Below are 132,854 nucleotides of genomic sequence, written 5' to 3'. Positions count from 1 at the left end.
TTCTCTAAATGCCAGAAAACGATTTTAGTTTTTGTCCTTTTCCAAACAAAACCCGCAACCAAAATCTGTAAAATATACAAACCCTGAAGCAAACAAAGCGGCTTGAGAACCTTGAACCATCGCCACACGCACTATATAATCAAATAATATAATCAAAAACTATTCAGAGTAACTAGGAGAGTGACAAAACCATCACACTTAGAAAATCCAAGGAGGAGGCTGAAAAGCTGAAAAGCCATAAAGATGTGTTACATATGTTGATACAATGCCTCATGTTCTGACATGATGTAATTTCTCATGTCCCCTCTTTTACTATGCAACATCCCTGGTGGGCTTTGTGTAGCGCTTGTTTGTATAATGCATCTTTCAGCTTGTTATTCATTCAGCTTATTATTCTGGCAAAATAACAAAAAGAAAAATCTTTAAACTATTGAATTAATTGGCCGAAAAACAATTACCCAGGTGTGCTGCACATGAATTATTCCAAAAGCGGCCAATTTAACGCGCACCGTGATTGAAAGCAGTAATTACGGGCAGATTATGAGACAACGGGCACAGACATGAAGCCTGCCCACATTCAGCATCTCTCACAGGAGAGAGAGGCAGTAAAAATGAGTTTGGAGCTGTGTTATAATCAGAGGAAGTGATGAAGAGCCCAAGAGCCTGTTTACAGTCTGCTGGGATGAAAACACACTGGACTGTCTTTAAATTGAAGGTGGCAGTTACAGCCAATCCCCATCTGTTCTGACAAAAACACTGACAAACTCATCTGCAGTAGTTGCTGCTAAATTGGTTGATGAACCAGATTTTTCGAATTCCCTTAGTGATACGAGTCATTTCGCTTGCATTTTATTGCAGATCACGTCGGTCGCCAGTGGATCTACCAGGGGGTCCTTGGGAGCCTTCGGCACAAACAACCTCAATTCATTGAGGTTCGGCGCTTAGACCAGAGAAGACCGAGCAACAACAACTAGCTGAAGCACAAATATCATGTTCTCAGCATCAGCGGTTCTATTCCCAAGGCTCTGTTGTCTTAATCACTGTGGGAGCTCGGAGCTCCTGCTGAGCAGGTAATGTGGGTGCTTGACAGCCTCGCCCACTCTGCCTGTGACTCAAGTGTCAAAGCCAGCCACTAATATTGTCCTTTGAGGGAGGACCGGTGGTGGCGGTGGGGAAACGTGGGCTTGAGGTTTCTCCAGGAAGACACCGAGGGGAGGCGTGATTCCTGTTCATGTTGTCACTCATCTGAAGTTACCTGAATGACACATGAGGCAATAATACTAAAACAAATGAGCATTTAAAAGAGTTTGAGTCCAGTTCTAAGCATTTTTCAACTGAATATCAGACGGTTTAACGCTCCTGCTGGTCCCCAGAGCATCCACTTATCCATGACGTTCCGCTGAGCAGCTCAGCCCTCCACTTTGCTTCCTTTCCCCTCTTTCTCTCTCTGGACCGTCGAACCGAAGCCCCTCGCGGGTCCGTGAGGTCAGCATGACTGTGTGACAGCTACAGTACACGACCCAGCTTTGACCCCCGCGGCTGACACAGGCCTCGCTAAAATCACACGCACGCGTCACCCAAGTGCCAACCGCTGTCCCCGGTCCAGCAATAGCAGATTCTTGCTTCTATTCATTCTTTTCTGAATTAAAAAAAACAGCAAGCTTTAAACTAATATGCATAAAACACGTGTGCGTTTTATTTCAGACCCCTCCCTTTTGCCGACAGCTTCGACCGGCCTTCGTCATCCTGAGAGACTTTTCTCGACAGCACTTAACGTAGAGTCGCCTCTCCTGCACTCGTTGGCTGCTTTTTCCTCGCTCCGCGGTCCGGTCCGCCTCAGAGCCTCTTAGCCGGGCTTAGATCGTGGGTGTTTGTTAAGGTCGGGTCATTTGATGATGCACTCCATCATTTTACTTCTCAGTCAAAAAGCTCTTATGGACCCTTGACGCGTGCTCTGAGTCAAAGGTCTTAAGGAGATTTTGTAACGTCTCTACATTGGCATTCATTCATATTATTATTATATTATTACATTTATTTATCAAGTTTCAATATTTATTAGGCTATAAATGCTCAAAGGTCAAAAATAAACATTTTCCCCGCTATTTGTTTTTTTATTACTATTCACCTCATGACTCCAAATCTATAAAAATTCTACTTTGTCCAAAGATAAGATTCCTCCCCACAGACTTGTTTTGTGCTGTATTTTATCCTTTAACTGGTTTTGTCTTACATTGTTGCCCACATGAAAACTATTGCTCTGACACTAATTGCCACACTACACTCCTGCTCCATCACAGCAGCAGCATCGATCCGCGAGCTTTAAAGTGCAACAGTCCATTGAATGTAACTTACTCAATATATGGGACAAAACAAAATCAATTCCAAACAATACTTAAAGATCCCAGGTTAATTCAGTTGTAAACTACTGTAGCTACTGTAGCTGTAGACGTTTTGACAACTTACTTTCTGAGACTCGCTTCATTGTTTGAGTTGCTCTGCATCACAGGCTTACTTCATTCGTCCACTCACCTCTGTCCATACAACTTACAATTATGAAATTATAATTGTTTTTTATTTATTCAGGATCTATTTGATGCATATTTTTCCAGAGGCGATTCATAATTTTGGTGTCTGGCATAATGCAAGCATGAATTCAGAAAAATATGTATGTTCAAATTCAAGTTAAAACGAGTGGATTACTAACGAGGTCCCTGCAGCTGCAGATGAACACAGTTAATTAAGGTTCCTGCTATCTCAGCTATGCAGACGCATCATTACAGCGGACGATTATTGAACCGGTCACCACAAATGAGAAACGTCCACCACGTAATTTAGTCCCTATTTTTCCTTAAGAATTCTGGCCTAAAGAAAATGACCAACAGCTTCACTGAGAAATACTGATTTTTTTTTTTTTATCCTAGTCACCAATATTATGTTTAACACTCACGTTGGCTGTTGGTTATTACTGTAGCTCCGTGTTTGTAGCAGCAGCACCAGTTCCAGTGCTGGTTTCAAGGTTTGGTCCCAGTCACGATCGATCAGCAGGTCCTCTGTGTTCTGCCACATCTTTACCTCACAGGTGGATTATTTTTAACCAGTCGGCTCAAAATCTGTCACGGATGCTGAAGCCCTCGGGGACCTGGAAGATGTCTCTCCATGCAATATTTATGAGAATCACTATTATTACTCCAAAGGGCTGAACTTGTAGGGGCTTGTGGGAGTTGGTGTCGTTGTAAACACGAGGTACTGCATTTACAGTATACAGTATTACAGGCTTTAGTTAAAGATGTGTATACAGCTCATTTCTAGTTTCTAGTTATTGTCCTGAACTTGAGAAAAATTCTCATTTATTGGGAATTAATTAACTGGTTGGAGTTGATTTGCAGGCTGCACATCTTGTAATTAAAATAAATCCCAGCCTTTTAATTTGTGTGCTGTTCTTTACATCAACAACCTTTTTTCTTTTGTTGTTCACGTTTTCCATTACAAAATGCTCACATCACACGCATCTCTTGCATGTTGCCACGCTTCCAGGCCTCTAAGAGTAGCAGAAGAGCAGGGCTATATCATTTTGTGTTTGTTGCTGAGATTTGCTTTTGAAATCCATCAGGGGGATTGCATGAAAAAGAGAAATTCATGAACACAGGGGTAAAAACAACAAGATGCAGTCAGCAGAAAGACAGGACGGAGCGGTTCAGAGGTGAACTATAAAACGTCTAGCGTAATGGTTTTTAAACGCGATGATGCCCAAATTACCCAAAAGTGATGTAGAACGAAGGAAAATATGTCATCAGCACATAGGAAATGAAATCAAGTGGTGTTATTTCAATAGTTTTAAAGGAAACAGAATGATTCGTGTTTCATTACTTATTAGACCAAAAAGCACAGACTGTATAAAATACAATCACACATTATGGATGAAGGGAATATATATACATATATATACTTATGGATATCTATATACTGTATAGATATATACAGTAGATATACTGTAGATATATAAATATAGATATACAGTATATACATAGATACAGTATATATACATAGATATCAATATCTCTCTATATATAGATATATAGATATTGGCCCCTCTCTGCTGAAACCTTAGGTATTCTTCCTGCGGTTTCTCTGTGGGATTCAGCCTGGACATATATAGGCTCAGCTTTGTTACATTATAAAAAAAAATCTTTAATGTCTTTTTGACAGACTGTCCTGTATAAAGCATAGTGTTTGTAAACAGCTGTGCTGGATGCAAATAAGTACTATATTCTTTCTGCTGCCTGGATGATGATGAGAACCACAAGTAAAATGTCATTAGGTCACATCACAATACAAGAGAATAGTAGTAGCTGTTGTTATACAGTTTCCTAACTTAAACAAATAGAACATTGTAAGATTGTGAGAAAGCTAGGATGGGTCAAATGACAACAACTTCAAAGTAAGTTTTCCTGAGCAAGAAGAGGAGACATTTCTCAAGACAGAAGAAAATTCACCACGGCACAGGAAAAATAGATGAACGCCGTTCTCCAGGGTCCGGCTGGCTCAGAGTGTGTCTATCTGCAGTACATAGCAATGAGATGCCGACACACAACGCTGGACAAGATGTTCTCTCTCTGATAAACCTCAATTTTCCTTTACTGATTTTTAATGCCAAACTTTAAAAAAAAAACGGGTCATTTGGGAACCAACTGAATCATAATTGGACACAACACGAATCAGAGGCATGCAGCACCAAATTCATTCTGAGAGTGAAAACCATGTCCACAGTCAAACGGACTGAAACATGAAGAAAGCTCAGACGTGTTCTCCAAACAATTTTGTGAGGATTGTGAATGCGTTACAGTATTTAAGAGATGCTTACTGTGGGGACCCCCTCATTCGATGCATGAAATATTCCGTTTGGTAAAAGTTTTGTTTTTTCTTTCACTGAGAGAATCGCATACATGTCTGTGAGACAAACTTTCCAAAGAAAGTTTGGCTTCGAAAACCAGCAGAGTTAATATGAAGCTACAGCCGGCAGCCATCTTGGACTTTTTATCATCTCCTCAGACAGGAGTGTAAATTTAAGCATTATGCATGAAGGAACATGAAGCTCTGTCAAAAGCGAAAAACAAAAAAAAAAAGGAATAGAACCAACGTGACAGTCGATGACATCACGGCCTCGTCTGTCGCACTGTTCCCTCAGGAAAATATATTCAAATGAATTTGCTAATCATTGTAATAGAAGCGTCTCATCCTCCCACTTGGTTAACATGCCCACTTAATCAGCGAGCGATAATATATGCGCCACTGCTTGAACTCACAATAAACGGAATGACTGGAACACTTCAACACCTCCAGACTGAGTGTGCAGCGAACGCACCGCTCGCTTCTGCATTTATTCCCTCACGTGTTGTTTGTGTACTATCGATGTGACGCCATCCTAATAAATTACATTTTATTGTGAAATGGAGCCAAACGGGCTCCTGGTACAGTTCTTTTATTTATTAGGGACACAATTAGCTTCCACAGCAGCAGTTGCTAATCATGCGGTCCCACATGGTGTAATTGCATTCATTCATACAAATATGATGTTTTATGATGGAGTTAGTTTTTGTTAGTTTCCTAAAAAAGAATTGTACAAATGACTTGTCCTGTAGGAAAGCGCTGGTGAAAGTCAAACTTGCACTGAAGTCACTGGGAGCAAAGGTCAAGCTGGAAGGTGTGTTTAGCTGCCTGCGGCTAAGACAATGGCTAACGGTTCCCCCCCGGCGGTGCAGAGCTTCACGCCTGAAGGATTCCATCAGATTCATAATTCCTCAGCCGCGTGAGCCGGGTTTGACAATACGCTTCACTGTCCTACTGTAAGTCTGCTAGCGGCAACGCTCAGACCTGCAACTGAGGTGAAGGTAGACATAAAAAAATGATCTGTCCTCCATTACGAGCCCAGTGGGGATTTTACATGCAAGGACGTTGACAGTCTCTGACTCTGCACGCTCACATTTGCCTTGATTCCCCCAGTACTGTACAAGAAGGCCAAGTACTTAACTCATGTTACGGAGCTTACGCTCCAAAGTGTGGTGGTGCTCGTCCCTTTCAGACCACCTGCTGTGACAATGACAAGCTTTAAGCCCTTATCTCTTGACTTCTGGCTGCTGTACAAGGCCCGATGGATTCCTGTGAGCGCTCCCGCTCGCTCTGTTTACTCCCCCTCTGCACACACTGTGCTGCTGGAGGAGTCCAGGACGTGTTCCTGTGTGTTCCTGAGTGTCAGGCTCGCTGGCTGTTAAGTCGCGGGTGCTATTTCTGTGTTTATTTGGAGACAAAGTCGGCAAACGCCGAACGTTCAGGGCGCGTACAGTGCGCAAACGTCACAGCGGATCGTTCTTCATAGCGGCTCAGAGCGCTGACGAACAGCCGCTGCTCCTCGTGCATGTGGAATAGTTAAATGTGACACACGCCTCCGTCCAAAACCTAAAATTTAAACCCCAATTGTGTGATTGACATTTTGTACATTTCACCTTGTCAGAATTAAATGTCTGACAGCTTTGTAGAGATGAAATTTCCATTTTCACAGCGGAGCCTATGTTCCTGTGATGATCCGGGGCTCAGCTCATCTTCGTCTCCCTGCTTGCAGCTTCGCGGGCCGATCCGGGCAGCGATACACGGCCAACCCTCCACGTGTGTGACAGCCCTCAGCGTCTGAACGCGCTCACGCTGGTTGTCTGGAGCCTGACAGGCGCGGGTCAGCGCCGGACCCGCTCCTCCCGGCGCCTGTCAGGTGATGAACGCGTTCCGGAGGATTTCTGGGCCCTTCGCAGCGTGTGCACGAATAATAAATAAAGTCTCGTATGTGTGTTTCAGAGTTAGTGTTTTTACAAATTACACAAATTCATTCAATTAAATCATTAGTGATGAAGAACAGCTGTGACTGAGTATGTAGTTTTTTAGTTAAGTACATGTATAACTACAGTATTTCTCTTGCTTAAAACCATTTCCCATATTTTTTAACCTTGGACAGAGACAACAACAAAGGAACCGATTTATTGATTATGGAGGCTAAGAGCAAACCTGTGATGTTCCTACTGCACATCCCAGGTTTGCTGTGATTGACAGGACGTCCTACGGCTCTTGTTGTGGTTGATTTATTGATCTAGTTTACATACATACACTGAGCAATAACAAAAAGACGGCATTAATAACAGTATTTCCAGTCTCTCTTTCAGTCAGCCTTGATGCTGTGTCTGTGATCACAGCGTGTAAATCACTAGTAGCAGATGTTGTGTTATGTTAGCCATTCATCAGTCCCAGCAGATGGCCAGGTTTGCGCCGCACGTCTCCTCGTCAGCGTTTCAGAATCCGCCGAAGCCGTTCGCAGAAATGTTCCGCAGCTGGCGCGCTCATTTGAGCGGAGGACAACAATAGAGCGGCGGGACATAAGTGGCTGAGAGCTGGCGGCGAGGAGCCGCGGGTCCCGCGCCAGCCATCGATTCCCTCGGAGCAGCCGCGCCGGAGGCCTCCGGTGTTGATTGGCTCATCATCGGCGAATGGTCGGGAACAGACGTCAACGGGCTCCATGTGAGCGTCCATCATGTGGAGGAGGCGGTTTAAACACCCTCAGACTGGAGGAGAGGTGGAAAACGGGACTTCCAATAACAAACCCCTTAATGTATTCTGGCTTCCCCACAGGACGGCCTAAATGTCAGACGTGTGATTCGGAGCGCGTGTGTGGCAACTATCTAACTCCCTAACAAGGATGACATTATAAATGTGGACGTTTTAATTGTCCCCTCAGCAAAAAAAAGCGGGTTTGTGAGATCGCGGCGAGCGGCTCTTCGGGCGTCCTCGCTCCTCCACGCGCCTTCATTTGGTAAATGTCAGCTACAATCAAGCGTCCTCGCGCCTCCGTGAATCGCCCCGGAATGCTCCCGTTGTTTTACGTGCTTTTGTTTTCCCACGTCAGCGTCTCTGATCAGCATCAGGTGCTCCACAGAACCAGAGATCCTTCCTACTGGTGAACAACTCCTCCTCTGCCTATGCAATAACATGTGTAATAAAACTTTAGCCAGTAATTACATGTGAGTGTGTGTAGATGTGTTAGCATTCTTATAACAGCGATCAGTGGGCAAAATAATAATAAGTTTTTTGAATCCTGAGCCTTTTCCAGACATTTAACACGCTGCTGGAACACCGGTGGCATTCCTCATGCAGACAGCACCTGGACGTTCTGTTTGCAAATCCTGATCTGATCGCGGCGAGGCGGTGCTTTATAGTAGGTGCCAACTCTCCTTGAGGAATGCAAGTAAATATCTTTTTATGGGCTCTAATGAAACTGCTGGGGCTGAGAGTGACGACTCGTCTTTATCTCAAAGACGTCTGCGTTATCGCAGCAGAGACTCGCGTAGCTTTTAGTGGGGACATAGTTCTTCGTCGAGGAGGACATTTAGAGCTTTCGATTACTTTTCTTGCAGTAGATAACAAGTGTACTGTAGCACATCTGCAGTTGATTAATAGGACAACTGGCTGAAATATTTTACATCTGTACAGAGTTTTGACTTGAATAACGTCATAAATATTTGTTTGAGGTTGTTAAATAATAAAATAAATTTATACATCTGCTGATGACCAAAGGCCAGAAAAGAATGAAAATATCACAAATATAGTTTTGTGGAATAAGATACTTTCCGTTTGTTGTGTCTCCTCTTGAAGGATGCTGCTTATCCTCTTTTCTGTATTTGATGGATTTTACTTTGAAGTTGTGTTTACCGTGTTTGCTCTGAGGTGTGACTCTCACAAAGTTCAAACGCTTACGGGCATAAAAGCGTTTACCGAGTAGCAGCAAACCTGTCAGAGACAATAACCCGAAAGCAAACCTTCCACCTTCTGTGTGGAAATAACTGGAAGGAACATTCAGGGTCGGGCCCTCGCATGCAGCTCAACTTAATGGATGCTAATTTAGTTAAAAAAAGGACATGGCCTTTTTGTGTCTGACGTTTTAGGTTGTAACGGGGCTTTTCTTTTCATCTCAAGGCTTAAAAACGTGTCCTGAAGATCGTCTCAAATCAAAAACGAAGCTGAAAAGAAACTAGTCCTGAAATAATGAAACAAATGTAAGGACCATTAGCACACAATGTAATATGAAAGCCTCAATCAGTTATAGTTCTAAAGAATTCTTTAAGCCAATACAATTATTGAAAGCTTGAAGTAAGTGTTGAAATGAGCAGAAACCAAACCACTGGAGATGAAGACAGACGGAGCGAGATCAAAGCATGGGTGATGAATTCAACTTCAAGTTCCAATAGTGACAAACCCTCCGCTCGGTAACCATAGCAACGCCTCCAGGAGGTGTGGGGCCCTTTTCTCCGGAGTTCAAAATCACCAATGATGGCGAACAAGCATTCATTAGCAAGTTTCTCAAAAAATCTCAAATCTCAAGAAACTTAAAACACTAATAAGTTCACCTTTGCACCACTTTCTTTAGCGTCCTTGACTCTTTCAACGCTAGCGTTTCATGCAATATGTCCTTTAAGTGGGAGACTGAACATCCATCATCTTGCAACAGAATAAGAATAACCGCTAATTTTCCCATCAATCAACCCAAAACCCATCCTCTCATCTGCCACAGAACCAGTTCTAACCACGAGTGAGGCCGATATGAAATAACAAGCCACATGCAATATCATAAAATATTAATACCTCAATTAATGTAAATAGGGAGAAACATTCTTTCAGGCTAATTATGTCGCACTGTAACGATAAAATTGTCATTCAAGACGAGGGACAACTGAGACCCCGCATTTCCATTGCACTCGTGTCTCCCCCTTTTTACCTCCTCCTGTGACTCTATTGATTAAATGATAAACACGAGGGCCAACGCGGGAAAATTAGGTTGATGAGAACATGGCCCTGTAGTGTTTCACTCAGCGACGTGATGATGCCCGAGTGCGGCACGATGTTCCTCTCCGGCCAAACGACGGCGAGGACGGTTTTAATTTGCAGCGTGACCTGCTTAACACACCGTCCCGCGCCGTGTTTGTGAAAGGCTCCCGCCACCACTGTCAACGTATGAGGACCTCATTTTGGATTAATGAGGACAGATTGTGCCGCTGCATCAAAGCCCGGACGCTCGGACCACCACAACTCATTTACCCTCCGCTTTTGATCAGTGGGACCCGGGGGAGGCAACACTTAGTCCTTGTTAAGTCCACAAAGCCAATACATTGTTAACACCGAGCCACTGACGTATAGATTCCTGTCTACATCTACTAATGCGCTCTCCAGGAACTCACAGCAGCTTGAAGTGATTGCAGAGGAGAGGAGGAATCAACAGAGAAGGCTTTAGATGTAATGAGTGTTTTCTGCCGACGGACTTGTGACATTTCAGAGGTTTGATCTTTATTCAGTAGTTCAGTTCATTCGCTGGAATGTATTGGCCTTAAGGTGTGACTGGAACCAGATAAGAGGAAAAGAAAAGCAGCATTTTGCTTCTGCTTTATGTCAAATTGATAATAAAGATAAAGTAATTGTGCGCTCTATGATGAATTATCTGTTTGCACATGCTCACAACTAACCAAACATCACAGTATCATTAGACAGGTGTTCAACCGGTCGCCCGATGACACACATATCCATTAGTCAGGGATCAAAAGTGCAGAAAACACAGAATTATACAGTCATATGCAGCTGCTCACACTATATTTTATAGCAGTAAAGTACAATTGGCTTCCATCACTCAGCTTTGTAATGACTGACAGCGGCTCGGCTCTGTGGGCTCTGAGTATCAGCTCCCAACGTCATGCCCTCCACCTCCTCCACGTCTCCAGCAGTGCGCGTCACGGAGAAGCCTGAGCAGCCGGCACCCTGCTGTGCGGGTCAGCGGAGGCAGCGCCGGCGCCGCCGCATTAACCGCGTCGGCGGCTGGAGCCACTCGGCGGAGCTGCAGAGGCGTGATGTCACCAGCTCTCAGCCCGGCACGTGTCGAAGTGGAAGTGAATCACCCGGAACCTGCCGGCTTTGACATCAACAGAAGGAAGTGTCTTAAAAAGAACAGCTGAGGAAATGAGAGAAGTGTGAATACAAAGGAGTTCATCTAAGAAACAAAAGAGGGTAATAAGAAGCTAAACTACACTGAAAAGGAAACAATGGGTGGTTGTTAACCTGAACCACGCAAACAGAGCATCACAATTGACTGACGCGGGACATTTTCATTATTTAAGCCGCTCGCTGTTAAGTGGCCTGAATGAACGAAGGCACACGCATCCTCCACACCGAAACAGGAACAGAGGCAATAATTGGATTTCTCCGGCAGATAATAAAGAAATTGGCTCCACCGCAAACGGCTGTTTATGCGGCCGTCAGCTCCAATATGATTGTCTTTCTCATACTTTCGGAGCACAGCAGACAAATCACATTGGTCGTGCCCGCGGCGCCATATGAAGTCGGCAGCACCTCTAGTTCTCTTGGCAGAGTTCTCGCATAAGGATGTGAAGCGAGAACCCCCCCCCCCCCCCCCCAACTGTTTACAGACTCCTTCTTACTTGTCACAGCTCTCTGTTCTTTCCCTTCATAGTCAGATGGCGCCGTGTCGTACGGAGTGCTGCCAGAACGAGCGCACGCACACACACGCGCACACACACACACGCACACACACACACACACACACGCACACACACACGCACGCGCGCACACTTCAGATCAGCGAGTGCACCGAGTTGTTTGCTTGCTTTTTCTCCAGGAGGACGGCGATGGCCTCCTGCCTCCACGTTAAATGAGTCCTGAGCAATTACATGACAGGACTGGGATGAACACACAAGCTCCTGGTCCACAGCTCTCTGTGCAGTAAAAGGTAGCTGTTAGCTGGTCTTTGTCCGGGTTCAAATCTACAATAAATGCCAAAATGAGCTGAATAGCGAATCTGCTCCATGAGGGTGAGAACCCCCATTTGACTGCTTTCAGAGCAGACAATTAGACAGGCGTGATTTTAAACGGGCATGATAAGATTAAATGCTCGCGGTAATTGTTGGAACGGAGCCACCGGTACCGCCAGCGCTCCGTCTCCTGCCGCTGAGCCGGGTCAGAATCTCAGAAACGTTGGGATCATTCAGGCAGAAAAAGCACCGCTTTCAAAACAGGCGACTCCGTTATGTCAGACATCTTCGATGCAGGATGCATTTCCTATCAACACTTTTGAAAATGATTCCAAGACCCTGGACACAGTGAAACTAATTGACCGATGTTTCTTACTAAACTTTAAAATATATCTGGAAAGAACTGAGCAGTGGAATTAAGCCAAGCAAAATGCTGCAAAGGGGCCGTGGATACAGGATAATAAATCCGCTTTATTTGAAGCCTGGCTGCACTGGCTACAAACAACTTAACCTTTAGCACTCGCGTCGCAAGAATAAAATGCTCTTTCATTTTTCTGCCCCTCTGTGCGCAGCTCCCACCGCGTCTCGAGGGAAACCCGTCGCTAAATAAAACTGAAAAACCGTTGACTTTGAAAGTCCTCCCTTTGCCTTTCATACCTGCATTTTGCATGGTGTCGACGCCACGCTTCCTTTTTCCAGGTGCTCTGATCTACGCTTGATTGTTGGAGGCTGAGTGCACCTGAACTGATGGGTGGGTCAGTGCCACAAGCTGTTCTCTGCTATTAATCTGCTCCCAGGCTTTAAACGGGCTAAAATGCATTAAGATATGAACCCTTGGTTACTGTGGGCCTGAAGATGGGGAAATTATTGAGGCTTTTCCTTTAAACGCTGCAGAAAACCATTAAATTCAGCTGTTTACAGTGTGTAGTCCAGTGGAATTGCCAACCTAGGACATTCTGCAAATTTTTGGTATTTTAATTTGAAATTCAGAAGCGTGTTTCCCTTAGTTAACCTCCACAATGAGCTTCTGGTTAGTTGTTTGCACAATATGATCCTGCTAAAATGCGACGCCCACGCCTGAGAGCGGTCAGCGGAGAGAAAGAGAATAATGGCAAGACGATGATTTATGTAGAAGGACAAATGAATGGCAACAGTTATGAACAGTCTCCCATTTCCTACAGGTCAATGACTCCTCACCAAAACACGTGAAACAAACAGTGAAATGTGTCAAATGGGATGAGGACAAAAGTGAGCCTCTGGAAAGAGCACGTCAAACTGTGAGATTTCAGTGAAAGCGGAGCCCATTAACTATTAATGATTGAAGTGAGGGAAGGGGACAGTTGACACGAGGTGAATGATAGTAATGTGATTTTAAGTTATTTCGAATGCAGGCCACCGCTACTGGCCGTGCGCAATCATAGATACTTACTGAGCTCTTTGCTCCTGCTCGATAATTAGAATTCCACGTCTGGCTGGGATTAGGGAGCATTATGTCTTAAAGCGCCAGAGAAGCCGTAACAACGTGAGCCGGTCCTCTCGGTGCGTTCTGGAGGTCAGAGGGGAAAAAATAGTGAAGCGGTGACGGGAAGAACTTCAGTTCAAGACCCCAATTTCCAGTGTGAAGAGGCCACGCTGCAGAGCCGGCGATTCCTGGCGAGGCCTCAGGCTACGCCTCAGGCCAGCAATATCTGGCCCGAAATCATTTTAATGCTCCTCAATAATTTAAAAATCCAACATTTTGGACTATTGTCCAACTGAGAGTTGGAGCGGAATATAAAATGTGTGCTTTTCTTTGCAGCCCATCCATTATTATAACCTTTCCTGTTAAGGCTTGTGGCCTTGGAGATAATCGCAGCTCTCAGGGAGTGAGTGGAAGGTATTGACTCCTGTCATTTGCTGGTCCGGACAGAACCTGTGCACCCGCTGCTCATCGCTCATGATCACTTCCCTGGATCCTTTCATCCTACAGTAAGTGGTCTAATTTAAGAGCTGACAGAGAATATTGAGAATGATGACTATAGAACCCGGGTTCAGCCTTCGCAGATGCATCGGGTTGGATTCCATGGACCACGGCCCGTCAGCTTTGGCCCGGGTTGCCGTCAATGCATCATGTCCTCACCAGGCAACGATGAACACGGGAGTGAAGCTTCATGGAGATGGAGGAGATACCAAGTCTTAACAGCGAGGCGGTTTCAGGAGAAGGAGCCGTCGCGGCGGAACAGCCTTTGACCGACAATTACCTGCTTCGTTACCCGCTCCGCAGATGCACTCTGGAACCGGAAACTGGCAGACTGAAGACAAATGGCTTTGTTATTTTCAGTCACAGTCACACACACACACACACATACACACAAATACACACAAAATATTTGTTTCCTGTTGCTAATGCCTGAACACAGTGTCCATCAGCCCCGAGAGGAGCAGGGGGACTATTTGTACAGCTCATGTCCACGCTTAAATGTGACGTTGCACCACAGCAGAATTTATTATTTTTTATTTTTTGTAGTTCAACCCAACAGTTCATCTAGAGTTTAAAAAGAGCTGGAGAACACAGTTTTATCTGTTGAAGCCAAAAACAGATAGCATAATTCAGGAGCTAATTGTTATTTAGCCACTCGCTAACAAGCATCTTTTAAAAGCTGAAGACACTATGAATGTGGAGTTCGTTTCTACATGTACAGTATTCATTACTCAGTGGTACCTTATATTAGAATTACCGTATATGAATAATTAATTGAGGAACTGCAGGATAATTGACTGTGTGTAATGATGTCAATCGCGTTTCCGTCATGTGCATTAGCATCAGCTGCTAACCTGGGCGGAAAAACAACGCCCACTCATCTTGTGGCTTCCAGGCAAAACCTGCAGCGCAGACACAGCGTTCCATCCTGTTACTGCACAATGACTGGTTGGATAATTGGTGCCCCATCAGCCAGACGGGCCTCACCTGCTGCGAGTCAGGCCCCGGGTGCCACCTTGATGCCGAAAACGAACGCACACACACGCACACGCACGCACACGTACACATACACACACACACAGTTGTTCTTATTCATAGACCAGGTTTAATGTCAGTTGTATCACCTTTTATTAATTGCAGCCTCTTCAGCATTAATCAACAATTATGTGTTACCTTGAAGTCAAAAGCTGAATTGATAAAGGCTTTTTAAAATATAAAACTCCTTTTTATTTCTTCTGTTAGGGATGCAGATTTATTCCAGCATCGAATGACGTCACAGCAGCGTAAAAACCTTCACCTGTACCATTTCTCGTTAGCAGTCAATTTACTCAGCTCCACTTACGCTTGGGTCTAATCTGCCCAGTGAAGGAATCATGAGAAGACCTCCGCTAGATTCTCTAACGTTGTGTCACATCAGCCTGTAGTTCTGACGTGTTCTGGTATAAAAGTAAGGCTAAAGGTGAGCATTGAAACAACGCAATTACGTGATGTGTGCCAGTCTTGCTTGAAAAACTAATTACAGCTAATTATAGCTCAGTTGGAGGCAGGTTCCATCCACACCATGAACAGTGTTTAATTCTGGTCATGAGCCTAATACTGATTAGACGAGTGGCCGTGGCTTTAATAATAAACACCATTTACTGTGTGGATCATTTATTTATTCATTAACTAATGCAAAGTAACAGCGATGATGTTCCCTCAGGGAGACAATTATAATTTTGCAGACTCATGTCACAGGAACCGACGTGCTGATTCACGGGTCCCGCAGGAAGTCGCGAGTGCGGTGAACTCTGTGACATGTCGACTTCACGGCAAAGGGCTGAGATGAGGCGCTGCCTCCGTACAGTCAGTACTGTGTTGACATTCCGCTCACGTTCCCGTTTAATCATCCTTTCATACTTTAGAGGCGTCCCATACGTTTGATTCTTTCAATGCGTCTGGCACCCAAAGATACAGGACTCATTTCACCCCGTTCTCCTATAATCTTCAAAGTCCTGGCTACAAAAAAATGTATCAAATATTAAATGAAAGAAAAATCAAACCACCCCAATATTAATAAAGTCATATTAGTCCACAGTGGACTTTCTGGATAATAACTTTGCCCCCAATGAGAAAAGTTGTTAGAAAGGTTGGTTCTCTTTTCTTCTGCATGACTTAAGCTTTTGGGTCCAGCAGATGATGGATGAAGAAATTCCACTATCACTTCACATCAAACTGCAACTCTCCAGTCCGATAGCACCGGGAGCCGTGATTTGTGTCCCACTAACGCCGAGCATCTGTCTTCCTAATATATGGACCGCCGTTACTCATGGTCCCAGATCCGGGTAATGCTCCGCTCTTTGCCTCTCTTATTGACTCTGCGCTCCAGCAGTGGGCTGAACCTGGCACCAGGATGGACCCTCGAAGTCAAAGGCAGCGCAGGAGGACGATTGATGGCTGTTTGAGCGTTCATAGGGAGGTGAAATGTACAGACTGAGAAACATCATCTTCGGAGTGAGTAGTGGAACACACACACACACACACACACACACATCCAGCTGCAGGCTGTTTTCTCCCGGTTCCTGTCACCAGCTGCAGCTTCCGTTTTAATTAATACAAGCAGTGAGAGTTTTCCACTTGGTTTCCTGGTACAGTTGCCGTTTTCTCCGCATTTGCCCTGATCACCTGGTGCCATCGCCAGCCCACTACCAGCCTCCACCCTCTCAGCCGCCGGCTAGTGCACGTCCCCAGATGACGACAATCAGGGCTTTTGCGCTATTCCATGAGTGACTGTGATGCATGTGAGAGAAGTACTGTAAAAACATCTCTTTTACTGTGTCTTCGCTTCTGCTGATATTCCAGCTAGCATTGCAGGGAAGAGACAGTTTGATTAACAGATGTTGTATCGAGCAGAGTGTATTATTGCGGTTTCTGGCCAACTGTAAAAATGTCTTTCGTTTCGATTTCCAGGGAGGAAATCTGAGCAGATCCAGACGTCAGACTCTGTCCTGTTTAGTGTATATTGCAGGTAGTTAGTAAATCTGCAAAAAATGGAAAATGGAATGATATCGTCTACACTCTCTCTTCTATTGTACAGCTACTGTTCACAAAGCCTCAACAACCTCCCCTTTCTTTTCTTAAGCCACCATCACTCCAACAGGCTCGAGACCGTTACGTTCTTGTAGAAACCACCTGACTCCCTCCTTCGTTTATTCATCTGTTCCACGAGCTGGAGACCCGTTTGACTGCGAGGTCGGCCAGAGTCAGGATTTAAATCAATGAAGATGCCCTTGAACAGGTCCCATTTAAATCTGAGCCCTCTCCCAAGGATATAACTCAAAAATAGAAATAGAGAAGACGTGTGGTAAAATGATGCTAAATACAGCAATGACTAGAGCTTGAACATACACAGACATGGATCACGAGGAGCAGTGGTGGGTTGATTGGGGGGTTATGGGTGTAAAATGACCCCCTGACCCCCCCTCACTGAAGCATGGAATATTACTGTAAATCATGGCATACAATAACTGGTCCTAAATTCTGGATTGACATGGCATAAGGCATAAAGCAGAACTGACTTGTGTCTACAGTGTAATGAGTTGCATCCATTCATCTTCTTTTGGGACCATTTTTAAAATTCATGAGCCATGGAATTCAATCTATGGTTGGAGGCTGAGAGATATGCAACTATGATTCAACATTTAAAAGAAAAATTGTATGGAAAATACAGGTTTCTTTCAAAACACATGGTTAGTTATTAGATTGAAATCACTGACAATATCCAGCCACACTCCAGATTCTACTCCTGTAATTGCTCAGCTCAGTCACAGTGTTTGTAATTTGCCACACTAATTGCTGCTTTCCCTACAGGTTAGAACTGATAATGAATATTTATCGAGTCCTGGTGGCAGTAAATTGATGGGCGAAAGAAACAGCCTAAGTTGTTCAGATACAGGCTTTTGTCAGTCATCTGTAACGAGATGCAAAACGGAGCCTAAACGGAGATCGGGTTATAAAATACTTCATGAACAGACAGTCATGAATATATATGAGGAACATTTTGACATTATAGTTATTATTAAACTCATTGGGTGCAATTAATAAGCAGTTTTGTTTCCTTTTATTCACACAGCCACAAACTTATGAGAATGTGACTGTTTCATGTTGTGTTTGAAATCTGAGCACACAATGGGAGAGTTTAAGCACAGTCAGAGATTTTGCAAGCTCACACATTACAGGTTGTAGAGAGAATGACTTCTTTTTCATTTAGAAGTTAACACCATCAAATACAGGACATCACACATTACATCATTGGGCGATTTCTGCTCGTTTCTCTCACTTTGACCTGGCTGAGAAAGAGGAGAGACAAGTCAGTACTGGGCACAACACAAGGTGAGGAACTGGCCATTCCTGGTGTTTCTTCCCCATCAGAGAGGTGATGTTGTCCTTACTACAGGTCTACAATGAGAACAACGCCGCCTTTTCCCGCTTACATTGCCCCCAACTGCGATTCCCATTTCGGCAGATGGGGAGCCCACAGAGCAGCGGCTGTAATTGTGTAATTCATCAGCCTGCACCCCACCGGGCCCCGTGAGTTGAGCTCCGTCCACCAGTCACTCAGCAGATCGCCTGCTCTCCAGGTCTGGCTCTGGGAATCAATCAGAATCAATCCCACAATCAAGAGATGATGCTCCTTTAAAATTTATTTAATCAGAGCGCTGTGCCGAGAGCCATGGGACAAACAAACCTCTCTACATGTTTTCTATTTCTCCACAATGAGTCATGTGGAAATGGAGCTAAATGGATCGAATGTATTTTAAGTGAGGCAAAGTTTGTTACTTCTGTAAATCTCTCATTTCTGATGATAATGCATCGAATAGGAGTCAGTATGGTTACATGAAAAAAATAGGACAACAGAGGGAAACATCCACATTCAGGAAGTGTTAGGCAGCACTAGCTCACTGTGATGTGGTAATTATAGTAATAATCAGAGCTGACAGTGCAGCTGACATTTGAAGAACGATATGTACAAAACAAAGTCCTCCACTCCCCTCATACGACTTTATAATGAAAAGTACTTGACTGAAACAGAACTGAAGCTATAGTATAAACATCTCCTATCTCAGGATACAGCATAGCAACGATATAAGATCCAGTCTATTTTAGTTTCGCAGCCTTAAAAGATGCAGAAATCTTGAACGGATTAATTTAGAGATCCAACACCTGATGCAAATGTGATCACTGGTGGCCAAGTGCTCAACCACCATGTGCAGTAGCTCAGCAGCGCTACGTCACTCAGCCTCACCACCACCATGAGCGCGTCTCTCTCATGGCTAATCTAATCTCAAATGAATATTCATGGCCTGAAGCATCAAAATCGAAGAGCCCCCCTGCTGTTACAGTACGTGATGATAAATAATGTATAGAACAGCGTCCAAGGCCAAACATGGACCGACTGATAGGACTCCTACTGTATTTTGACTGGACTCCATTTTGAACCATAACACGTTTGTGACAGCATCGTGGGACACACCTTCACGGTCAGTGTCTTACTTCTGATTCATCTCTAATATTCTCTGTCGCACACAGAAAGTCAGACAATCTCGAGGCACTTCCAGCGATAATAAGGTAACGACTGTCCGAACGGAGTGGAACGTGTGGGCGGCGTGTTGCAAGAGAAAAAAGAATCAAAATATAAGTGGCACAAATGAGCAAAGTGCTCGCAAAGTAGCGCTGTGATTAAATAACTATGCAATGTTAAAATAAAATATGAGGTGCCAGTCACAATACAGATGACATTTAGGATTTAAATCCACATCATCTTCAGTAGATGACGTGTCCTTTTTTTCCTGGTTTGACAAGACGTCAGATGCACTGAATGCTGCATAAATGAAAGGTCACAGGCAAGGACACTTATTACACTACATTACCTCACCTACACGGAATGATACAGTACCTGCAGTATATGTGCAGTCATACGGTGTCATTGAATCTAACACCATGCATCTTCCAACTTCCAGCAGCGTCGGCTGCCTGTGTTTTTTCCCCCAGATTCCTATTATAGGACATACTGTATCAAGAGCCTGTCAAGTTTGTGACAAGTCTCTGGTTCACTTTAAGAGGGAAGAGACTGACAGACACTGCAGCACCTCTAAGTATTCCGCGCGCTGCCGTGTCACCTTTATGATGGATGACAGAGCCTCCGGAGGACGGTGCGTGGACGCTCACCGTGTCTAAACTGGCGCCTCGAGTTGCAGAGAGGCCGCTGGAGACGCTCGGATGCAAATGCCGAGCGGCCGACCCACAGCCCGTGTCCTTCAAATGTGTGGCTGGAGCACAAGGAAGCGCGGTGAGGTAGAGGAGCCAGTGTATTTATAGGCTGTAGATGTGTGCAACGCTTCTATTCTTGTATGTAGGGATATCTGGCTTTGAACACGCAGTAATAGCCGGAAGCCCTTTTTACACATTTGCATATAAAATGTCGCCATTTCTCCCTCTAGCCTCTAATTAGAATGTTATTAAATGCAAACCGAGTTCCTCATACAGAGATCGATATTAGACACAGTTACAGTACAAACTGCTCCAGCTCTGCGGTTCTCAAGTAAATAAAAACAAAACTGCCAACTGTCTCTTGAAATCTGTTTTTTTTTTTTCACAACTACAGTACTTTAAAATGTTATATTCTATTTTAACTCAAGATGTTGACCATTCATGCAAATGACAAGCTGCAAATACACCATAAATAATAATGAAGTAAATATACTGTAAATGCGTGTATAAGACGTGTTTGTCTGCTACATTTGCCTCCAGGGGAGACACACGTGAATATGCTTGAAGAGCACTTCTTCCATTTACCCACGTCCTTTCCCGGAAATAATTGACAAGTGCAGCACATGACAACTGCGTATCGAGATGAAATTAAACCCGCAGACGAACCATTTGCCAGAGAATCAAAAGCTTAATTGCAAATGAGCCTAGTTGCTGTATTCTTGCAATCATGATGAAACCGCTGTTTGAAATGTAGAAGGGCTCATTAAGGCAGCGAGCTGACATCATAATGTGATAGCTGGTAGTCGCACTGAATGGAAACGACGGGGACAAACACATGGCTGGGAAATGATGCGTTCGCTGATCAAACAGGCAAAAGTGAAACTGCTGAGCAGGTCTGAGCTGCACGTTGGAGCTACAGTCCAGTCATACAGAACCACAGTGATGAGTTATAACTATGAGTAAGTTATAGTGCTTATTACGCTTATACTGCCGTCTCCATAGCAACCTGAAACCATGGACCTTATGAGTGTTGTCAAAACTGGAGGATAATGTTACAGGAAGTGGAATGGACGGAAACTGTCATTTTTTTTAATTAAGAGGGATGAAATTGATGCAGTGTTAAGTTGGAACCTAGAAGGTTTCCAGACGTTCGACATTCAGCCTTTTGCTCTCGCCTCAATACCTGAGCGGAAACACTATTAGTCGGAGTTGCTCAGAGTTGACTGACTGCAGTTGACTGACTCGCCGTCGATTTCACGGCCAGACGGACGTGTTTATTAAGCTGGGGCTGCAACAAAAGCCTCACTTCTCCTGAGTGGCACCAAATTAGGAGCGCGCAGAGTTCGGAAAAAGCGGGAGCGACTCAAGTCGCTCCACTAAACACGCAGAATAGATAAAAAAAGGCAAGAGCGGAAGAAAGGGGCAGCTTTTTATTCGATTCTAAAGATTTTCATTTAAACATTTTTTTCTCGTGTGTCTATTTCTTTAATTCCAGTCACAATTCTCACCATTGTCCAGTCGTGGTCCGGCCCTGTCATTTGCAGCTCTCCCCTGACCCTCGCGGCCACTCTGCAGTCCGTCCAGGTTCCCACTCTGTGAGTCCGCATCCATCCCACAGCTCCCGCCTGAAAAAATCACTCCGCGGTGCCGTGCGGCCTCATAACGAGGCCTTCTGTGCTCTCACCCAACCTGCCGGCAGCCCGGCCTCCGCAGCACGTGGGCCCATGTGTTTTATTGTCCTCGCGGCGCTGTCAGCAAACAGGGAAAAAGCTCCCTTGGAGTAAATGATTACAAAGATGAGGCCGTGATGGGCAGCAGAGCACAAATGTCCCCGCGGCTTGTCCATATGGACTGGACGTGACCGGGACACAGAAATGGAAGCCCGAGGACACGCTGTACCTGTCACTCTGAACTCCACTGCGTAGTCAATGTTCTCATGGTAGACAGTGTCACGATGCCAGACACCATCTGGTAAACTGTGTTCTCACTGCGAGATGGAAGTCCAGGCCATCAGATGTGAAACATACAGGCCGGAGGGGTTTGGGCCGTGGAGGATGGCCTTCAAGCCAAACCAATCAGTTTATCCATCGAGCTTTTGCAGATTGTATTTAATGAGATATTTTATATTTTGAGTTTGAAATAAATACAAAAGCCAAATACTTTTTACTGTTTATTTAAAAAACTCAGACCTTCAGAACAGCTCACAATCCTCACACTCCCTGAAGCTTCGAGTGTTGATTTTGGTGCGCTGATGATCCATAACCATAATCTTAGACAAAATGTCTAAGATTAGAAAGGTAAACGACAGCAGGAGCAGCATTTAGAGACTACAGCATTTGTGATTAAATCCCTGAGAACACAGTGTGATTCTTAAATTGATCGTGTGATTGATTGACTTTTTACTTCTTGCTGACTGTATAGGTTAATGACTATAGAGCCCGTTCTCACACATACTAGTACCTTCAAACTGTATTTGCAAACCTTCAAAGCTCCCCTCCACTTCAGCAAACCTTGCAGGGCGTTCTGCAGACACGCTCATAGACCCACAGCCTAATCCGGCCGCCATGAGACGTCACGCCGAGCGCGGGGACATGCGGTAGGAGGCCTTTGTTGCAGGATTAAAGACGTGTCACACATCCATGGGGAGAGTCCAGCCTGTACATCCTGTGCTGCTTTTGTGACTGTACTTGTCCCTGTGGCTGAACTAAAGGTTCCTCGTAGCTCTGGTGACCCTTCATAAGGGAACCTTGGCAAGATCATTTACTGTCCTCAGCATTTTAAAATGTCCTTTTTCTTGAGCGGAGACCGTCTGTCACAACACTGACATATAAAAGCCACGCGTTTACATTTTAAAGCGTGGTCCCACAGAGAGAATGTCTGTAAATTTGTGCACTGAGGAGCCTGAGATCTGTCATATGACACACAAAAATCTGAATGTAGTAGAAGTCAAACATAGATGAGTAACTTTTGACTTCAGAGCTTTTTGCAGCGCAACGCCGTCACCGTCGCCATGGTGACACGAACTTGTGCCACATTGGGGAAACTATTATCGTCTATTTTCTCACAAGGACAATCGCGAGTTGTTTAAAACAACAGCAACTGTTGCTGCAGTTGAATGTATTGCTGGAGAGTCGCTAACAAATCCAATTAAAACAGATGTGGTGATTATTCCACATGTTCTGCTTCTCCCTCGATAGCGTCGGGATTGAGCAGGTTTTAACCTCGCTTCTCTTACATTTTCCCCTCCAGCTGAAGGAACAGTCGGACTCTTCCTGCAGAGCGAAATGAGTGAAGTCATTTCCGGATGCTCCCGATTCATCTCAGCGGGCGACTGATTGATCGACTGTTCGCTTTGTTGTAAATAATCAGAGAAACGCTGATGGACTCCAGTGTCTCCTTCCAGCTGTAACAGCGGACACCTTCCTGTTGGCTGTCGGCTGATTTTAAGATTATCTGAACCAGTGGCTCGAGCGTTAACTCACATTTTGTGGGACTTCCATAGACTTTTCACTTTGCCTCTTTAACTGGCGGTGAGTTGCAGTGGAGGCAGGCAGGAGAGGTGGTGCTCGGAAAATCACAAAAGGGCCGAGAAATGCTGAGTCAGCAGTTACGTCGGCGATGCATTTATCCTGATCTGCGCCTCTGATTCTGGGTAAGCGCTGAAAATTAGCCCCATTAGGTCCAACGGCAGGAACCAGAGCGGCAGTTAAACGTCTGAATGACATATGAAAGAGGGCAGACAAACCTCCAGCATGAGCAAGTAGTGGAAAAAGCACACGACGGCTGAGCAGGTGAGAGGAGCTGGGGTTTAGGATGTAGAGGAGCACACCTTCACTGTGAAGCCAGCTACGCACAGGGAAAGAAAAGGACTTTATTGTCATTATTATTATCAACCTCATTCAAATCTCGGGTTCCGCAGCTCCAGAATCCCATGATCCCAGAAAACGTGCACGCTCGCATCCTTCGGTGTTCGTTTCTGCTCCGGGTCCAGGCTGCAGGTTCCGTTGCTATAGCGATGGGATGTACACTTCTGTTGCATCCGCGGAGGCAGCAGACAGACCTTAAACTGAACCTGATCCACAGGTATTTTGTCCCATTGCATCCAGATGTTGCTTCAGCACTTCCCATACAGTAGATGTTTTGGGTTTAGGTGGAGGCTCATTAAAGTCACATTCTTCATTCACGTGCGCCTCCAAAAGCTCATGGCAGCATGGGATTCCATTGAACCATGCAGAAATAGACCGTCGTGCACCACACCGACACTACTCGACGTCCTAATGCCGATGCTGGCGTCACTACGTGTGAGGTGAGAACAGGTTTGAATAAGATCACAGCTCTGCTTTGTTTGTTCCACAGTCTGGAAATAAATACCTTCTAAATAAAGGATCAAACATCTCGCCTCGCATCCATCTGTTGCTGCTCGACGCGGGGCGCGCTGCGGCCGATCAAACGGCAGATGTGTCGCCGGCTGAGACGGAGCAGCAAGTGCAAGGGGAGGGTTTTTATTACTATATTATTGCACGGTGAAAACTGCTCAAAGCGGCGGATTTAGTGAATGAAGGAGCACGTTTCATCTCCTCCCTTTTCTGTGACGTTTAGCAGTAAGGAGCAGAGCTGACATAAGAGGGTTTAACATCACACGGGTCCGATTTGAGACGCATTGGTGAGGACGCAGATCTGGAATATTTGACAGTTCCACTGTCTTTTATTCTAATTGTTCACACGCTACTGTAGCCACTAATGTTCCCTGTGAATCACAGCCATTCACTGATTCACTGGATGCTAAAGCGGCCTTTGTTAAGATGACTATTGCCCTCTATAGGTTACTGTTTTGAAATATGGATCGTATAATGTTTTAAATGATATCCACGCATGTGCAGAAAATCGAGCAAAGGTGTTTTTTTTATAAAACTTAAAAAACAGATGATTAGTAAATGCAACACTTCACATCTCTGCAGATTTCATATTTGTGGAATAGCTTCCGGAATGAATAAATAAATAATTACAGTGACAAGACGCACACCTGCGTCTCCAGCGTGTTCATCATCACGCTGCTGTAACCCGTGGCGCCGTCATTAGCATCAGGCAGGTCCAAGCTGACTTTTTTTTAGTTATTTGAATGCACCCAACGCTTAATCTCGAAATCTGTAACTCTCAGACGTGTAATGATCTGTCGGAGGGGGCGCGGAGCCGCACGAGATCAAAGCGGGCGCACGTGTCCACGTGACCGCTCTGCCGCATCTGCACAGGCGGGGGGTTAAATCTTATAGCGGCGTGTCGTGGCAAAAGGAACTGTGAATGAGTGACAAACAACAGAGAGCGGACATTAACCCACCAACACCGCCTCTCACCTCCTCGCTTTGCACTTCTCAGTTCCAATAACCCAGGTAATGACTGCAGGGGTGTCGCCTCCGCCCGTGAGCTCAAAGTCAAACTGTGACTGATGCAGACACCGATTCGTTGTTGGCTCCGGGGATGGATGGCACCGTATCGTATAGTGGATCTCAGCGATCGCTCACCCGTGACTGGGTGGGTCTGAGGACACCTCCGCTGTGGAGGAGAACTTATTAGCTCAGAAAACACTCGATGCTGGGGAAGACAAGCGGGGGCGAAACAGGCGACGTGAAAACAGGCCATAAAAGCCGATAGCGCCGGTCCTGCGTGTTTAAAACGGCGCAGCGGGGACCATAAATCACGTTTAGGTGAACGTCCCGCGAGGCGGCATCAGGATTCCGATTGTGATCATTAATAGAAAAAACTATCCGTGCAGACGTGAGTCCCCTGTGTGATATATGAGCACGTGTGGGAAAGATTAGTAATCAATATTATCTCATTTGCAGCTGGAGAGCGGCGCGTTCAAATTAACTGGGATTTTTAAAAAGGCGAGTTGTTGGAACAGAATACGCGGCGCGTCTGCGCGTAAAATGAGCCAACGCTGTTCAGTGACGGGATCGCTCTGCCGCCGCGTCAGGCGCGCGGTCGGCGTCAGCCAAACTTTTAATGAGCCCCTCAGTCGTGCCGCTGGGAGCGCGTCGCCTCCTCTCGCTTCCGCGCGTCTGAGCGGAGCCGGACGATGATTCCAGCCGCGTCCGTTCGACGCGCGGCCACAGCACCTCGCGCCTCTGCTGTCGGAACGGGGCTCCGGTGCGAGCGCTACAGCGGTGACGTCAGGAGCGGAGAGCAGCCAGCGGCGAGCGGCGAGCGGCGCGACCTGGACAAAGTTCTCCGGCGCCGTGCGAGAGCGCGGAGCGCGGCGAACGCGGGCGGCGGGAGCGGCGATCCGCGGGGCGAGCGATGAATAACGCGTCTGCGAGCCTGAACGCGAGCCGGCCGCTGGCCGGAGGCTCCGGGGCGCGCGCGGACCACGAACTCGTCATCACCTCCACTTTCGGGACGCTTCTCTCCGCGGTCTACATCATCGGCGTGTCGGGGAACGTGTACACGCTCGTGGTGATGTGCCACTCGATCCGCTTGGCCACCTCCATGTACATCTCCATCATCAACCTGGCCGTGGCGGACCTCCTCTACCTCTCCACCATCCCGTTCGTGGTGTCCACCTACTTCCTCAAGGACTGGTACTTCGGGGACGTGGGCTGCCGCATCCTGCTCAGCATGGACCTGCTCACGATGCACGCCAGCATCTTCACGCTCACCGTCATGTGCGCCGAGCGCTACCTGGCCGTCACCAAGCCGCTGGACACGGTGCGACGCTCCAAGAGCTACCGCAAGGGGCTGGCGTGGGGCGTGTGGCTGCTGTCGCTCGTCCTCACGGTGCCCATGATGGTCATGGTCGCCCAGACCACCAAGCACGCGCCGGACGGCGGCGTGAAGAGGATGTGCGCGGCCACCTCGACGCCGCTGGCGTACAAGGTGTACGTGACGGTGCTGTTCGGCACCAGCATCATGGCACCGGGGCTCGTGATCGGTTACCTGTACGTCCGCTTGGCGCGCACTTACTTGGAGTCGCAGCGCAACTGCGCGATCAGCAGAGGCGGCAAGCGGTCGCCGAAGCAGAAAGTGCTGATCATGATTTTCACCATCGTGCTCGTGTTCTGGGCGTGTTTCCTGCCCTTCTGGATCTGGCAGCTGCTGCCTCTGTATCACACGCAGCCCCTGAGCCTGGCCTCGCAGACGCACACGTGCATCAACTACCTGGTGGCGAGCCTCACGTACAGCAACAGCTGCATCAACCCCTTCCTGTACACGCTCCTCACCAAGAACTACAGGGAGTACCTGAAGAACCGGCACCGGAGCTTCTACCGCTACACGTCCTCCTTCAAGCAGCGGCCGCCCAGCCTCTACTCCTGGGGGAAGTCGGCGTCCTCCAGCAATCAGTTCGAGTTCAACTCCGAGACGCTGGCCATGGGGACGCTCAAGTGAGGCGCGTGACAGGGCGAGGGGAGGCTTTTGGAACTGCACCAGGTGAGCGGCGACGGCCCACTTTTACGCACGAGCCGGCACGACGCCGTGCGTAAAAGGCGCGTGGTTGCGGGTTTTTTTTTTGAGATTAGGGTTTTCAGATAACGGTTATCAAAGATACATAAAAGCCAAACCAGGAACCAAAAATAATACATTAAGTGATATAAAGTGGCTTTTGGAGCCGCTGAAGTCCCGTGTCCGCCTGTTTTTTCGTTAGAGCCTCGACTCGGGCCGCAAATGGTCCTGTGCTTAAAGTCTGTGCACTAATTAAGACTGTTATAGCTCTGGAACCGAATTTGGCCTCAGGGGAACCGATTTGGGTCGCACCTGGACTTCAAAGGCGTTCCCTGGCGCAGAACTGCAAAAAAAAAAGGCGCGCTCCATCTGCGTGGCCAATCACGCGCGCTGGAATTTCACGCGTCCTCCCACGGAGGCAGAGGCACCGCTCCTGTTTTCAAGCCCGAGCCAAGAAACACCCACGACTCGGGCCGACCGCTTCCAACTATAGGCTTTGTGCGCGTTGTTCGCTGGACCGAACCGTGGCCTACTTATCAGTTCTTATCTGTTCAGGTTGTTCTTTTTACTGTAGGCATCTATGCGAGTTATGCACAAATGTGCCCAAACTGTTCAAGTCAGTGGAGGCTCTCGTTTGATTTAAACCCTGCCAGCACCAGTGAAGCTTCATAGAAATGTATGTTAATTGTACGAAGGCTGGACATTGCTGCTTTTATCTTCGAACAGAAAAACACCCTTGCTGTCAGCGTTCGTATAATTATTGTCTGAACACTATCTGCTGTACGACTGTGGCACTTCCCGACCCGCGTCCCAGGTGTGTTTGCGTGTCAGATGTCCCAAACTCATACATAAATTCATCTCCGCGGGTGCCGAACACTGTCGCAGCGCAGATGTGGGAGACGGCCCCTGCATCTTGCAGCCGTCGTCTCCGCACGCTGGAGAATCCGTGCAGCACTTCCATTATGCAAATTCCTGATGTGATCCGTTCTCTGCGGGACTCGGCGGCTTACGGCTGTTTACAGTCAAGAGGCGCGAGGAATCGTTGCTCTCTGAACAACCCGGACCCGTTCACCTCAGCGTGTGGAGGTGGACGGCACTGATTCATTTGAGTTATTCTTAATGGCACACGTATTGTAGCCAATTCCTCCATTGTTCCACTTCATGCAAATCTTTTGGTGACTTTCTACCTAAACTCGAATGCATGCTTCTTATGTTATCTTTTGCATCCAACACTTCCTGTGCCCGGAGCAGCTAAACAGCCTCATAGCAGGAAGCCTGTGTGCTCATTTGCTGATTCTTGGTGGACGTTCCCAATTAGGCCTGAGCTTGTGCTCCCGCTATATCCGCAGAGTTTTCAGCAAAGTGTTTTTGACAGCAGCACGTATCTCTAAAAGCACTTCAGCTGATCTCTGCCTAGTTTCCAACACTAAGGCCTGGTTTTAAATACAGGGCCCTGCCCCTGGATGGCTCGGCTCCAAGTGTCACTTACACTGAGAAACGCCTTCATACTACTAATTGTAGTCTTTGTTACAGTACTTTACCTCAGCGCCCTTCATTCAACCTCAAATCCATTATTCCACTTTTTGTGGATCACAAACTCGTTATCACCCCCACTTTCACATTTGTTTGCAACCAAGCGCTGTTATGATGAATGTTAGACCCGTTTCAAAGCGTTTTGTTTAAGGTCGCAGTCATTTGTCCTGCGTGATGCCTCTGGGCCGGGTTTCTATTGTACTGTACGCAAGAACTGATTTGCAATTAATAATTAAAATTACAATCCCAACATGCACCTCTTCACTGATGCTATTTTCCTGGAGCAAGTCACCGAGACCAGCGCTGAGATCACCACAGCTCGATGGCCTCACTTGAAACCCTTTGTAATTAAACTTGTATTGACTCTGGAGAAACATAATATACATTTTATACTCATAGCTCAGAGCAGGACCTTTAAACCTGCCTCTCAGGTTTTATTCAAACCTAGAACTAGATCCTTTCCATCTGCTGTGCTTTACAATTTAACCCTAAATCAATCAATTTGCTTGCTCTACAATTAAAACTGCTGCGTAAAAAGGTAAAAACCAGCCACGACGTTTCATATCGGACACTTCGCGTCCTGATGGAAGCTAAAGCTTTTTGGGGGTCACAGCTCTCGTCTGAGGGGCTTCCTGCTGTGTGAGCTCCGCATGCCTTGTGGCCACTGGCACTTAATTGGGCCAAATGGTGCAATCAAGTCATAACAACTGTAATCAGTCACATAGTGCAATTAATTAACGCCGCTAAAATCATAAGAAGCTCTTAGAATTTCCTGCTACAATAATTGGTTAACACGGCTTCAAAGTGTTTCATAATTGATTAATTATTATCTACATTCTCACAGACACTTAAAGCTAAACACCATAGTGTCCATCACGACTGGGTTTTCATTTCCAGTTCGACCCTATTTATGAGATTAAAATTCAGCATTTGGAAGCAGTCTGGGCAGCTGCGCTCACAATTAGCCCGCCAGCTGCTGCAGACACACAATGGCATCTGTCATTTCATTAAACAAAAACCGCATCGTCTGCTGGCGACGACCGGCCTCAGGAAAATCTGAGAGACGCGTGCACACGCTCCAAACTTCCATTCCTTAAAGGATCTTCCCGAGACGCATTTAATCGCCGACGTCTGTTATATGTGTTAGCGGCATTAAAGCAGTGGTTACCACAACAAAGACCTGCAAAGTGTCCATGTTTATGGAGCGCTGGGGTTTTACAGTGACACCTGCCATGTGCTGCTCAGCAAAGCATTTACCCACGCGTCAAAGAAGGTTTAAAAGCCTCTAACAAGATGCTGTAACACGTGTGAATGACCTCGTTACACTCATTATATACGTGCCACTATTTTATATAACCATGATCATCCTCATTTGACAGACGCCTCCCACACACTTCTCTGCTGCTATGGTTGGTCTAACTCTGATGAATGCGATAACACCTCCCTGAAGAGCAGAAGACAGTGAATGTCAGTATAATGTGAGGTTACTGTGCTTCATTCCTTGTTCACTCTCCCCGCTCGTTCATTCATAAAATATAAATAATAAAAGGTGATAAAGTTTGAGAGATTGGGGATAAAATCAAGTATTGGGAGGGGCTCATTTCCAGTTTTCAATATGTGGTTCCCTAGTGAAGATGGAGATGGAGATTTAACACCAGCATCAGGTTGAATGTGCCATAAATGGAAAGTTAACTTGGCAATTAACATTTATGTGCTAAAGGTCGGATATTTCTCTCACGAGAAGGACCCTAAATATTGGATTTGCATTCCTTAAGTGAGCAGAGACACTACTCCTCAAACTGCCGGTGCTCCTGGTTCTGCAGGACGCGCGTCGCTCGCTAACAAGTTCACGACCTCAATTTTACAAGTTTGCAAGGATCCATAGCAATAAAGCTTAAAAAAAAGAATTGCTGTTAAATATTAGTCTGTTTTGACTTTCATTGCGATGCTGCTGCTTTAGTGAAATAAACCAGAAGTGCTAAAGAGAAAGAGGCAACACTTAAATCACTGCAAGCCCAAAAACCACGTGGAGCCCTGAGCCAGAGGAAACAAGGGGATGGAGATTTTGCCTTGGACTGCTGGAGCACAGCTGCATTTCCATGGAACCGGAGAACGCAGATCATGGTGACTGCTGGAAGACAAACAGTCAGGCACTCACTGGTTTTTGACACTTGGTAGCGGTTTCATTTACGATCCTACATTGTGCAGGAAACTTCACTGAGAGTCAGATGATCAAACTTCTGTGAGAAGGAAACTGACAATAACAATAATAATGTCAAAGAACCCACAATTAAACGTTCTGGGGTAAAACCTGAACATATATTATCTGTTTGAAAAGAGGGTTTCCTGGCTCCACATTTAGGCTCTAGAAAGTGTGGAAAACAGAAACGACCAGCAATGATGAGGGTGTTTGGTGAGTGAGAGAAGACTAAAGCAATGACCAGAGGTCTATGCTGGATATTAGAAAAGAGATTTGTTTAATAAGTGAAATCTTTATAATGAAAGTTTGATTAATAATAATCTGAACACTGGAGCTTTTTGCAGAGAAAATACCATTTCAAATCCTCTCCACAGACATTAAAGTACAGTAAAATAGCAAAAGGAGCAAATCCCTCTCTGTTTCCAGAGACAAGGATTCTTCTTAGAAGAAAACGTGTCCTGGGGGCAAATTCGAGTGGGGATTTGGTGATGAAAGTCCCACTGAGCAGGTAGTTCACCAGATTTCAATCCCTTCCTCAAGGAAATGATCGGCTCCCCTTAAAATGAAAAAAACACACGGAGACATGGAGAAAACACACAATCCCACTTTAGCCGCTTTGAAATGACTCGCAGTCCGAAAGCAATTTCGCCTCAATCTGTCCTCCTAATTATCAAAAGGAGCAAATTGTGCAGGCCTGCGGGAAATCTGAACAAGACTAATAGAAGTGAAGGTTTAGAAAGCGATTGAAAGAACATTGAATGAAACACAAGGGTCAGTATCAAGGAACAAAACACCTCTGCAGACAAGAGCTTTTTGTCTGTTGAACAATCACACGATGCAATAAGTCAACACCTGAAAGTGAATCAACAAATTACCGATCTCGACATCATGCTACAGTAAATGAATGACTTCCATATAAAACCTGACTGCTTTCTTCCCTTTCTTCCTCATTGTTTCCGGGTCTGTCCAGGGGGCAGCAGCGTCACCCACGGGTGCCTCAGAGCAGCGTGGGGTCAGAGATGGCGTGTGCGGGGTCGCATGTGAAGGACACCGTGATGGCGTAGCGCGTTCCCCACGTCACCCTCTCCACGCGGTGGAGGTTCTCCGAGCCGGAGGAGAAGAAGGAGACGCGCCCTGTGCGAGGAGGAGAGCGGAGGGTTAAGGCACTGGCATTGTGGGAAATCTGCTAATCTGTTGTCGTCTTTTATAAAGTGTCACTGTGTTTGTACAACTGACTCCAGCCCAGAAAGAAAAATGTCCTGATCTCAGAGTGCTGTTGATGAGGAGAAGCTGGAGAATGAAAGGATGGATGCTGCTTTCTCTGTGGGATGTTCCTCTTTACTGGGCTGGCTAGGGAGCTTCATCCATTTATGGACCAGTCTGGTTTAAACGCCACCAGCTCTGTCTGAGACTGACGACTGTATTAATATTTATACAGCTAGCTTCTGGTTGTAGCGCACTTGGAGGAGATTTATATTTAAAATGTTTCTAAACCAAACTTCCAATGACTCCATCATTATGTTATCGTGAATAAAAACCTGGACTCAAAGTGCCTCAACTGTGTGTGTGTGTGTGTGTGTGTGTGTGTGTGTGTGTGTGTGTGTGTGTGTGTGTGTGTGTGTGTGTGTGTGTGGCAGAGCATTAGCTGAGGATGTGTGGGAAAAATCTGTTTTTCCAGTTAAACAACAATGGAACCGACAGCAAGAAGCCGAACGAATGAGAACGAAGACGAATGCTCGAACAAAAGGCGTTTCAGTAACAAGGTTGCAGCCTTGTTCTATGTTCGATGTGACTGAAGGGAAAGGGCATGAATGCACACATCAGCCACACAGTTTAAGATAATCCCCCTCCACAGCAGAAACGCTGTGAGAGCCAAGCAGATCAAGTGCAATCCTCCGAGCAGATTAGTGGCTGCACACAACACCTCACCCCCCAAAAGTCATATTTTTCTCTTTACTGGAAATATCAAGACGCATTTTCTGATACAAGTGCAAAACTGCGAGTGCAAGTTTTTGACATTTCTCCAATGGCTCGCTCACAAAAACGCCCAAAAGCGAGTGATTGAACTTCTCTAACCAGTAGCAGACATTCAAACAGAAAAGCTCATTAACATGAGAGCTTATTAAAATTGGATGGAAACGGCTGTTGCTGTCGCCGACTATGCTGCTTTGGGTCGTTATCGTCCTCGGCACTGTTACAGGGTTTTCAGCGGCGATACGACTAATTACGATGACTGCGAACACAAGCATGCAGTGCTGGATGCTGTGGAAAAGTTCGTTAATTACCAGACAGGCACTGTTGTGATAGCGGAGCACATTTAGGATATAACTATAAGTAAATAAATCATAACCCCCTGTCAGAAAGTGAGGTTCTGATGTAACACCATCCTCCCTCCTGGTTCCTGGAGACGATCCAGAGGCAGCCTCATAAATACGGGCACGGATCTTGAGCTCTAACTCAAACTGAAAGGAGAACTTAACTCCCAGAAAATGATTGTGTGTCTAACTGTGGAGTTTGTCAAATAGTCCCTGAACCACTTGTTGATTCATGTTGAGGTCCAGGTGTCGTTAGAGAACAAACAATCATAAAGAGGTCACACAAAAGATTTCTCAAGCCGCATAGAATTACAAGTATTTTCTTTCCGAGTCGCATCCATAAACTTTCATCAGTCTGTCCCATGTCAACAGGATTCCATGTGAAGCTAATAAATCCCTAAGTCCCTGTTTATTTTCTGTAATATTTAGAAACGTAATAATTATTATTTAGAACCTGTGGTTCGACTTGTCAAGTGTTTCTGGTATGAAAGACTGGATCTGCTGCAACTCAGGGTTCAGGGTACGAAATTTAATCCCAATTAGTTTCTGAAAGTGTGCTTCATACGTTTTCCCCACTCGGCTCCGTAGCATTTAGGCTTCCATTAGCAAGGAGCCTAGGAATCCATTACAAATGAATGCCAACGTGTCTCTGGAGGCCTTAAGAGTCAGAACCCTGAGCGGCTGTGAAATGACAGTGTCTGATCTCTCAAAGGTTTGCCTCAGCAGAAACGGTTTTATAACTTGGGCTCGGACCCTTGCTGAACCTGAAACCGGCTTGGCCTGTGTGTGTGGTGATGCGGTTTTCCTCGCTGACCGCTGAGTGGATTGTTAACAAGCTGAGGTGTTTGTCAGATAAGGGGAAGTGCTGTATCAGGCAAGTCAAGGCTGTTTGTTCACAGCCTGTGTCTCTTCTCCTGCGTAGGAGGCTTCTGTCTGGTTCAGGGCGACCATCTGCTCTACCTTTGGTAGAACAGAATGGAATCTATACTCTTGCACAAATACAGTTAAAATTAGGCCATTTATTACTATTTGGACAAATATTACATCTAGCAGGTAATAATTCATAGAGCTATACAGTATATAAACTATTTTCAGGCTGTGTTTAGCATGAGCATTACTTTGAGTTTGATGTGAAATACCCGATACTGTGTGTAGTAAATAGTAGCTATAGTAGCAGCTATAATAGTTCCCTTTGTCAGCAATGCAGAGTGGAACGGAGCAACGGATGAACTTTAGGATTTGACAACACAGCACAAAATGTAGCAGCCAATTATGGAAATTTAATGGAGAAGCAATCTGGCAACATTGAAAACCCTTAACGGATGATTCACGATTTTGGCATATGGTAGTTTTGAAGAAGAGAGTCTATAATAATACAAAAAAGTTCACTTGCATCATGAAAGTTTTTATATGTGGTAACATACATAGACTTCTACTGGTAGAGACTCTACATGCTTCTAGTTTGTTTCAATCAAGCGCCACGTCGGCGTTCTGCACCTGACCAGGATGAATGAGCATAGGCCAAGATGATAAACGGTGCGGGACGCATCCAGTGGCAGCAGAGAGCGAAACGCTCCCCCGTTCCCAGGGTCGGCCCGTATCGACGCGCTGTCTGGTGCGTGCATCACTAACCCCCTCTCGTAATAAACGAGAGGGGGGTGACCCACGCGTGCTGGACGAATGGGATGAAGCTACAGTGTCTGGACACGCCTCTAGAACAATGCCGTCACTCTGACGTCAAAAGGCGAATGAGACACCAAATCACTTCAGCTTTTATTTGCAGGTGTTTACATGCAGACTTCCCCTGCAGATGCTGAGGTTACTCCCTTCAGCCCCTGTCTGGAGCAGGTAACCCAGCCTAAGACCATCCACCTCTGGCCTGTTTATTGCGCCGTGAGCCTGAACGTTTGGGATCATGAGCTCATCCTTTCTTCAAACCTCAGCTTTTTCCATCAAGCTGGTATAAAACAAAACACACCTGACAGTTACGCGACGTTCGCTCACATGAAAAACGGCACCGACTTCACCATCTCCCCTGTGTATCAGATCCAGATGTAAATACCTGGAAGCTAAAATGATCCCTGGTCTCGCATTCATCTTTTGATGTCAAGTCTTTTTAGTTTACAGTAAAAATACAGGAATTGGCCTCACAGTTTTAATTTTTTGGCAGGGAATGTATTCTCAGTCTTATATCTTCTGGGGGGTTTTATTACATGAATACAGAATTGTTTGACAAAATAATAATTTCAAGATGTAGAAGCCTGGAAAACTTCTGAAAAGCAAGGGACGTGGATAAAAGCCCTTTTTATATTGTGCTGTGGCCACAATGGGGGTTTTAGGGAGGTGGGCTGGGGTTATCTAAGGTCATACAGTTGGCTACTGTGAATGCATCCTGTATCCGTTGTTCCAGAGGGTCTCTGTATGTCATATTTCATCCATCTCCCAGTGATTTGTCCTCTTCTTGCCCTATAGGATTCACTCTCACTGTAATCCCAGCCTCCACTCTTCCACAATTTTCCCCCTCAGTCGCCACGATGCTCACCATCATTACATCCTTGACTTCTGCTCTCTGCCAGCAAAGTCCTGATTGCCTCCCCAGTGTTATAATTGCACCCTATTCGTCGTTGGCACCTCAAAGAGCAGATTGTCTCAGCCAACTAATCATCAAGATCAGAGTCTTGTCAAGGCTAACCATGTCAGTCAAATGCCAAGCATGCTATTTGCTCTGTAACCTGCTTCAGGCATTTCTCTGCACTGAATTTAAAATCAGTCAAAAAGGATCTTGGCAAGTTTCATCTGCTTTAGTATCAAGCTGTCAGAATCCGCTCTATGGTGTCACTTCACTGATGCAACATGGCTACACGATTCACAAAAACCTGCCATGTGAAACGAGGCGAACCGCCGTCACTCCGTATTACCATGTGCTCCGTCGCAGGATGCAGACAGCGGCGCAGCGCGCAGCGCTGTCGATCACTGACTCTGGAGGAGACTGGCAGTGGGCAGAGGGTGCATTCAAGCATGCGGATGGAAACGCCTGGGCCGGGGAAACCCCCCACTTATTGTGTGGTGAAAAGCCAGCGTGCCTTCATGTACGCCCTGCAAGGTTACACACTGTCAACAGGAGCCCAGCCAAGTTGAAACACGTTGTGACTATATAAACATAAAAGATATCCATCAATCATCTACAGCTGGGCAAGAAAAGGAAAAAGAAAAGTAAAAGACAGAGTTTGAACTTTAAAAAAAACTTTGGAAAAGTGTTGCTCAATGAGACCTCATGCTTTTCTAATTTTTCACAACATGTAATTCAAGTTAGAGAGAGACAGTACAAAAAATAAGAACATTAAAAGAATATAATGTTTCCGCGTCTGTCTGAGGGGTTACAACCCAAAACAACTGTCCAATTGGAAAATTGCAACCCCAAATAAAGAGTAAAACTACTAGGAATATCTTTGATTAATGTGAAGAAGATGGACTGTACATAGAGCTCAGGTTAATGTCTTGTAAGGCAGGATTAAAAGTCAATTTGGGTATAATAACATGGTCAAAAAAGTAGTAATTCAGCATGCATTCAATACTCAAAACATAACTGTTTATCAGCATATTTTTGTTTATTTTAAAATTTCCATTAGTGCCTGATTTCCTTCCATCAGCGGGAGCTTCCGCCTCCCACCCTGCTGGTTGATCTGGGCAATCAGTGCCTGCCTGTGTGCACACCACCGCCACTTTAATCCTCACAATGCGTTTTGATACCAATAATAATACTTTAATTATATTACTAGAATAGCTTGGATAAAGTGGCCATTAAAGCTCCAAAATGTCCCTGATTCTCCACAAGCTCCTTGGGGACCTGCTCCCATTCCCCTGTTTTGCAGTGCTTCACATTTACCTTCAGTCTCATGGTACTTCATCAAAGTGTCCCTGATACACAGCACAGACTATCTATAAACATGCAGCGGTATTAAGAAGCAGTAAGCAGAGATCAAGATGTTGATGTCTAATGTCTCCTGGGCATTAAAAGCGAGGTAACGCTTAATCCCTGCACCTCCACTGTGTAGCATTCTGCTGATTACCCACTTACGACGGATTACGCCCGCGCTGCTACGCATTTACATGCGTTAGAACCACCCCCTGGTTTGCTAATGCAACCAAGTATAATTAAATTTTGAATAATAAAAACACATTACATATCTTGCTTCACTTATTTCAAGGGGCCTAATAGGTTTACTGTATGTAGACAGCAACGGCTGGTGGGTACCTGCTCGCGGCTCCACTGTCCGGTTGCCGTTTTGGTCCATGAAGACAAATCTGCCTCCAGTAAAGTCAGAGCCATAGTCGGACAGGTAGAGGAGAGAGGTGTAGTCAAAAGAGCCATAAGTCACCTGACAAACAGAGAGAGGGAGGAAGAGCGTGACATTTTAATAAGTCAGATGAATTAACAAAATAATGCTGCTAAATCACACAATTCTACTTTAAACAAGAGTGAAATAATTCTAAAGCGTGTATTCTTCTTACAGTGTTTACCAGAATGTGTTTATAGTGCTGGATCATAGACAGTAAGTACAGCACATTTGCAGCCTTGACTTTATCGGGTCTCTGGGACCGACTGAACCGAGTACGTTCTTTATTAACCAGTTGAAACTTACTGTAACGCTAGGCTACAAATTGGACTCCTAGTTTAATGAGCAAAAATCTATTCATCATAAGTAAAATATTAAGGCGAAAGAAAGAGAGAGAACTAGGAGTAGTTGTCTTTTTACTCTTTACTGTGACTACTATTTAATAAATTACTTCCGCATCTTCAAAGCACCTACGCTTGTGTCAAGCTTAAAGAATTTATATAACAAAGCCAAAGAAATTACTTTAATTTTCTCGATCGAGCTGGAGAGAGCCTATAACAATGTATGAAGTCCTCTGAAATGTATTGTTAATGTAAAATGTTAAGTAAATCTACTTTAAAGGATTGGTTTAAATTATGTGTAAAAACAATGTCCATTAGTGGATAAAACTCAGTTGGCAGAGGCCATCTACATTTAAACGAAGGCTGAGTTTCCCAATTAGCCCCAAAATGGCCAGAGACAGATGGGGAGAAGCTGGTTGTAGTGGATGCATCAGTCCAGGGCCAACAGCAGAGGACAAGCTGACAAATATTGTATTGACTGCAAAAGTCCCATATGGTGCAATGAACATAAAAGACAAGCAATATTACAATCCAATTAACATGCTCTTCTGTCTAAATATCGACATGTTGTATAAGAGCAGATGATTGAATATGTTTAATGAGTGATGCCAGTAAATAAAGATTCATGCCCATAGCGGAATAGCCTACTTTTAATTGGCAACAGTTAAAAGCATTATATATAATGACGCATGCAACTCTCAATTCAGACGTTGACGCCACCTCAGATCTTTTCTTTTTAAGTAATGGAGACACCATTAACTCCTCCAGGTCCTCTCTTAATCCCAGAGCAACTTTAAAAACTGGTGAAATGCACAAAGTGCACAAGACTAAGATTAAAGCGATGACAATAAAGGCACGATCAATGAATATTTATAAAAAATGAACATTGTTAACTCGTTGATATGAACAGAATAAAGGAGGTTGTCTTGAAAGGAACTAAGGCTTGTTTCAAAAATGATACAAGTACGACCACTTCTTGTTTCAGCGAGATCTGAGACTTCGAGATATTTGAACTGATGGTCAAAGTGAATGTGTGAAAAGGGTTTAAGTCTCTGTGGCTTTAATCTGGCTGTTCTTGGTCATTTTAAAATATCTGTTTGAAGCTTATTAGAGACATTTTGTGTTGCTAATCTGGTTTAGGACACTTGGACTACGCACTATTTTATTCTAATTATTGTTCTTAACTCAAATGGTAAAGCTTCGACCCTCACCCATCTTGAGTGGAGGTCGGATGGTAGATCGACAACTTCCGTCCCAAGATATAAAGATTATTCCCACGGGACCATCTAACATGTGAGTAATCTCATTAGAGAAGCATAATTAGTATTCCCTGCTTCCAGAACTGTGAAATTTGCACGCATCCGATTAAATCAAACATTTTATCAAGGAAGTGTACAAGGTTGGTGCTCCTCTACAAATGTTCATGGTGTAACAAGTCATGGTGGTGCATTACCTTATCAACGTGTGGATGCCAGTACTCATCATGCTGGGTCTTAGCGGCTGTGCTGTTGATTCTGGAGAAGAACGTGGGCTTGGTAAGGTAAAGTAGTGTCGAGTCCAACCCAAAGGTCTCAGCAATAGCTGCCTGAATACGCCCACGTACATCTCTAATAGTGGAGGAAAGGAAACGTGTTAATATATGATGGATATAAAAATAAGTGATGGTCCACTTTGTAGACTGAGAACATGAATAACATACATAAAACACCTTTACGATACCAACAACCTTTTATAAAGTTTGTATTTAAATGCGTGTCTTTCTTTGTGCATAAGACTTTTTAAAAAGATTTTTTTGCAGTCACCTGTAAAGCTCAAAATCCTCCTGTGTGAACACGTCTTTGATCTGATCGCCAAAATACCTGCAGCTCCAACGCCACCACATGGTTCCACATACAGACGAAGCCAATCAGAGGCACGTGAGCAGACAGGAACAAACACACGCACGTGCACAGCAGTGGGGACAAAGGGAGCAGAGAAGATGGGCACCATTAGCATTAATTAACATTTCGCAGAATGGCAGCGGTGTAGGAGAACGCATGAATATAGACCCAGTAGATAGTCTGACTTTATCATAAGGTTAGACCCCAGTGCAGGGTCAAGGGAGGAAAACAAAGTGGGAGTGCTGCTTTCTGATTAAATTCAGGTCAGATGGTCGTGGAAGACCCATGTCAGCTATCGCTCCAATGGGGGAAAAACAGAGGTGGGAGTAGACGGACAGTCATGAATGAAGGGAGGAGAGATAATTGAGGGAGGATGATAGAGAGGAGCAGATGATAAAATAAAACTAGATGCTGCTGGCAGTGATAAATGAGGGTCGCCTGGGTCGTCTAACCTAAAGACGACTACTCACAAAAAACGACATCATTAAGATTGATTACAACATCCACGTTGTGATGAATAAGATTTTTAGAAATTTCCTGAATGATCAATCAAATTAAGCAGACACAGACAAAAACAGGAAGATCAAGGTGCAGCTGCCGACCTGTAGATGTTGACAAACTGCTTTCCCATCGACAGCGCTCCAGAGTGCAGGTCCAGTATGGAAGCCTGCACACATGTGTACACATATGGCATCACTGTTGTTTAAAGGTTCCCTTTAGTGGCTTTTTGCATTTATTTTGTTTGTCATCTCTCTGTTTTTTTTTAGTTACATCTCAGAGACAGAGACTAAAATGGCCATACAACATTCACATGTTGCAGGTACCAATCAAATGTAAAAGGCGCTTCTTGCACCAGTCTGCCCTCTTGTGTCAAAAAGGCTCCATTACAGCATGAAAGCCCCAATGGATGAACTGTGAATACTTGGTAGAAACCAGTTACAGTTAAGTTTAATTAAGCTTATTATTGGTCTAGAATTTTGTTTTTTATAATTTAAATACCTAAATTCTAGATTTATTCTAGATAGATACATTTTTAAGTGAATGCCCAAACAGATGATTTGATTTTGGATTTTTAGTGTGTTCCCTTAGACAGTGTACAAATGTATTGAATGAAATAAATGAATTGTCTATGAAACAAAACATTTAATCCTACCTCTCTAATACAATATTTCATTTTATTTCAGTTAACTACTCACTCCTCCCTCAGATCCAGCCAGTGCTATCCCCCTCTCAGCCAACCTGCGTGTCGGAGACAGGGAGCATTCAAAGTTTGTCAGCTGCAGAGCTGAGATAGTGCAGAGTAAACTGGGGAATTAGGGCAAACAAAGAAAGGATGCACTGCACTCTGTATGACAGCATTTACCTCCTGAGGACCTGAGCTTCCTCCCTCGTCACCACACTGTCTGTGACTGCTCGCCCACACTTCTGAGGGGTGCACCCTGAGAGAAACACAAGCCAAGAGAGGGGCTTTAAAAACCTGCAGGGTCCTCAGAAGTGCCAACTCCTGGGTTTTCCTCTAAGCTCTTGGCCTAATTTATTGCTCAAAGCATAGGCTTGGTTTAAAATAGAGATTTGGACGAGATGCACAGTCCAAACACTCCTGTTTGCTTACATCCATATATGCATTATTAATAGACTTGTGCTCTTACTTTTGCCAAAATACTGATACTGTTCTGAAATTCTTCAGCATCCCTGAAGCATCAGCTATACAGGTTGACAACAGTTTGGCTTCACACTCTCTTCACACACAGGAGTGCCCACTGGTATAACCTGATCTCATGTAAACACACTGCGCAACAGCGTGCTGTAGTGCCACCTGCTGGACTCACCAGGATAGCGCTTGTGGTTCTCGTAGTCCTCGGAGCACTGTACGGTGAAGACCCTGGGGTGAGGAGAGACCCGCTCACCCTGGCTGACCAGTGTTTCTGCGATGTCGCCGTCCAGAGAGGTCACGTACTGCCACACGGCGGACCCACACACGCACACAGCAACGAGCAGCAAGGTCACGGGTCCTCTGTAGCCTCTCCATGCAGATCCTTGCCGCAGAGCATTACCTCTGTCAGGACATATGAAAGGCCAAGATTTTAGGAAAGACACAAAGGAGCTTTATCTATAAATGCTTTAAAGAATCAGAAGCCAGGAGTTTGTTTGTTTGAAAGCACATTCAGGCTACCGTATATTCAACTTCATTCCACTTTCTATGTATTAAAATATAAATGCTTCCAACTCCAACTCAGCTGATGTCAACCTGAGTAGGACTGATTGCATTAGTCGTATTAGCAAACAGATGAATTGACAACTCATCCAAATGAGCAGGACTATTGCAGTAAGAAAACAGAAATATTTCAATAATGCAAAGACAGTGGGAAGTTTATTATCATTCACATACATCTGTCCAACGAAGCAGCAAGTTTAAAGTCAATTTCATTCAGTCTGTTTATGTAGCACCTAGAATTACATTGCGTGATTTCTCGTTCAAAACTACATTTATAATTACAGTATATAACATATTGTCATCTTAAACAGTGCGTCCATACTTCACTTGGGCAATGACTGGGCACGCGCGCGCGCGCGCGCGCACGCACCTTTCACCCTGACTGTCCAGTGATCCAATAAGGACGCTAACCTTCACAATATTTTCTTCACCCACCTTTTAATTTTCTTTTCTATCTCGGTGCCATTCACGCTCTTCGTGTTTCTCATTCGCACCATGTCGACTCAACACGTAGCATTTATTCCGTCACGTACGACTGTCGACACCTTGACAAAAAACATACCGTACACCGCGCCAACAGCTCGTCCCACCACCTGAGTGTCTCCACTTCCTGGTGGACGCGTATCTGCCACGCGATTGGCTCTCGGAAAAGAAAGCGTTATTCTGATTGGCCCACGTTCAGATGAAGTTGAATTTCCACTTCGTCGCAGATTTGAATATATTTAACAACATGATGTGCAGAATAGACTTATATTAATGATGTATTCGAAACCCTTCCCATCAAACGAACAGACTCTTGCAGGGTGCAGCCCACATTCGTCTAGTCATCTATTGCTCTGCATTCTCAGACTAAACTAGTCGCCTCGCCTGCGTATATCGATTACTTAGTGGGAAGGACGGGAAGCGAAAATCTGAAAAACTGTTCCGAGTCACAATAAAATCAGTGTTAGTGCTCTGTGACATCCACTGCGATCACTAAGCCTCGGTCTTTACAGTTTTGGTGAGTGAAATTAAACATGTAATGTTTATCTATAAACATCAGTGCACCCGTTAGGGGTGTTGTTGATGTTGTGAATTATTGCATTCAAGGCTCGAGTGAAGCAGAATGCATCCACCGTGGCCCAAAGGGAAGAAGCTGGTGCACCTGGATTTGAAAGGTGCCCCACCCAGAGTGGAATATCTTCATAAGGTACAGTAGGAGCAGCCAACTGTGCACATGTGCTTAGATCCAATGTTCCTGTGAATACAATACTAATATGTGCTTCATTTCTGCAGCTGATTGAACTGCTCTCTCGCCTGGGGCTGGATGGCCTCCTGGTGGAGTATGAAGACATGTTTCCATATGAGGGGGAGCTAAAGCTGCTACAGGCCACAGCACAGCCTGCATACAGGTGCAGCATTGGACATTACAGTAAATGATGAAAGGCTTTCTTGACTCTGTTGCCAAGATGAAAGACTGTAAGAAGTCGGTCCTGTTCTGAACTGAGATCATGTTTTAAACACGTTTTCCTTTCTGTTTCAGCCAAGAGGAAGTATTATCTATGCAAGAATTTGCTAAATGTAGGGGCATGGAGGTCATCCCACTGGTGCAGACGTTTGGTCACATGGAGGTGAGGCTGTTTTCCCTTTTTTCGCTATTTACAGCTGGTTGCAACATGACTATCATTGCTTCATTGTATAATTCCTTAGCCTTCCTTCCTCCTCTTTGACCCTATGTTTGCTGTGTCTGTTCGCTGCTGTTGCTCTTTCGCTGTCCTAGTTTGTGTTGAAGCACCGGTCCATGTGGAGCCTCAGAGAGTTGGCCCACTGTGTGGGTACCCTAAATCCACACAGAGAGGAGGGAGTGAAGCTGGTGTTAGAGATGCTGAGGCAGGTCATAGAACTACATCCGGGTTTAAACACTCTGCATATTGGAGCAGATGAGGTAAGATCTTTTTGTGACATAATTATATATATATTAGAGTATGTTATAGTTCATCTCTCATACTTCTTTCTGATTGTTTAGGTATACATGCTTGGAGAGGGAGAAGAGTCAAAAGTATGGTTGGCCTCACCAGGTCAGACAGTAGAGCAACTCTTTCTGAGTCACGTGACCAAGATTGCCAAGGCCATCAAACAGCAATGGCCTCACTTGAACATCATAATGTGGGATGATATGATGCGAGGCATGAGCCCAGAAACACTGAAAGGTGAGGACAGTTGCAACACCTGGAGAGATTTAGTTAGATCAAACTAAATATCCAGCTCCTCTAATAATAAATGTACTTTTAAATTACTTTTTTTTCTTGATCCATTTGACAGCTAGCGGTCTAATAGGACTTGTCCAGCCCATGTTGTGGGACTACACTCCTAATCTGGATGTGGATAAAACTGGTAAGAAGTATTAACTATTTAAATGTGAGTGTGCAGTCCTGTGGTTGTACCGTGGTGCATTCTCTGCTCAGTTTCTTTGCTGGAGAAGTACCACAGTGCTGGTATGACAGACCTGTGGGCAGCCAGCTCCTTTAAAGGCTCCACCAATGTTTACACCTGTGTGCCCAGCACACAGCGACATGTGGACAACCACTTGCAGTGGCTCATGGTGGCCGCCTCTTTATCTGCTGGTGTTAACCTCAAGGGCATCGCCATCACAGGCTGGCAAAGGTTAGAATTACAGAAAGGTTTCCAGATTAGATGCAGCACATTCCTGGTAGTGCGTATGCGCAGGGCTTTTTATGTGATCCGTACCTTTCCCCATCAGGTATGACCATCTGTCAGTGCTGTGTGAGCTGATGCCTGTGGGTCTTCCATCACTCGCAGCCTGTGTCCAGACACTCCTTCATGGTCAGTTCAGTGCTGAGGCTCAAAGCAAAGTCATGGAGTTGCTGGGTGTCTCCTCAGTGGAGGTGGACATGATGGAGAGGTGAAGTGTAGGCTGTTCGGTGACCCCAACAACTGTCCGTGAACCATAAATAGCTGTTTAAAAACATTTTGTTCCGTGTGGCCTTGTAGGACCTCCGAAGCAGACTCGCTGTTCCCTGGAAAAAGGCTGGCACAGCTAATTGTGGAGCTCAATTCACTGCTGAACTCGGAGGACATACGTTTTCTTGAAAGCAACATGTGAGCCATGTGTAGTAATCACAGGATTCTGCTGGCATTTATGCCCATTCCTGTGGCTGAATAGCTGCTTTTACCGCTTCTACAGGTTTGTAAGAGGATGGTTCAGCCCCTACCAGCGACAGAGAAAGATGGCAACTCCACTTATCACCATGCAAATTCAGACCCAAGCAGCAACGTAAGAAGTTATCTGTGAATATTGATTTAGAGGAGTAGTGGAGTTGTGATATACAAGGGAAGAAGGCCTAATATTTCAGTATTTAAATCATTTTAAATATTATAAACACCAATCATTTGAAAGTACTTCAATACAACAATAATTTCTAAAATATATTCATTGTTGCTATAATAACCTCCACTGGTTTTGTCTCTTCAGTTATTTGGCTGCGATGCAACAGAAGGTGGCAGCAGTAAGAGAGGAGATGGTCCGTCTTTACCCAGACTCAACAGCCGAAGAGTGGATGGAGGAGCATGTTAGTCCTGTAATGGCTCCTCTGCAAAGCATAACCGACGACATTGCAGCTTGTCTAAAGGAGATCATTCCATAGTTCAGTGTCAACCTTTGCTCTTTTGTTGTAACAATCAATCACATTAAAATAAGCGGTTCTGCAAAGATATTACAGAATAACAAAAGAAGAGACGGTGATTATGTAACAGTTTATATAAATGTATTAAAGTAAACAAAAATTTAATTTACAGCTAACCAAAAACCTTCAAGCAGCACATTTTGACATTCATTCAACAATGTGCCGTACTGGCACATCCGTGATTTAAGCCTGAGTTTGTTCTTTGGCTCCCAAAATGTATGAGGTGTTTTATAACTTAATTAACTTTTGATGGACTAGAAAGACAGTTGAAGGATTTCATTTATGCTTCGTTACAGTTTCCACAATAATTTTTCCAGCCTGTGGACTGGAATGGGTTAACTTGCATTATCATCAGGGTGGTCCAGAAATTGTGGGAAACCACTTTCCTTTCACTGACTTACACACAAGCACTCATTAGAGTTCAGTAGTTAATTACAGTGATTCAGTGAGCTGAAGATTGTTGTGAAATAATAATTAAATGCTCACACTGTGTCATTTCAGTGAAACATTGAATAAAAATTGAGTCGCAGTGGCTTGTCTGAACTTCAGTTGATGTATAAACGTACAAAAAAGGAGGAAATATACGTAAGCATGGTTACATGTGCATGCTTATAGTGTAATAAAGGCACCAGTAAAAACATACCTTTTCTAATGCCATAATACCCCTAATACTTCCCATTTTTAGTGACAGTAAGGTTGTTTGTCATAGATAGATCAAAGTTCATCTTCTTCGTTGTCTGAGTGACTGCTGCTGTCCAGAAAATGGTCCTCGTCCTCCTCACGCCGGTGTTTCTGCAGCTCATCCAGTCCCACAAAGCGCTTCAACAAAGCAGCCACTGCCTCCACATCACTAACAGGGAACAACAAAAAGGCTGTGCTATAGTGTGTTGTACAAAAATGGCTCTTCTGAACAGTGGGTTCAATTTTATATAATAACCGGAGAATTATGATGACAGGATAATGGGAATATTGGCAAAACAGATTCCTACCTGCGCCCTCCTAGTGTTGCACTCTGGGTAAGGGGATAAGAGAAGCCTGCAGCCAGCCTCAGCATCAGGACGTAGCCCTTACCCAAATAACGAACCTTCTCCTCCTGAACGCAGATGTCACACAGATGGTTCAAATCTAAAACAACTGGGAGAGGAAGCAAAAAAAGCAAATGATGTAGTGTTCTAAACTATTAAAGCACCCATGAAAATGAATAGATCAACTGGCCCACCTTTCTCCTGCCCCTTCCTCCACAGTGTCAGGACTAAAGTGTACAGGCTGGAGGTCCTAATCTCTATCAGGTTCTTGCTTTTGTCAAACATGGCCTCCTCCCATTCATCCATGTTCTGCAGGGCCACAAACAGACAGCCAGTCACGTAGAAAAGCTTCCACATGATGCTGTCTGTGTGGTGTGAACATTAAACAGAAAGAACAGATGGTGTAAATGTAAAAAGTCACACTGATGAAAAGATACAAATTGATTACCTGATTATGTTTGTGTACCTGAGCTGTAATATGCAGCTGCCAACCCAACAGATGTGATACCTGGAATTAGAAGGGGAGGCTTCTCATGTTAGAGGCAATGGAGAATAACAGAAGAAGATGTTCAATTACAGCACTTGCAGGTGCAGCATCTTAGATCAGGATGCTCGCTTCACACGTAAGGTGCTTGGAAAAATTGTAGACCTTTTTAAAAAACGCTCTGTTGCTTACGTCTTACGTCGTTTGCTCTAAAACACACACGTACCAAAAAGAAGAGACCAGGAACGAATGCCCGGGGATCGCTTCAGGTGGAGCAGGGTGGAGCTGTGCTCCTCTACCGTCATGTATCCCATCTGAAAAGAGAGTGAATAAAATTATCTTCACACATCTTAGCCCAACCACCATCATTATACTACCCATAGTGTGGCCAATTTACCAAAAGCATAAACATATAGCACAATACATCATGCTCTGTGACCCTTAGGAGGAAGAACGCTTCAGATGACGAGTGGGTGCATATTCAATCACTTCCATTGCACTGGGATGAGGACAGAGGGTACTTCAGCCCATAAAACCTAAGCTATTACAAATTAAACGTATATAATGTCCCCCTTTTTAAATAATATTGCTGAAGGTATTGTTCAATTAGATCTGAGGAAGGGGATCTTGTTAAGATGTTGAGGGGACGGGCCAGGTCACAGCTGTCCACACACCAGAATTATCTAGACTCCGGCTATGAGCGCGTTCCGGTCGCTTACCTTAAACGCTTGGGTCGTTAAGCAGATTTTCACTTGGAAGGCGCCGCAAATGAGTGTTTGTACGAGGGATCACATGCAGTGTGAAAAAGGGAAGTTCTTTTCATAATAATGCAATAACTGCCGAGCATGGGTGACACTTCCTTCCTGAATCCGCCAGCCCCGATAGGGCGACATCATTCGCACTTCAAAATAAAGTTTGGGACGCATCAATTTAAGTCAAACTGTGTGGCTGACAATGTTTATATGACAAAATACAAAATAATTACTGCTATTACGTATTAAATACAAGTCGGGTTTTAGCTAGTTGCGCTAACCATAAAATTCGTCATGTCCTGACACATACTTTGAAAGTCAAAAGCAAACCATCATTCCCTGCACAGAAACTTGTACGGTTAAATGACCTTAAAGCCTTTTGGTGCATTTTCTGGCGTGCTCATGTTTTAAGATCACAGTGGAAGAGGCCTCGTTTTTAGAATCCCTGCCACGGCCGTTTGAGCAAAACCCCAAGTGAAGGGTCCTGGAAAATACCGCTGCCGCGTGTGCGCATGCGCCCTGGGTTTACCGGGTGCACAATGGAGTCGGACGTACACAGAGAGAACTCGCTTGAGCAGTAGGTCCCCGGTGCTTTTGAAACCGTTCGCTCGTTTATTGGGAGATAACAGCGGAGGTTCCGGCGAGCGGCAGCGGCCAAGTCGCCCATGGGGGACTCGACTTTAGAGTAAATGAGTGCTAGGTTTCACCTGCGGTCCCTTGTGCTCCTTTAGCAGTAACGTTAGCTGGTCTCCTGACCGTCCTCCGCATTTTTTCCATGCCTTTGTCTGGAAGAGCTGCGAAATAGAAACCGTCCGGTAAGTTACCTGACAATTCGACCTTGTAATATTAGCACGGAGACTGTCACGTTGTTAAAGCGGCACGTGGTCAACGTTTGAGGCTGACGCACCCTGGAATAGTGGAGGTAACGTTAGCGTGGCGTTTAATATCATTTTATATAGCTTTGGCCAAATACCAGTATGCGTTTACTATTGGAAAGTATTTGATTAGCATCACTTAAATGTAAGATCGTGTTCACCACAGGTTCGACTTGTTCCAACATTTTTGGCATTGTTTTTAGACAATATGTGTATGTTTACGTGAGGATCATTTAAAGCCAGCATTTAATTTTCGCTTTCACATTATTGGCTGTGGCTTTAGCTGCGTTGTGTGTGTATGTGCGTGCGTGCGTGTGTGTATATAATTAACGCGAGCAATTTAAAACGTAATAACAGGACGCTTGTTTGTGTTCGTCGCCGCGTTTCCCACCATTATAAAGTTGGTGTGTTTATGATAAGGGGGTGGTTGCGATAGGTGGGGTGGAGCTGACGCAGGCTGCAGATGACGTCACCGTGCCGCTGCCTCGGAGGGCGCACGCCGTGAGGACATGATCAACCCTGGGAAGCTGACCCCGCTGTTATCTATCTGTCCTCATGCTTTATAGATAGACCGCTAAGGAAGATGTCAGAGGTCAGCATAGCCAAGCGCAAGGAGAAGTGCGAAAACTGCACCAAACAGGTGGGTCTCTGCCCATTTTCCAATTGCTGTGTTTGTGTTGTGGCCCGGGGATCTTTAAACTGAACGTCAATCTGTTCCCAGTGCAACAAGAAACAGGGCGAAGGCGCCAGCCCTCACCGGGAGAGAGATGAAGCCACTGGGGAGGTAACGACTGGTGTTTCACTAATTTCATTAGTTGGGATTATATGAGGCAAGATGTATCTTATCAGGTTGTTTATTCAGGCGGGTTCAGCACTTTTCTACAAAACACGCCGACTGTTGACTCATCACGTCTTGTCATGGCAGGTGGTTTATTGTTTCCTGTAGTCTGAGACGGTGTGTGATGTTTTATTGTCTGTTGTTTCCTGTTATAGCCACTTTTACTAATGCTTATCACTATATTGCCGGAGCTTTGTAAAATATGAACTGTTGCCTTTTACAGGCCATTACTCTGCTACTTTCCTCTCCGTTTGTAGAGACAAGAGGGATCCCAGTTGCTGCTGAGTGCCTGTCTGTCCTGCGATGGCTGCTTATCGGAGGACGAGACCCTGAAGATTTCACAGCAGAACCTGGAGGAGGTGAAGCGGGTTCTGGCACTTAATAAGGTATAAAGAACTGGGTTTACTTGTTTAAGTTTGATCACCACAGTACCTTACACTGTATTATCCCTGTTGTTTTTCTGTCTCTATCAGAAGTGTGACGTGTCAAAGCACAAGGTCCTGGTTGCATCGGTGTGTCCACAGTCCCTGCCATTTTTTGCCGTCCGGTTTGGTGTGGACATCACCGAGGCTGCACAGAAACTTTGTGGATTCCTCAAGAGTTTGGGTGAGCAGATTTACTTAATTTAATTTTGGTATTTGTGTAGTGACGGAGCCCATTTGTGTACACTGGACAGTTTATCTCAACTTTAAGATCAGTCTGGGCAAACAACTCAGGTTTTAACTGTGCAGTGACAGAATCCGTCCTGATACTGTAACATTCTTTGCTGTGTGTGTGTGTTTTGTTGGGGGAGTATAACCGTGCAGTGACAGACCTGCAGACAAAGAGAAAATTCTCTCAGCACCAGCTGTCTGAATTTCATTATGTGCTGAAGGCTGACTTATTTAGACGACAACAGGCCACTATGTGCCTGTTTCTCTTGTAGATGGACTTTGAGCAGACATGTAATGATTCCAGTTTTCATTTAGCTATTCCACTCCCATTTCCCTTTTTTGAGGCCTTTAACGTGTGCAGGGGCTGACCCTGTTGTTTACATGGCAGAGAAAGCTCCTTTGCTGAGGAGACTCTGATCTCAAATCTGGTTTCTCTAAAGGCTTACAAAAACAAAGTTTGTTAAGTGACAAAAATAAGCTCACCCCAGCTGTTCGGAAGCGTGCTTCTTTAGATCACACCCGGTGTGTCTTTTCCATGCAGGTGTGCAGTATGTATTCGACACCACCCTGGCGGCAGGATTCAGCATCTTGGAGAGTCAGAAGGAGTTCATTCAGAGGTATCGGAGGAGGAACCACGATTCCCATGCCTTGCCCATGTTCACCTCGTCCTGCCCAGGTAAACAGTCTTCATCCACCTTTGTCATATTCGTCTGTCTGTCTAATGCTGTTCCCCAATCTGCATTAGCTGAATAAGCAGAGTTAAAGTTAGATTTAGAAGTAGTGATGACAGAATAGAGCTGGGGGCGTAAGATAAAAAGCTTCTCTGTCACCACTCCCTTCCTCAGAGATTGTTCATGTGTGTGTGCAGGGTGGATCCGCTATTCGGAGCATGTCCTGGGCAGTTTGGTTACCCCTCATATCTGCACAGCCAGGTCCCCTCAGCAGATCATGGGCTGTCTCGTTAAAGACTACTTCTCAAAACAGCAGGTGAGCAGAGTTTTGAGGTTTAGGGTGTGTTAGCTGTTCTAATTAGCTCTCACTTTCAGATCCCCCTGCTGCACCTGGGGTTAAACCGAAGCCTGTTGTGGTTCAAAAGAAGCTCTGTTACACTGAGAATGAGTACAAGCTGTCAATGTCTAACGTTAATGTCAATCTGTTTAGTATAATCACTGACTGATAAACTGAGACTGTCATAGACTGACTAAAAGTTTCAGTCATTAACAGGATGTTTTTATTTAGATTCATTACATCATGTGGGAGAGAGTTTTGTGGCAGTTGGTGTGTGACTGTACAGTGCAATGGTGGATTCTGTTCTGTGGTCAGGCATGTAACACATTCAACCACTTTTCCTTCCTCCTCACAGAAGCTGAGTCTGGAGAAAGTCTATCACATGGTGGTGGCTCCCTGCTTTGATAAAAAGTTTGAGGCTGTCAGAGAGGAGTTTTACAGCACCCTGCTGGAGAGCAGAGACGTAGACTGTGTCCTCACATCAGGTTCGCCCCTCCTTAAATTACTGCTGTACAACCTATACAATTTGTTAACTGTCTGTGGAAATTATTACAATACAAAATAAAAATTTACAGGCCATCAGGCTGTATAAGAATATTTTGATGCACGTTTGCATTTAAACTGAACTACACTAGCCAAGAAAACATAAGAATCCCACTTTGTCCCAGTACAGTATAATGGAAGTACGGTTGATGTTTCAATGTTTGATGTTTCAGGAGAGATCTATTATTTGATGGAGCAAAGAAAGGTTTCAGTGGATGAGCTGGACTCTGTTACACTGGACCAAGTGTGAGTAGTTTCTCTACATGTCGCTGACCTGACATTAAAAAAAAAAAAAACAAAGCTTATCTGGCTACGTATCATAGATCATATCTCGAAAACATATTCCAGTTGAGAACAGGCAATGAACTCTCTTTATGCTTTTGAGACTTACCAACAGTTTGAGTCTTGTGGTGAATCCAAAGCCAGTTGTTTCTGTAATGTGCAAACATGAGTCAAGCATCATGTGTTTGCCACAACATTCTGAAAGTCTTACGCTTTGCAGGCTTGGAGAGAGCGGAGATGTAGCGCTGGTGCGGCACGATGGCCGCGGCTCTGAAGGCTTCCTGGAACATATATTCAAACATGCTGCCAAAGAGCTATTTGGTGTGGACGTGCATGAGATCACATACAAGACGCTCAGGTGAAAGATCCTGAATACTTCCAATCACTAATGTCAGCGTTTTTAGCCTGTCCACCTTTGTGGACAATTGGAATCCTCCATCTAAATTCTTCAGTTATGTCTGTAGTATCATTCTCGTGTTATCTTAATTTGGAGATCAAATATAGTTCATCTTTAATCAAGTCTGACGTGTTGGTTTATAGGAACAGGGACTTTCAAGAAGTCACCCTAGAGCGGGATGGAGAGACTCTGCTGCAGTTTGCTGCTGTCTATGGATTCAGAAACATCCAGACCCTGGTTCACCGTATGAGAAAGGGTCGAGTGCCCTACCAGCTGGTGGAGGTTCTATCCTGTCCAGGAGGTAATGCCGTCACTATCAGCATTTCAGTCCTATGAATAGTTTTTCTCTTAATAGTCCCAGATCCTCAACAAATGTTTCCTCCGTGTCCTCATCAGGGTGCTTGAGCGGCCGCGGTCAGGCGGAGAGCGAAACCGGAGGTCAAGTAGATAAAGCCCTGGTCCAACAGATGGAGGAGGCGTACAGCAGTCTGCCGGTCCGTCTACCAGAGCTCAACCCCGCCTTGAACACCCTTTATCAAGACTGGCTACAGGGCCAAGACTCCTCACAGGCCAACAAGCTGCTGCACACCCACTACAAGAGTCAGAGTCAGATGCACACACAACCCGCACACATGCAGTGGTGAAGGGACGAGAGGCGCCGGTCTGGTTGGGTCAGACTCTCATGACCATCTCATGGTTCATGCTGGCACCACGAAGGATCACCTGTGGACCTTTGGTACTATGGACCAGTTTGTGGGAAGGCGCAGAGCTTCCATTTGACCACAAGGGGGCGACGTGTGTGTTTCAGAACAAATGGAGGGAATGAGGCTTCCAGACTTAAGCTAGTGTGCTGACCAGAGCTTACTTAAGAACAAAAGTAGGTACAACGAAGCCTGATCAGTCAGCTGCACTGACTAGTGTGAATTATTTAAGTCAAGTTATTGAGCAATAAGCCACTGAGAAAACAAGTGTTTTTAATGATGGACTGAACCTGTGAATAATAAATATGCTTTTGAAGAGTTGGATATTCCAAAACCAAAACTGTTCATGTGTGCCCAATATAGGCCGTCTGTGTGTTTCCTTTGTGCCCACTGTTCGTTACTAAAAAGACAAGACTGTGTGTTCAGAAATGCATCAACAGTAACTATGCAACAGTGTGTTGGTCGCATCAAAGGAGTCCGTCAGACCCAAGAGATTAAAGAGGTTTTAAAAATCACCTCGCAGTTTGACGGTGTGCTTTCTTCACAGGGTGTGAAGTCCTGAAACTAGATCCAGGAGTTGGGGGGGGGGGTAAATTTTCACCTGCCGGTAGCTGCGAAGTTAAACATGTACACGGGAGCACGGCTAAGAACAATGATTCATTGTCTCACCTGCATGTTGTTCCTGGCAGGAGTGACTGCGGTTGAGCTTGTGAGGTTTCAAGGAAACCACACGCTGACATTTATAACCATTGACTTTTAAGCCAAACTTCTGTTATCACATGTTTGTGCAATCAAAAGACATTTCCATTATTCTATCAACTTTCTTTCAATATCGGATGATTCACTTTTCATTTAGCATCAACACTTGCAGTAAATGACTCGTGCTTCCCACACTGACATAGAAAGGATGATTGATAACATCTCCTATAGCTGTTTCCAGTACGATACTGCACCAACGTACGTTCTTCAACAAAATCTGATTAGAGCATGACCATAAGTATGCAAATAGCAAAATGGCTTCAGCAAGCGAACATCATCTAAACAATACCAAACAATAAATCACCTGTTTATTCACAGATGAGCTATAGTCTATGAGCCATTTTATATGCTCATGCTTCAGATCATGAACACTTTACCTGTGTCAACGTCTTTGTTTTCTTTTCGCTGTGTATGCCAATCACCCTGTCCATCTTCGCAGGTATTCAACCGTTTCACTATTAGATTCCTAAGCTATGATGAGGATTTAAAAAGCTCGCTCCCTCCCTTAACGCTCTCATTAGAGAGAAACACTTGGAAAGGTGAGTGTGTGTTTATGTGTGTACATTATGCAGGTGAAGGCGAGCATTCAATCATGATTGAATGTTATTTTAGCATTGATGGGTTTATCATAGATAATAGAGGCTGTTGGTCCGATAATATAAATACATTCAGGAGCATGAATTTTCATAATTGTGGTTTAAAACATAGAAGTAGCTGTGCAAGAAATTAAGACTTAAAGCAGAGGCTTTAGTAACTGCTACCGTTTAGCTGTTTACTGTGTTTACTGCTTGTGTGAAATGGCACAAGACAAACAAAGACCTTAGAGTAGAATGATGGTGGCGGTGACAGTGTGTATGCGTCCTTATAGATGTGTAGACGCAGCATTAGAATGATGACTGCGTTTTTCACTGCTTTCTGGAGCCAGTGCTTGGATTTCCATATACGGTTTGTGTCTCTATGGGGTTTATGATCCACATACAGCTGACCTCTGAGTACAAACATGTCAGAGGAGATGGATTCACGCAGGCTGTCTCTCCTTTTTGGGTTATTTAGACCAGCACAGATCCTTTGCCGGCTTTTACAGCTTCCACTCCGTTAAACCTCCCTCCAGCTCAGATTCGTCAGAATTAATTATTCACTAAGCCCACAAAAATGTATGATTAGTAATTATGAAAAATCTGGTCGGACAATATATATAGTTGGTATTATTAGTCACACTTATGAATATGAGCTAAACCTGTGTGACACAGGTCTCAACAGGTTCCACACTTTACTGTAGACGACACTGAAATCAGACTTGAACATTGGATTGATCCATGTTGCAGTTCTGATCTTTACAGTAGCTCCACACGCTGAGGAAAAGCCTGAACCTGCAGGAGACGGAGGGACTCGTCACATGACAAATGTCACTTTCTTCCAGTTTGCTGACGCTCTATCGCGGAATGGGAAGGGTCCAGTTCACGCGATCCGGCGGAACCTCCACAATGTTCTTCCTGTGGAGCCTCTGTCTAGGTCTGCTCTGGTCTCAACACACCACTGCCTCAGATAAAGGTACTCTCACGCTGCAGGTCTTGTGCTCTGTGAACGCGTACAAATGCAAACAATATCACTGAGCGCTGCTTTCGTTCCACCAGCGGTGTCAGTGACGTGCAACCAAACGGTGGAAGTTCAGGCCGGAGAAGCCGTGACACTAAACTGCAGCATTCACATGGCTTTGGACGGTGATTGCGCCGGTTTTATGTATAGGTGGTACAACACCAGTGGCCTGGTACCGTGTACCGACGGCTCCGCGAAATACACCTGTGGATGGAATAATCGGACCTACGTGTCACTGATCCTCTCAGATGTGATGGAGCAGGAGAATTACACTGTTAGCATATTCACAGACTGTGGCCTGGATGAAGCCTCTGTCTCTGTGTGGGTGAAACGCCCCGACTACAACACTAATGGTGAGTTTTCACTTTCTTTTCTTAGATGTTTGCTATTATTACTACTGTCAGTTTGAAAGAAGTGAAAGTTGACTTGTGTTTCCCAACGATAGAAATCTTTCCTTTTTTCCAGGTCAAGTTGAATCTAAAGGAAACAGCATCGCTACACAGAAATGTAACACGTGGGTCCAATTATTGGTTGTTATTTGCGTCCTCTGTGTTGTTGTAGTTGTTGGACTTTTACTATATAAAAAAAAGTGCAAAGACGAGATACGTGAAAACCTCATCTCTTGATGTGCATAAAGGCGACAGGTGGTTATAATATGAAGCCCGTGTTAACAATATCATAAGTATTACCTGTGTTAACGAACACATGAAAAACCTCTGTTAAACAGCTTTGTGTGCTGCTGCCAGCCCAGGAGGTTGTGTGATTGTCTGCCTGCATGGTACATGTGGGCCTGTGATGGACAGGCGGCCTGCCTGGGCCACGCCTGGCTAAGCCCCGCCCCCTCACTCATTAGGGAGCCTGCTCGTCTGGTTTTACATTCAAACACTGTGACTTCTCCACTACCAGAGAAAAATGAGTTTGTGTGCATTAATCTATGCATTATTGTAACATGAACTTATCTGAACATGCACCCGCTGCTTTATCTCCATGAGTAATAAAGTCTCTCTGTGTGAAACGGCTAGTTTTGCTTGAGTTACTGACTGAGTCGTTCTCTGTGCCCTTTGTCCTGTTTTCTGGCCATTTGCCAAAAGGAAGGCTTGTGTTTTACTGTTATCAATTACGCCGTCAACATTTGGCAAACGATTAAGCCCTTCTTTCGCAATAATAAGAAGGAAGTTTACTTCCAAGGAACTGTAAAACAACTGAAAGTGTTAACATGCCAGACATTTCTAAACATTAAACGTGTTGAAAGGAATGTAGGCAATGTGCATAATCAGACATTAAGAAGTTGTATATTATTAAATAAATGTATTATTATTTAAGTTATTAACACTTTATTCATCTAGGACACTTACAACATCATAAAAAACTCTAATTGAAAACCAGGATGTGATTGTAGCTACTGTGCAGAAAGAATCTTTGGAGCTTAAATATTAGAAAAATGAATGTAATTAATGAGTGACTAACAGGTTTGCTACGCAATGAAGGTCAATGCCATGATTGATGGCATGAGGCTTTGGCTCCCTCCCTGTGCATGAATGCTGCTGCGGCTGCTATTGAATTGCATTATGTTGTAAAAGTAAGTGATTAAAAGCATAGTTATATAACACCATTCACTTTTCCCCAGACAGCTGAAAAGTCAGACGCACATGGGGGAGTTGGGAATCACAAGCAGACGCTGGCCTGACGATCAGAACAAGCAGCTTTAAGGTCAATAGGTCAGACATGTACTTATCAGCTTGGGCATAAGTCTCTGCAAGCTTGTCTCTGCCACAAAGCTGTGTGTTCGGCCCCCTCCTCTATTCCTGGGCAAATACAACGCACAACGATCTTCGATGCACCTAATGGAATCCTTTCATCAACCAAGCAAAGTGGGAGTCAGTCTCTCCGTCACCCTTGTATGTAGATGTGCTGCTGGTTGACTTGAGTTATTTATGATGGAACACGCCTCGTGAGCAACAAGTGCTGCACACGTCTGACGTACTGTAACGGAGCACGACTCTCTCACCCACACACAGCTGACACAGTCACTGTCACATTTCCTCTGTACACCACACGGTTCCTTTTGAGAACTGCTGAGGCTGAGTGTCAGTCAGTCAGACAGACAATCAGACACACAGGCAGGCTTGATGCCAGGTCGAGGTGTAGGAGCTCGTGTGCAGCCCAGTTTGCAGGATGAAAAGCCACTGGTGGAGCTGTGTGCTGGGGTTAGTCTGCATGGCTGCTGAGGTCGCGCACAGCACCTGGACAGGTGAGTGAGCGTGTGCGCGCGCGTGTGTGTTAGATTGAATTAGAGTACAATTCCTGAGCTCCCATGAGGTTGAAACAAATCTGTGTGAAGGGATGCAGAGACAGGACGGGCACGTTTTAATTTAAGGTGGCCAAAATGTGAAGATGTTCAAAGATGAGCGTGAGTCATGTTTTCCTGTTTGCATGCAGCCTTATCCTGTTTGCGTCTTCTAGAGCAGTGAGCGAAGGTGACTTGTAATTGGTAATTTACTTTAATTAACCGTTACGAGAAAAATCCATTTAAATCCTGATCCTTTAATTACACAGCTAAGAAACCTATAGTATTCGTAACTCTTGTTCTGAAATGAAATTGTATTGTTGTTTTTTATACAACAACTAGACAGCTTTGTAGCTTTTCAAATCGCAAACATGAAAAGCAGGAAGCCACTAATTTACATGTATAAATATTAACTCTGCTGTAAAATATAAAAATCCACCTAAATAAAAATTCACTTTCATCTTGTGCTTTTAACGCTGGTCTTCATATCACTCATATCATAAGTATTACCTCTCTGCCTGAATCCACTTCAGTGCACTGGGCTTGATGTTCATTACCATCTATCTCTCATGCAGTTCTCCAAAGTCCCGCTTCCACCCATCGCGCAAAAGTCAACTCCTCTGCTGAGATCAAATGCTCCACATCCTCAACAGAAGTGATGGGGCTCTGCCTGCGTAGGAGATTCCACAGCAAAAGGGACATTGTGTTCCTGTCCCTAAACAAAGGAGAAGTAATGAAAGATACTACGGCTACAGAATTTAAAGGGCGAATTCAGGTGACTCCGAACAGGAATGTCAAGCAGGGCATTGAGCTGACCCTGCAACTGTCCCTGCTGCAGCTCGAAGACACAGACTTGTATTACTGCGAGTGGAATTCTCTTGACTCACAGTCGATGCAGGAATCCAAGTCCAGCAATGGAACCATTTTGATCGTCAGGGGTGAAAAAAAGCTTCATTTGACTTAAAAAAATTTGAATGCATGTGTCAGAAGGCTGTTTCTGTGTCTACCCCCAAAATAATTCTCGCCTCTGATGCCTCACCTTCAGAGTTTGATGCCCATGAAGAATGCGAGTCCAAGCTGCTGGATCACGTCCTGATTTCCTTAAGTGCGGCTGCATTAATTTTCCTACTGTTTTTTTGCATTGGAACGATGATTCTGAAATGCCCAAGAGTAAGTATGAACCAATCCTTGTCTCATAAAAGCAAAGGGAAAACCACTATGGCAAAGATACAATATTGTCTGTGTTTCCCTGCAGTTCAAGAAGCGCTTCAGACCGGCCAGGGTCATAACATCAAACAGACCGAACAGGCCACAACACGTGTGTCCTCAGCGGAGCAACCAGCATTACCCTTACTGGATAACGACTGAAGATAACCTGGACTACAGGGACATTCTGTAATGATGACATGATAAGGGACAAGTATTCATTGGAAAACTGGTCTCAACTATGAAGTCAATATAAGATAGCAGTATACAGGGGACATCTTTAACAGCTAGCCCTCTTTTGTTTTTCTGCTCTTCGTTTCCTTTTACAAATAAATCTGCCTTTGTATGTATCTGTCATTAGGTGCATGTACCACATCCTGACACGCGCGTGGGTTACAGGTGTGATGCACAAGATTGTTGAAGAAAAGTGCAATGCAACTTTTTTTTGCTCTGTGAAATGCAACGCAGTTGGCTTGTTAATTTTGCATCTTGTTTCCTTTGGCCAAATGTGAACTATTGTTTTGTATCTGTTCAGGTGTCTAATGAGCATTAAAGCCATGATCTTAGCAGTTGTGTTTTATTCTGCGAGCAGGGTGTTTTGAAAAAAGCTTGGCTGAGACCTTTGAAAATGAAGGCGTCGGGTCTTTAACACAAGGCAAATGCTAAACATAACGGACGAAGGGAAGTGAGCATACGCGATTATGCCCAAGCCTTAACAGCTTCTACTGATGCTGGAGATAGTAGAGACCTGAAGATAGTGTGTGGCATTTAAAAAAACTAAAAAGGTTTAAAATATATGAAATGCAAAATCTAATCAAATACAATATCTATCTTAATTTGTGGTGAAATAGGACCAAAGTCAGTAGCGGTGTTTTTTCCAAATAAAATGTATTCTGGTTTTAGCTTCATTCAAAAGAAGAAAGTTTTGAGCCATTCGGGATTTGATGTCACTCAAACAGAGAAGAAGTTTTTTGAAATGAGGCAAGTTTTGAGTGGAAGACAGATTTGACTGTTGTTTGTGTAACAAGCAAGCTTTTCTAGTTTTTTCGAGTTGAAGCTTCTTCAGCAGCTGTTATGAGGCTAAACTAATTCTATCTGCGGTTATTCAAATTATCTTTAATGTTGAAACTTGAACTATAGTAGAGTTTAAAGATGTGGTGTGAGATGGTGAATGTGTGAATATTTAGCGTACTGCAGGAAGTTCAAGAACTCAATAAGTCCTAATAGTTACCAATTTTTGAGGATTATTTTTAAATACCACACTGATTCACACTAACTCAGTTTCATTACAAAATAAAGCTCACACAAACTGATGATTTATTGGGTAACAGAACCTTGGAGGTAAAACATAAAAGTTGTGGAAACAGCCTAATTAAATCTGTGTACAGTACAGTAGGTTATTATTCTATGGAACTATCGGACTGAATTGTTGGTTTTCGACGGACTATTTATGATGTAACTCAATGTGCGGTCTTAAAAACAGTCCGTTTATATTATTCAGCTATAACGGCGATATGCTTGATTTTATTGAAACTTAAAACATGAATGGTAAAGTATGTAGAGTAAAGCAGTGATGTTATGATAAAACATTCCGTTGGCATTTGTAAATGTAGCATAAACGTTAGCTTTAGCTAACAAGCGATTTACATCCTGAAGAACTACAGAGGAAAGATAAGCGTTTCCACATTGGAGTCTGCTCTCAATCCCACTGACGGACCAAAACTCACAGCACAGCCAGATTAACCCGTTGTTAAATAAACAGGAAATCGAGAGGCTGGATTTAGCAACATTAACTCTAGGTTCTGACACGTTGTTTTGTAAATATGAGAGTCCGAAACGCTAAACTGCTGTTTTCCGAGTTGAAGTTGTGGACTTCTGGAAGGAGTTCATGGATGAATCGCCTACATGATGGTGAGAAGAAGCGTCAAGTCTACTTACATTATTCTCTTTACTTAATCCGTAAGATTCCAGTTCTAGTTTTGCTGTTTGTAGAACCATGCGCGAAACCTAATACGAACTTTGGTCAATTTTAAGTTGTCTACTTCTCTTATTGGCAATGCGATGTTTTTTTCATTTAATTCCGACATGCAGATTAACAAACTGACTTTACCCAGGCATTCGGCACATGGGACATCTAAAGTAGCGCATATGTAAAAAAAAAAGACTATAGATTGGTAAAAGCTTATACCTGACCCAGTAGCTCTTCTTTAAGGCATAGGCATAACCTGTGATCCTGCTCATTACTTGGTGTGTAGGTGTGAGTAGATGCGGGAAAGCTTCGTTTTCCTCCTGCAGCCCAAAGGTGTGTGTTGTTGGAAGCGGTCCAGCTGGTTTCTACACAGCTCAGCATCTGATCAAGGTAGGTGCTGTTTAATACATGTTGATCAATATAGACACTAGATCTACTGCATATGATTAATATCTTACTCACACTTTAAATCATTAATCTAGTGATGCTTTAATATAGTAACATAAATCTGTGGACAGGAATAAAATATATTACTACGAAGCCCTTTAATACTGTGCTATTATTAAAACAATCACAGTGAGAGGGAATTTTGCTCACTGATTAGAAACAATGACTAGAATGGCCCCATACAGATTTTTCCTAACGTCTGTCCTGAAGGAGGTGTAGTTGTAAAACAGGGAGGGGTTCTTGAAGATCAGGGGTTTGAAAACCTCTGGCCTAATACGCCCTTAAAATACAATACACAAGGAATGGAACCTGGGTTCAAAGAGGAATAAGTAGTAGCAGTAAGTTCGAGGAACAGAAATCAAGCACAGACTTGTATGCAAACAGCAGCCTCACTGACAAGTGTTTTTTTTCTGTTCCTATTTGCATTTTAACAAAAAAGTTTTTACACGTGTTTTTGTTAAAGCTTTTTGCACTGTGGCTTTGAGCTGATGTCTTTTAAATAGAAGCTTAAATGTTTAGAGATAATGTGTAGAGATATTCTAATTTGTTTGCAGTAATTAAAGTAGCAAAGTAGTTATATTAAAGTTTGAAGTAGTTTTAATAGTACATTCAAAGATTTTTAATAGTACACTCAAAGTTTTTAAAAGCGTTTTAAAACTTTAAAAGTATTTACATACATATATATATTTGTTTCCTGGCCTCCAGGCACGTCAAGATGCCGAGGTGGACATCCTTGAGCGGCTGCCTGTCCCCTTTGGCCTGGTCAGGTTTGGAGTGGCTCCTGATCATCCTGAAGTTAAGGTCTCTTCCCCAATTTGTGTTGTGTCAAAAAGTGTTAAAGAGCAAAACACTGAACAGGTTATGAACATAAACATGCTTTAAAAAGTTTGCACCCGGCTAGTGATTCGAACCTTTGCATACTTAGTTTAATCCTGACCTGGTTTTTACAGCATAATCCCTATCCCTTAATCAGCTGATGATTTGTCAACGAAATGCTAGTGAATAATGACAATCTATTGTATTTTCCAGTAGTTAAACATTTAATAATAATATGCATTCTATTTGTCAGACTTGTCTTTATTTCTTAATTTTTCTTCCAGAATGTCATCAACACATTCACACAGACAGCCCAGCATCCACGGTGCAGTTTCTACGGTAACGTGAACGTAGGCAAGGATGTCAGCATTGGAGAACTGCAGCAAGCTTATCATGCAGTAGTACTGGTAAGAGCCATTAAAACACAGAACACCAGCTGCACTGTGATAGTGTTTAAACATCCTTATGGATTTGAATCTATGGCAGAGTTACGGGGCAGAGGGAAACAGGAGTATGGGTGTACCAGGAGAAGACTTGCCTGGTGTGTACTCTGCCAAAGACTTTGTGGGATGGTACAATGGGCTGCCCAGCTGTCGGGAGGTAAACCTTAGCTTTACAATACTAGCTCAATTTTAATCTAGACAGTGTTGCTGTACGGCATCTAGAACTATCATCACAGAGTAATATACTCTGCTACTTCCTGTGTCCCTTTGTTATCATTGTTCTGGATTCTGTATTATTATGTTTTTCCAGCTGCAACCAGATCTGAGTTGTGAAACAGCAGTCATTCTGGGACAAGGCAATGTGGCCTTGGATGTAGCAAGAGTTCTGCTTTCGCCCATTAACATTTTAAAGGTGAGAAGAGCACAACTTTAAGCGAGGAGGTAAGCATATGCCATAAGCAAAGCAACCCTTAGTGTAGAGTGGGAGGCAATAAAAGAGACCTGTGCAGGTGCTTTTTTAATGTGAATTGATAATGGAAACTGTCACAGTACCTAACAAAACAGGTCCCTTTTATCCAAATTGGGAAGACACTAGAAATATGTTTTGTACACCTTAGGGATACATTGTTGGTTTCATAAATGTAATATTAGTGGCAGAAGGTGACTAGATTGCATCTCATGTATAATAAAACTATGCAATCAAAAGCTGGTGTAGACAAACAAATCAATCAAAATCAATTAGTGTACATTTTAAAGTGATGCAGGGACTTTTGCTAACAGAACTTTTTGAAACCACTTACTTTGGTGTAAAGTAAACAATGTACATTAATGAGGAGCTCTCAGCCTCCCACAGTTGACTGATAAACATCTTCAATTAACACAAGGCTGAATGGGTTTTGTTTGGATGAAGTCAAAATCCTGATCGCTGCGCACACCAGGAACATGTCATCCTTACAGATACTATTTAATGTGTCCTGTTTACTTACAGAACACTGACATTACCCAACCGGCCCTGGACTCTCTGGCAAAAAGCCGGATCCGCAGGGTGCTGATCGTTGGCAGGAGGGGGCCCGTACAGGTTGCTTGCACAATCAAGGTCAGTCTCCGTCTCAGGCAGGGTGTACATCTAAGACGAGGAGGAAACCAGATACCGATCTCTCTGCCTTAACCACTGTCTTGTTACAATTTTCTGCTGACCTACATTAAACCAGACAAAGCAATCAGATTATTTACAAAAGATTTGCAAGCCACTGTGTAAAAACTTTACAAAAAGGAACACATTACCAGTCTAAATGACTTAAAAAGCTGTCAATCTATTTTATTATTTGTTAGAGAGAGAAGACCACAGCCTGAGTCCCTGTCAGTTAAGATATTTTCCAAAATGTAATCATATTTTTGTGTATTTAACCCAGTCATGTTCCCTTCTTGAACAGGAGCTCAGAGAAATGGTGAATCTGCCCGGAACCACACCTGAGATGGTAGCAGCGGATTTCCAAGGTGTCGCAGAAGCTCTTAAAGGTAGAAGTACAATGTAGCTAAGGCTGCAGGTCTTTTTAATGGCTTTTAAGCAATGAGTCCTAATGAAGCTGCGGTTTCTACAACTTGGGTAATAAAAACATGAGTTGACCGGGTAGGTTGAAAATAGTATAAGCACATATGAGAAATGTGACTAATGCAGAGCCAGCTGAAAATGTCATACGGCAGGAAGACTGTGGTTAACTGCCGGAACATGCCTCACTGAGGCCTATAGCTCATGTTCAAAGAGCTAAATGGAAACTGACAACTGTTGAAAGGTCTGCTGTCTGTTTGTGTGCAAGAAATTAGTCGACACAGCACCATCCTCATCCTCATGGACTAATGGCCTGCCTTCGTCCTCCCTTGATATGACATTGGACTAATCATGTTTAGTCCTGTGCTGATAGGAGCCTCCTGGCCTCGTTTCATGGCCGCTCGTAGGGACCTTGATGTTCATCAGTCAGACGCTTCAAGCGGCGCGTGACAGAGACGCTTCAATACGATGGTTTGAGCCTGCTCTGTTTTTAGTACTGAGACGCTTGAACTGCCAGTGACAATATTAGTTCTGCAGAAGTGATAGATGGTCCTTTCTGCGCCTCAGAAGTCACTTACAGGAAATTCAAAGATCAGCAAGATTTAATAATGTTAGAAAAAAACCTGCAGGTTTCACAGCCTCCTTTTATTTGTGTCTGTGGTAACTGCACACATGAATGTTCATACTTTTTGCACAATTGCATTTGCACAATGTTTTGCACATATTACTGAATTGTAAATGTGCTTAAAAATATTGCACACAATGACAAAGTTAAAGCACATTTAAAAGTAAATAATAACACTTTTTTAGTCTTCTGGCTCAAAAAAAACAAAATTGTGACTGTACACAAATTCATGCACATTCACAAAATGCTTTTGTAGGGTTTTCTCTAGCTTTGTGAGTTGGCTTTGTGAGTCGTGGAAGCCTATACACAATAGGTGAGAAGTGAACAGGACACACATCACACCCTGCTTTAGCAAAGAGTGTGACAACTATTTAGTGGATGTCAGTTTGCATGTGTTGATTCATGGGCTTCCTAAATTATCAATATTTTGACACAGTATTTTGACTGTTGCTAATAAGTTTATAGTATAATGTAATTTGGATTGAATTCAAGTTTGGACCTTCTTAGTCTAAATGATAAAAAATGTACTTAATTTGCCACAGTATTATTTTTAATGTAAGGATGTATACACACTTTGTGTGTATAATATTTTAAAGATGAATCAATTAAAATGTAGAGGAATGATCCCAAAGTGGACAAGCATTTCAATCTGAACTGAATTTCTACTTTTCAGATTTGCCAAGGCCCAGGAAACGTCTGACGGAGCTGATGTTAAAGACAGCCCTGGAAACCCCAGGAGAGAAGGAACAGGAGAGAAGGAGCAAGGCGTCCCGGGTCTGGGGCCTTCGATTCTTCCGGAGTCCCATTGAAGTCCTGTCTGACCCGGGTCACCACAAAGTAGCCGGCATCCGGCTGGCTGTCAACAGGGTTGAGGTAAATCGTGTCTTGGGTTCTTGATGTGCATTAGCCATGGTATTAGTACATCAGCTGCTTTTGCTCTGTGTGACCAGGGTTCAGGGGAGGGAGCCCGGGCAGTGCTCACTGGAAAAGTGGAAGAAGTGTCCTGCGGCCTGGTCATTAGCAGCATTGGCTACAGGAGCCTTCCCATCGATCCATTAGTGCCTTTCGACTCACACAAAGCCATCATCCCAAACACTGTGGGCCGTGTTCATCAGGCTCCAGGTACTGCCCTGTGTTTGTGCTCAACTCTCGTAGATCATCAAGCAGTGACTCATCCGTACTGTATGCATTTCTTTCTAGGCTTATATTGTAGTGGCTGGGTGAAAACGGGCCCCACTGGGGTGATCGCCACCACGATGAACAACAGTTTTGACACTGCACGATCCTTGGTGGAGGACATGGACTCAGGAAGCTTAGATGTGTCATCTGCCAAGCCTGGTTCACAGTTTATTACTGCTCTGCTGGAAAACAGAGGTAATCCACATTCTTCTAGCATCATCTGACCTGAGTGTTTACTGTGACTTTAAAATAGTAGTCTGTGGATGAATGTCTGTGTGTCTGTGTCTTTGACATAAGCAGCATTTTTTTGGGGGGAGGTAAATCAAATGGTTTCAAATAAAGACCAAATTTCGTCAGAGACTGCATGGAACTTCAGAGAGATGCAAATCAGTGTCAGAGATGCGGTAGAACATTAGAGACGACTTCAAAACGACACTAAGCTTCAATAAGAGACAGAATGAAAAAAAATGTGTCAAACAGGAGTCACAGGCTGAGCAGCTGTGATGTGTGGGGACACAGTGATTTGTCACTAAGGTTAACAAAGGGGTGCATGTGTGATGAGTCGTATTTGCCCCACAGCACCAACCCCAACTCTATTATTTCTGCATTGCTCACAGTCAGAATTTTTAACTGAATAGCCGAAACATTTTTTAAAACTGCTCTTAAGCCTCTCAATACAGTTTGTGTTTCGTTGTGTGCAGGTGTGAAGCCAGTGACCTTCTCCGACTGGGAGAAAATCAACAGCGTGGAGGTGAGAAGAGGTGAGGTTAACGGCAAACCCAGAGAAAAAGTCCTGACCGTGGAGGAAATGCTGCAATTGGCTCGAGCGTAAGCGCCAGCGACACCGAGCACAAAACAGCATTAGACAATAGTTTGTTTCTGTCTTATTGTATAAATCTTATAAATCTGAGTTTGCAAATTCCAATTAAAGCACTGCATTATGTACCTCTTGTACTGTATTACCTCATAATGGCAGAACTGTATATTGACTGAAGATTTTATAGATAACATTTATATAATTTGAATGCATAATAAATTATACCTATATGCCGTTTCGACTCAAGTCATTTCTGCAGCCAGACCCAGAACTCATCACTGGAAGCCGCAGGTAGACAACTAGGCCAATGCTGTTCTGAGCTTTATGCCTTTGTCTGCACTGCCCCCAAGGAGCCAACATGATTATTACAGCATCTGGGAAAACCGGACAGCGTTTCACAGTATTAACCAAAGCAGGTACCTGACAAATTGAACATTCCTGTTCTGTACAGCCATTCATGTCACACGGTTGCTGGCAATCAGGTGTGATCCTCCCAGTCTTTAGAGATGATTCTGCACCGCTGAAGCTTGATCAGCAGGTTTTACCAAATCCATTGGATATTTTGTCACATCATGGCGGTGTATGTCAGACAGCATCAGAAACACTCCACAGATTAGCCTGTTTTAAGTACATTATATTCATTACACTGATATTTTTCATTGGAGCAGTGCCAGAGCCTGTTCGACTCCATGCCACAGCGCATTGCTGCAGTAATTCAGGCAAAAAGGAATCCCAACTAAGTATTGAGAGCTACACGTGCTCATACTTTCCAGTTGGCAAGGACTTTTCTATGTCCTTTTAGTAAAGCTTTCATTTATATTTGGAGTTACTTCCTTCCTATGTAAGAAGTCATTGCTTTACTATTTCACTAACACTTAACATGGCAAAAAATTAACTGAAGTAGTCCGGCTACACATGTACATGTAAAGATAAAAATGATTCATCTTAGGTTTATTCAAAGCTGGTACATAATAGATGACAATTTAAACTGTGACAAAGCGACCATCTAAGATCCTGCTGGTTCCTGGTGGTGATGTATGAGGAAAAGTCTTTACTATGCTTCACACAGTCATGAAGTCACATACGAGCTGGTTGTGGATTTAAGAGATGGCGTCGTGTTCAAGTTCACCCGAGCCTTCAGTGGACGTCAGCAACGCTAGTTGTATTGAGAAAACCATTAATACACTGATTAAAAAAAAAAAAAAAAAAAAAAAAGTCAATTACAGACCATTTTAAACCAAAAGTCATTTTAGAGCCCATGAAACAGTGCCCTTTATTTAAAGTATCAACCTAAAACACTTTAGCACATTGTAAAAAAAGGTACAAATGAAGGTTGCATGTTGTTGGGAGCATTTAAGAAACACTTACTGTTGGAGTAGTGACCCAACCTGGACTCCAGAGTTTCAAGTACGACTTTAAGAGAGTCAATGCTACTAAACTCTGCAAAGACAAAAAGGAGTTAATGTGAGAAAAAAACAGCAAAACAACCACATCCATTGTTACCAGTCATCCTCCAACACTCACCATTGTCAAGGGTTTGACTTGTTTCACCAAGAGGCACAGAGAAACCTGTGGACAGTACAAGAACAATCATGTGGTCTACTAGAACATGACTACAGCCTTACGCACAGCTTGAACACAAGGAGCTGACCAACCTTTGGAGAACCACACAGCCAACACACAAAGAACCAGGACACCTGCAGATCCCATCGCTCCAGACACCAACTGAACACTGGGCCAGTGCTGCAGCAGGAGGTTTAAGTACAGGCGTTCATGAAGGCGACACAGCTGCTGGTAATCACCTCTAACTGGCCTCTTCTTCTTTTCAGTTTTATTTCTGGTCAGTATCATCTGTATGGTGCAATTACCACCATCTACTGGACCGTAAGATTCTTTTCACCTGCTTAAATTATATCTAATTTTATTTTTTTGCTTTGTCTGAGTTGACCAGTTGATAACATTCACCAATTCCATCCCATAACCTAAACATTCTGTTCTTGCCCTAAATGCCTCTCAACTAAATTCACTTCACCACAGCAGCAGGGGACACAGATGTTGGTATTCTGAGTGGATGTCACAAAACCAAGATGAGGGATTTTCCTTATATGCTGGTTAAAGTTATCCATTGAAAATGTCGGATCAATTTAATCCAATACCAGCAAACATACCATGAAGATTTATTCTGGTTGCTGCTGTTGTGATATAATGCCTATTCTGGTTTCATTTTGCCTCCAGAGCCAGTTAGAGGTGATTACCAGCAGCTGTGTCGCCTTCATGAACGCCTGTACTTAAACCTCCTGCTGCAGCACTGGCCCAGTGTTCAGTTGGTGTCTGGAGCGATGGGATCTGCAGGTGTCCTGGTTCTTTGTGTGTTGGCTGTGTGGTTCTCCAAAGGTTGGTCAGCTCCTTGTGTTCAAGCTGTGCGTAAGGCTGTAGTCATGTTCTAGTAGACCACATGATTGTTCTTGTACTGTCCACAGGTTTCTCTGTGCCTCTTGGTGAAACAAGTCAAACCCATGACAATGGTCAGTGCTGGAGGATGACTGGTAACAATAAATGTGGTTGTTTTGCTGCTTTTTCTCACTAACTCCTTTTTGTCTTTGCAGAGTTCAGTAGCATTGACTCTGTTAAAGCCCTACTTGAAACTCTGGAATCCAGGTTGAATCATCAGCCCAACAGTAAGTGTTTCTACAATGCTCCCAACAACATGCAACCTTCATTTGTACCTTTTTTTATATTGTGCTAAATCTTTTTAGGTTGACCCTTTTTAATAAAAGGGTAGTGTTTCATGGGCTTTAACATCAGTTTGGGTTTAAAACTGTGTATCTGAGGTCCAGAGCAGCATGTGGCTGTGTAGAAGTTGGACATGCTTTTAAATCCATGTCTGGTTTTTCTTCCAGTACAGCTAGCGGCGCTGACGTCCACTGAAGGCTCTGGCAGCTTGGACACGACTCAGTCTCCTGACTTCTCAACCAGTTCCCACTTGGTTCAATGACAAATGGCTGCAGCAAGTAAAGCCTCCATCCTGGGCCCTCCAACGACCAGGAACCAGCAGGATCCAAGATGGTCACGTTGGGATGTTTTAAACTGACTGGGTCACAGGTCTAGCAAGATGTCTGATGTCTGCCAAGCTTTGAATAAAACTCTAAAATGATCTTTTTGTATCTGTAGAATCTTTGAACTGTACACTACGTCCTGTTAGTCTAAATCAACTGCTGAACTAGTCTAAGGCAAAAAACCCAAACCCTGACTTTCTACATTTCAACATGCATCTTAAACTTGTTTTGTGGATGGTCATAGTTTAAAGTCTATATGGGAAAGTACAGTACCCAAAGTTGCGTATTCTAAATTTTGCAACTGCCAGCAATTACTGTAAAATGACAATTCATTGTCTCTACATTTGGTAAAAGTTTATTCAAGAGATTAAGACAACTTGAATATTTGTCATTAGTTTATTTTTAAAGAAAGGAGTTCCAAACATCAGTTTAATTCCAACCTGATCCTTAAGTACTTTTAACTCTCTACATCCCAAGCTGACATTCAATGTGAGATCTAGATGCAGTGGGATCCTTATTAGACTGCACTAAGCCCACTGTGTCTCCAAAGGGTTAGTGCTTTGTTTTGATTTACAGCTATATAAATAAAATTTAATTCTATTCTTATATTGTGTGTGGGAGCTTACTAGTGCGGAGACGACAAGCCCTTTCCAGCTCAACATTCTTCTTGTTCAACACCTCCCTTCTCTCCTTTGCTCCTCTTGGGTTGATAGTATGGCAGACCGATGTCCACCCACTCCTTCTGACCATACAGTGGATCAGATGTTTCAACGTAGCCCCTATAGGTCTTCCACGAGGTGGGTTTGTTCCTCGCCTCGGACTGTTATAGGTAACACGTGCAGCTGTAATACTTCGACTCCAGGTTTTTAACATCAATATCCTCATTTGGCATTGGACCTAATGGAGGGACCCGTCTGAACAAATATTCAAGTTGTCTTAAACTATTGTCTGTTCCTAAACGTGGAGACCACTGATTTGGTCATTGCTTTGCTGGCAGGTGCAGAGTTTATGGCCATCCACATAATTTGAATCTGTATGTTAATTTGTAGAAAGTATGAGGGGTTTTGCTTTAGTAGTCTAGCAGTTGATTTAGACTAACAAGTAGTTTACAGTTCAAAGATTCTACAGATGCAAAAAGAGATAATTTTAGAGTTTTATTCAAAGCTTGGCAGACATCAGACATCTTGCTAGACCTTTGACCCAGTCAGTTTAAAACATCCCAACGTGACCATCTTGGATCCTTCTGGTTCCTGGTCGTTGGAGGGCCCAAGATGGAGGCTTTACTTGCTGCAGCCATTTGTCATTTAATCAAGTGGGAACTGGTTGAGAAGTCAGGAGACTGAGTCGTGTCCAAGCTGCCAGAGCCTTCAGTGGACGTCAGCGCCGCTAGCTGTACTGGGAAAAAAAGCAAAAGATGGATTTAAAAGCATGTCCAACTTCTACACAGCCACATGCTGCTCTGGACCTCAAATACAGACCATTTTACACCCAGACTGGTGTTAGAGCCCATGAAACATTCCCCTTTTATTAAAAAAGGGTCAACCGGCCCCATGTTGTTGGGAGCATTTTAGAAACACTTACTGTTGGACTGATGATTCAACCTGGATTCCAGAGTTTCAAGTAGTGCTTTAACAGAGTCAATGCTACTGAACTCTGCAAAGACAAAAAGGAGTTAGTGAGAAAAAGCAGCAAAACAACCACATTTATTGTTACCAGTCATCCTCCAACACTGACCATTGTCATGGGTTTGACTTGTTTCACCAAGAGGCACAGAGAAACCTGTGGACAGTACAAGAACAATCATGTGGTCTACTAGAACATGACTACAGCCTTACGCACAGCTTGAACACAAGGAGCTGACCAACCTTTGGAGAACCACACAGCCAACACACAAAGAACCAGGACACCTGCAGATCCCATCGCTCCAGACACCAACTGAACACTGAGCCAGTGCTGCAGCAGGAGGTTTAAATACAGGCGTTCATGAAGGCGACACAGCTGCTGGTAATCACCTCTAACTGGCTCTGGAGGCAAAATGAAACCAGAATAGGCATTATATCACAACAGCAGCAACCAGAATAAATCGTCTTGGTAACTTTGCTGCTATTAGATTGACTTGATCTGACATTTGTATGGATAACTTCAACCAGCATATGTGGATATATATGTATCCCTTGTTTTGTGGCATCCACTCAGATCACCAACATCTGTGTCCCCTGCTGCTGTGGTGAAGTGAGTTTAGTTGAGAGGCATTTAGGGCAAGAACACAATATTTAGGTTATGGGATGGAATTGGTGAATGTTATCAACTGGTCAACTCAGAAAAAGCAAAAAATAAATAAAATTAGATATAATTTAAGCAGGTGAAAAGAATCTTACTGAACTACGGTCCAGTAGATGGTGGTCATTGCACTATACAAATGATACTGACCAGAAATAAAACTGAAAAGAAGAAGAGGCCAGTTAGAGGTGATTACCAGCAGCTGTGTCGCCTTCATGAACGCCTGTACTTAAGCCTCCTGCTGCAGCACTGGCCCAGTGTTCAGTTGGTGTCTGGAGCGATGGGATCTGCAGGTGTCCTGGTTCTTTGTGTGTTGGCTGTGTGGTTCTCCAAAGGTTGGTCAGCTCCTTGTGTTCAACTGTGTGTAAGGCTGTAGTCATGTTCTAGTAGACCACATGATTGTTCTTGTACTGTCAACAGGTTTCTCTGTGCCTCTTGGTGAAACAAGTCAAACCCATGACAATGGTCAGTGCTGGAGGATGACTGGTAACAATGGATGTGGTTGTTTTGCTGCTTTTTCTCTAACTCCTTTTTGTCTTTGCAGAGTTTAGCAACATTCACTCTGTTAAAGCCCTACTTGAAACTCTGGAATCCAGGTTGAATCATCAGTCCAACAGTAAGTGTTTCTAAAATGCTCCCAACAACATGGGGCCTTCGGTTGACCCTCTTTTAATAAAAGGGGAATGTTTCATGGGCTCTAACACCAGTCTGGGTGTAAAATGGTCTGTATTTGAGGTCCAGAGCTGCATGTAGCTGTGTAGAAGTTGGACATGCTTTTAAATCCATCTTTTGCTTTTTCTTCCAGTACAGCTAGCGGCGCTGACGTCCACTGAAGGCTCTGGCAGCTTGGACACGACTCAGTCTCCTGACTTCTCAACCAGTTCCCACTTGATTCAATGACAAATGGCTGCAGCAAGTAAAGCCTCCATCTTGGGCCCTCCAACGACCAGGAACCAGCAGGATCCAAGATGGTCACGTTGGGATGATTTAAACTGACTGGGTCACAGGTCTAGCAAGATTTCTGATGTCTGCAAAGCTTTGAATAAAACTCTAAAATGATCTCTTTTTGTATCTGTAGACTCTCTGAACTGTAAACTACTTGTTAGTCTATATCAACTGCTAGACTAGTCGAAAGCAAAAAACCCCAAACTCTGACTTTCTACATTTCACATATGGTTTCACATTATATGGATTGCCATATCTGCAACTGCCAGCAAAGCAATGACTACAATGACAATCGATTGTCTCCACGTTTGGTAACTGTTTATTCAAGAGTTTGAGACCACTTGATTTGTAAGCTGTGTATTTTAAAGGTCCATACATCAACTGTTTTTTAATACACTAAATAATGCAAAATAATTTAACCTTTATGTCTCAATAAGGTGTATAACTCTTCATGTCAAAAAGCTCTGTAGATTGCCCACACGGCTGTATGAAAACATGCTTTAAACTCTCATCCACAACGATCTGTTTTAGGGGTGTGTCGCACGCATACTGTACAATGACAAAATCAATTGTCTTCACAGTTGATCAAAAGTTTGAGACAACTTGAATATTTGTTACTGGTTTATTTTAAAGTAATTAGTATTAAACATCTGTTTTAGTCTAACCTGATACTAAAGAAAATACATGATTTTTTTTCAAACTCTCACTCTACACTCCAAGCTGACATGCAATGTGAGACCTAGATGCAGTGGGATTCTTATAAGCCTGCACTACGCCCACTGTGTCTCCGCAGACTTAGTGAGCACCATTTTGGGTCAGCAGTCCTGGTGGATGATAGCAACGCCACCACTTTGCCCTCCATGGCCCTACTGGCAGTATAGGTGGGCAATCTGTTGGCTGTGTGGATGACTGTTGCATCTCTGGGCTCTCGGGAGGTGATGGTGGTGGCTGTCTCAGTTGAGTCAGTTTGATTGCCATAATGTACCTTGTCACTGCTGTCCTGGCAAACACAAATACGAAACAACACTTGAGGTAAAAATTAGGAGATGGGGAAAAGATCCCTGAAGATACCGTAGTGGTCTGCCAGACTCTTTACTTGAAAAGGACCTCACTTTTCTTTCAGGCTTCATGTACTCAATCCAGGGGAGTCTTAACTGGAGAAAAATGACATATATATAGACATATATATAAAATACATATATGTATTTTAATTCTATTCTGATATTGTGTGTGGGAGCGTACAAAAGCGAAGACGACAAGCCCTTTCCAGGTCAACATTCTTGTTGTTCTTCACCACCTCCCTTCTCTCCTTCACCACTCTGCTCCTCTCGGGTTGATAGTACGGCAGACCGATGTCCACCCACTCCTTCTGACCATACAGTGGATCAGATGTTTCAACGTAGCCCCTATAGGTCTTCCAGCAGGCGGGTTTGTTCCTCGCCTCCTCGGCATGTTTTAAGTAACGCGTAAAACAACATACAGTGTGCTGGTTGAAGTTATCCATACAAATGTCGGATCAAGTCAATCTAATACCAGCAAAGTTACCAAGACGATTTATTCTGGTTGCTGCTGTTGTGACTTAACGCTTATTCTGGTTTCATTTTGCCTCCAGAGCCAGTTAGAGGTGATTACCAGCAGCTGTGTCGCCTTCATGAACGCCTGTACTTAAACCTCCTGCTGCAGCACTGGCCCAGTGTTCAGTTGGTGTCTGGAGCGATGGGATCTGCAGGTGTCCTGGTTCTTTGTGTGTTGGCTGTGTGGTTCTCCAAAGGTTGGTCAGCTCCTTGTGTTCAAGCTGTGTGTAAGGCTGTAGTCATGTTCTAGTAGACCACATGATTGTTCTTGTACTGTCCACAGGTTTCTCTGTGCCTCTTGGTGAAACAAGTCAAACCCATGACAATGGTCAGTGTTGGAGGATGACTGGTAACAATAAATGTGGTTGTTTTGCTGCTTTTTCTCACTAACTCCTTTTTGTCTTTGCAGAGTTCAGTAGCATTGACTCTGTTAAAGCACTACTTGAAACTCTGGAATCCAGGTTGAATCATCAGTCCAACAGTAAGTGTTTCTAAAATGCTCCCAACAACATGGGGCCGGTTGACCCTTTTTTAATAAAAGGGGAATGTTTCATGGGCTCTAACACCAGTCTGGGTGTAAAATGGTCTGTATTTGAGGTCCAGAGCAGCATGTAGCTGTGTAGAAGTTGGACATGCTTTTAAATCCATCTTTTGCTTTTTTTCCCAGTACAGCTAGCGGCGCTAACGTCCACTGAAGGCTCTGGCAGCTTGGACACGACTCAGTCTCCTGACTTCTCAACCAGTTCCCACTTGATTCAATGACAAATGGCTGCAGCAAGTAAAGCCTCCATCTTGGGCCCTCCAACGACCAGGAACCAGCAGGATCCAAGATGGTCACGTTGGGATGTTTTAAACTGACTGGGTCAAAGGTCTAGCAAGATGTCTGATGTCTGCCAAGCTTTGAATAAAACTCAAATTATCTCTTTTTGCATCTGTAGAATCTTTGAACTGTACACTACTTCCTGTTAGTCTAAATCAACTGCTAGACTAGTTGAAAGCAAAAAACCCCAAACCCTGACTTTCTACATTTTAACATGGGTTGAAGTAGTTTTGTGGATGGTCATAGTTTAAAAAGGTACAGTACCCAAGGCTGCAAGTCCTAAAGTCTGCAACTGCCAGCAAAGCAATTACTGTTCAATGACAAAATCTATTGTCTCTACATTTGGTAACAGTTTATTCAAGGGTTTGAGACAACTTGCATATTTGTTAGCAGTTTATTTCAAAGACATTAGTTACAAACATCTGTTTTATTCCAACCTGATACTAAAAAGATTTTTTTTCCCAAACTCTCTACATTCCAAGCTGACATGCAATGTGAGATCTAGATGCAGTGTGGGATCCTTTTCAGATTACCAAAAAAAACAGTTTACCTTTTCCTACTCTGGTTGCACTACGCCCACTGTGTCTTCAAAGGCTTAGTGAGCACCATTTTGAGTCAGGTGTCCTGGTGGATGATAGCAACGCCACCACTTTGCCCTCCATGGCCCTAGAGGCAGTATAGGTGGGCAGTCTGTTGGCTGTGTGGATGACTGCTGCAGCTCTGTGCGCTGGGAAGGTGATGGCCTCACAGTCACTGGGCTCTGGGTGGGCGGTGATGGCCTCACGGTCACTGGGCTCTGGGTGGGAGGTGATTGTGGCCTTACTGTTGTTGGGCGCTGGGGTGGATGATAGCAATGCCACCAGTTTGCCCTCCATGGCCCTAGTGGCAATATAGGTGGGCAATTTGTTGCCTGTGTGGATGACTGCTGCAGCTCTGTGCGCTGGGAAGGTGATGGCCTCACGGTCACTGGGCTCTGGGTGGGCGGTGATGGCCTCACGGTCACTGGGCTCTGGGTGGGAGGTGATTGTGGCCTTACTGTTGTTGGGCGCTGGGGTGGATGATAGCAATGCCACCAGTTTGCCCTCCATGGCCCCAGTGGCAATATAGGTGGGCAGTCTGTTGGCTGTGAAGACTGCTGCATCCCTGAGGGCTGGGGTGACGGCCTCACGGTCACCGAGGGCTGGGGCGACGGCGGCGGCCTCACGGTCACCGAGGGCTGGGGCGACGGCGGCGGCCTCACGGTCACCGAGGGCTGGGGCGACGGCGGCGGCCTCACGGTCACCGAGGGCTGGGGCGACGGCGGCGGCCTCACGGTCACCGAGGGCTGGGGCGACGGCGGCGGCCTCACGGTCACCGAGGGCTGGGGCGACGGCTGGGGCGACGGCGGTGGCCTCACGGTCACCGAGGGCTGGGGCGACGGCGGCGGCCTTACTGTTGTTGGACGCTGGGGTGGATGATAGCAACGCCACCAGTTTGCCCTCCACGGCCCTAGTGGCAGTATAGGTGGGCAATCTTTTGGCTGTGTGGATGGCGGCCATGCTGTTGCTGGACGTGGAATCGATACTGGTAGCCATACTGTTGATGGGCTCTGGGGTGGTGCTAGTGATGTTGTCACCAGTCTTACTGGTGGTGATAGCAGTCCTGGAGGAGGTGTTTGGAAGGGGGGGCTGCTACACGTAAAGCAGGAACCTGATCCTTCAACATCACTGTCTTCCAGAAGCACTGAGAGAAAATTGTGTTTGATTAATAACAAAAATTGAGCTTTGTTGAATTGCTGTAGTTCGATTCTTACCAGTCAGTCGTGGTCCGTTATTGTGCCCATTTGCGCCATTACTTTCTAAAGAACCTGTGAACATTTGCAGACAATCAGACCATTTGCAGATCAGCAGCAGAGCACACTTAAAATGCCCTTCCTCTGATGTTCCTACAATGTGCAACATCATGCCATCTTACAAACAAAAAGGAAACAAAACCTTTTGCAAGCCAAATGGGAAAAAGTAAAAGCAGTAAGGCCCCGACAGCCGCCATCGCTTCAGTCACTCAAAGGTCAGGCTGTGGCTGCTGCATGACATTTAAGCAGGTTTGTTCATCTGGGCAGCAGCTGTTGCTGATCAGCTCTAATGGGCCGTGTCGCTTCCATAAGAGACCAGCTGAGATTTAGCTGACATTGTGTTCGAGTCCACTTCAGATAAATCAAATGCAGAGATCATTCAAAAGGCAAAGCAGTTCAGAAGTTTGTTCTAAGTAATAGTTCATTGTACAGTACAGTATCTGAAAATAGTCTTTTACAACTCAAGAGATTTTATAGTTGTATTTAATTCTGCATTTTGTGGGTTTCAAACAAAATGACACTTCTGATATTTTGTATGACCCTTTTCAGCTCTGTATATGCTGTTAGAGGAGATCTCCCAGCTAAATGCCACAACTATCACTGGATTTGATTAAATTTCTCAACAGTTGACTTGTCAAGAGTTTGTACTATCTAATCATGTATAGTTTTACATGGGATCATAATGAGGCTATGGTTTGGGTGATTTGCACCCATTTTAAAGATAAATAACTAAGATTAAAGCTTTAAATTAAAAACACACTAATGATTACATGCTATTCAGAAATGTAGTCCTACCATTATTGCACTTCAGTCAAAGGTTAAAAAGTCTTGGGCAAGCTCATATTAGCAATATGAACATAAATGCAACACCTTGAGTTGGTTTTACTATAGAGCAATGATCCACTGTATGAACAGGTTAGGGCTAAGGATGAGGACAAATTAAGTGAATTCTGAATTAGATTTTTATATCCAAATTAATCTTCTAAATTTACAAGTTCAATGTTTTATCATAGCAACTCAGTAAATACAAGCCTGGATCTTGTTATTTCAAACAAAGAATTTTGTGTTTGAAATTAAAGCAGTTGATTTAGACTAACAGGAAGTAGTGTACAGTTCAAAGATTCTACAGATGCAAAAAGAGATAATTTTAGAGTTTTATTCAAAGCTTGGCAGACATCAGACATCTTGCTAGACCTGTGACCCAGTCAGTTTAAAACATCCCAACGTGACCATCTTGGATCCTTCTGGTTCCTGGTCGTTGGAGGGCCCAGGATGGAGGCTTTACTTGCTGCAGCCATTTGTCATTGAATCAAGTGGGAACTGGTTGAGAAGTCAGGAGACTGAGTCGTGTCCAAGCTGCCAGAGCCTTCAGTGGACGTCAGCGCCGCTAGCTGTACTGGAAGAAAAAGCAAAAGATGGATTTAAAAGCATGTCCAACTTCTACACAGCTACATGCTGCTCTGGACCTCAAATACAGACCATTTTACACCCAGACTGGTGTTAGAGCCCATGAAACATTCCCCTTTTATTAAAAAAGGGTCAACCGAAGGCCCCATGTTGTTGGGAGCATTTTAGAAACACTTACTGTTGGACTGATGATTCAACCTGGATTCCAGAGTTTCAAGTAGGGCTTTAACAGAGTCAATGCTACTGAACTCTGCAAAGACAAAAAGGAGTTAGTGAGAAAAAGCAGCAAAACAACCACATTTATTGTTACCAGTCATCCTCCAACACTGACCATTGTCATGGGTTTGACTTGTTTCACCAAGAGGCACAGAGAAACCTGTGGACAGTACAAGAACAATCATGTGGTCTACTAGAACATGACTACAGCCTTACGCACAGCTTGAACACAAGGAGCTGACCAACCTTTGGAGAACCACACAGCCAACACACAAAGAACCAGGACACCTGCAGATCCCATCGCTCCAGACACCAACTGAACACTGGGCCAGTGCTGCAGCAGGAGGTTTAAGTACAGGCGTTCATGAAGGCGACACAGCTGCTGGTAATCACCTCTAACTGGCCTCTTCTTCTTTTCAGTTTTATTTCTGGTCAGTATCATCTGTATGGTGCAATTACCACCATCTACTGGACCGTAAGATTCTTTTCACCTGCTTAAATTATATCTAATTTTATTTTTTTGCTTTGTCTGAGTTGACCAGTTGATAACATTCACCAATTCCATCCCATAACCTAAACATTCTGTTCTTGCCCTAAATGCCTCTCAACTAAATTCACTTCACCACAGCAGCAGGGGACACAGATGTTGGCAATCGGAGTGGATGTCACAAAACAAGGGATACGTATATATCCACATATGCTGGTTGAAGTTATCCATACAAAAGTTGGATCAATTTAATCTAATACCAGCAAAGTTACCAAAACGATTTATTCTGGTTGCTGCTGTTGTGATATAATGCCTATTCTGGCTTTATTTTGCCTCCAGAGCCAGTTAGAGGTGATTACCAGCAGCTGTGTCGCCTTCATGAACGCCTGTACTTAAACCTCCTGCTGCAGCACTGGCCCAGTGTTCAGTTGGTGTCTGGAGCGATGGGATCTGCAGGTGTCCTGGTTCTTTGTGTGTTGGCTGTGTGGTTCTCCAAAGGTTGGTCAGCTCCTTGTGTTCAAGCTGTGTGTAAGGCTGTAGTCATGTTCTAGTAGACCACATGATTGTTCTTGTACTGTCCACAGGTTTCTCTGTGCCTCTTGGTGAAACAAGTCAAACCCATGACAATGGTCAGTGTTGGAGGATGACTGGTAACAATAAATGTGGTTGTTTTGCTGCTTTTTCTCACTAACTCCTTTTTGTCTTTGCAGAGTTCAGTAGCATTGACTCTGTTAAAGCACTACTTGAAACTCTGGAATCCAGGTTGAATCATCAGGCCAACAGTAAGTGTTTCTAAAATGCTCCCAACAACATGGGGCCGGTTGACCCTTTTTTAATAAAAGGGGAATGTTTCATGGGCTCTAACACCAGTCTGGGTGTAAAATGGTCTGTATTTGAGGTCCAGAGCAGCATGTAGCTGTGTAGAAGTTGGACATGCTTTTAAATCCATCTTTTGCTTTTTTTCCCAGTACAGCTAGCGGCGCTGACGTCCACTGAAGGCTCTGGCAGCTTGGACACGACTCAGTCTCCTGACTTCTCAACCAGTTCCCACTTGATTCAATGACAAATGGCTGCAGCAAGTAAAGCCTCCATCTTGGGCCCTCCAACGACCAGGAACCAGCAGGATCCAAGATGGTCACGTTGGGATGTTTTAAACTGACTGGGTCAAAGGTCTAGCAAGATGTCTGATGTCTGCCAAGCTTTGAATAAAACTCAAATTATCTCTTTTTGCATCTGTAGAATCTTTGAACTGTACACTACTTCCTGTTAGTCTAAATCAACTGCTAGACTAGTTGAAAGCAAAAAACCCCAAACCCTGACTTTCTACATTTTAACATGGGTTGAAGTAGTTTTGTGGATGGTCATAGTTCAAAAAGGTACAGTACCCAAGGCTGCAAGTCCTAAAGTCTGCAACTGCCAGCAAAGCAATTACTGTTCAATGACAAAATCTATTGTCTCTACATTTGGTAACACTTTATTCAAGGGTTTGAGACAACTTGCATATTTGTTAGCAGTTTATTTCAAAGACATTAGTTACAAACATCTGTTTTATTCCAACCTGATACTAAAAAGATTTTTTTTTCCAAACTCTCTACATTCCAAGCTGACATGCAATGTGAGATCTAGATGCAGTGTGGGATCCTTTTCAGATTACCAAAAAAAACAGTTTACCTTTTCCTACTCTGGTTGCACTACGCCCACTGTGTCTTCAAAGGCTTAGTGAGCACCATTTTGAGTCAGGTGTCCTGGTGGATGATAGCAACGCCACCACTTTGCCCTCCATGGCCCTAGAGGCAGTATAGGTGGGCAGTCTGTTGGCTGTGTGGATGACTGCTGCAGCTCTGTGCGCTGGGAAGGTGATGGCCTCACAGTCACTGGGCTCTGGGTGGGCGGTGATGGCCTCACGGTCACTGGGCTCTGGGTGGGAGGTGATTGTGGCCTTACTGTTGTTGGGCGCTGGGGTGGATGATAGCAATGCCACCAGTTTGCCCTCCATGGCCCTAGTGGCAATATAGGTGGGCAATTTGTTGCCTGTGTGGATGACTGCTGCAGCTCTGTGCGCTGGGAAGGTGATGGCCTCACGGTCACTGGGCTCTGGGTGGGCGGTGATGGCCTCACGGTCACTGGGCTCTGGGTGGGAGGTGATTGTGGCCTTACTGTTGTTGGGCGCTGGGGTGGATGATAGCAATGCCACCAGTTTGCCCTCCATGGCCCCAGTGGCAATATAGGTGGGCAGTCTGTTGGCTGTGAAGACTGCTGCATCCCTGAGGGCTGGGGTGACGGCCTCACGGTCACCGAGGGCTGGGGCGACGGCGGCGGCCTCACGGTCACCGAGGGCTGGGGCGACGGCGGCGGCCTCACGGTCACCGAGGGCTGGGGCGACGGCGGCGGCCTCACGGTCACCGAGGGCTGGGGCGACGGCGGCGGCCTCACGGTCACCGAGGGCTGGGGCGACGGCGGCGGCCTCACGGTCACCGAGGGCTGGGGCGACGGCTGGGGCGACGGCTGGGGCGACGGCTGGGGCGACGGCTGGGGCGACGGCTGGGGCGACGGCTGGGGCGACGGCTGGGGCGACGGCGGTGGCCTCACGGTCACCGAGGGCTGGGGCGACGGCGGCGGCCTTACTGTTGTTGGACGCTGGGGTGGATGATAGCAACGCCACCAGTTTGCCCTCCACGGCCCTAGTGGCAGTATAGGTGGGCAATCTTTTGGCTGTGTGGATGGCGGCCATGCTGTTGCTGGACGTGGAATCGATACTGGTAGCCATACTGTTGATGGGCTCTGGGGTGGTGCTAGTGATGTTGTCACCAGTCTTACTGGTGGTGATAGCAGTCCTGGAGGAGGTGTTTGGAAGGGGGGGCTGCTACACGTAAAGCAGGAACCTGATCCTTCAACATCACTGTCTTCCAGAAGCACTGAGAGAAAATTGTGTTTGATTAATAACAAAAATTGAGCTTTGTTGAATTGCTGCAGTTCGATTCTTACCAGTCAGTCGTGGTCCGTTATTGTGCCCATTTGCGCCATTACTTTCTAAAGAACCTGTGAACATTTGCAGACAATCAGACCATTTGCAGATCAGCAGCAGAGCACACTTAAAATGCCCTTCCTCTGATGTTCCTACAATGTGCAACATCATGCCATCTTACAAACAAAAAGGAAACAAAACCTTTTGCAAGCCAAATGGGAAAAAGTAAAAGCAGTAAGGCCCCGACAGCCGCCATCGCTTCAGTCACTCAAAGGTCAGGCTGTGGCTGCTGCATGACATTTAAGCAGGTTTGTTCATCTGGGCAGCAGCTGTTGCTGATCAGCTCTAATGGGCCGTGTCGCTTCCATAAGAGACCAGCTGAGATTTAGCTGACATTGTGTTCGAGTCCACTTCAGATAAATCAAATGCAGAGATCATTCAAAAGGCAAAGCAGTTCAGAAGTTTGTTCTAAGTAATAGTTCATTGTACAGTACAGTATCTGAAAATAGTCTTTTACAACTCAAGAGATTTTATAGTTGTATTTAATTCTGCATTTTGTGGGTTTCAAACAAAATGACACTTCTGATATTCTGTATGACCCTTATCAGCTCTGTATATGCTGTTAGAGGAGATCTCCCAGCTAAATGCCACAACTATCACTGGATTTGATTAAATTTCTCAACAGTTGACTTGTCAAGAGTTTGTACTATCTAATCATGTATAGTTTTACATGGGATCATAATGAGGCTATGGTTTGGGTGATTTGCACCCATTTTAAAGATAAATAACTAAGATTAAAGCTTTAAATTAAAAACACACTAATGATTACATGCTATTCAGAAATGTAGTCCTACCATTATTGCACTTCAGTCAAAGGTTAAAAAGTCTTGGCCAAGCTCATATTAGCAATATGAACATAAATGCAACACCTTGAGTTGGTTTTACTATAGAGCAATGATCCACTGTATGAACAGGTTAGGGCTAAGGATGAGGACAAATTAAGTGAATTCTGAATTATAGATTTTTATATCCAAATTAATCTTCTAAATTTACAAGTTCAATGTTTTATCATAGCAACTCAGTAAATACAAGCCTGGATCTTGTTATTTCAAACAAAGAATTTTGTGTTTGAAATTAAAGCAGTTGATTTAGACAGGAAGTAGTGTACAGTTCAAAGATTCTACAGATGCAAAAAGAGATAATTTTAGAGTTTTATTCAAAGCTTGGCAGACATCAGACATCTTGCTAGACCTGTGACCCAGTCAGTTTAAAACATCCCAACGTGACCATCTTGGATCCTTCTGGTTCCTGGTCGTTGGAGGGCCCAAGATGGAGGCTTTACTTGCTGCAGCCATTTGTCATTGAATCAAGTGGGAACTGGTTGAGAAGTCAGGAGACTGAGTCGTGTCCAAGCTGCCAGAGCCTTCAGTGGACGTCAGCGCCGCTAGCTGTACTGGAAGAAAAAGCAAAAGATGGATTTAAAAGCATGTCCAACTTCTACACAGCTACATGCTGCTCTGGACCTCAAATACAGACCATTTTACACCCAGACTGGTGTTAGAGCCCATGAAACATTCCCCTTTTATTAAAAAAGGGTCAACCGAAGGCCCCATGTTGTTGGGAGCATTGTAGAAACACTTACTGTTGGACTGATGATTCAACCTGGATTCCAGAGTTTCAAGTAGGGCTTTAACAGAGTCAATGCTACTGAACTCTGCAAAGACAAAAAGGAGTTAGTGAGAAAAAGCAGCAAAACAACCACATTTATTGTTACCAGTCATCCTCCAACACTCACCATTGTCATGGGTTTGACTTGTTTCACCAAGAGGCACAGAGAAACCTGTGGACAGTACAAGAACAATCATGTGGTCTACTAGAACATGACTACAGCCTTACGCACAGCTTGAACACAAGGAGCTGACCAACCTTTGGAGAACCACACAGCCAACACACAAAGAACCAGGACACCTGCAGATCCCATCGCTCCAGACACCAACTGAACACTGGGCCAGTGCTGCAGCAGGAGGTTTAAGTACAGGCGTTCATGAAGGCGACACAGCTGCTGGTAATCACCTCTAACTGGCCTCTTCTTTTCAGTTTTATTTCTGGTCAGTATCATCTGTATGGTGCAATTACCACCATCTACTGGACCGTAAGATTCTTTTCACCTGCTTAAATTATATCTAATTTTATTTTTTTGCTTTGTCTGAGTTGACCAGTTGATAACATTCACCAATTCCATCCCATAACCTAAATATTGTGTTCTTGCCCTAAATGCCTCTCAACTAAACTCACTTCACCACAGCAGCAGGGGACACAGATGTTGGTGATCTGAGTGGATGCCACAAAACAAGGGATACATATATATCCACATATGCTGGTTGAAGTTATCCATACAAATGTCAGATCAAGTCAATCTAATAGCAGCAAAGTTACCAAGACGATTTATTCTGGTTGCTGCTGTTGTGATATAATGCCTATTCTGGTTTCATTTTGCCTCCAGAGCCAGTTAGAGGTGATTACCAGCAGCTGTGTCACCTTCATGAACGCCTGTATTTAAACCTCCTGCTGCAGCACTGGCTCAGTGTTCAGTTGGTGTCTGGAGCGATGGGATCTGCAGGTGTCCTGGTTCTTTGTGTGTTGGCTGTGTGGTTCTCCAAAGGTTGGTCAGCTCCTTGTGTTCAAGCTGTGCGTAAGGCTGTAGTCATGTTCTAGTAGACCACATGATTGTTCTTGTACTGTCCACAGGTTTCTCTGTGCCTCTTGGTGAAACAAGTCAAACCCATGACAATGGTCAGTGTTGGAGGATGACTGGTAACAATAAATGTGGTTGTTTTGCTGCTTTTTCTCACTAACTCCTTTTTGTCTTTGCAGAGTTCAGTAGCATTGACTCTGTTAAAGCACTACTTGAAACTCTGGAATCCAGGTTGAATCATCAGCCCAACAGTAAGTGTTTCTAAAATGCTCCCAACAACATGGGGCCGGTTGACCCTTTTTTAATAAAAGGGGAATGTTTCATGGGCTCTAACACCAGTCTGGGTGTAAAATGGTCTGTATTTGAGGTCCAGAGCAGCATGTAGCTGTGTAGAAGTTGGACATGCTTTTAAATCCATCTTTTGCTTTTTTTCCCAGTACAGCTAGCGGCGCTGACGTCCACTGAAGGCTCTGGCAGCTTGGACACGACTCAGTCTCCTGACTTCTCAACCAGTTCCCACTTGGTTCAATGACAAATGGCTGCAGCAAGTAAAGCCTCCATCCTGGGCCCTCCAACGACCAGGAACCAGCAGGATCCAAGATGGTCACGTTGGGATGTTTTAAACTGACTGGGTCACAGGTCTAGCAAGATGTCTGATGTCTGCCAAGCTTTGAATAAAACTCTAAAATTATCTCTTTTTGCATCTGTAGAATCTTTGAACTGTAAACTACTTGTTAGTCTAAATCAACTGCTAGACTACTAAAGCAAAACCCCTCATACTTTCTACAAATTAACATACAGATTCAAATTATGTGGATGGCCATAAACTCTGCACCTGCCAGCAAAGCAATGACCAAATCAGTGGTCTCCACGTTTAGGAACAGACAATAGTTTAAGACAACTTGAATATTTGTTCAGACGGGTCCCTCCATTAGGTCCAATGCCAAATGAGGATATTGATGTTAAAAACCTGGAGTCGAAGTATTACAGCTGCACGTGTTACCTATAACAGTCCGAGGCGAGGAACAAACCCACCTCGTGGAAGACCTATAGGGGCTACGTTGAAACATCTGATCCACTGTATGGTCAGAAGGAGTGGGTGGACATCGGTCTGCCGTACTATCAACCCAAGAGGAGCAAAGGAGAGAAGGGAGGTGTTGAAGAACAAGAAGAATGTTGAGCTGGAAAGGGCTTGTCGTCTCCGCACTAGTAAGCTCCCACACACAATATAAGAATAGAATTAAATTTTATTTATATAGCTGTAAATCAAAACAAAGCACTAACCCTTTGGAGACACAGTGGGCTTAGTGCAGTCTAATAAGGATCCCACTGCATCTAGATCTCACATTGAATGTCAGCTTGGGATGTAGAGAGTTAAAAGTACTTAAGGATCAGGTTGGAATTAAACTGATGTTTGGAACTCCTTTCTTTAAAAATAAACTAATGACAAATATTCAAGTTGTCTTAATCTCTTGAATAAACTGTTACCAAATGTAGAGACAATGAATTGTCATTTTACAGTAATTGCTGGCAGTTGCAAAATTTAGAATACGCAACTTTGGGTACTGTACTTTCCCATATAGACTTTAAACTATGACCATCCACAAAACAAGTTTAAGATGCATGTTGAAATGTAGAAAGTCAGGGTTTGGGTTTTTTGCCTTAGACTAGTTCAGCAGTTGATTTAGACTAACAGGACGTAGTGTACAGTTCAAAGATTCTACAGATACAAAAAGATCATTTTAGAGTTTTATTCAAAGCTTGGCAGACATCAGACATCTTGCTAGACCTGTGACCCAGTCAGTTTAAAACATCCCAACGTGACCATCTTGGATCCTGCTGGTTCCTGGTCGTTGGAGGGCCCAGGATGGAGGCTTTACTTGCTGCAGCCATTTGTCATTGAACCAAGTGGGAACTGGTTGAGAAGTCAGGAGACTGAGTCGTGTCCAAGCTGCCAGAGCCTTCAGTGGACATCAGCGCCGCTAGCTGTACTAGAAGAAAAAGCATAAGATGGATTTAAAAGCATGTCCAACTTCTACACAGCCACATGCTGCTCTGGACCTCAGATACACAGTTTTAAACCCAAACTGATGTTAAAGCCCATGAAACACTACCCTTTTATTAAAAAAGGGTCAACCTAAAAAGATTTAGCACAATATAAAAAAAAGGTACAAATGAAGGTTGCATGTTGTTGGGAGCATTGTAGAAACACTTACTGTTGGACTGATGATTCAACCTGGATTCCAGAGTTTCAAGTAGGGCTTTAACAGAGTCAATGCTACTGAACTCTGCAAAGACAAAAAGGAGTTAGTGAGAAAAAGCAGCAAAACAACCACATTTATTGTTACCAGTCATCCTCCAACACTCACCATTGTCATGGGTTTGACTTGTTTCACCAAGAGGCACAGAGAAACCTGTGGACAGTACAAGAACAATCATGTGGTCTACTAGAACATGACTACAGCCTTACGCACAGCTTGAACACAAGGAGCTGACCAACCTTTGGAGAACCACACAGCCAACACACAAAGAACCAGGACACCTGCAGATCCCATCGCTCCAGACACCAACTGAACACTGGGCCAGTGCTGCAGCAGGAGGCCTAAGTACAGGCGTTCATGAAGGCGACACAGCTGCTGGTAATCACCTCTAACTGGCCTCTTCTTTTCAGTTTTATTTCTGGTCAGTATCATCTGTATGGTGCAATTACCACCATCTACTGGACCGTAAGATTCTTTTCACCTGCTTAAATTATATCTAATTTTATTTTTTTGCTTTGTCTGAGTTGACCAGTTGATAACATTCACCAATTCCATCCCATAACCTAAATATTGTGTTCTTGCCCTAAATGCCTCTCAACTAAACTCACTTCACCACAGCAGCAGGGGACACAGATGTTGGTGATCTGAGTGGATGCCACAAAACAAGGGATACATATATATCCACATATGCTGGTTGAAGTTATCCATACAAATGTCAGATCAAGTCAATCTAATAGCAGCAAAGTTACCAAGACGATTTATTCTGGTTGCTGCTGTTGTGATATAATGCCTATTCTGGTTTCATTTTGCCTCCAGAGCCAGTTAGAGGTGATTACCAGCAGCTGTGTCACCTTCATGAACGCCTGTATTTAAACCTCCTGCTGCAGCACTGGCTCAGTGTTCAGTTGGTGTCTGGAGCGATGGGATCTGCAGGTGTCCTGGTTCTTTGTGTGTTGGCTGTGTGGTTCTCCAAAGGTTGGTCAGCTCCTTGTGTTCAAGCTGTGCGTAAGGCTGTAGTCATGTTCTAGTAGACCACATGATTGTTCTTGTACTGTCCACAGGTTTCTCTGTGCCTCTTGGTGAAACAAGTCAAACCCATGACAATGGTCAGTGTTGGAGGATGACTGGTAACAATAAATGTGGTTGTTTTGCTGCTTTTTCTCACTAACTCCTTTTTGTCTTTGCAGAGTTCAGTAGCATTGACTCTGTTAAAGCACTACTTGAAACTCTGGAATCCAGGTTGAATCATCAGCCCAACAGTAAGTGTTTCTAAAATGCTCCCAACAACATGGGGCCGGTTGACCCTTTTTTAATAAAAGGGGAATGTTTCATGGGCTCTAACACCAGTCTGGGTGTAAAATGGTCTGTATTTGAGGTCCAGAGCAGCATGTAGCTGTGTAGAAGTTGGACATGCTTTTAAATCCATCTTTTGCTTTTTTTCCCAGTACAGCTAGCGGCGCTGACGTCCACTGAAGGCTCTGGCAGCTTGGACACGACTCAGTCTCCTGACTTCTCAACCAGTTCCCACTTGGTTCAATGACAAATGGCTGCAGCAAGTAAAGCCTCCATCCTGGGCCCTCCAACGACCAGGAACCAGCAGGATCCAAGATGGTCACGTTGGGATGTTTTAAACTGACTGGGTCACAGGTCTAGCAAGATGTCTGATGTCTGCCAAGCTTTGAATAAAACTCTAAAATTATCTCTTTTTGCATCTGTAGAATCTTTGAACTGTAAACTACTTGTTAGTCTAAATCAACTGCTAGACTACTAAAGCAAAACCCCTCATACTTTCTACAAATTAACATACAGATTCAAATTATGTGGATGGCCATAAACTCTGCACCTGCCAGCAAAGCAATGACCAAATCAGTGGTCTCCACGTTTAGGAACAGACAATAGTTTAAGACAACTTGAATATTTGTTCAGACGGGTCCCTCCATTAGGTCCAATGCCAAATGAGGATATTGATGTTAAAAACCTGGAGTCGAAGTATTACAGCTGCACGTGTTACCTATAACAGTCCGAGGCGAGGAACAAACCCACCTCGTGGAAGACCTATAGGGGCTACGTTGAAACATCTGATCCACTGTATGGTCAGAAGGAGTGGGTGGACATCGGTCTGCCGTACTATCAACCCAAGAGGAGCAAAGGAGAGAAGGGAGGTGTTGAAGAACAAGAAGAATGTTGAGCTGGAAAGGGCTTGTCGTCTCCGCACTAGTAAGCTCCCACACACAATATAAGAATAGAATTAAATTTTATTTATATAGCTGTAAATCAAAACAAAGCACTAACCCTTTGGAGACACAGTGGGCTTAGTGCAGTCTAATAAGGATCCCACTGCATCTAGATCTCACATTGAATGTCAGCTTGGGATGTAGAGAGTTAAAAGTACTTAAGGATCAGGTTGGAATTAAACTGATGTTTGGAACTCCTTTCTTTAAAAATAAACTAATGACAAATATTCAAGTTGTCTTAATCTCTTGAATAAACTGTTACCAAATGTAGAGACAATGAATTGTCATTTTACAGTAATTGCTGGCAGTTGCAAAATTTAGAATACGCAACTTTGGGTACTGTACTTTCCCATATAGACTTTAAACTATGACCATCCACAAAACAAGTTTAAGATGCATGTTGAAATGTAGAAAGTCAGGGTTTGGGTTTTTTGCCTTAGACTAGTTCAGCAGTTGATTTAGACTAACAGGACGTAGTGTACAGTTCAAAGATTCTACAGATACAAAAAGATCATTTTAGAGTTTTATTCAAAGCTTGGCAGACATCAGACATCTTGCTAGACCTGTGACCCAGTCAGTTTAAAACATCCCAACGTGACCATCTTGGATCCTGCTGGTTCCTGGTCGTTGGAGGGCCCAGGATGGAGGCTTTACTTGCTGCAGCCATTTGTCATTGAACCAAGTGGGAACTGGTTGAGAAGTCAGGAGACTGAGTCGTGTCCAAGCTGCCAGAGCCTTCAGTGGACATCAGCGCCGCTAGCTGTACTAGAAGAAAAAGCATAAGATGGATTTAAAAGCATGTCCAACTTCTACACAGCCACATGCTGCTCTGGACCTCAGATACACAATTTTAAACCCAAACTGATGTTAAAGCCCATGAAACACTACCCTTTTATTAAAAAAGGGTCAACCTAAAAAGATTTAGCACAATATAAAAAAAAGGTACAAATGAAGGTTGCATGTTGTTGGGAGCATTGTAGAAACACTTACTGTTGGACTGATGATTCAACCTGGATTCCAGAGTTTCAAGTAGGGCTTTAACAGAGTCAATGCTACTGAACTCTGCAAAGACAAAAAGGAGTTAGTGAGAAAAAGCAGCAAAACAACCACATTTATTGTTACCAGTCATCCTCCAACACTCACCATTGTCATGGGTTTGACTTGTTTCACCAAGAGGCACAGAGAAACCTGTGGACAGTACAAGAACAATCATGTGGTCTACTAGAACATGACTACAGCCTTACGCACAGCTTGAACACAAGGAGCTGACCAACCTTTGGAGAACCACACAGCCAACACACAAAGAACCAGGACACCTGCAGATCCCATCGCTCCAGACACCAACTGAACACTGGGCCAGTGCTGCAGCAGGAGGTTTAAGTACAGGCGTTCATGAAGGCGACACAGCTGCTGGTAATCACCTCTAACTGGCCTCTTCTTTTCAGTTTTATTTCTGGTCAGTATCATCTGTATGGTGCAATTACCACCATCTACTGGACCGTAAGATTCTTTTCACCTGCTTAAATTATATCTAATTTTATTTTTTTGCTTTGTCTGAGTTGACCAGTTGATAACATTCACCAATTCCATCCCATAACCTAAATATTGTGTTCTTGCCCTAAATGCCTCTCAACTAAACTCACTTCACCACAGCAGCAGGGGACACAGATGTTGGTGATCTGAGTGGATGCCACAAAACAAGGGATACATATATATCCACATATGCTGGTTGAAGTTATCCATACAAATGTCAGATCAAGTCAATCTAATAGCAGCAAAGTTACCAAGACGATTTATTCTGGTTGCTGCTGTTGTGATATAATGCCTATTCTGGTTTCATTTTGCCTCCAGAGCCAGTTAGAGGTGATTACCAGCAGCTGTGTCACCTTCATGAACGCCTGTATTTAAACCTCCTGCTGCAGCACTGGCTCAGTGTTCAGTTGGTGTCTGGAGCGATGGGATCTGCAGGTGTCCTGGTTCTTTGTGTGTTGGCTGTGTGGTTCTCCAAAGGTTGGTCAGCTCCTTGTGTTCAAGCTGTGCGTAAGGCTGTAGTCATGTTCTAGTAGACCACATGATTGTTCTTGTACTGTCCACAGGTTTCTCTGTGCCTCTTGGTGAAACAAGTCAAACCCATGACAATGGTCAGTGTTGGAGGATGACTGGTAACAATAAATGTGGTTGTTTTGCTGCTTTTTCTCACTAACTCCTTTTTGTCTTTGCAGAGTTCAGTAGCATTGACTCTGTTAAAGCACTACTTGAAACTCTGGAATCCAGGTTGAATCATCAGCCCAACAGTAAGTGTTTCTAAAATGCTCCCAACAACATGGGGCCGGTTGACCCTTTTTTAATAAAAGGGGAATGTTTCATGGGCTCTAACACCAGTCTGGGTGTAAAATGGTCTGTATTTGAGGTCCAGAGCAGCATGTAGCTGTGTAGAAGTTGGACATGCTTTTAAATCCATCTTTTGCTTTTTTTTCCCAGTACAGCTAGCGGCGCTGACGTCCACTGAAGGCTCTGGCAGCTTGGACACGACTCAGTCTCCTGACTTCTCAACCAGTTCCCACTTGGTTCAATGACAAATGGCTGCAGCAAGTAAAGCCTCCATCCTGGGCCCTCCAACGACCAGGAACCAGCAGGATCCAAGATGGTCACGTTGGGATGTTTTAAACTGACTGGGTCACAGGTCTAGCAAGATGTCTGATGTCTGCCAAGCTTTGAATAAAACTCTAAAATTATCTCTTTTTGCATCTGTAGAATCTTTGAACTGTAAACTACTTGTTAGTCTAAATCAACTGCTAGACTACTAAAGCAAAACCCCTCATACTTTCTACAAATTAACATACAGATTCAAATTATGTGGATGGCCATAAACTCTGCACCTGCCAGCAAAGCAATGACCAAATCAGTGGTCTCCACGTTTAGGAACAGACAATAGTTTAAGACAACTTGAATATTTGTTCAGACGGGTCCCTCCATTAGGTCCAATGCCAAATGAGGATATTGATGTTAAAAACCTGGAGTCGAAGTATTACAGCTGCACGTGTTACCTATAACAGTCCGAGGCGAGGAACAAACCCACCTCGTGGAAGACCTATAGGGGCTACGTTGAAACATCTGATCCACTGTATGGTCAGAAGGAGTGGGTGGACATCGGTCTGCCGTACTATCAACCCAAGAGGAGCAAAGGAGAGAAGGGAGGTGTTGAAGAACAAGAAGAATGTTGAGCTGGAAAGGGCTTGTCGTCTCCGCACTAGTAAGCTCCCACACACAATATAAGAATAGAATTAAATTTTATTTATATAGCTGTAAATCAAAAAGCACTAACCCTTTGGAGACACAGTGGGCTTAGTGCAGTCTAATAAGGATCCCACTGCATCTAGATCTCACATTGAATGTCAGCTTGGGATGTAGAGAGTTAAAAGTACTTAAGGATCAGGTTGGAATTAAACTGATGTTTGGAACTCCTTTCTTTAAAAATAAACTAATGACAAATATTCAAGTTGTCTTAATCTCTTGAATAAACTGTTACCAAATGTAGAGACAATGAATTGTCATTTTACAGTAATTGCTGGCAGTTGCAAAATTTAGAATACGCAACTTTGGGTACTGTACTTTCCCATATAGACTTTAAACTATGACCATCCACAAAACAAGTTTAAGATGCATGTTGAAATGTAGAAAGTCAGGGTTTGGGTTTTTTGCCTTAGACTAGTTCAGCAGTTGATTTAGACTAACAGGACGTAGTGTACAGTTCAAAGATTCTACAGATACAAAAAGATCATTTTAGAGTTTTATTCAAAGCTTGGCAGACATCAGACATCTTGCTAGACCTGTGACCCAGTCAGTTTAAAACATCCCAACGTGACCATCTTGGATCCTGCTGGTTCCTGGTCGTTGGAGGGCCCAGGATGGAGGCTTTACTTGCTGCAGCCATTTGTCATTGAACCAAGTGGGAACTGGTTGAGAAGTCAGGAGACTGAGTCGTGTCCAAGCTGCCAGAGCCTTCAGTGGACATCAGCGCCGCTAGCTGTACTAGAAGAAAAAGCATAAGATGGATTTAAAAGCATGTCCAACTTCTACACAGCCACATGCTGCTCTGGACCTCAGATACACAGTTTTAAACCCAAACTGATGTTAAAGCCCATGAAACACTACCCTTTTATTAAAAAAGGGTCAACCTAAAAAGATTTAGCACAATATAAAAAAAAGGTACAAATGAAGGTTGCATGTTGTTGGGAGCATTGTAGAAACACTTACTGTTGGACTGATGATTCAACCTGGATTCCAGAGTTTCAAGTAGTGCTTTAACAGAGTCAATGCTACTGAACTCTGCAAAGACAAAAAGGAGTTAGTGAGAAAAAGCAGCAAAACAACCACATTTATTGTTACCAGTCATCCTCCAGCACTGACCATTGTCATGGGTTTGACTTGTTTCACCAAGAGGCACAGAGAAACCTGTGGACAGTACAAGAACAATCATGTGGTCTACTAGAACATGACTACAGCCTTACGCACAGCTTGAACACAAGGAGCTGACCAACCTTTGGAGAACCACACAGCCAACACACAAAGAACCAGGACACCTGCAGATCCCATCGCTCCAGACACCAACTGAACACTGGGCCAGTGCTGCAGCAGGAGGTTTAAGTACAGGCGTTCATGAAGGCGACACAGCTGCTGGTAATCACCTCTAACTGGCTCTGGAGGCAAAATAAAGCCAGAATAGGCATTATATCACAACAGCAGCAACCAGAATAAATCGTTTTGGTAACTTTGCTGGTATTAGATTAAATTGATCCAACTTTTGTATGGATAACTTCAACCAGCATATGTGGATATATACGTATCCCTTGTTTTGTGACATCCACTCCGATTGCCAACATCTGTGTCCCCTGCTGCTGTGGTGAAGTGAATTCAGTAGAGCATTTAGGGCAAGAACAGGACGCTTAGGTTATGGGATGGAAAAGGTGGACGTTATCAATTGTTGAACCCCTTTCAAAGCAAAAAAATTTAATTAGATATAATTTAACCGGATGAAAAGAATCTTACTGAGCTCAACAACTGACTTGTCAGGAGTTTGTACTGTCTAATCAACTTTAGTTTTACGTGGGATCATAATATGAGGCTATGGTTTGGGTGATTTGCACCCATTTTAAAGCTAAATAACTAAAATTAAAGCTTTAAATTAAAAACACACTAATGATTACAAGCTAGTCAGAAATGTAGTCCTATAATTATTGTACTTTAGTCCAAGGTTCAACAAGTCTTGGCCAAGCTCACATTAGCAAATATGGACATAAATGCAGCACCTTGAGTTGGTTTTACTATAAAGCAATGATCCAATATATGAACAGATTAGGGTTAAGGATGAGGACAAATTAAGTGAATGATGAATTGTAGATTCTTATATATCCAAATTAACCTTCTAAATTTTGAAGTTCAATGTTTTATCATGGCAACTCAGTAAATACAAGCCTGGATCTTGTTATTTCAAACATAAAGAATTATACATAGCAAACTGGACAAAACCACAAACACAGGTGAAAATGCTTTATTTTTGCAATATAATAGGAAAACATAACATCCACATGTGTTTAAGGAATTCCCTCTACTCCCACCATGTGTCTCAGATTCAGTATATTCCGTAGGTGTGTTCCTTTCCGTCTCTGTATCGGTCTAGGTAACGCAAAGGTTGTCGATGAGGGTATTTGACCTGTGGGGGGTGATACACTGGAGGCCGGATGAACTCAAACACGGGCTCCTTCATGTCTGCAGCCAGAAGACATAGACAGCTGTTATTACTGACGCACGGTGGCACAGAAAAATAACAGCTCATGATTATTGACGTGACCTACTGAGTGTGCTGTGAAAGGTGTTGGTGACGGATTCATCCCACTGGCATTGGAAGAAAGACAGTCCTGCAGGTGTCATGTTGTCCTGGTGCTTTCTGTAGAAATCCACTGTCTTAAACGTGCGGTCGGCAAGGGAATGGCTGTGGAGGCAAAACAAGTCCTCTCATGTCTGTCTGATGGATACATGGATCAGTCCTAACATTATGACCAGTAATATTATAATGACCAGCTAGTCCAATGCTCACCATGGTGATGGCCTGACATCATCCCGGAAGTTGATGACTCCCTCCTGCTTGAATAGGACATAAATGTAGCGGTGGAAGCCCGTCCCTCTGGCAGGGAAGGGGGGCAGGTAGTGACACAGCTCCTCTCCAGCCTGCACCACTCCACCTGGTATGTTCCCTCTGACGAGACACAGGACTGTGATGGCTGTCTGCTCTGCAATATTATAACTTAAATTACCTAAAATACTTACACTAGCCAGTGGATGTATTCAGCTTCATTATCAAGAAGATGCTCATCTGAAAAAGATTATGTTACAGTACATAGTCTGTAAATGGTTACAGGGTAGACCCCTATAGGGCAATAGATGCTGTGATGTGGGTCAGAAATAGTAGCATTGTTGCCTGAAGAGTCTAACCTGGAGAGGTAAGCATAAGTGTCCACAAGGAGCCTTCTTCTGCTTCGAAACTGACCTGAGGAGCAGCTGCTGCCTAGAATAAAACACAGACAGTGCAAATATGTCACACGACGTTAAAGAAAAGAATTTAGTTAAATGAGTTAAAGCCAGAAGTGGGAAAGCATCCAGACGTACATCCGTTGGTGTCAGTCGATTGCCATAATGCACCTGGCCACTGCTGTCCTGGCAGTAGCAAATACGAAGCGACACCTGAGGTACAAAGTAGGCCATGGGGAAAAGATCCCTGAAGATACCGTAGTGGACTGCCAGTCTCTTTACTTGAAAAGGACCCCCGCTTTTCATCCAGGCTTCATGTACTCGATCCAGGGGGATCTTAACTACAGGGAAATGACATCATCATCATCACCATCATCGTTATCATAGGGATGCTCTGAAACTTGCTGATTAAGCAGCATTAAAATTCCTTGACCGGGTAAAAGAGTGAACCTTTGCAGAATAAATCTAGTACAACATATTCTAAAACACTACACTCTGCATCTAGAATGGAGTATTTCCATTCTATTCTGATAATGTGTGTGGGAGCTTACAAGTGCGAAGACGACAAGCCCTTTCCAGCTCAGCATTCTTCTTGTTGTTCTTCACCACCTCCCTTCTCTCCTTCACTACTCTGCTCCTCTTGGGTTGATAGTACGGCAGACCGATGTTCACCCACTCCTTCTGACCATACAGTGGATCAGACGTTTCAACGTAGCTCCTATAGGTCTTCCACCAGGCGGGTTTGTTCCTCGCCTCCTCGGCATGTTTTAAGTAACGCGTGTAGCTGCGATACTTCTCCAACGACTCCAGGTTTTTAACATCAATATCCTCATTTGGCATTGGACCTAATGGAGGGACCCGTCTGCAGAGGAACGCTGAAACATTGAAACGACAGTCTTTTATGTTCAACAGTCCAAGTGTTAAGTTTCTAGACGTAAAACCAATATAATAAAGTAACACAATTAAAATACCTGTTGTGACAAATGCCCTGGCATTACTGACTCCTAAATCTGGCCTACTCCGAAGGGTAGTAGCGCACACCCTGGGCAGCGCCATGTTGAATTGATTATTCTTTTTTTTTTTTTTTTTTTTTTGAGTATACGGTGGCTGAGAGGAGCCAAACTACTCTGTGTACTTTGCGTGTGCATTGTCGCCCTAGTAAATTAATAATAAATAACCGTTTAGTGCTTTATCAGTAATAGTAGCACGCTGCAGTAGAAAATATATACTACAACTAACTAAACGTATAGCTACAGTACACTTATTACAGTGTAACAGAGTGAATAACACAGTAATAATAACTTCTGTACGTATTGCCGGACGATTTCCCGGCAGCACGTGAATGTGTCATTTTTTGCTTATGTCGTCATCAGGGAAGCTTCATCTAAACAGATATTCAGAAATCACACAGGGAGATGCTGGAGGTAAAGCGAACTGCTGAAGTGGTAAGTGCACGTATTTAGGCATCTAGTGTTATATACGGCTGGTAAGTGTAAATCTTGCGCCGATATACAATGAAATCACTGAACGGTTTTGATGTTTTGATTATTTATCCCTAAGAGACCTAGCTAACGTGAACTGACTTGAAAGTAGGCTAACGTTAGCTTGCTAGCCTTTGCTTACAGGCTATGCTTGTAGCTAGCTACAGTACAATAGCTTTCAGTTAGTACATGGACTGAACCTCGTGCAGATTGATGTTTAGTGTAGTATTACAAAATGGTGAACGTTACGACTGAATATGTGATATTAACATTTTAATGCACATATGTTGAGCAGTTGTGTGGTCTACAAAAAGCCATTCTATTATAACCAATTTTGTATTTTCTGCTGGTTTTTTTCACAGGTGTTTGTTGTGTGATGGAGTCTCAAAATTCAAACCTGATATGTGCCATATGTCTGGAGCGCTTCAGGATCCCTGTAACCATCCCCTGTGGACACACCTTCTGCCAAAAGTGCATCACTATTCACTGGGACACCAAGAGCAAGGCCGACATCGGACCTCAGTGTCCCATCTGCAGCGAGAAGTTTGACTCTAGGCCACCTCTTAAGCGCAATGTGTCCTTGTCAGTCCTGACTGAGGCGGCAAACACCACTGGGCCGTCCTGCAGAGAGCAACTTACGAGGGGAAGCGAAGCAGTGAGAGCCATGCTGCTGTGTGATCGCCACAAAAAGCCTCTGGTTTATTACTGCAAGCAAGACAAAATGGCTGTGTGCTGCGAGTGTGGCATCTCAGAATGCGCAGGTCATGAGAAGGTCTTGTTGGAAGCAGAAAGGGAAAATCAAGAGGTATGTATGTAATGAAGAACATAACAATTACATCCTGTTACCTGTCACTAGAACAGTGGGTCTTTAACTGATGTCCGCATCTGACACTCTGCCTTATAAAGTCTAATATGTTTCATGTGTTTTCTTTACAGCTGTTACTAGAAAGGAAAAATAAGGAAGTGGGCAAACTCATTGAGGAGACGAAGAAAAGTATAAGTGACTTGGCTGAGAACATAAATCAAGCTAAGGTAAAACGCTCAATGGAAAAGTCACTCGGAAGCTTTACTATACTAAAAGTGACTGATTATGCACATGTGTCATAAATTATGATAAGAATAATAAATATAAAGGAAAATAACACACAACAGTAACTACTGAACAGGACACCATAAACATATTATCATGAGCTTCTCATCAGCAGGTGACTCTTCAGCAAACTTCAACATGGGTCAACGTCAAGTTCTCGACCCTTATAAAAATACTGGCCGAGAAGCAGGAGGCTACAGAGCTATTTATTGATAGGCAGAAAGAGGTCACCATCACGGAGGCAGAAGCACGACTGGCTGAACTTGAGGAGCGCTCCCTGAAACTTAGAGAGAGCCAAGGCCAGATAGCAGCTCTGCATAACCTCCCTGACACCGATCTTATCAAGGTTTGAAATGCACATTTTAAATCGCACATTATGGAGGATCGAGTTCTTATTTGAAAGGCGTCTTTTCACAGGAATCAATGTTCATAGAAGTTCCACGCTTTGAGGCGCTTCCCACGGATGTAACGCCAAACCTTCAAGACAGGTTAAACGGCATCACCGATGTCCTGTCACGGATCTCCAAGCTCATGGCTGAGGACCTGGAGAAAGCTGTGACCACTGCTGTGGGTCAAAGCAAAGACGGTAACCATTTTGTTAGTTTGATTCTCCATTTTGTTTTTGTTTCTTCATATTTAGCTCAGGGTTTTCACGACTGTCACTGCTCTTCAGTATCTCCTCAGGATAAGAGGCCAATCCTAGCTGTGGTTCCCAGTCCAGCTGCTCCATGCCACCCTGGTGGGAAAGAGGGTCTCAGTGCTTGTAAGTTGTACCCAATATTTTAGATTATTATAGATGAAAAGAAAATATCCTGTAGCCAGGAAATCAATCAAATTCCTTTCTTTATCATTACAGACCGTTGCTCCTTGACCTTTGACCCCCGTACGGCCAACGGGCACCTGTGTTTATCCCAGGAAAACCGAAGAGCAGAGCACCTGACCTCTGGGCCACGTCCGGTTCCAGCCCACGAAGCCCGCTTTGATCACACCTGGCAGGTGCTCTGTTTCCAAGGCTTCACTCGTGGACAGCACTACTGGGAGCTGGAGGTCTCCAAGCCCTGGGCCTACCTCGGGGTAAACAACTCTATTTGTTGGTCCCGTTGATGCTTTAGCCTGCCGTGTTGTGCAGACTAATTTATCTCTGCACTCATGTCACCTTCACCGTTCCCTGACTTTTTATTAGGTGACCTACGAGACCATTCCCAGAAAGGAGAAGGGCAAGAGGTGCATGGTGGGTATGAATGAACTTTCATGGAGCTTGCAGCTGGACGAGCATCAGCTCAGCGCCTGGCACAACGGTCGCCGTGAGATTCTGTCTGGCCAATCCCAGCACAGTCGCATCGGCATGCTACTGGACTACGAGGCAGGGACTCTGACTTACTATGGAGATGGGCAGACCAGGCTCTATGCCTTTCACTGTGTCTTCACACAGGAGCTGTTCCCCGCTTGTTGGATAGGAGAGGGAGTCTGCATCACCCTCTGCTCCACATGAGGTGACACAGAAATGTTAAAAACAGGAGGCGTGGACATAAGAAACACATCAGCCACTGGCAGTAACTGGGTTAACATGGAGGTATTTTACATTTTTTTGCCACCAAACCCCCTAAAACATTGCCTACCTGACTTTTGCTTGTTTACAAAATTGACAGCTGAGGAAAACATATAAACTCTGTAGAGGCATAGGGTTTTAGTTTAGTCATATCACTATTTTGTTTTTATTCATTCTTCATAATATGTATAGAATATTCTGTTTTACACAGGTGCTTTCAACAAAAGTATTGATTAGAGATGATTGTCCTTTCACTACACAAAAATCCTACTTGGTGTCCTCCTTTATGGCAGTAAACACTTATGTGGACACCACTGAAGACCTATGCGGGCCACAGAGATACAGGTTATGCACACAGCCAGTTATAAGAGACTGTCAAAGATGGTGTGGTAAAGAAAAGGGTACGATGCATTGCAGAGAAGCCATTCACTACATACTGTATGCAGATGTATTAAAGCATTAGGTTAGAATTTAACCCAGGGTGAAAATCTGCCAGTTTTCCTGGTGATACTTGAAATTTAAGCCCAAATGAAAATCCTTCTCTACCATTAACATTTGGATTTGGCAGGTTCAATCAAACTGCTGTGGGCTGCACATACAGACCTAAAAATAGAAGCTTGGGCTCTTGGCATGAGTGCACAGTACTCTGCCTGTGCAGCGCTAAATTTTTCATGCTGTGTTATGACAAAATCTGCTGTACTGGTGTTCATTGGCCTTGTGGCCTTAAGTTCTTTGTTTTATCAGAAGCATAGCTGTGACCTTGTGTGTTGTTACTTGTGGATCAGGACACTGCGCCTCATTCTTTGGGAAACTGCTGTGGATATGCACAAGTTAAAAGTGCAGACAAGGACTACTGTTTAAAAGGGAAAAGCACAACATCTGTGCTTCTGATCACTAATGCACTGAAACAGCCATCAACGTGTGATATAGCAATACTGTAGGAATAAAGACAAAGATTATTCCACATTAATCAAGATTCATTTAATAAAATCCAGTCCAATGCATACATGCATTAGTTGAGATCATGCTTTTTCTGCTTAAGCCATTTTACCTTAATTATTCAATAAATTACTTTTTTAAAACTTTAAAATAAATACAGAGCTTTAATACCATTATTATTGTACACACAGCCATGACAGAGCAAACTGGAGCCTGATGCATAGCGTTCTGAAAGTGCAAAGAATCAGCCACAGATGTGCCACAGATACAGTTTAGAGATAACTGACCATAGAGGAAGGAACCCACTCTCAGATACTGAGATGCTCAAAATGCTGCGCTCAGAGTTAACATCACAACACAGAAAGTAGAAACTTTGAAAAGATCCTCTCATGGCGTCGGAAACAGAGCAATGAAAGATGAAGCAGGCTGGTGGCAAGTTTGACCATGTGGTTTCTCGAATGCTCACAAATGTGACAAAACAGGAAGTGACATCATTGGGTGACCGCTCCGCTCTTGCACATAATAAAGATAATCCCCACCACTACCACTTCGATCTGCTGTAATCTGGGATCTGGGAACCTCTTCTGGGCTTGATGCTGCTCTAATTTTTCCAGTCCTCTCATTTGCTAAAATGCCAGAGCAGCTACGCACTTTACAAAAACTACATTAGTGTTTGGAAAAAAATTTCCATTTTTAAAGTCTACATATGAAAAGCAGGTATACGCAAAATAGAATAATTAATTATAGAAAAATAAAAGATTGCATCCATCTTGCTTCTGGATGGATTCTCCAAAAACTAATTAGCATTAGATTGGGTTGGGTTTGGTTTAACAGACAGAAAATTACAAGCGAGCTTTACAGCATAGCTGGATCTAATGATTCTTGGGACACTCACACAGCAGTAAATGTAAGAAAGCTGGTCACGTTACAAAGCCTCCCTCAGCTACAGCCTGAAAATCCTATCTGAACAGCTTTTGTACTTCACAGATTATAACCAATCCTATAACCAACAAGTAGAAGGTGCATCAGAGAAATATGAAATTCAATACAGTGCGTGAATGTTGGAAGAAATGTGTTATGTTTAGGTTAAAATTGGAAATAATGGAATGAGAAAAAGGGAGGACCAAGGGAAAGGATTGTTCAAGGAAGACAAGGAAAGGTTTAAAATAACAAAACTTGTACTTGTGCCCACTAAAAGAAACAAGGTGAACGAGTAGGATGGAGGATACAGGAAAAGGTGGGAATGCTGGTCTACTGATTCTTCTTATCATCTGGAGGAGAGTAGGGAGGAGGCTTGTCCTAGGGAGAAAGGTATAATAAGATGTAAAGCTCACACTTTACAGGACTGTAAAATACTATATGCAAGTGACAATAATGAATAATGAAATGCATTTGTCAAGAAACAGCATTAGACAACATAATAAGAAACTGAGAGTGATACAGTACAATACAATGTGTCTGTATCTGCAGCAGATTTTAAAAAACAAAGAAACTGTTCAGTGACTTAAAGAGAATGCAAGCTGCAGGATCTTTGCACCTCACACATCTTACCTGCGGCAGGTATACATGTGCAGGGGGCAGTGTGGCACAGCTGGCACTTGCTGCTGCCTCAGCTGCTTTGGCCTCCGCTGGAAGAAAAAAAAAACACAAAGTGAGTGAAGAATAACTATCACTGATATATTATATATGACTGGAGCAAATCTGATCTCAGCTGAGGTGTGATACATCGGTTACAATGGAGAATGGGTCAGTCTCAGTGTCTTACTCATAAGAATCCAACCAAATCATCTTGATACAAGATGTGGATGTTATCTTTGCCTTTGGATGTGTTTTGCTTAAAATAAATGAGTGTGTTGACATCTCTTTGACAACTAATCAGTCATCCATGGAAATCCAAGATGCAATTTATAAACCAGGCATATGATGGTATAAAGCGACACAATCAGTGTGTTTTTTGACAATTTTATTTAAACCTAAAGCAATTTGGAGCCAACAGCTCTTAAAGGCCTTATAATATCTATTCAAGGCATTTAGCATTGGAGCTATGGCCCATTAGTTTAGATCAGTAGGAGCCTCTCTCCCACCTGCTGCAGAAGATGGGAGGTCCGGGTCATGTGGTGCCTGCTGACCCAAATGAGCGGAATATGGAGGTGGAGGTATGTAAGCTGCAGAGGCATCAAATGCTGGAGGGCTGGGGTAGAATCCACCTGAGTAGCAAGAGCACAGAGAGGCTGATTGGTTTATTTTGAACACAAATACAGCAGATCTGACTAGTTAAAGTAAAGGCTTTGATCACAGCAACCACCTGGAGGGGGGGGGTTGGGGTAAGAGTAGCCAGGTGGAGGTCCAGGTGGATACATTCCATTGGCAGGGGGAGGAGGGCAAGAATAGGCACCATTAGCCATGTAGGGACATCCACCAAACCCAGGAGTCACTGGCTGACCTCTGGAAGCTGAGAGATGAACGCCAGGAACACAGGGTGACGATAACTGAAAAATCAGCCAAAGGCATCAGAACTGCAGCAACAACAACTTTCCTACTGCACGTACCCTGTGCTGCGACCTGTAGCATATACTGGCCAAACTCTATAGCTCCTCCGGCAGCAAAGACGAGCTTGAAGGTGGCACCGCCCTCCCAGCCGCCTGCAACACCAACAACACAGCGCCGCTGTCAGGAGAGGTCACGGCACGTCCACGCGTCAGCGCGACACACTCGGAGACGCACCTCCCGGCTCTGCGCTGACGGCGCCCTTGATGTAATTAGCTCCCAGTACGGGCTGCTTGACCTCACAGCCTTTCATCAAGTAAAACGGCATCATGAACGACTGGAGCGCGTCCCTGCCTTTGGCCAAGAAGATCACCTGCGACAGCAACACAGAAAGTGTTGAGGTTGTTGTACTCTTGCAGTAAAGGCACCAAGCTGCGTTTTCTCTCTTACCCTGTATGGGGTCAGGTAAACGCTGCCCTTCTTGCTCTTCCTGAAGGCGTCGGGCAGGTTGTCGGCATCGCAGAAGACCAGCTCCACGTTGTCATAGTTCATCAGCACACTGACAAGAGGAACACAGAGACGCCGTGTAACACGTGGTTTTGTTAAAGGATTAGTGGCCTCTGGTGACAGGTCACTGCTACTGGGTGAGCGGTCAGCTCCAGCATGTTCTGCAACAGGCATACGTAATCCTGGTCGTCACGGGCCACTGTTCTGGGTTTTTCCAACGCCCCCCCGCAGATCACCTCAATCAGGCGTCAGTTGGCGTCTCCAGGTGCCGATTGGCCGAGCACGCGCCGCTTGACGTGATGTAAACAATGGAGGGTTTCCCGTGGCGCAATGACGGCGTCGTGAAATAACGTCTTTTTATGTAATCGCTCCGAACTCGCCACGTCGGTCATGACTGCAGCGACGATACAACGCAACGAAGGTCGAGTCTGCGCTCCGCGTCCCGAACCCGGTTCCGTCCGACCCAGCGCGAATGAGAAACGTCGCACGTGCCTTGACTGACAGCTAGCATTTAGCTTAGGTGTACGTTTGCCGCCGTCCTGCGCGGATTGGGAGGTAGTTGTGAATCCTTCTTGCAAATCACGCCTCCATAAAACACGTTTCAGTAAAATGGAGTATGTGGGGGGAAATTAGCTAATGTGGCAAAAGTTGTCATTCCGATTAAATTAGGTTAGCCTTAGTTAGCTACTTACGTAGACTTTGTTACTGTTTAAGTGATGTACATTTATATGAGAGTAGTAGCAGTCGTGAAATATACTCTTTCGTACTCTACGTACGAAAGTCCTGTTTTAAAGATAGTGATATGAGATCGTAACCCCCGTCGGGCCAGTTAACTGAGCGCTAGCTAGCCCGTTACAAAGGCCAGCGGTACCTTTCGCTGTTGTTGATGATGACTCCGCCGGACTCCGAGTGGTTCTGATTCAGAGTCATGACTTCGGCCCCTCCACACTGTCTCCAAACAGACTAAGGCTAGCGCTCCTCTGCGGGATAACGTGTCGCCGGGCCTTTCTACAGGCGCGGCGTCCTCCTCTGCGGCGATAACGGTTGTTGTGTTGGTGCTGCGCTCGGCGGAGTTGTGCACCTGCTCTTCCGCAAATCCAGTGACACGCCCACATCATGACGTCACATTCCCTTAGAATTACATTTACATCTATCTATCTATCTATCTATCTATCTATCTATCTATCTATCTATCTATCTATCTATCTATCTATCTATCTATCTATCTATCTATCTATCTATCTATAAACCAAATAAACAATAATTTACTAAAATACAGAGGGTTTAGTTCATTACGCATGTGTAACTGTTATCCTTGAACGTTAGTGTTAAATATATTTAGTTTTCAATTCATGTGCTAAGTCAGAACATGAAATTGTAAATGTAAATTAACTCTCTATAGTGCAGATAATTACAAAAGGCCACCTGGACTTTAGTCTAATACTATACTATGTACTATATTACATATACTTTGTTATATGTAATATGCAAACTTAGCCTGCATTGTTTGGCCATTTTGTATTAGCTGCTACTATTATTAAATCTTTCTAAGGGACTAATGAAATTATTATCCCACAATAATATCTCACACATGTGGAAATGTTATGAAATTATCTACAAAGAATTATGACATAGGTATAGATGCATATTAACTCAAACATACTGTAGGTAGACAGTAGACACACATCACAGCCCATGAATGCGTTGCCAGTGTGAGTTGTTGTTGTGGGTAGAAATGACTGTGTGGGTGTGTGTGTGTGCAGGCAAATACAGGACGGCAAGGTGTGTTATTTAGCATTTAAACACGGTGAAGGAAAACAGACGAAGAAAAAGCCGTGAAGTCGTTGACGTTTCCACCTTGTACAGGAAGTGATGACTTCCGGCTGCTGGGTGGTACTTCGTCACAGACGCATCGCACACACAGCTTCCCTTCCTGACACACGGCGCAGCAGCTTCGCACAGCAGGGGTTGCTGGTTGCCAGATACTGGCATCGTTATGTCGGGTCAAAGCAGGCCCGCCAGCACCGGGGACAATCGACTGCAGCTGCCGGAGCAGGTATGGACCACAATGCATATGAGCAGCTTGACATGTTTTTACAGAATACTTCATAATTGTTTGGCTCAACAGTTACTAACGCCCTAACATCAGACTACGTAGAAATATCTCTACTCGTGAATTTAGAAAAAATAAAGTGTCAAGCGTCGTTTAAGGTTGTAGAAATATTTTATGTCCTATTGTGAAACTAGATAAAAATCCCCTGAACATAAAACTGACTGATGAGCAACCCCGGCATCAAATATTCCACCCAAACTCTGAGTCATGCTGTCCAAGTGACTTGTTCACGCTGTGACTGTGACTCATGAGCTTATTAGACTTTTGCACAGAGGCAAGGTCTGTTGTTGTTCTATTGATGGACCACAAGAAACACTTTCCAATGGTTTTAAGGGGAATCGACACATGTTGCTGGCCTCCAGTGTTTTCATTTCAGCTGCAGGCACAACATCCACAGATGTGTTCGTGTGTTCTGGTGTCACAAGTCAGTTTCATTATCAGCAATAGAGGAAGTGTTTTATTGAGACAGGCCTTATCTGAGCTGTGCTTCTTGAGCAAAGCAACTGCGTTACCTGCAGACACTAATGCAAAATGATCTGTCTCTGGATTCGTATTTTAACAATCTTCTGCTTTTCAGGACCAAGAATCATCAAGAGTCAAACAGGTGAACTACATCCAATCCTGATTTAGTTGAATCGAATTGAAACATAAGATTCATTTATCATACATTCACTCCAAAGCAGCAACTGCATATGAACTACAAAGGAATCGAAATGAGATATTATTCAAAATAGTGCTGAGCCAGAAATTAGGAGGTGTTTGGCATGCCAACATTACAGTATTATGTCCATGTAAACCTTCAGGCCAGCGTTCTTTTACTATTTGCTAGTAAATGTGTGCTACACAAATTCCTTGTGGACGTCATTAAAAGTCATTCAACATCTGGAACCCATGAATATTAGTTGAACCTTGACTGCATTTTATTTCAAACCACCACTTTATTTCAACACCAGTAGCTCAGCTACTACCTAATACGTAATAAAACCACATGGCTTTGCCGCGCTGACTAGCTAAACGTTATCACATCCAGTGCAAAGATGGGTTTCATTTGTCATAGGCTCAGTAGCTACACGTTTTATAAATCATGTTAGTAACTGTGAGAGAGAGAGAAAGAGAATAAATAACGATGCCACAAAGAAATATATCTATAATTAATGTGTAAATAAAGTGTGAAATTCATAAATATACTTAAGCATCATTAGGGTGAGTAACATGTGAAGTCTTTCCCATGTCAGTTTTCTCCCGGTCACGTTCGTAAACTAGGCTTGACGAGGAAACAACGAGAGAGGAGGGTACGTGATTTGTAATCGCCTCAAATATTCATTTTTTAATATTTCAATTTTCCACCCGCGTTGAGCAAAACTACAATCGTGCTTCTCCTCCTTCAGTACTTCAAAGACGATGAAAACCCAGAGGAGAAGGCGCGGAGGCACAAGGAGCAGGAGGTATCGTTTCCTCGGGGCCTTTTGCCGCTTCCTTCCTCCGACAGCTTCCTTCCCCTCACGCTCCTCGTTCCCGTCTCCAGCTCAAGCCCCTGTACAAGGAGCTGCTGTACACCATCGCTCACACCATGGGGAAACCGGCGGCCACCGAGGCCTTCACGGACGAGCAGCTGCGCCAGTACATCAGGGAGGTACGTGCCATGTCTCGGCCGCCAGCGCTGCCGTGGTGCCGGTGTCTGACCGCTCTCGTCTGCGCCAGGCGTTCACCATGACCGAGTCGGAGCACAGCGATCTGCTGGAGAGGGCCAAGAGCACAGAGGTGAGGAGCGCCGATCAGCATTCCTTTTTTTTCCAGCTCACGCACGTAGTACGTTTTCATCGTCTTCCTGTCAAGAATCCCTTCACCGCCACTCATTCACCGGCTTCACGAGCTGTTTCGTCTGCACGTGTGGGGCTGCAGTCCATGGATTGGCTAATACCGAGGTGTCTGACTAACTGTTTGTAGCCTCCAGTGTATTGCCTGATGGTCACTGTGAAGGAAGCGAAGGGAATCCTGGGAAAAGACGTCAGTGGTGAGTTCTTTGTTACCTTGTTTTCTTTTTTGCTAATGACGTAATGACTGGGAAGCGGTTTAACGTGCTGTGTCTATAGAAGTGTTGATATATAGGTCTTATAAGTTGATATATTCAATTATGATCCCCTGAGGATGAACCATATTTGGTTTCCTAACTTTTTTTTCCTAAGTTTTCATCATCTCAATTTTATCCTCTGTCATTTTAATGACCGTACTACCAAAACTTAATAAGGAGAAACCATATCTACTGACTTGTCACCACTTGGAGGTTGTGCTTTGGCTGATTTCGGTTCTCGTACGGACTTTCACTTCTCATCAGTCAGCGTGTGTCGCGTATTTATTTACATGACATATAATAATAACATAACAAGCTTTGACCAGGCTTTAGTGACCCGTACTGCCTGCTGACCATCCTGGAGGACGAAGAGACCAATCAAACACACCGGTCCAGAGTCAAACCCTCTAAACATGTTGTAAAAGACACCGCGTCACGTGACAAATTCTACCAGACCGACGTGAAGAAGCAGACTCTCAACCCTATATGGAACCAGACCTTCATACTGTGAGTCTGGGATTTGGGGTCATTTTCGATGAGTCACACCCAAAGCCGCGTCACTTAACTGTTCATTCCTCATTAGAGAGTTTGGAAACCTGGCGGGGGCCAGCTTCCACCTGGAGATGTGGTGAGGACAACGCCTCTAGTTCTGCTCAGTCACTTCCACACCTTCTGTCCCACGTTCACCCGCTATTGCGCCGCGTTCGTTTTAGGGATAAGGACGAAGAGGTGCCGTTCACTCAGAAACTGGAGGAGTTTAAAACCAACTTGACCAACATAAAAAGGTATCAGTGACTCACAGATGATGGACAGCTGACCAGTGGCCACGGCTGCTCAACCTTTCTAACTGTGTGTCCGTTCAGGATGATCAAGGAGGCCAAAAAGGAGAAAGGCACGGATGACTTTTTGGGAAACATCATCCTAAAACTACAGGTAGTGAGTTTCTTTGATCTATTCGTGCTCCCTGGTGTCTCTGTACTCTGATGTCTCCGCTTTTACTTCAGGATCTCCACTGCGCCGAGGACAACTGGTACGAATTGCAGCCCAGAACAGAGACGTATCCCGATCGAGGCCAGTGCCACCTGAATCTCAAGTTCATACACAAAGCAGTAGGAAAACGCACTTCCTGTCAAATATATATTATAAAAATGAACAGCCAGTAAGAACGTTCTAAGAATATAAACAAGTATTTACGGCCACACTAACACCCGCGTCATGTAGGAAGCTGAACAACTGATTATTTTCGGACTGAGTGTCTGTTTTGCGGCCGACAGAGAGACGGCACGCTGAGCGCCGGGCGCAACGCTTACACCAACTACAGCGGGATTCTGCAGCAGTTCGTCCACGCCTACATCACCAAGGAGCAGGTAGCGGGCGGCCTCGCCTCGCCTCGGCTTCGCGGCTCAAGCCCGGCCACTTGCTGAGTCCCCGTCTCTTGTCGCCCCTGTCAGAGCTCCGCGCCGTGGAAGGGCGCCTTGTGCGGCGAGGCTCAGACTCTGCTGGAGCTCTACGCCACGCAGAACGACCTCTCGCCTTTCCTCCAGGACCTGGCGTAAGCAATGTTAGGGTTAACAGTACGGGCAGGGATGGAGAGGTTAAAGGTCAACGCTTTTATGATCTGGGCGATGAGCTGTCCTATATCGTCAGCTCGCTGCGCAGCATCTGTGTGAGTCTGTGGGCGTCTGTGCCCCTGACAGGAAGTGGGTGGCGTACAGCAAGCTGTACCAGAGCCTGGAGGTGGACTCGTCCGTGCTGCTCCAGCAGGTCACCAGTATAGAGTACCACTGGCATCAGCAGCAGCTGCCCTACCAGCAGGTACTGTACTGGTCCGCACTGGTCATTTTACTGTAACACCAGGGGGGAGTTTTGAACCACGACCTGTTCTCTAACAGAAACAGGAACTTGGGGACTCTCTTCATGATTTCCTGCAGTACGGACTGTGCTTAGTGGCCAAATACAGAGACATCTTCCCGGCGACTTCCAGTGCGACACCCAAGCTCCGTGCTCTACTCAGGTACTCATCATATTCCTATTATAGGGGAAAACACTGAAGGCGAGTTGGTGTCCAGTCATTACTGCCACTGACTGAGTCATGTGTTTTTCCAGAATCTTGGTCCAGATTTGTAAGACGCAGGCCTTTCAGAAACTGAACCCGGCTCAGTTCGAGTTGCACGACGAGCTCTGCGATGCCATACAGGTCAGTCAGAGGTCAGGTCAGATGCAGGTCCCCTCGGACGCCTTGGTCACCAATGATGTGTGTTTTACATCAGACAGGTACACAGGAGTGGTTTACTATCCAGAAGGGCCTGCATCAGCCAATGACCAAGGTGAGCACCTCATCAGTGGATTCTTGAATGTCATGTCATCTTAATTTTCCAGTACTCTCATGTTTTTGCATCTCGCCGACATACAGGACCTGTCAGAGATCATTAGCGCCCTCTCCAGGCTGATTCAGGAGGTGCAGAAAGACGTCAAAAACAACAAAGAAGTGTGGAACAGGGTGTTTGTCAGGTAAGGTGAAGGAGGATTTATTATACTAACACACACAACTGGACCTTGGACAGAAAATTCATGTAAAGCTGTGTGAGCCCTCATAACTCAACTTCCCTATTCATGCTTTAGTGTCGTGCAACTCGACGTGTTCACCATCGTCTATCACAGACTCGATTCGCTGGTAAGTGCCTCCTTGACAAAACCTGAAAAAGTCCATTTATTCTGCATGGCCACATGTCCCGCCCTCTTCTCCGCGCCTCAGCTGGCGAAAGAGTTGAGGGAGACCTTATCCATGATGGAGGGTCAGATCGAGCAGCCTCTGGCCAACAGCCTGTTCCCCGTTTACCTGAGCCTGCAGGCCATTCACAAGGACAAGGCCTTTTTACAGAAAAGGTTCTCACACAGCATTTCACGGAAACATCTGTTCAATTATCTCAACCACAGATAATGCGTAGCTTTTTCAACTTCTCTTTCTTACAGAGGTCTACTGGAGCTGACAAACTTCCACGAGAGCTTCAGAGAGGCTCTGCCTTATTGGCTCAACCAGGCATTCAGCACCACTCAGGACAGGGTGGAGAGGGCCGTGCAGGTGGATGAGGTAACACTTAGGGGTTTCTTGTTCTATTATTGCTAGTAGTAGTCTCATAATATAATCAAAGGTCCCCTGCTTTTAGCTCCAGCCCCTGCAGAGCGGTGCCGTGCCAATAAAACACAGCTCTTCGGCGGTGGACCTGGTGGCCTGCATCCAGCCCATCTGCCAGCTGTGGGAACAGCTGTCCTGGCCTGACCCTGAGGAGGCCTTCATGCTCATGGTCAAGATCACAGAGGTACACAATCTACTATTAGTAAAGTGCTAATTGGGTGCCATAATGTGTAGATGGTCTGAATGTGGGACTTCTGGTTGGTGATGTACTTTTCTTGCTCTGGGCTTTTTTCAGGACGTGTGTAAGATCGTGGTGAACTACTGTCACATCCTGAAGGAGCGCGTCCGGGTGCTGTCTGAGAACTGTGACCCCGGCACCGCCATCAACATGGTACCATCAAAGGCAAAAGGCCTCGCCGGGACCCTTTTCTAGTGCCGCATCGCTTAAGAGCCCAATGTTCTCTGCAGCTGTGTGTGGTGGTGAACGACCTGGAGCACCTGAGGTCGGTCCTGACCCGACTGCCCACGCAGCTCAACTGGGCGGGGCTCCGGGACCGGACCCAGAGCGTCATAGGCGACAGCCAGTTCCAGAACACGCTGCCGTCACAGCTCCAGCAGTCGCAGGGCATCCTCGGCAGAGAGATCCGCTCGGCTCTAGACACGCTGGGGAGGAAGGTGTGTACGTCCGCGTACTGTAAGACACATGAGCGCCGGTAAATCACACTCACCCCCTCACCCCTGTCTCCACAGCTGAATACAGACATCGAGGCTCACGTCAGGAGCATGTCAACCAGGCGAAGGCTTCCCTCCAAGTCCAAAGAGGATGTGGGTACCCGTCAGTGGCCACTCGAGGACAAACGCCTGTTAGGTCTGCTTCATAGCCGGTCTCTCTTCCCCTGCAGGCTGCAGCGCCTCTGATGCGCTACCTGGAGCAGGAGCTGCAGTACATGAACGAGAACCTGGTTCAGGAGAACTTCAACTGGTGCGAGGCGCGATTCCTCCCGCGGAGCCTTGACTTGCGCGTCTCTCGCCTCATCCTCATCGTCATTTTCTTCCTGCCTCCAGCCTCCTCACTCCGCTGTGGAACAACTCGGTGAAGTTCCTCTACCAGGTGGCGACGCAACATCCGCAGCAGGACGGGCTCATGGTGTTCTGCCAGCGGCTGCTCTACACGCTGCAGGTTGGTCCTCGGCGGGATGCGGCCCCACCGTTTGTTCTCGTCTTCAGCCGCCATGAGTAAGTGCTCTGTGCGTTTCAGTGCCTCGAGCAGTGCTTCTACGCCGAGGGGAACGGCCTCGCTCTGAGCTCGCTGCACTCCGCCGACTACAACGTGAGAAGCTGCCACAGCGTTTCATTTCCTTGTGTCTCCTCCAGAACAAAGGGGAAAACGTTTGACTCTTTCTCACGTGTGTGTGTGTGTGTGTTCGTGTGTGTGTGTGTGTGTGTGTGTGTGTGTGTGTGTGTGTGTGTGTGTGTGTGTGTGTGTGTGTGTGTGTGTGTGCAGATTCTCAAAGCTCACCTGACTCACAACTCTCTGAGCAACCGGGAGCTGGTGCAGAAGTTCTACGACAGGAAGGTGAAGGAGCAGGTAAGGCCCGGCCCGGCCGTCGCTGCCCGGACCCGTGCCGGTCCGCTCACTTAAACAGTCCCTCCCTCGTGTGCCAGAATGTTTACAGCGGGGAGAAATACGGCGCCGTCACCCTCCTCACATCCTACAAGAGATCAGACCAGAGACTCAGGGTTGAGGTGCTGAATGCAGTCAACCTTTTACCGATGGACTCTAACGGTGAGACGATGTGGAAACGCTGCAGCCATGTAGATGAGGCACGTCACATTTCCCGGTGTTGACGCTTTGGCTCCCGTCAGGCTTCAGCGATCCCTTTGTGCAGCTGTGTCTGGAGCCGAACCACATCTTTCCTGAGGTAGAGCCTCGCTGCACACAGATCAAAGACTGTGACCTCAATCCTCTGTTCGACGAGGCTTTTGAATTGTAAGTTGTTGGTCGATCACCATTGACGCTTGTTCTCCTATCATGTCCTCTTCATGTATTACATTTTTTTTTTCATCTCCATCCTTCTCTGCTTTATTTCATAGTATGGTCTCTCTGGAACAGTGCAAGGCCGAAGGAGCTTGTCTGGTGGTGACGGTTCTGGACCACGACACCCTGCGAGCAGATGATTTCGAAGGCGAGGCCTTCCTGGGGCTCAGGGCGATACCAGGAGTGGGTGGAGGAATAGAGGACGAAGCAATCAACTCCCAGCTGGACACCACCCCGGCTCAGATACGGCTGCCGCTGATGCATCCTAAACCCAACGGTATGGACAAGAATGAGACAAGGAAATGACTGACGGCCTCAAATTACATGTATGATAGAATGATCCATGAAGGCAGAACCACCTGTGGTCTGATGTGTCTAGTGCATTATGATCCTTCTGATAAATCTTGCAGCTCAACTGTGCTTTCACTCCATCAGTACATTAACAGTCTTGGGTGTGTGTGTTTTTTTTTTTAGAGGACAGCATTTTGAGGCTACTGGAGTCTAGAAAAGGAGAGCGGGAGACTCAGGCCTTCGTAAAGAAGCGACGACAAAGAGAGAAACAGTCACAAGAGGGGATTCAACCGTAAGAAACATTCAGAAACGAGTTCTTCCTCCAAAAATATACAATTTGTTTTAATGATCTGTACCAAAAAACAAAGAGAAATCCACTCAGAAGAAAACACTGATGCTGGATGAGCCGTGTGTGGACAATACACAGAGTGTGGGTTTTCACCACAGACCATTACAGTGATCATGATACATGTTCACACCTGCGTTTTAAAATGTTAAACACCTTTTACACGTCTGCTTCCTGATGCTTTGTCTAATCGGCGACATCATGCACATGTTTACACTGTCGAATGTCCAAGTTTTTTTACTACAAATGTAAAAACTCTGGCATAGAAACCTTTCACACGTTGATTTCAAACAAAGCACAAGGGCCAGTTTCAAGGAAAATAATAAAAAAAAATGTGTTGTTGAGTTTAAGTAAAAATGAAAAATGATGTTATTTCAAAGACTACACGCGTTGACTTTGTACACTAGCCTTGATTGTGTTAACATGCGTTCCTCTTGTAGGTTATACTGAAGAACCTTAGAGAAAACCTGAGTTTTAACAGAGGCCATCTGTTTGAAATTTAAACAAATACTACACACTTTTTAAATACATTTGAATATTGGCTATTTGAAATATATTTAGCTAAAAAAGACTAAACAGAAAGTCTAAATTAGAGAACAAATTCAGTATATTCTAGCAAAGCGCTACCAGTGGACTGGTATAATGGCCCCAATTTGGCTGTAGCAAAGGTTGGATGAATTAAATATGCCCTTTAAATGTTTATAGAGGTGTTAAGTTTGCTCCTCGCCCTCTGAATAAAAACCTGCCAAATCTGCCGCATTATCCGTTTCTTTAGACCGTTTTTGGGATCACCGTCACACAAACCGGCCACAGTTACCTCGTTCCCGAAATTTTAAAATGATGAACCGGCGAGAGCCTGAATTAGATGTAAACACACAGCGTGACCCTACCCCCTAAATACCGCTGTAGTCTTACATTCACGTCTGCGCATATACAGCTCATCCATATGCATTTGGAGACTTTATTCTATAACATATACAGTTAGTAGGTGTGATTTAGGGAAACATTTTCTTTCATGATTCTGAGGATTGTATTTTAAGGAGCTATGAGTGATTTACTCAGTTTTTAGAAAGTCCTGACTGATCAGCTTCTATAAGAAATGCTTTGGCCTTTGCTGTAGCATAAAGACAACCTCGGCTAATCACACCGAAACTGTCCAGTTTGAGCTTTTACTCAGTAACATATGAACATTTTTGAAAATTTAGAAATACGTAGACTATGGTTAAAGGAATAACAGCAGGTACTTAAGTTACTTTCAGAATTTAAGAACACTGTTGCTCATCAAAAGTGAAACCTGGTAAATGGTTAACACTGGAAAAGGTGATTAATCCTAAGCTCTCACTTTGTGATCAGTGCTTAATCAGTTGGTCATTTATCAGTCAACGTCATCTTAAAAGTACAAAACCAAATCAGTGCTTGTGCTGTTACCACGCTGTAAAAATGACCTCGGCGTAATTTTGAATGGCAGCAGAGGTCCAAGGCTGGTATCTGTGGAATCAGAACAGGAGGGCGCGACAGAAGCGGTGGCGCTCCGACTGGGCTGTGAGGTCAAGAGAGCTGCTGCTGCAGGGTTTGTTCGGAGCAGAGGGGGCACTCTGTGGACGAGGAGCAGCTCTCGCACTGTAGTCCGTGGCCACAGGGTAGCGTCACTGAGCCATGCTCGCCACACGTCACACAGCACTGTCTCTGCTTCCTGTACACCACCTGGTCAAACACAAACACATGGCAATGGTAACATCCATGACAAGAAGCACAATGAAGAGGGGTAGACATTGAGTACATGCTTGCGTGGTCGTACCTGCTCTACAGCATGCAAGCAGCTACAGAGCTGAGCCTGCAAACTAAGGACTGACTCCAGGGGTAGTCTGTGGAGCAACTGGAGTTGGTGCAGTGCTAAATGGGGGTTGTCTCCACTTTTGAGCCTCTCCATTAACTCCTGCAGGAGAGTGACCTGCCGCTGTGCCTCTTCCTCAGCCTGCCTGGCTCTTTCGGCGTCCATGGCCGATCGCGCGGCGTGGACACGGGACTCCTCCGCTTCTGCCTTCAGCGCAGCCCACGACTAAGCGAAGAAAACATACTGATTAATTTACCATGATCTATATGATATGTAGGTGATTACACTAACACAGTCACATGGGTTTAGGTCTACCTGCACCTTGTGTTCATTCTGGTGTTACATACTGTAACAGGTACGGCATGCAAATACACTGAATATGAGAAACTTGGTTGTTTATGTATCTATATATGCGATTTCTCACCACTCAGCTTTATGTCAGACATGCATGCACACATGCCCACTACCTACCTACCTGAGCTGCATGTCTCCAACTGTGACCCCACTGCTTCATTGTCCTGTGAGCTTCCTCGAGCTCCTGCTTGAGCCTAGAACTCTCTGCACAGGGCAGCAGGGTGGGGGGTGTACCAGGGGAACCATGGGCAGATGGGAAGTGCTCCCAGATGTTAGGGCTCATACCATTCAGACCTTTAAAAAGAAAGACTCCATCAAGCAAGAAAGTCACATAATTCTCGCTCATAATTTAAGGGCCTTTTTTCAAATTTTACAAACCTAAGGACCCATGAGACGGCCCCAGAAAGGGGTTGCTATCCGACTGACTGGGCTGTGATCGGTGGGCAGAAAAGAATGGCGATGCTTGCGGCCTGATGGGCGGAGAGGGCGAAGGGGAGCTGAAAGGAGCAGAGCTGCTGAAAGATCCTGGGATGTTGACTGGAGCAGAACTCTGAATCTGGCTGCCTCCTTTTAAGGAAAACATATCAATATGATTAGAGTTTGCAGGTGTATTGCTGGATAAATGTTGAATGTATGTGCTTATGTTTGTGGCTTAGAAATACCTAGCATAATGCCCACATTGGACAGAGCGGAGGAGCTCTCTAAACTCCTATCCAACGCCGACATTCCAAAATCATTCAAATCTAGATCATCCAGGGCTGACTCTGTAGCACGAACACCAACAGATTTTGTGTCAGAACATGTTTCACGTTATCGGTTTTAAGTGGGACTTTGGAGCTTGTGCGCATCCTTTCGTACCTACAACAGATTCCACAGTCTCGCTTGTAGGGTAAAAGGGCAAGGCGTTAGCGTTCATGCCTGAAGAAATGCCAGACCCCAGTGGTCCGAGAGGAGCAGGACTGGGTGGAGTTGCAGCCAGACTGGAAGGAATGCTGGAGGACAGACTCAGAGGACTGCCCACTGGTAAAAACACCAACAAGTCCTGGAGGAGAAAGAATGAAGTTTTAGAAAGTTACTCTATTGTGTCCTAGCAGTATAACAACGCTGAAAAGGGAAAACTCGGAACTCTAAAGGTACCACGGAAAGAGGTGAGGTGGGAGTTTTAGTTGTACCTGTTTGCTTTGTGTTGATGCTAATTCCCTGTCTCTCTGCTCCAAAGCAAAACTGCGCTGCTTGGCCTAAAACCACAAAACAAAAGAAGAAATCATTAATACATTCAGATCAATAATAAAACAAAAAAGATTCTAAGTTTGTATTGCATCATCCCTGTGATTGCTGTTATTCTTATCGTTTTTTCTCACCTGATCCTCCCGTTCAAATCCAGGTGCCCTGCCATATCCTCTGTCTCCCGCCCAAGGAGACAGAGGCTCTGCTCCTCCGCCTACATCGTCACACAAGGATAAAACGCTACCCAGCAGTCCCTGCTCTGCGAGGCTCGACCCCGCAGCAAGGGAGAAAGGGTCCGATACAGAGGCAGGCGTCGGCCCCAAGCTGTGTCCACTGGGACTTGGCAAAGTCTCCTGAGGGTCTGGAGGTCTGGGTGGTGGTGGAGAGCTGGGGGTGGGAAACTGTGGCTCCTCTGAAACAAAGGCCTCTGGTTGGGATTTACACAAAAAGCAAAGAAACTCATTACAAAAATAGAAAAAATTATTAGATGGATGTGGAGAGGTGCTTAGAGAGTGGGCGGGACTAACTTTCAACGTGAGCAAAGGCACAGAAGGGGCCTCTGGGGCAGCTGCCGCTCTGTTGCATGTCATTACACTTTGTGGATTTATAGATCTGTAGCAAAATAAAACACAATCAGAATCCTGTTGAAAATTTCCAGTACAGACTCTGGAAGAAGCTAAAAGAGACAAACCTCTGGGTGGAACTGTTGTTCTGTCCTTGTGTGACAGTACTGACAACCCTCTGCTCCCTCACATTTACTAGGATCTCCCCACTCCTCGCTCTGCTTCACGGCTGGACATGGCAGCGCTCTGTTGTAAACACAAATAGTTATTTGTATCTGCTGAGCAACAACACCACGATGAATACGTCGCTATTTTTTTTAAAGCAGTCTAACCGAGCACCTGTATTTGTGCTTGTGAGGGCTGCGCCTCCTGTCTTTACTGTTGTGATAATATGGACAGGCATAACCTTGACGGCACAGGCGGGGTGGTTTCTTACAGAGCTCTGTCTTGTAGTGAGACAAGACGTAGTTGTTATCTGAGGAGATGAAACACAAAAAATTAGGGTGGTTTCAGGGACATCAAATGACTATATCTGTCAATTAAGCGATTAGAAACCTTCATAACAATTAAGATATCAAAAGATACCAATATAGCTGGAAACTTACTAAATGAAATGAGGCATCTGTGATTTACCTTGCCAGCGTGGCTCCTCACTCAGGATCTTCTCTATGAGAGCAGTACTCGCTGCCTGCCCGGACTGACCATCTCCTCCACCTCCCTCTGTTGTTCCAGACCCTCCTTGAGAATCCATCACCTGCACTTCCCTTTAAAGTTCAAAAGGCAAATGACAACAGCACCTAAACACATCTGAAGTCATGGCTGGATATTTGTACACAACGCGTTCGTTTCCGTACCTGATATCATAAACTGGGCTGCGCAGGTCATGTGATCCATGTGCGAACGCGCAGTGAGAGCCGTTTTTGCTACAGTGGCCCTTTGCATCTGTTTCGTGGATACACGATCCTGTCTTGTAGTAGCGGAGGTGGTATCTACGTTCCGTGTCACCTGCCGTTCTATGTAAAAAAGGGCATCTGGAACACAGAAAATTTCACATTCACATTTCCACATTTCATTTGCAATGTGTACCCACACAAGAAGAATGGCCACAATTAGGTAAACATGCTAACTGAGATGACTACTCATAACACACACTATTGTTCCAGGACATTATGCATTGTCAAACACTACTTTACAGACTGGCATGCAGCTGAATAAGATTGCTTTACATGCTTTACACATCCTGGTGGTTCACATGAGCTGGATGTACCCCAAAATTCTTGGGGTACAATTCTTGGGAAATCTCACTCACTCATCTCCATCAGGACAGGTGCCCGTTCCCTCATCGTATCTGGTACAGTAAACATCTGGGCTGTAGTTGAACGTCCCGTCCCGTCTACGCATGGGCCTCCTGCGCCGCTGGTTCAGGAAGTGCCAGTGGAAACAGGAGAAAGGCCTGTGCTGTGTACATTTGTGCTGCACAAACAGGGGGCACTGCTCAGTTCTGAACTCCTTCAGATATCTGGAAGAGAGGCACGGGATGTACAGGGTGAATGCATTTCTAGACAATGTTAGCTTTTACGGCAAACGTATTAAAGTTAAGCAAACACGTGAATAAAGATATATTCGTAGTGCATTCAATTCATTTGCCCTGCGCTCCATGATCATCTGACATGCAGTAAACACAGTAAACAGTAGACGTTACTGTTTACTGCTGTAAAGCTCCTCTTCCCCCAGTTGTAATAGGTCAAAATAAGATCACACTTTGTTGAAATGGTAAACTATGCTGTTAGCTGTTAACGTACGGCCTCTTTATCAAGACCCGACACAGTTTATAAGCAAACGAGCGCTACGTTGGATAGGTTCGGACAGTCTAAAAAATATATTTATTTTTTTAAACCCAGGTACGCTGTAGTTTGGTTTATTCCGCCAAACGTGAGGTGGTATATCCTCAGCTAGCATATACAGCTAACTAGCTACGTACGTGTAATGTTGAGGTTTCTCGGGCTGTACGTTCAACACGGTTGCAGGAGATGTCGAGCCCCCTGCGGGCGAAGATGACGAGGACGAGGACGGCCCTCCGGTAATAGCTGCTGCCGAAGATGACGGGGGTTGCGAGTGTGTTTTAGACATCCTCCCGTTTAAAAGCCTAACAACAAGAACCTTGTTTTTAGCTTACTAGCTAGCTATTCGTATTAGCTTGAAAATCCGCATTCTACAACGCCAGTGAGCTTGCGCAAGGCATCAGGAAGTAGTAGTAAAGGAACAACCTGACGTAACACGGAACTATGGGACATGTTGTCCAATAGTAATTTCAGCAATGTTTGTATAAACACTTACAATATTACATTATACATTATCGCGGATAGATACATGATCTGAAATTAATTTAACTTCAGGGAATTTGGTTTAAGCTTTTAATCGTTTGAGTTTAAACTTTTAAAATCGCCTTGTTATTGGCTGTACTATATGTCACTTTAAAAATGAGCCAATAAGCACCTTGTATGTTACAAGATGACGTCAGTACAACTATTAATACTCCATAATCTCCTCCCATCACAGTGTTGCCAGAGACGAACGGACGTTAACGCATCGTACTCTACGCCGACTTACATCTTGAAGGTAAATATAGTCATTTTTCTCTGTCGATTACTTTTTAAGTTATTCGTCGATACAACTGTGATGTGAGTCTAACACTGCCGTTTTTGTCGAGGAGTACTATGTGGGAGACAGGCTAGTTTGATTTGCTAACATATTCTTAGCCTAAAATAGAACAATGGAGTCTCCCAACGTTTTAGTGGACATTTCCAGTTAAATGTCGCTATTGACTCACTAAAATAAGCGCAATCTGACAAAAACAACCCCGTGGTTGTCGACAGCCGACGATCGGCGTGTATTTTGTTGGACGAAAGTGGATTTGGGCGAAACTAATTGCGACTAGGCTAATGTTGCTTTAGCACAGCCGAGGCAATGCCGTCTGTCTGAAAAGAGAAACAGAAAATGGCGAACTGGGGAAAGGAGAGCGGCTCGGCCGGCCACGGCGCCGTGTGTTGACACACCGCCGGTTGTGCCTGTTGGCGCTGATTTCTAAATGTCGGCGACACTGTTGTTCAGTCGTAGTAAAGTGACTCACTTGGAGGGGGATTTCTTCTTTTATTTTTAGGCTTTGGTGGTAAACCGGTTCACACGTACGGGCGCAATCTGGCGCAAAGCCGTCGCCTCCCACAAGCCGTAACCTGGGGGAGGGGAGCTGTGTGATATTGTGCTAGGCTAGCAGGTTAGCCTGACGAGCTAATGAGCTGATTGGGTTACCTCGTCGGGTTGGTTTAGCCTAAACTCAAATCCATGCGTTTTAAAATAACACAATGTGCGTTCCAGCACCTGCGACATGGCCCGTACCAAGCAAACTGCCCGTAAATCCACTGGAGGAAAGGCGCCGAGGAAGCAGCTGGCTACCAAGGCAGCCAGGAAGAGCGCGCCGTCCACGGGGGGAGTGAAGAAGCCCCATCGTTACAGGTGTGCACCGTAATATCCACGTATTGTTGGCCTCATCGGTCACTGCATGTTAGGTCTAAATGTCAACCCCTGAACCCTTAGGCCCGGAACTGTGGCGCTGAGGGAGATCCGTCGCTACCAGAAGTCCACCGAGCTCCTCATCCGCAAGCTGCCCTTCCAGCGTTTGGTGAGAGAGATTGCCCAGGATTTCAAGACTGATCTGCGCTTCCAGAGTGCTGCCATCGGTGCTCTGCAGGTGAGCGGGTTGTGGTGGGAAGGATGAGGGATGTCTTTGCAGTAGAGCTGTGTGAGCAAGTAACTAAAGCGCGGGTGCCTGCCTGTCTGCCTAACAGGAGGCCAGCGAGGCATACCTGGTGGGTCTGTTTGAGGACACCAACCTGTGCGCCATCCACGCCAAACGTGTCACCATCATGCCCAAAGACATCCAGCTGGCTCGTAGGATAAGGGGAGAGAGGGCCTAAGCGCCCAGCGGCAGCGTTGCCAAGACAAATAATCCTATTTATCGTACTTAACCATTTTGTGGACATTTTTTAATTTTGGGGGTATTTTTTTTTACAAGGTATTTGCTTTTTCTATTGTATTTTAGATCAACCATTCCACCAGCCTGAGTACTCTGTAGGTAGTTGGAAGTGTAGTGAATTAGTTATATCTACCTATTACATGGGTCATTACTGTGTAACAATCATGCCACCTTCTAAACTTCCACGTGGCTATTTTGGCTCCTTTTTGGGATGAAGTCATCAGATTGTGGATGCATTGTTCACATCTTCCACGAGGGGGGGTCCAGTGTTTCTTCACTCATCTACCACTTAGAACAAAATGCCAGCATGCCTTGCTCAAGGTCTCGCTGCAGTGATCCTCCACTCGGCGACAACGAGCATGGCACACTCTATTTTTCTGGACTGCTTTTTACATGTTTTCAAACATAAAATCTTGGCAGCTACATTTAATATTTATGAAAATGTTGTCACATGTCTTTCTATTAAAGGTCTTTATGAGTAGAAAACTGTGCGTGCTGTACCTCATTGTGACGCAGACACAGACTTAAATGCTTAAACACATTTATTTACACATGGCACACACTGAATCATACAAACCACTCTGTATGCTTGAAGCCAATCGCTGCAAGGGAGAGACACTCGTCATACAGATGTTTTGTTGATATTTGACAGTTTGTAGCTGCTTTCTCACCTATTCGACTGACGATCTCTTCGCATTCCTTGATGGTGCCGGCTTTTAGTGCTACACAGCAGAACCCTGTTGACTGAGTGGGGTCTGGGGTGTCTCTGTGAAAGGAGCCAATCAGGCTTCAATGACATCTAGGTCCAACCAATGACAACACAGCCAAGCGCTGAGGTTTACAACAGTGTTTCTATGGGGAGGCGTGACCCAAACTACAAAAGGCCTGAATTATAGATCTGCCTTCATGGTGCCTACTGATAAATTAATGGCCGTTTGATATGTAAATCTGACACTTACGCCACACAGAATGCAAATATTGTGTAGTCGGGTTGGCTGAACCTCCCTACGCATGAAATCTCTGGGTAGTGATGTTGGAACAGGTTCTGGGGAGAACAGAAGAACTGGAGCTGCAACAATCTGAATTGTGAGGCAAAGACACATGAACACCAATTGTGGATCTCGCTACCTTCTTGCTGTTTCTGTCTGTGCATGTCAGATGTGTTTCCTTCATATCCAAGAGCACCTCCTGCAGGAAAAAAAGGACAGGTTGTTCTCCAGTCAGAGCCAAACACAATGTAGGGGCAATTTGCTTTGAGATTTATTACCTTGCTTGGCAGGTTTTTCTGTAACACTTGTGGAATTGCGTTTTGTAGAACCTCCTTGCCTCCAAACTAATAAAAGGCAAAAACAGATCAGATGAAACAAAAAGCATAAATGTTCATAGAAGATTACTGAACATGTGTTAAACAGAGTATTATGTACCATTCCAATGTTTACTCTTCCCAAGTATTGAACAATGTAGACAATCCTGTTAAAGAAAGATGTAAACATGTCTTAATAACAGGAGGACACACAAGTTGTTGATCCTTGAGCGACCGAACAACCATCTTGCCTCCCGTCGTGGAGACACTGTGATGGGGAAGGCCTCCGCTCCGTCACGGCCGACTGTTGGGAGGAAGCGGGGCCCAGCTGCAGCGCGGGGTTCTCCGTCCTCAGGGCCCTCAGGAGTTTAACAAGGGGCCGATACACGGTGCCGTCGTGGGCCCTCCATCGCAGGACGCGGATGGACAGAGGGCAGCCCTTCAGCCGAGACATGACCACACCTGCCTGGGAAAGTCAGGAATACGCCACTTTATGTAGAACCTGTGGCTAGATGGTAATTATGCAAACATGTGTAGGGTTTGTCAAGGGTGTGACCGGCCGCTGTCGGAAACGGCTTCGAGACGAGCTGCGACGATCCCACTGCACCTGTCCACACTTGGAGTTCCTCAGTGAGGTCCCGTTGATCTCGTCGATGATGTCGCCGGGACGGATGTACCCGTCGACGTCGGCCTGGCCCCCGGGCGTCAGCTCGAGGACGAACACGCGCCCGCTCAGATACCTGGAAAACGGGCCAAGACAAACTGGTCCCACGCAGTAAAAGGGGAGATATTGTTTAAGATTGAAAACACAAACCTTAACACCATCCCGACCTCACGACAGGGAACTACTTCATATACTTCACACACCTATAAACACACAAATAGTTTCAATAATATTCATCTAAGCTGTAATGATACTGTTATTATAATATTATGCAATAAAATCATAAACAGTATTTAATACTTACAGGTAGGACCCAGCTCTCATCCAAAAAGCTACAATTCTGCCTCAAGAGACCAGAAGTGGTGATTAGTCTCAAGCTGCCTACTGTTAAAGCTCATATTTTACCGCAAAATACTTTTATTTGCAGCATTTCATAAATGCTCTGACCTCCATATCCAGTTTAAACTCCATGTGGGTGAGGACCAGCAGAAGAGACATGAACGGCTCTGAAAGAGAGCAAGCAGAGCCCCTTTAACGTCTGCTGGGCCATGAATTTCCTCATCTCGCTGTGTTTGGTGGAAATAATGACATCAACTCACCCATGAACTCCTCATTTCTGAGAATGGATTTAACTGGGCTGTACCACTGGAGCAGAGAAAGACAGTTTAAATCTGAGAATGTGAGAGTGCCGGGTAAAAGCGCAGACGGCATCAGGTCTGTGTTCTGACCTCCAGGACCCTGGGTGTGTGCAGCAGGTGGGAGATGAACTGGGCCAGAACCTTGCGGCTCAGCGCCAACCGGAGGAGATAGCGGCCGCGGCCTTGAGACGAGAGCAGCTTCCTGCAAACTCTGCTCTGCTCCAACGCCAGTGACAGAGCAGAGAACCTACAGTGGTGGACAACAATCGTTACCAAGCCCATTTAAATGTCCTTTGTGTGACAATCAATAGGTGGACCGGTGTTACTACCTGCCACAGGCATCCTGAAGGGGAAGCTGCTCAAAGCACTGCCAGTAGTCTCTTTGGACCAGACTGAGAACTGGTTCTGAGGGGAAAACAAACACTCACTCATTAAAATAAATAAACATGATTCTCCCATGCACCGTACTGCTTCACATCATATCTGCAGCATTCCTATTGATTTAAACAACAATCACAGACCACTCAGATGCATGAGATAACATAAAGGAGGCTGTAGGGGCTACTGACGTTGCAGCCCCTTCCTGAGCACGAGCTCGATCAGCTCACAGCAGGAGGCGAGGTGAGGGTTGGTGTCCGTCACCGCTTCCCCGTCCGACTGCAGGTTCAGGACGCACACTGGGGGGGGGGGGGGACGACAAACGTCGGTCCGTCACGCGCGCAACAGCAATACTATATAACAGATACTATATAAAAACGGCTGCGCCTCTGCAACGCGAACAGAACCGACACGAGCCATATTAAATACGCGCGATAGCTGGATTCGGTTAATATTGACACATTGTCGCCTTCTAACGCGCACGTCAACGATGCTCACCCTTGAGCGTCCCCAGCAGAGGGTCTTTGGGAGCCATGCCGAGGATCCGAGGCACAAACGCCGACGCGCTGTCATTTGAAGACAGCGGCGGCACGCGCAGCTTCCACACTTCCGCGTTGCCTTCGCAACATACCGAGACACCGTCCCATTCCTCAGTGCACGGATGCGGAGACAGAGATCAGGCTGCTTATGTAAAAGCAGGATGGTAAATAATGACACGCCAATAACAAAAGGGCCCGAGCCACGATGCGGAAAAGGGAGCTGTAGATTAGAATTTAAAATGTGTTTTAGATGAAAATCAACACATAGAGATAAGACGTATTGGTTGGTTGTAGTGACATCTGCTGTTCAGATAAGTAGAAGCTCAAGTACACGTTAAAATAGCACGGGGTTAAATAATAATAATAATAACTAGATATAGCATTTTCATAGACAAATGCACAGTGAATGTTGCCATGCTGAATGTATTCCTGGAGAATTGCTGGAAGTAGCTGAAGCATGTAAAGCACAGATGAATGTGTTTGAAGAGAATGAGTTGTTTAAACAGAACTAAAAATTTGCTGAAGAAGAAGAAGAAGAAGAAGAAGAGGAAGCTGAAGCAGTTGCATTTCAAACTGAGGAAAGCTGAAAAAGATTTGACTTTTGGATTGATTTTTTATAAATAAATCGTTTTAGTTCAAGAGTTAAAAATAGCTTAAAGTTATGGAAACATTTAATACATCTGAAAGTAGCTGCAGATGAAAACGTTGGAGCTTTGAAGGAGGTAATTGCTAAACAGTAAAAGAGTCCTAACTAGTCACATTAAACCAGTTGAAAGCAGAAACATTGCTGTATTTAGCTAAAGATTTAGATTGGTGCTCTTATTTTAAAAGGATATGGACGCAAAGTGCAGGTAATTACTAAACTTTAAACTAGTCTCATTAAGTAGTCATATTTAACCAGTCAAAACCAAAAGTCTTTCTATAAAACTTTTTTTTGGTTTAATTTTTATCTAAGGTATTTGGAAAGGGTGTGTGGAAAGTTACTAACCTGTAAAACAGTCTTATTAATTACTCATTACCCACTCAGAGGCAAAAAAATGACTAAAAAAGCTGATAAATTAAATTGGTGCTTTTATTTTGAAAGGATATCGAAGTATGTAAGTAATTGTTAAATTGTAAAATAGTCTCATTACCTACTCATAATAAACCAGTTGAAAGCAGATTTGCATTGATGCTTTTAATTTGAAAAGATTTAGAGGAAGTGTCTGATTATTAATGAATAATCAAACAGTGTAATGAACTAATCAGTAATATCCATAGAGCTGCTACACTGAGCATCAGGAGTGTGACCTGTCAGTCAAAGCTGCAGTTGCCTTGTTGTCACGGAGACCAAAGGCAGGAAAATGAGACTCATTCTGCTCTGTGAAAGCAGAGTTGCACCCCTGCTAAACAGGCTTCTTGCAGAAAACCATAATACCTATAACAAAAAAATAACTCAACTTCTTGAATGCCAAGGCTTTAATGATCAACTGGTGTACGTTTTATGTTTGAAGACTAAACATTGTGGCCACTGTACAAAAGTTTGTAGTTTAACTTTAGTTTAGTACTGTTGGTTCTTGTTTTGGCCAGTAGGTGGCGCTCTAGAGCTGTCTTCCATGTATCAGCACCAGGTGTAGTCATCTGTACAGCCACAGTTGCAATTTCAAAATGTTATACTTCTGTGTTTCTCTGAAAAAGTCTCAGACAAATGTATTACACTCAATGGGAGGAACTTTGGAACTCGCCGCTCTTAAAGTATAGGTCTGATGACTCTTGCCAACCAACTGGCTCTCATTCTCCAACCTACTCTCCCCCACAGGAGTTTGGCCACTCTTGCGTTACTGAGATCCATCTTGGTGAAGTACTTGGCATCGGACAGCAACTCAAAGTCGGAGGACAACAGCGGCAGAGGATAAGAATCACGGATCGTGATGTCATTGAGATCCTGGCAATCAGCAAGGCATGCAGCGAACCTTTTCAACTAACAAAGGAAAACCCAGCCCCGGCCGGCAAAGAAGACGCCGACGACCGTCCAACGCTGCGGTTTCCATGGACGAAGCTAAAGGTTGGATGGTGACCCCTAGCCTCTCGTCAACTTAGTGTCAATCATGCATTTGCGCCTCCAAGTTGTTGGTTACAACTTGCAAGGTGAGAGACCTGCACACATAAGAGTAGAGAGCACAGGGACCAGGGTCCTCTCTGGACCACCAGCAACAGAGACTGACTGAACATTCTTATACAAACATCTAATCTCTTGTGCCCTGACGTACATCAAGTTATTAAGGTTATGATATGTGTTTGTCTTTTACACCCAATCTCTGGCTTCATCCTACTCGACCCCCCATCAGACCTGGTTTGCTGATGTGCACGATCAACATCCATGTTTTTGATTTGCTTTCCTCATTATTTTTATTTCCCTTTCTTTTTATAATAAATCACACAAAAGACAATTCTCTCATCTGTCTCTTTATGGGAGATTTCAACCACAATGGACAGTGGACCCACTTCATGCAGGGCTTCAGCCAGCAGGCGCTCATCTCCCTCTGGGATCCACACGAAGCCTTTGCACTGGGCTGCACCATGCGGTGGAGGGGGGGGGTGGGGGGGTTCAACTGTGCTGTGGCACAGTTTAAGTGGTATATTGTTTTATTCAGAACATTTTATTAGGAGTTTATTTCGCATCTCGCTGTGAGTGAGAATGTTTACATTCTGCATCATTGTGTCTTGTTATCAAAAGAAAAGGAACACCAAGCTTCAAAGACAAGATGTATTCAATTTTACAGCCTTGGGTCTGGTGGGGAGTCAGATAGGATGGAGCCAGAGACTGGGGTGTAAAAGACAGAAACACATCATAAAATATTAGTTGGTCAAACAGAACATTAGATTTTTAAACTTGAAGGACTGTACGACAGGGCAAAAGAGATTAGTTGCTTGTGTAAGAATGTTCAGTATTGCACCTAACCAGCACATGACGACTGTGTTGGATAAGAAAAAGCACAAAGGCCCAATTTTTCCCATTACATCGTGTGCATTGACGGCAGTGAGAAAAATTTCATGTTCTACAAAAGCGCTGAGTCCCCTGCACTGTCTTCTGATTGGGTAAAAGAAGCTAACGTGGTTCTTTGTGTTGTATAAATGTATGAAGTCAGCCTGTAACGCCAGCTACCCCTTGCTGTGAAGCAGCTAAAGGGACTGGAAGTCATTAGAGCACTGTACTACAAGAACTGTCTTCATTTAGTAGGTGACTGCAATATTTGTGCTTCTGTCACTCTTTCAGGCCTTTGATAACATGAACCTCCTTCTTTATGTATTTAATGGATCATTTACTCCAACTCTACAATATAGGAACATTATTGGTTTTTCACAGAGCTCGTGAGGGAATAAGCAGAGGCATCCGGCTTAAGGGCACGGCTCCGAGTGATGAGACAGGCGGTGAAGATTTTTGAGGAGCACTGGTGGTTTCACTACCCTGAGATAAGGGCGCTGTTCCCAGGCTCCATGGGGATGCGGATGAATTTGGCATGCGCTCTGCTGTACCCGTTGGCGCTAACTGGCTGCTTTCGCCATCGTTTTCTCCAGCGCCGGCCCACATTCCTGTCGCCGCTCTGCTGGCTCAAACCCACGTTCCTGTCGCCACTTCGCCTGTAGTGGCTTTACCTCCTGACTCTGCCTTGATTCCTGTGGGGAGTCGCCCTAGACCACGTTGGCGGTGTCCCAGGTCTGACACCCAGGCCCTGGAGGGATCCAGCAAAGGATGAATCCTGTCCATTGTTGATGACACCCCCACCGTCATCGCAGGTATGTTTGTAGTTTTTCCCCACCCACCACAGGTTTCTCACCTGTCCTATTCTCTGTTGCTGCCCGGCCCAGTCAAGCCCAGCTTCTGCCCCGTCAAGCTCCGCTGACGCCCAGCCAAACTAGACTCTTACCCCTGCCGGCCCAGCAGAGGCCGTCCCTGCCCCTGTCGGCTCCGAGAAGGAGGCCGTTCTAGTCCCTGTCGGCCCCGAAGAGGACGCCGTTCTAGTTCCTGTTGGCCCTGAATTGGAGGCCGTCCCTGAAGAGGCGGCTAGTCTGTTCCCCGTCGGCCCCAAAGTGGAGGTCGTTCCAGTCCCCGTCGGCCCCAAAGTGAAGGCCGTCCCTGAAGAGACGGCTAGTCTGTTCCCCGTCGGCCCCGACGTGGAGGCCGTCCTGGTCCCTGTCGTCCCTGAAGAAGTTGCTGTTCCAGTCCCTATCGGCCCCGAGGAAGAGGCCGCTTGCGGCCCCGTTGGCCCTCAAGAAGGGCCCGCTCCAGCTCCATTTCCTGCTGGCCATGATGAAGCTGTACAAGTCCCCTGTCCTGGTGGCTCAGGCTGGTTCACTCCAGTCCTGAAACCGGGGCCTTCTGCTCTCTTTTGCGCAAGTGTCTTGGTATTTCCTGTTTTGTCGCCGACCGCCTCGACTTTCCTGGTTCCTCGTCTGGAGGATGCCGTCATTCCCTGTGGGGTTCTGGAGGTAGCTGGCATTGGCGCCAGCCTCCCAGAGCCTGCCGTTTGCCCCTGGGCACCCTGTGTGCCGTTTCGTCCCAGCGACTGCTGGGTCGGGATTCTCCTCGTCACCACCCTCCATGAGAGGGGGATTTGGGCGTTGTGTGCCCCCTTGGTGGACTGTGTTTTTTGGACTCTGTGCTTCTCATGCTATGGACTTACCTTGTGGACTTGTGTGGTTACTTTGTGCAACCTTGTTTTTGGTTCTGACCGCCTCCTGTCCTCCCTCTTCCCTCCCTGTTCTGTTCTGTTTTGGCTTTAGGCGTCTGGGTTCTGTCATGGATCAGCATCTGTGTCACGGAACGGCAGATGAACGGACCCACATGCACAGCGAGGACTCGGTAGACAGTGGATATGATTAAAGAAGTATTTAATGACAGAATCCAGGTCACAAAACGGTCCAGGTCATTCACAGGAAGGCACAGATTAATAACACCACAGGGGTTAGGCGAATTCGGGTCCGAGGACAGGCGGGAGTCAAAACCAGAAAGGGCTCAGATCACAGGAACAGAATCGGCGGGCGTAGACAGGTCCAGAAACGAGCAGAGTCCAGTAACAGAGTGACTTACGAGGGTGGTCAGGATCAGACGAGAAGCAAAGATCAAAAACGTAACAGGGTCGATAACGGGGTAAGCTGAACAAGACGAATGCTGGAGCGTGAGAACAAGGAATCAGTAAACAACGATCTGGCGGAGAACTGATGTGACAGGTGGTGGTTAAATACACGGAGTAGATCACTGATACAAAACAGGTGAGTGTAATGAGGACCGGGAGTGAAGCGGGAACTGCTGTGGTGTGATGAGAAACGGAAGTGCTTACAAAATAAAACCGGAAACTGGGATCAAAAACAGAAGAGTCCTTTCAAAATAAAACCAAGAACGAAAACCTGACAGTACCCCTCCCTCTAGGGCGTCTTCCACGGCGCCCACGGAAGCCCCCCTCCCCAAACCAGGGCGGGCGGAGGGCGGTCTCAGGAGGAGGGACCGAATCCCCCTCCCGCAAGGCAAACAAGCAGGGTGGGCGGAGGGAGGACTGGAGGAGGGTCAAAACGAGAGTCCAGGGGTCCCTCACGAGGGTGGTGGCAGGAGAGTCCACCACGACGGCTGGCGAGGTCCGGGAGAGCAGAGCTGAGCCCAGCCCCCTCCCCGACGGAGATGCTCCGGGGATCCCAGTATCGCGGCGGACGACGACGGCAGAGACCGCGCCATCGTCGCGGCAGGAGGGGACGTTCCCCAGGCGAACGGCCGTGGCGGTGGCGGAGTCGAGGCGGACGGCGCCGGAGGAGGCAGCGCCATCCAATCACCAGGAGAAGCCGAGGGCGAGGCCACCAGTCCGGCAGCCGAGACCAGGACGAGGCAGGAACCAGCGGCGTCCTCCTTGGACCACCGTGACGAGGAACCGATGCAGGTGCGGCCAGAGCCGAGCCGCCAGGAACAGATGCAGGTGCAGCGGGGGCTGCGACGGGCGCGACCCCCTCCTGGAGGTCCGCCGGGACTGCGACGGGCGCGACCCCCTCCTGGAGGTCCGCCGGTACTGCGACGGGCGCGACCCCCTCCTGGGGGTCGACAGGAACTACGGCGGGCGCGACCCCCTCCTGGAGGTCCGCCGGGACTGCGACGGGCGCGACCCCCTCCTGGGGGTCGACGGGAACTACGACGGGCGCGACCCCCTCCTGGGGGTCCGCCGGGACTGCGGCGGGCGCGACCCCCTCCTGGGGGTCCGCCGGGACTGCGACGGGCGCGACCCCCTCCTGGGGGTCGACAGGAACTACGGCGGGCGCGACCCCCCTCCTGGGGTCGGACGGAACTACGACGGGCCGCGACCCCCTCCTGGGGGTAGAAGGGACATGCGGCGGGCGCGACCCCCTCCTGGGGGTCCGCGGGACTGCGGCGGGCGCGACCCCCCTCCTGGGGGTCCGCGGGACTGCGGCGGGCGCGACCCCCTCCTGGGGGTCCGCCGGGGACTGCGGCGGGCGCGACCCCCTCCTGGGGGTCCCGCCGGGACTGCGGCGGGCGCGACCCCCTCCTGGAGGTCCGCCGGGACGCTGCGCTGGGCGAGACCCCCTCCTGGAGGTCCGCCGGGACTGCGGCGGGCGCGACCCCCCTCCTGGAGGTGCGCCGAGACCTGCGGCGGGCGCGACCCCCTCCTGGAGGTGCGCCGAGACTGCGGCGGGCGCGACCCCCTCCTGGAGGTGCGCGGGGACTGCGGCTGGCGCGACCTCCTCCTGG

General features: G+C 45.0%; 16 protein-coding genes and 2 long non-coding RNA genes across 27 annotated transcripts; 9 read left to right on the top strand and 9 right to left on the bottom strand.

Moving 5' to 3' along the window:
* Positions 1-25,678: 25,678 nt before the first annotated feature.
* On the top strand, positions 25,679-32,771 carry LOC114845310 (urotensin-2 receptor). The gene is made up of 2 exons (XM_029133186.3): positions 25,679-27,477; positions 32,193-32,771. Exon 1 carries the CDS (start codon positions 26,350-26,352, stop codon positions 27,433-27,435), a length of 1,086 nt encoding a protein of 361 aa, XP_028989019.1. The 5' UTR covers positions 25,679-26,349; the 3' UTR covers positions 27,436-27,477; positions 32,193-32,771.
* uts2r2 (urotensin-2 receptor 2) lies at positions 31,481-42,931 on the bottom strand. Of its 2 annotated transcripts, XM_029133187.3 has the most exons (9): positions 42,746-42,929; positions 41,925-42,151; positions 41,459-41,534; positions 41,292-41,334; positions 40,698-40,762; positions 40,018-40,074; positions 39,669-39,822; positions 37,793-37,916; positions 31,481-32,356 (listed from the first exon to the last, which is right to left on the bottom strand). In XM_029133187.3, the coding sequence occupies exons 1-9, from the start codon at positions 42,805-42,807 to the stop codon at positions 32,220-32,222; spliced, it is 945 nt and encodes a 314-aa protein (XP_028989020.1). In that variant the 5' UTR covers positions 42,808-42,929; the 3' UTR covers positions 31,481-32,219. The 2 variants fall into 2 exon arrangements, with proteins under 2 accessions (XP_028989020.1, XP_028989021.1); XM_029133188.3 differs by lacking the exon at positions 40,018-40,074 and having other exon boundaries at positions 42,746-42,931.
* Positions 42,932-43,073: 142 nt separating this feature from the next.
* On the top strand, positions 43,074-46,525 carry hexdc (hexosaminidase (glycosyl hydrolase family 20, catalytic domain) containing). The gene is made up of 12 exons (XM_029133175.3): positions 43,074-43,310; positions 43,400-43,499; positions 43,586-43,701; positions 43,833-43,920; positions 44,070-44,234; positions 44,316-44,499; positions 44,612-44,683; positions 44,755-44,953; positions 45,051-45,212; positions 45,302-45,409; positions 45,495-45,584; positions 45,783-46,525. The coding sequence occupies exons 2-12, from the start codon at positions 43,416-43,418 to the stop codon at positions 45,952-45,954; spliced, it is 1,440 nt and encodes a 479-aa protein (XP_028989008.1). The 5' UTR covers positions 43,074-43,310; positions 43,400-43,415; the 3' UTR covers positions 45,955-46,525.
* Positions 46,050-51,243, bottom strand: LOC114845316 (cytochrome b-245 chaperone 1 homolog). 3 transcript variants are annotated; one of them, XM_029133197.3, is made up of 6 exons: positions 51,104-51,243; positions 47,729-47,816; positions 47,485-47,526; positions 47,213-47,383; positions 46,983-47,127; positions 46,050-46,843 (listed from the first exon to the last, which is right to left on the bottom strand). In XM_029133197.3, exons 2-6 carry the CDS (start codon positions 47,814-47,816, stop codon positions 46,708-46,710), a joined length of 582 nt encoding a protein of 193 aa, XP_028989030.1. In that variant the 5' UTR covers positions 51,104-51,243; the 3' UTR covers positions 46,050-46,707. The 3 variants fall into 3 exon arrangements, with proteins under 3 accessions (XP_028989030.1, XP_055360239.1, XP_028989027.1); XM_055504264.1 differs by lacking the exon at positions 51,104-51,243 and adding an exon at positions 48,962-49,096; XM_029133194.3 differs by lacking the exon at positions 51,104-51,243 and adding an exon at positions 48,222-48,630.
* On the top strand, positions 48,724-54,066 carry narf (nuclear prelamin A recognition factor). Of its 2 annotated transcripts, none has more exons than XM_041068417.1 (12): positions 48,724-48,831; positions 49,696-49,769; positions 49,851-49,913; positions 50,225-50,353; positions 50,441-50,573; positions 51,162-51,296; positions 51,489-51,607; positions 51,984-52,113; positions 52,345-52,417; positions 52,674-52,811; positions 52,994-53,151; positions 53,247-54,066. In XM_041068417.1, the coding sequence occupies exons 2-12, from the start codon at positions 49,713-49,715 to the stop codon at positions 53,492-53,494; spliced, it is 1,383 nt and encodes a 460-aa protein (XP_040924351.1). In that variant the 5' UTR covers positions 48,724-48,831; positions 49,696-49,712; the 3' UTR covers positions 53,495-54,066. The 2 variants fall into 2 exon arrangements, with proteins under 2 accessions (XP_040924351.1, XP_028989009.1); XM_029133176.3 differs by lacking the exon at positions 48,724-48,831 and adding an exon at positions 48,928-49,069.
* An 879-nt stretch (positions 54,067-54,945) lies between these two features.
* LOC114845320 (uncharacterized) lies at positions 54,946-56,913 on the top strand. The gene is made up of 3 exons (XR_003783848.3): positions 54,946-55,861; positions 55,945-56,259; positions 56,372-56,913. It is a non-coding gene; the product is annotated as an uncharacterized LOC114845320 (long non-coding RNA).
* A 994-nt stretch (positions 56,914-57,907) lies between these two features.
* LOC114845315 (uncharacterized) lies at positions 57,908-59,965 on the top strand. Its single transcript, XM_029133192.3, has 4 exons — positions 57,908-58,157; positions 58,769-59,131; positions 59,239-59,363; positions 59,449-59,965. Exons 1-4 carry the CDS (start codon positions 58,082-58,084, stop codon positions 59,590-59,592), a joined length of 708 nt encoding a protein of 235 aa, XP_028989025.1. The 5' UTR covers positions 57,908-58,081; the 3' UTR covers positions 59,593-59,965.
* On the bottom strand, positions 58,528-59,352 carry LOC114845319 (uncharacterized). Its single transcript, XR_003783847.2, has 2 exons — positions 59,233-59,352; positions 58,528-59,152 (listed from the first exon to the last, which is right to left on the bottom strand). It is a non-coding gene; the product is annotated as an uncharacterized LOC114845319 (long non-coding RNA).
* An 884-nt stretch (positions 59,966-60,849) lies between the features above and the next one.
* On the top strand, positions 60,850-67,479 carry fdxr (ferredoxin reductase). Its single transcript, XM_029133174.3, has 12 exons — positions 60,850-61,310; positions 61,655-61,758; positions 62,521-62,616; positions 62,916-63,038; positions 63,118-63,231; positions 63,385-63,486; positions 64,063-64,170; positions 64,508-64,592; positions 65,922-66,121; positions 66,199-66,370; positions 66,449-66,622; positions 67,129-67,479. Exons 1-12 carry the CDS (start codon positions 61,223-61,225, stop codon positions 67,257-67,259), a joined length of 1,497 nt encoding a protein of 498 aa, XP_028989007.1. The 5' UTR covers positions 60,850-61,222; the 3' UTR covers positions 67,260-67,479.
* Positions 67,480-76,294: 8,815 nt separating this feature from the next.
* Positions 76,295-77,997, bottom strand: LOC121201826 (nischarin-like). Its single transcript, XM_041068381.2, has 3 exons — positions 77,893-77,997; positions 77,712-77,765; positions 76,295-77,641 (listed from the first exon to the last, which is right to left on the bottom strand). The coding sequence occupies exon 3, from the start codon at positions 77,491-77,493 to the stop codon at positions 76,507-76,509; it is 987 nt and encodes a 328-aa protein (XP_040924315.1). The 5' UTR covers positions 77,494-77,641; positions 77,712-77,765; positions 77,893-77,997; the 3' UTR covers positions 76,295-76,506.
* A 3,359-nt stretch (positions 77,998-81,356) lies between these two features.
* On the bottom strand, positions 81,357-83,132 carry LOC114845296 (skin secretory protein xP2-like). The gene is made up of 3 exons (XM_041068380.2): positions 83,027-83,132; positions 82,846-82,899; positions 81,357-82,775 (listed from the first exon to the last, which is right to left on the bottom strand). Exon 3 carries the CDS (start codon positions 82,625-82,627, stop codon positions 81,569-81,571), a length of 1,059 nt encoding a protein of 352 aa, XP_040924314.1. The 5' UTR covers positions 82,628-82,775; positions 82,846-82,899; positions 83,027-83,132; the 3' UTR covers positions 81,357-81,568.
* Positions 83,133-93,793: 10,661 nt separating this feature from the next.
* Positions 93,794-97,665, bottom strand: mrpl38 (mitochondrial ribosomal protein L38). Its single transcript, XM_029133185.3, has 11 exons — positions 97,515-97,665; positions 97,095-97,418; positions 96,682-96,884; positions 96,508-96,580; positions 96,343-96,388; positions 96,113-96,271; positions 95,871-96,007; positions 94,557-95,784; positions 94,426-94,470; positions 94,273-94,344; positions 93,794-94,047 (listed from the first exon to the last, which is right to left on the bottom strand). The coding sequence occupies exons 1-8, from the start codon at positions 97,597-97,599 to the stop codon at positions 95,648-95,650; spliced, it is 1,164 nt and encodes a 387-aa protein (XP_028989018.1). The 5' UTR covers positions 97,600-97,665; the 3' UTR covers positions 93,794-94,047; positions 94,273-94,344; positions 94,426-94,470; positions 94,557-95,647.
* A 155-nt stretch (positions 97,666-97,820) lies between these two features.
* On the top strand, positions 97,821-101,667 carry trim65 (tripartite motif containing 65). Of its 2 annotated transcripts, none has more exons than XM_029133173.3 (8): positions 97,821-97,988; positions 98,387-98,829; positions 98,961-99,056; positions 99,230-99,460; positions 99,532-99,700; positions 99,788-99,877; positions 99,971-100,188; positions 100,298-101,667. In XM_029133173.3, exons 2-8 carry the CDS (start codon positions 98,401-98,403, stop codon positions 100,604-100,606), a joined length of 1,542 nt encoding a protein of 513 aa, XP_028989006.1. In that variant the 5' UTR covers positions 97,821-97,988; positions 98,387-98,400; the 3' UTR covers positions 100,607-101,667. The 2 variants fall into 2 exon arrangements, with proteins under 2 accessions (XP_028989006.1, XP_028989005.1); XM_029133172.3 differs by having other exon boundaries at positions 99,227-99,460.
* On the bottom strand, positions 101,620-105,710 carry wbp2 (WW domain binding protein 2). 2 transcript variants are annotated; one of them, XM_029133190.3, is made up of 8 exons: positions 105,468-105,710; positions 104,540-104,648; positions 104,327-104,462; positions 104,152-104,244; positions 103,905-104,054; positions 103,687-103,809; positions 103,154-103,230; positions 101,620-102,901 (listed from the first exon to the last, which is right to left on the bottom strand). In XM_029133190.3, exons 1-8 carry the CDS (start codon positions 105,524-105,526, stop codon positions 102,854-102,856), a joined length of 795 nt encoding a protein of 264 aa, XP_028989023.1. In that variant the 5' UTR covers positions 105,527-105,710; the 3' UTR covers positions 101,620-102,853. The 2 variants fall into 2 exon arrangements, with proteins under 2 accessions (XP_028989023.1, XP_028989024.1); XM_029133191.3 differs by having other exon boundaries at positions 103,908-104,054; positions 105,468-105,706.
* Positions 104,871-115,345, top strand: unc13d (unc-13 homolog D (C. elegans)). 3 transcript variants are annotated; one of them, XM_029133159.3, is made up of 35 exons: positions 104,871-105,017; positions 106,463-106,652; positions 107,287-107,313; positions 107,945-108,001; positions 108,098-108,154; positions 108,235-108,342; positions 108,411-108,470; positions 108,657-108,723; positions 109,107-109,287; positions 109,364-109,408; positions 109,494-109,565; positions 109,644-109,713; positions 109,785-109,889; positions 110,055-110,147; positions 110,232-110,332; positions 110,478-110,595; positions 110,673-110,794; positions 110,887-110,977; positions 111,051-111,107; positions 111,194-111,291; positions 111,403-111,454; positions 111,536-111,666; positions 111,754-111,871; positions 111,948-112,100; positions 112,212-112,307; positions 112,385-112,591; positions 112,667-112,741; positions 112,819-112,898; positions 112,982-113,096; positions 113,175-113,246; positions 113,421-113,504; positions 113,582-113,702; positions 113,783-113,906; positions 114,011-114,231; positions 114,429-115,345. In XM_029133159.3, the coding sequence occupies exons 2-35, from the start codon at positions 106,593-106,595 to the stop codon at positions 114,539-114,541; spliced, it is 3,351 nt and encodes a 1,116-aa protein (XP_028988992.1). In that variant the 5' UTR covers positions 104,871-105,017; positions 106,463-106,592; the 3' UTR covers positions 114,542-115,345. The 3 variants fall into 3 exon arrangements, 2 of the variants coding, with proteins under 2 accessions (XP_028988992.1, XP_028988994.1); XM_029133161.3 differs by lacking the exons at positions 104,871-105,017; positions 114,429-115,345 and having other exon boundaries at positions 105,866-106,652; positions 114,030-114,199; XR_008693226.1 differs by lacking the exons at positions 104,871-105,017; positions 113,175-113,246; positions 113,783-113,906; positions 114,011-114,231; positions 114,429-115,345 and having other exon boundaries at positions 105,860-106,652; positions 112,982-113,152.
* Positions 114,567-120,824, bottom strand: unk (unk zinc finger). Of its 2 annotated transcripts, XM_029133163.3 has the most exons (15): positions 120,551-120,824; positions 119,879-120,088; positions 119,424-119,600; positions 119,203-119,333; positions 118,909-119,044; positions 118,698-118,815; positions 118,534-118,618; positions 118,141-118,433; positions 117,952-118,017; positions 117,638-117,821; positions 117,442-117,543; positions 117,158-117,346; positions 116,901-117,073; positions 116,390-116,650; positions 114,567-116,295 (listed from the first exon to the last, which is right to left on the bottom strand). In XM_029133163.3, the coding sequence occupies exons 1-15, from the start codon at positions 120,697-120,699 to the stop codon at positions 116,140-116,142; spliced, it is 2,430 nt and encodes an 809-aa protein (XP_028988996.1). In that variant the 5' UTR covers positions 120,700-120,824; the 3' UTR covers positions 114,567-116,139. The 2 variants fall into 2 exon arrangements, with proteins under 2 accessions (XP_028988996.1, XP_028988997.1); XM_029133164.3 differs by lacking the exon at positions 114,567-116,295 and having other exon boundaries at positions 116,415-116,650; positions 116,897-117,073.
* Positions 120,825-121,709: 885 nt separating this feature from the next.
* On the top strand, positions 121,710-123,088 carry LOC114845317 (histone H3.3A). Its single transcript, XM_041068383.2, has 4 exons — positions 121,710-121,843; positions 121,945-122,082; positions 122,164-122,317; positions 122,415-123,088. Exons 2-4 carry the CDS (start codon positions 121,955-121,957, stop codon positions 122,541-122,543), a joined length of 411 nt encoding a protein of 136 aa, XP_040924317.1. The 5' UTR covers positions 121,710-121,843; positions 121,945-121,954; the 3' UTR covers positions 122,544-123,088.
* Positions 123,089-123,126: 38 nt separating this feature from the next.
* Positions 123,127-126,235, bottom strand: si:ch211-250n8.1 (uncharacterized). Its single transcript, XM_029133178.1, has 16 exons — positions 126,084-126,235; positions 125,777-125,884; positions 125,537-125,612; positions 125,298-125,454; positions 125,169-125,214; positions 125,017-125,075; positions 124,874-124,909; positions 124,720-124,772; positions 124,513-124,645; positions 124,157-124,371; positions 124,027-124,072; positions 123,870-123,935; positions 123,731-123,790; positions 123,562-123,647; positions 123,274-123,368; positions 123,127-123,204 (listed from the first exon to the last, which is right to left on the bottom strand). Exons 1-16 carry the CDS (start codon positions 126,118-126,120, stop codon positions 123,170-123,172), a joined length of 1,308 nt encoding a protein of 435 aa, XP_028989011.1. The 5' UTR covers positions 126,121-126,235; the 3' UTR covers positions 123,127-123,169.
* Positions 126,236-132,854: the final 6,619 nt, after the last annotated feature.

Source organism: Betta splendens, chromosome 19 (genome assembly GCF_900634795.4).
Source record: "Betta splendens chromosome 19, fBetSpl5.4, whole genome shotgun sequence".
NCBI lineage: Eukaryota > Metazoa > Chordata > Actinopteri > Anabantiformes > Osphronemidae > Betta > Betta splendens.
This window is presented reverse-complemented; position numbering and strand designations above follow the sequence as displayed.

Coding starts and splice junctions, on each gene's coding strand:
- mrpl38 (XM_029133185.3), bottom strand. CDS start 97,599: ATGGCGCTGCCCAGGGTGTGCGCTACTACCCTTCGGAGTAGGCCAGAT. Junction 96,885..97,094: donor GGCTTGTCGTCTTCGCACTT/GTAAGCTCCCAC, acceptor ATTTCCCTGTAG/TTAAGATCCCCCTGGATCGA. Junction 96,389..96,507: donor ACTTATGCTTACCTCTCCAG/GTTAGACTCTTC, acceptor AATCTTTTTCAG/ATGAGCATCTTCTTGATAAT.
- LOC114845310 (XM_029133186.3), top strand. CDS start 26,350: ATGAATAACGCGTCTGCGAGCCTGAACGCGAGCCGGCCGCTGGCCGGA.
- LOC114845315 (XM_029133192.3), top strand. CDS start 58,082: ATGAAAAGCCACTGGTGGAGCTGTGTGCTGGGGTTAGTCTGCATGGCT. Junction 58,158..58,768: donor CGCGCACAGCACCTGGACAG/GTGAGTGAGCGT, acceptor TCTCTCATGCAG/TTCTCCAAAGTCCCGCTTCC. Junction 59,132..59,238: donor AACCATTTTGATCGTCAGGG/GTGAAAAAAAGC, acceptor CCTCACCTTCAG/AGTTTGATGCCCATGAAGAA.
- hexdc (XM_029133175.3), top strand. CDS start 43,416: ATGCATCCACCGTGGCCCAAAGGGAAGAAGCTGGTGCACCTGGATTTG. Junction 45,410..45,494: donor CGTTTTCTTGAAAGCAACAT/GTGAGCCATGTG, acceptor CCGCTTCTACAG/GTTTGTAAGAGGATGGTTCA. Junction 45,585..45,782: donor ATTCAGACCCAAGCAGCAAC/GTAAGAAGTTAT, acceptor TTGTCTCTTCAG/TTATTTGGCTGCGATGCAAC.
- LOC114845317 (XM_041068383.2), top strand. CDS start 121,955: ATGGCCCGTACCAAGCAAACTGCCCGTAAATCCACTGGAGGAAAGGCG. Junction 122,083..122,163: donor AAGAAGCCCCATCGTTACAG/GTGTGCACCGTA, acceptor CTGAACCCTTAG/GCCCGGAACTGTGGCGCTGA. Junction 122,318..122,414: donor CTGCCATCGGTGCTCTGCAG/GTGAGCGGGTTG, acceptor TCTGCCTAACAG/GAGGCCAGCGAGGCATACCT.
- fdxr (XM_029133174.3), top strand. CDS start 61,223: ATGAGAGTCCGAAACGCTAAACTGCTGTTTTCCGAGTTGAAGTTGTGG. Junction 63,487..64,062: donor CGCCCATTAACATTTTAAAG/GTGAGAAGAGCA, acceptor GTTTACTTACAG/AACACTGACATTACCCAACC. Junction 66,122..66,198: donor TGGCTGTCAACAGGGTTGAG/GTAAATCGTGTC, acceptor CTGTGTGACCAG/GGTTCAGGGGAGGGAGCCCG.
- LOC114845316 (XM_029133197.3), bottom strand. CDS start 47,816: ATGGGATACATGACGGTAGAGGAGCACAGCTCCACCCTGCTCCACCTG. Junction 47,527..47,728: donor TTCCTGGTCTCTTCTTTTTG/GTACGTGTGTGT, acceptor TTCTAATTCCAG/GTATCACATCTGTTGGGTTG. Junction 46,844..46,982: donor GCAACACTAGGAGGGCGCAG/GTAGGAATCTGT, acceptor GTTCCCTGTTAG/TGATGTGGAGGCAGTGGCTG.
- uts2r2 (XM_029133187.3), bottom strand. CDS start 42,807: ATGGTGCGAATGAGAAACACGAAGAGCGTGAATGGCACCGAGATAGAA. Junction 40,763..41,291: donor TGGCTGGATCTGAGGGAGGA/GTGAGTAGTTAA, acceptor ACATGTGTGCAG/GCTTCCATACTGGACCTGCA. Junction 37,917..39,668: donor GGCATCCACACGTTGATAAG/GTAATGCACCAC, acceptor TCTGTTTGTCAG/GTGACTTATGGCTCTTTTGA.
- narf (XM_041068417.1), top strand. CDS start 49,713: ATGTCAGAGGTCAGCATAGCCAAGCGCAAGGAGAAGTGCGAAAACTGC. Junction 52,812..52,993: donor ATCACATACAAGACGCTCAG/GTGAAAGATCCT, acceptor GTTGGTTTATAG/GAACAGGGACTTTCAAGAAG. Junction 53,152..53,246: donor GGTTCTATCCTGTCCAGGAG/GTAATGCCGTCA, acceptor TGTCCTCATCAG/GGTGCTTGAGCGGCCGCGGT.
- LOC121201826 (XM_041068381.2), bottom strand. CDS start 77,493: ATGGCTACCAGTATCGATTCCACGTCCAGCAACAGCATGGCCGCCATC.
- trim65 (XM_029133172.3), top strand. CDS start 98,401: ATGGAGTCTCAAAATTCAAACCTGATATGTGCCATATGTCTGGAGCGC. Junction 98,830..98,960: donor CAGAAAGGGAAAATCAAGAG/GTATGTATGTAA, acceptor TTTTCTTTACAG/CTGTTACTAGAAAGGAAAAA. Junction 99,878..99,970: donor GAAAGAGGGTCTCAGTGCTT/GTAAGTTGTACC, acceptor TTATCATTACAG/ACCGTTGCTCCTTGACCTTT.
- LOC114845296 (XM_041068380.2), bottom strand. CDS start 82,627: ATGGCTACCAGTATCGATTCCACGTCCAGCAACAGCATGGCCGCCATC.
- si:ch211-250n8.1 (XM_029133178.1), bottom strand. CDS start 126,120: ATGGCTCCCAAAGACCCTCTGCTGGGGACGCTCAAGG. Junction 125,455..125,536: donor CTTCAGGATGCCTGTGGCAG/GTAGTAACACCG, acceptor CCACCACTGTAG/GTTCTCTGCTCTGTCACTGG. Junction 123,369..123,561: donor ATATTTGCATTCTGTGTGGC/GTAAGTGTCAGA, acceptor CTCCTTTCACAG/AGACACCCCAGACCCCACTC.
- unc13d (XM_029133159.3), top strand. CDS start 106,593: ATGTCGGGTCAAAGCAGGCCCGCCAGCACCGGGGACAATCGACTGCAG. Junction 108,155..108,234: donor GGAGGCACAAGGAGCAGGAG/GTATCGTTTCCT, acceptor TCCCGTCTCCAG/CTCAAGCCCCTGTACAAGGA. Junction 108,471..108,656: donor AGAGGGCCAAGAGCACAGAG/GTGAGGAGCGCC, acceptor AACTGTTTGTAG/CCTCCAGTGTATTGCCTGAT.
- unk (XM_029133163.3), bottom strand. CDS start 120,699: ATGTCTAAAACACACTCGCAACCCCCGTCATCTTCGGCAGCAGCTATT. Junction 119,601..119,878: donor ACCTGTCCTGATGGAGATGA/GTGAGTGAGATT, acceptor TCTGTGTTCCAG/ATGCCCTTTTTTACATAGAA. Junction 118,816..118,908: donor CCTCACAAGCACAAATACAG/GTGCTCGGTTAG, acceptor TGTTTACAACAG/AGCGCTGCCATGTCCAGCCG.
- wbp2 (XM_029133190.3), bottom strand. CDS start 105,526: ATGACTCTGAATCAGAACCACTCGGAGTCCGGCGGAGTCATCATCAAC. Junction 104,463..104,539: donor TTTACCTGACCCCATACAGG/GTAAGAGAGAAA, acceptor TTGCTGTCGCAG/GTGATCTTCTTGGCCAAAGG. Junction 103,810..103,904: donor CAACCCCCCCCCTCCAGGTG/GTTGCTGTGATC, acceptor CTTGCTACTCAG/GTGGATTCTACCCCAGCCCT.